This window comes from Oryza sativa, chromosome 9 (assembly GCF_034140825.1).
Source record: "Oryza sativa Japonica Group chromosome 9, ASM3414082v1".
Lineage (NCBI taxonomy): Eukaryota > Viridiplantae > Streptophyta > Magnoliopsida > Poales > Poaceae > Oryza > Oryza sativa.
The window spans coordinates 25455070-25559609 of record NC_089043.1 but is presented as its reverse complement, the minus strand read 5'-3'; the positions used below and the strand labels follow the sequence as shown (position 1 = coordinate 25559609).

Genomic DNA, 104540 nt, shown 5'->3' with positions numbered 1-104540 from the left:
TTTCAGCAGCAGTATTAATAACTTCAGGAATCACATAAGCATGAGAAACTTTTCTCCAAATATCATAATCTTTAGCCATAATGTAAGACTGCATCCTACTACACCAATGAGTAAAATCCGTTCCATCGAAAACATGAGGCTTAGTTGAAAACCTAGCGGGAGTAGCCATGACAAAAACTTTAGATCGATAAAAATCCAAAGAAGAAAACAAGGCTCTGATACCAATTGTAGGATCGTAAAGGGCCTTTCCCACCCCAAAAGCTAGCCATTGAGGTGAGGGGCTCCCCCACTTATATCTTAGGTCCTTTACCCTTCCACAACCAATGTTGGACTATTCAACAATCTCCCCCTTCACACATTGGTGTCCCTCAGCCCTTCACCGCCCCTTCACCGTATCCGGGCCCCACCGGCCCATGGTCCATCAGGTATACGGGCCCCGCAGACACCCACGGTCCATCAAGCCTTCACACGTGTCCATCGGGCCAGAGATGTTAACCTAGCCAGGCTCTGATACCAATTGTAGGATCGAATCACAAGAACTAAGCCAACCAGAGGGGGGGTGAATGGTTGGTATACCCAAAAACCGAAAACTTTTAGCGGAAATAAAAGTTACCCTCGAAATCGATGGATCGCAGTCTGACCGAAGTAGTTGAGCCGGTCTGACTGCCTGATGAACGTCGGTCTGACCGATGTAGATCGATCGGTCGAACCACCGAAAACACCTACCGCCGACTCCTGTCGCCGCCGGTCTGACCGCCGTGTGCCCGCCGGTCGGACCGCCGCGATGCCGCCGGTCTGACCGCCGGTGTGCCGCCGGTTAGACCACCGAAACCCGGTAAACACAAATCGAAGAACTCTTAAAGTGGATGACGACTTTATTGATTCTCTCTGTGTTTACAAAGTGCACCAACAGCACTCCTTACAAAAATTTTGACTAAACTCGAAACCCTAACTCAAAACTCAACTCTATTGCTCTCTAAAGTGATACAGGGAAGCCTCACGCTCCCCCTCTATTTATACATGAGGTAGGCAGCCTAAAGCCACGAACCAAACTCATACTAGGAGTTCTAAACACCTTAGGAAACCCACTAGTACAAGAAAGAAACTTTACATAACCAATCGTACCAAATTTGGACTCCTTCCAAATTAGACTCCGCATCCCATACGCACACAATAACTCCATCGTATGCCATATGGAAACTCCATCAACCACGTGCATCAACTCTAGCCTAAGTATCCCGCATGATCTCTGACCACCACGGACGTCGTCTTATCCCCGAGCCGACTCCCGGTCCATCACCGCAAATACTCTCCCGAGACATCGAGTCACCTACACATGGAACAAACAAAGAAACCATATTCCGAGATCAAGCTATCTCCAACTTGACTCATTAGCAGCAAATAATAGTATTACATACGTATAGTATCCATCTAGAAGTCATAATCATGGAATAAACTCGGATATCCAAATAAACAACCCGAAACCGAAACCAACACAGTGTCGGCCGGTCAGACCGCGGGTCGCGCCGGTCTGACCGCGCGATACACGCCGGTCTGACCGGCTACCAGAGCCCGGTCTGACCGGTCCACATAAAATGATAAATCCTGCAGATTCACCTGTGAAAACCAATTATCTCCAAAACCACTTCGTGATTAATTCCAAATACAAAACCAATAATGTCCAATGCCCAATTGTTCATCACAGAATAATAATCAAAAACACCTTTGATTTTACAGCACGCTTAATTCAACACTTCCCGGCTTCCTGTAATGTTTGTATAGCCACCAAAGCAAGGGCTGTGTTTAGATCCAAACTTTAGTCCTTTTCTATCACATCAACCTGTCATACACACACAATTTTTCAGTCAGATCATTTCCAATTTCAACCAAAATCTAAACTTTGCGCTGAACTAAACACATCCAAGAATTCTCCAACGGGGAAAATTTCTGGGATTAATCAAGTTCAGAAACGGGGCAGCCAGGTATGGAGATTGTCAAGAAACAAGCACGGATGGACGATCGCTGCCTGTTTTTGGTTTCTTTTCACTATTCATGTCCTCAGTCCTCGAGCAGGTGCACCATTGTCCCCAGGGCCATGGCAATGTGCCAAATTGCCAATGCTTGTCATGAATATGACAACGCTAGCTAGCTCAGCGGACCACGGCTAGAAGCACAGTGGCAACATCGCCACCAGTGTCGTGGTCGTTCGCCGCCCACAGTTGGCAATACCACTGCATTTTAGTAGCCTTTCATGCATGTTCTGCCTAATTCGTGATCGAAGAATCATGTACTATATAATAACGTATAGATTATATATTTATATGTAGGGGTAGGGAAAATAAACAGTTTAATCCAAGAAAACTATAATAGCACGTACTAGTAGAAATTATGTTATCTTCCTATTGTTTGACATAAAATGTACTATCTCTGTTTTACAATTACTTCTTGTTCTAATTTTATTCTAAGTCAAATATTTTTATTTTCAATCATCATTTTTTTATATATTATGAAAATATTTCTCATTATACGTTAATAACATAAATCTTACAATATTAAACTATAAATTAATGTTTGACTTAGGATGAAAGACACAGTACTCTAAAATGGACCAGTAGCGTGAATGTCTCGGTCAGAATAAATATGTGAACCCTGTAAAATTTTCACGTAAAAGTAATATACCATGTATGCATATGTAGTAGTAATATATACTGAAATTTTTTTTAACATTTTTGATAGATAAAGTTATGCACCATAATGTCTTTGATTTTTTTTTTCAAATTGTTTGAGTACGATTGAATTATAGAAAAATATAGCAACACCTAAAACACTAAATTAATTTATGAATTTGACATTGGATATATTTTGATAATATATTAGTTTTGTGCTAGAAATGATGCTATATTTTTCTATAAACTTGATGAAACTTAAAATTTCTAACTAGAAAAAATAATCAAAACGATGTATAGTATGAAACGAAGGTAGCAGTATATTTTCATACCCGTACATGAGTACAACAGCTATTTAAATGGGAGAAAATCTTCCCTTTTCAATCAATCATAAAAAAGATCACCAAAATCCCTCCCCCAAAGAAAACACACACAGTACAATCCAAATCACAATCGACGTCCTAATCGCACGCGCTTTTAATCTCGATTAAACTACTGAACGTAAATAGCACAACTATCCATTCCCTCCCCCAGCCAAAGCTATAGCATAGAGCGACCTTTCGATCGTTCCCTATAAATCACCACCCCTCCTCGTCGCCTCCCTTTCGCTGCTTACATGCAAAAAAACTCCCATAAACCCCTCCTCTTCGAGAAAATCCCTTTTTGTTCAACCACGACGCGAATTCCCAAGCAACCCCCCCACACCCAGCTGAGTAGCTGACGCAGCACCAGCAGTCGCGGGGAAAGGGACACGTCTCGCCGCCCCAGCTTCCCGCCTCCCTCCCATCCCGCCGCCGCGGACGCGTCCAAGCCACAGCAACAGCAACCACTCCGACGAACACCTCGCCTGCGCGATGGTGGCGGCGGCGCTGGACGCGATGGCGGGGACGAGGTGGGGGAGGTGGCTGGGGCTCGTGACGGCGGTGTGGGTGCAGTGCATCTCCGGCAACAACTACACCTTCTCCAACTACTCCCACTCCATCAAGACGCTCATGGGCCTCACCCAGCTGCAGCTCAACGGCCTCTCCGTCGCCAAGGACGTCGGCAAGGCGTTCGGCCTCCTCGCCGGCCTCGCCTCCGACCGCGTCCCCACCTGGCTTCTCCTCGCCGTCGGCTCCCTCGAGGGCCTCCTCGGCTACGGCGCGCAGTGGCTCGTCGTGTCCCGGGCCGTCGCGCCGCTGCCCTACTGGCAGATGTGCGTCTTCCTCTGCCTCGGCGGGAACAGCACGACGTGGATGAACACCGCCGTGCTCGTCACCTGCATCCGCAACTTCCGCCGGAGCAGGGGGCCGGTGTCCGGGTTGCTCAAGGGCTATGTGGGGCTCAGCACGGCGATCTTCACCGACGTCTGCTCCGCGCTCTTCGCCGACGACCCGGCCTCGTTCCTCGTCATGCTCGCCGTCGTGCCGGCCGCGGTGTGCGCGGTCGCCATGGTGTTCCTCCGCGAGGGGGAGGTTGGCGGCGGCGGCGCGGACGGGCGGGAGGAGGAGGAGGAGGATGGGTGGTGCTTCGCCGCAATCAACACGCTCGCCGTCGCCATCGCGCTGTACCTCCTCGCCGCCGACCTCACCGGCGTCGGGGGAGGCGGCGGGGTCGTGTCGGCCGTCTTCGTGGCCGTCCTCCTTGTGCTCCTCGCGTCCCCCGCCGCGGTGCCGGCGCACGTGGCGTGGAAGTCCTGGATGAAGACGCGGAAGCTCGCGAACGCCGACGTCGAGGAGGCGGAGGAGTGCGCGTCCGCCCCGCTCCTCGTGGCGAAGGCGACGGCGGCGGCGGCGGCGGAGGCGCGCGGCCCCGGCGAGAAGCCGGTGCTCGGGGAGGAGCACACGATCGCGCAGGCGCTCATGTCGCTGGACTTCTGGCTCATGTTCGCGTCGTTCCTGATGGGCGTCGGCACGGGGCTCGCCGTGATGAACAACCTGGGGCAGATGGGCGTCGCCATGGGCTACTCCGACGTCTCCCTCTTCGTCTCCATGACCAGCATCTGGGGATTCTTCGGCCGCATCGCCTCCGGGACCATCTCCGAGCACTTCATCAAGTTCGTCTCCTTCTCCCATCCCTTTCCCCTTCCATCTCCGTACACAAAATTGAACCGCAAAATCCCCAGCGCTTATTATTCCAAAAAAAAAAATCCCCAGCGCTTACTGTCGCCATAGATCCGTAGCTCCGTAGCACGGATTAGGTGTGGCATTTTCTTTCGCTAGAGTTGGAATCTTGGAGCCCACTAGCCCGCCATTGGTGATGGATGGGTGCTGCAACCATGTCGGCATCCGTAGTGGTGGTGCCCAGGTTGGAGCAAGGCGAGCATTTCCAAGACAGAGTCAAGATGGTCAATAGAATTTCAGATATTGCAACTTGCCCACTTTAATTGTAGTACTATAGTATGATCATTATACTAAGCTGTAGGATTCCCAGATTCCCTCGGATACATCTGCCTAGGAATAGGATGGATCAAGTTGACAGACTGAGAGAACGAGAGAGCTTAGTTGGGATTGGGGAAAATGGAGGTTTTGGTTCTAGTTGGGAATGGGGGAACTGAAGGGTTTGGTTCTTGATTCCTTTGGAAGGATGGCTTACACTAATCTGCAATATAATTAGCAATTGTAGAGACAAATAATCATCTTTAGGTATCTGCACCTGCTGGTTAGAATGGTGATAAGATAGCAGTAGCACAAGTTGTGTTTAAGCTGTACCCCGTAGTACTTATCTGCAGGTACTATCCATGGAGAATTGGTAGTCCTATGCTTTCAGTGGTCACTACCTAAGTACCTAACTGCAGTCCATACTATATGGTTACTCAATTCACATGTATAGAGTACATGTTACCTTTCTGTGTTAGTGGTCATGTGTGCATAGCACATCATGTACAGCTGGTGTTTCCATTAAGAACTGTTATCGGATTATCAACATTGGCTTCCTTTTCTTTTTTGGATCAACCTATTCTGGAAGAGCAATTCGACATATTATTAGTCTGACCAAATTTATGTAAAACTAGGGAGTCAATGTCTACAACTTAATGTGTCCACTTCGTAGTCTTAATCCAATGTTCATTTCATTTCTGTATGCGTTTCCCTTTCCTCAAATATTTTGCTGAGCTTCTGAACGTGACAAAATTTCAGGACAAGAGCAATTCCACGCCCCTTGTGGAATGCAGCTTCGCAAATCCTGATGGCCGTGGGCTATGTTGTGATGGCAGTTGGTATGCCAGGCTCCCTCTTCGTCGGCTCCGTTGTGGTTGGCATCTGCTACGGTGTCCGCCTGGCGGTCACCGTGCCAACAGCATCTGAACTGTTCGGTCTCAAGTACTACGGCCTCATCTACAACATCCTCATTCTCAACTTACCACTCGGCTCCTTCCTCTTCTCTGGCCTTCTTGCTGGCCTCCTCTACGACGCGCAGGCCACCAAGGTACCCGGTGGTGGCAACACCTGTGTTGGTGCGCACTGCTACCGCCTCGTGTTCGTGGTCATGGCGATTGCCTGCGTCGTCGGGTTCGGTTTGGATGTCTTGCTGTGCTTCAGGACCAAGAGGGTGTATGCCAAGATCCATGAGAGCAAGAGGCAGAGCAGGTCGGCAGTTGTGCAGAGGGTAAGCTAGCCAAAACCTACAGCTATGAGAAAAATGGTACAGATTCGCGCAATTGCATCAAGATTCAATGATTCAACGAGTGCAGGTTCTGTAAATTTTGTGCAAATAAGAGGATCCCATGTCTTGATTCTTTGGAATTAGATGGATGGATCCATTCAATCGGTATAGTTTAACTGCCACGGAGGTTTCTAGGGGCTGATTCGAGCAATGTTTGCCCTGTGTGTGTAATTCAGTACTAGTACTGACTACTACTGACTGAGAGGCTGCAGATTGTGGAGTTGTCTGATCCCTCGGTGTAATCAGTTTAGTCAGTGTATCCTTGAGGAAATGTATTCTCGGTTTTAGCCTGTACGATGAATTGTTGTGCAATTAGCCTGTTGGCATATAAATTCAGATCAATTCAAGCCATTCTTTTTGGAACATTGTTAAGTACTCTATTTATTTTGAGCATGAATGGATGTACTCAGTTACTCAGAGTCTGAAACTAGAAACCAATCAACCATCGAGGAATTGGAATATTGGATGAAAGAAAACTAATCTACTGGGTTATATCTCCAAAGTTAGAAATGGCGAACCTGCCGGCCGCCGTCGCCGTCGCCGACTCCACCCAAGCGAGATCGTCGCTGTGCCGCCGCTGGCGAGGAACCAATCGGTGCTGGTGCGGGTGACGGCGACGCACCCAATCTCGGATGCTTGCGCAGAGGAGGATCTGGAGCACTTGGCTGGGGATCGCCGCCAGCAAAGGGAAGGGGAAAAACTGCCTGGAGCCTGCTGGACCGTAGGCTTCAATCTGGGCCGTCCAATGCAGCGGATGTGGGGAGCACGAATCTTGGAATACTTATGGAAAGAGCCCCATGTACTTGGGAACAAAATGTGTTGAAAGTTGAAACTATAATTATCTGTAGTTCGTAAAAGAATCATTCTTTGGTCTATGGATTTGCTTTTTTGTGATTCACTTGAGTTAGGATACACCAAGCTTCAAGAAGATAATTAATTTTATTCTTTTGATTACCACCTTTATGGACTGATCCGTGTTTGCTTGTTTGTTTCGTGTGTTGTTGTTCAGTAACTAAATTCTTGCAGCTCGCGTGCCCATTTCTAAGGAAAGGAAAATCCTTCAACCTGGGCCTAAGAATTGCTAATTCTGCTCCTAGCCAATAATCACCTGGTTATGCAAGAAACAGCTCGATATTGTAGTAATTTATCAGACGGTTCTTAATGAAACCATAGTACTTCAAGCGATTCAGGTGTACTTGATGCTTGAGAACCTGTTCCCCATCTTGATGTTATGAGGCTTTGAGCTGCATTTGCATACAGAAGTAGGAAACAGAAAAGCTCATTTCCAAGTCAGTACCCCATAGTAGCAAAACTCATCTGGTTGTCAGATTACTAAATTCCACCATTTTACTGGATTTATCTAGCCATTGTTCTTCAGTTCAACAAGCAATCAAGCATGTCTGAATTTCATTGCAAAAGCAAAAATATCTTGTTTCTCCATCTGGATATTAACTTGATCGGTCTTTTGTCAACATTTGTGTAGAGCTGATTTTCTAATATGATTAGTACCAGTGGATGCTGACAGATGAAGGGCACAGTTCTGAAGGTAGTCACCATACCTTAATGGCTTAATATCACGTCCCCGTCGAAATCTTTCAGATCTGTTTGGGCCTGTTTGGTTGCTCGCCTCAAATCCTGACAATGTATACACATGTTCTAAATATCTATCCAGCCTCACTTTTTCTTTCCTTCATTCCAAGATTTTACATCTGGCATTTGTGGCCGTAAATGCACATGTTGAAACGGAGCACACCGTTGAAATTTCCTTCCAGATGCTTTCAGCAGATTTATTGACCTGGCGGCAAGGATATGTCAGTTGTTGAACAGTCTATAGAATATTTCAGAGAATCCGATTATTAACAGACGAAGGAAGTATAATTCTGATTATATTCGAACGGCATTTTTGGGGAAAAGAAAAAGAAAAGTAAGATTTGCAGAAAGGGTTTTATTGTCACTGCTAGGGAAGACTTGTTTTCATTTCATCAAAGCAGATATTTTTGTCACATTCTTGACTAATACACGTATAGCTATATTTCAAGCCAAAAGCCATCTACGGTAACACTAGCTTAAACTATCATATTCCTACTGACTTACCTGAATTATTTTGGTAGCATCAGTTTACACAAGAGATCAATAGGTCCACGAAAGCCAGCAGGTGCAGAGGATAAGTAAAATCCTGCTGCCTAAAAAGAAAGAAAAATGCACAGCTTCCACCATTTAGCATATGCAGATTCAGCGAAAGCATTTTGAACCTACAGGTCCTGTAAATTCAGAACTAATGTATGATTCATGTCTTGATTCTCTGAAGAAGATGATGGATTTACTCAAACGGAATAGTTCAGAACGACATCGCGTCAATTCAGTTCATGAAGTAAAGGTGCATAGTTTTCAAGGAGGCCCTCGTACTATTCGTATTATCATTTACATTCACAAGGAGTAGTTCTGGGCTTCTGGGCCGTCGGTCCGTTATGAGCGTCCGAAATTTATCTTACCTGGTGAACGAACAAGTTACGTGTATTTTACAATAGGACCCCTATAGTTCATCCTATTTGTATTTTGAAATAGAGGACTCAAAAGAGAAAGTTTCTTCCAAGTCCCGTGCCGAAATCGCATCGGAAACAATCCACCCCATGCCTACGGGAGGGAGGCAGGCTAGCGTCGCGTGTTTGATTGGTGGGATTGCATAGTCGCGGATTGGGCGGGACCGCGGGAGTTTCCGATCAAGGCTGAGGAGATAGGCGGTAGAAACCTCGAAGGTGAATCTCTCTGTCTATATGTGTTATCCAATCCACATTTGTTTTGATCAGATCTAGATGTTGAGAAACAGTAGCGAGGCTCCTGTTCTTTTTTTGCCGGGTCAGCCAAAGGTTGGCCGACCAATTTCATTAAGAAAGGAGGAAATAAAGTTAAAACAACTTAGTTACAACGACAACAAATTGTCGCGCTAGAACGAGCGAAGCACGCCCAGCAGAAACAGCAAAACAAAGGAAAGGAGCAAACGCTCAAAACTTCCGGCTGATTACTCACTAATGAGGGAAAAGATCCCGGCTGCTTTCCAAACTTCAATTTCCTCCCTGATGTCCTGCACAAGCTGCTGTGCTGTTCTGGACACATTTTGGAAAATCCTTGCGTTCCTCTCCTTCCACACAATCCAACAAATCAGCATGAACAAGCAATCAAAATCGCTCCTGTAGCTCAACCGACAGCGTGATCTGACCGTCAGCCACCAATCTGACAGTGGCGTCGCCATCTCCGCTGGCAGGGGGAAATCCACACCAAGCCACCCCCTGATTCGCCGCCATACCTCCGTCGTGAAAGCACAATCCACCAGTAAATGATGGCCGTCCTCGCTGTTTTGTCGACATAACTGACAAAGATCCTCGTGAGGCCAGTTTCGCTTGGCGAGATTATCCGCTGTCAAGCATTTACCTTTGAGTGCCAACCACATGAAGAAACGGACTCTCGACGGAGTCCTAGATTGCCACAGCAGTTCACCAAAAGGACAGTCCTCCTTGGCTAAAAAGAAAAGATTGTATGCTGAAGAGGCTGAATAAAGACCATCAGCAGCCATCTTCCATCGAATGGAGTCAGCACTGTTGTCCAGAGTTACCTCCCGCATTTCATCCCAAAGCTGAAAGAACTCCCCAAGGGCTTCAGTCGACAAGGAGCCTAGAAGATCCCTCGTCCATCTATGGTCGACCAATGCTTGACATAAGTGAAAAGGGTCGGCCATCTCCAAGCAAAGCAACCTTTCCCAGACCAATCTACAGTCCAAAACCGTGTATCTTGACCATTCCCTGGAATGAAACCTGCCACCGAATTGAAGATAGCATCCACGTCACTCCCCGGAAGGAAACCGGCCGAAGCCCAGGGCCTGTCCTTCTGCTCCAGCTGCCTCGCGCGCCATCTAAGCCGCAAGGCCTGGCCAAAAAGGTCCAAGTCTTTCACCCCCAACCCTCCTTTATTAATTGGCAAGCAAATTTTTCTCCAAGAGACCAGGCAGTGACCTCCACTGACTTCTTCTTGTCCTTTCCATAAGAAACCTCGGCACTTGCGCTCAATGTCTTTTATTGCCCATCGTGGGAGTTGTAGCACAGACAGAAAGTGCACTGGCAGCGCCATAAGTACCGATTTGATCAAGCACAACCTTCCATCAATGGATAACATCTTCGGTTTCCACCCCGCGACCTTTTTGGCAAGCTTGTCGAGGATAGGCTGCAGCTCAGCCTTCGTGGGTTTCCTGGTACCAAGGGGTAGACCGAGATAGGTAATCGGGAAGTTCTCCACTCGACATGAGAGCGTCTCTTCAATCAAGCTCAGCTGATCGGCAGAGCAGTGGATCGGTGTGTTCGCACTCTTGGAGAAATTGGTCTTGAGGCCTGTTGCATCACCGAATAGGCCCAAGATTGCCTTGATCACTAGAGCCTCTCTGGCCGTAGGCCGAAAAAACAACACGGCATCGTCAGCATAGACTGAGATAGAAGGTAAATTCTGTCTTGCTGAGAGGGGGAAAGAAGATGCATGGTTCTTGCTTGATCCACCAAAGCTTGAAGGGAATCCATTACCAGTACAAATAGCAACGGCGATAATGGATCGCCTTGCCTCAGCCCCCGAGCCGGTTTGAAGGGGTTCGATGCTACTCCGTTGATCAGGATGCTCGTCTTCTCTGTAACGAAGATCATAGAAAGCCACCGCCTCCAGCTCGGCCCAAAACCCCGAAATTTCAACATGGACAGTAGGAAGCACCAAGATACCGTGTCGAAGGCCTTGGAAATGTCGAGCTTCAAGAGAATCATCTCCTCCTTCCGTTTGTGAAACTGTTGCACTAAACCCTTGACAAAGACATAATTCTCATGTATACTTCTACCCTTAATGAATGCAGTTTGCGAGAAGGGAACCAATTCATCCAGTCTTGGGGCCAGCCTCCTAGCCATGACTTTTGTTGCTAGCTTGCTGAAGCTGTGCACAAGGCTTATCGGCCGATAGTCCTTTAGGAGAGTTGGGGCTTCTTTCTTTGGCAAAAGAGTAATCACAGCCGAATTGAGCAAATCTAAGTTTTGGCTACTACCTGAGCAGAATTTGTCAAGTGCTTGCATCAGCTCTGGTTTGATCACGTCCCAGCAAGTCTGGTAGAAAAGCCCCGTAAAACCATCCGGCCCAGGAGATTTCTCATTCGGCATACTCCGGATAGCTGCCCAAACCTCATCTTCAGTGAAAGGATTGTCTAGCTCAATCATATCTCCTCTCCTCAACTGAGTATGCTGAAAAAGAATCTCCCTTTTGTCACTCTCCCCTGAGCTCATCACCATCTCGAAGTATTCTCGGGCCAAAGCTTGCATATCTTGTTGAGATGTGGCGCATCTCCCATCGTGTTCCAAGATTGGGATCAACAACTTCCTTCTTCTAGCTTTAATCTTCATGTGGAAGAAGGCAGTGCCTGCATCCCCTTCCCTCAAGTTTCTTACCCGAGCCCTTTGTCTCAGCCGAATTCTTTCCAATGATGCCAACTCCAAACATCTCCCCTTGCAGCCAGCCCCTAAGGCGGCGCTCCAAGTCCGATAGCAAGCGAGATTCCTGCGCCACATCCAGACGCAAAATCACTTCGTTCGCAATTTGGATTTGAAGCCTGAACTTACTGATTCTTCTTTGCCCCCACTTGGTGAGTTTCTTGCACAGCCGCGCCAACTTGACATGCAAAATCGAGTAAGGGTCATCAGACTGAACTTCCTGCTGCCAGCTCTCCATGACCGCTTCTAAGAAACCATCCAACTTCGTCCAGTAGGATTCAAACCTGAATCGTCTGGTTCTTTCCCCTGCAACACCGCAACTAAGTAGCAATGGGCAATGATCTGAGTTGGAGGAACTCAAAGCCTGAAGATGCGCTTCCGGAAAGCACTCTTCCCACTGGGTTAGACGAGCAATCTGTCCAATTTAACCAGCGTCGGCTGCTGCTGCTCATTACTCCATGTGTATCGCCTCCCGAAAAGATACATGTCCCTCAATTCGAGCTCGTTCAGCTTGTTCCTGAAGGCATTCATCAACCTTCTGTTAATTCTGCTATTGCTCTTGTCCATCGCAGCCGCAATGAGGTTAAAATCACCAGTGATCATCCATTCTCCCTGACAACTGTTCCTCACCATCGACAATTCCTCCAGAAACAGCAGCTTGTCTGCATCCCCTTGTGGTCCATAGACTGACGTTAGGAACCAGGAACGCTCGCCCAGGATCCAACGAAGTTGCACCGTGATTGACCACTGTCCTATATGCACTACATTCCCCTGGAAAGCCGCCCCCTTCCATGCTATAATTACCCCCCCGCGAGTCTGCTCCGCCGGCAACGCAGCGAAGCCATCAAAATCTAAGCCACAGGAGTCAAACACCACCGCCGAATCCACCACCTCAAGCTTAGATTCTTGGAAACATACAACCGACACCCCACTCGACATCACAGACTCCCGCACAAGGGCTCTCTTGTCAGCATTATTGAGGCCCCTTACATTCCACCCAAGTAAACTAAAAGAAAGAGAGGAGGTTGACATGGAAACAGATAGAACACCAGCCCACACCGCCTACTTCGACCCCGACGTCAGACGTATTCCCTCAAGCCGGAGACGCCGCCGCCATGAACCAGACGGAGGACAGAACCAGGCTCCTGTTCTGTCCTCCATGCTGGAAAAATTTTGCCTGAATCAGTCGTAAGCATGTGGATTGGTACATGGTTTATGCTTTTGGTTACCATCTTAATTATGCATTGCATTCCTGTATGCAGCATGAATATATACATAAGCCAATCTAATACCTGGTCCAATTTTACCGGTCTAGCTAGGCTGGTGCTGATTTGACAAAATAGTCCTAGATGAAAGTACTTTCTGAAGAGATTCAGGTATATTTGATGCCTCAATTCAACACCTCATCCCCTCATATTCTAATGTGAGTCTTTGAGCTGTTTATATATATAGGCCTTTTAGGATAACAGATCAACAGTGTAACTCACCAAATTCAGTTGTCTTGCCTTTGACCCTCAGTTTAGTTGGTCACTCGGATTTGCAAGAAAAAAAATATCTTGCATCTCTAGCTGGATATTAACATGACCTCTTGATTCTTGTTGGTGCTGTGTAGATCTGATTTTGAGAGACAGTCGGTATAAGTGGATGCTGATATGGTGAAGCTCATACTTTTTAATGTGGCCCATGTTGCTTAATATCATGTCCCTGTCAAAACCTTCCATGATTTTTAACGGCTCACATTTGATAAACCTGTAATTCTAAAATAAAAGTTGGTCTAGTGTTTTTTTGTTGTTTTTCAGTGGCACTTCGCCCCATAAAGCACATGCTGAAACATAGCAAATTGCTGAAGCTGCCTTCCAGGTCATTTCAGCGGATTTAACTTCAAGGTTAAGATAAGCTGATTGTGTTGTAGACAATGACACATTTCGAATATGCTTGACTTCTTCTGAACTTAGTAGTTTTGTTTGATTTCCCCTGAAATGGCTGCAAACTCTTGTCGGCATGAGGATTCTGAAGAATATTTTATACCCAAATACGGGATGAATACTGATTTCAGGATTCTGAAGAATATTTTATACCCAAATACGGGATGAATACTGATTTCCCTCAACCTAATGCATATTTACAGTATATCAGGTTTCGAACCTTTGCACTCTATGCAATGAAGACTAAGCTTCCACTTCATTAATACAAGTACTTTTGTTATATTCCTCATTGATCCATAATTAATTCTTTTTCGGGAATATGCAAATGCAAGGAGCGCATCTTTATATTAAGAGAAATATCAATGATCCATAATTCCTATACAACTATATCTCTTCCAGAAAAGGAAGAAAACCAGATGCCACTACCCCCTCCTATACACCTAACTGGCTTATTCCCACCAACTTTACGTACAATACTCTGGAAAATTTAATTAATTGCTAAATGTAAGGAAGTGAACAGAATCATACAGTTGGGTTTTTGCCTGACTGACAGATCACCTGCAGTTGCTGTTAGGACTGCACAATAGCATACGCACGCAATCATAGCTTTTTATTCCCCAATAGGACAATAGGATGACCCCAGAGCAACTACTACAGTGACATATGACAATGGTTTTTCTACAGTGTATGGTACAGTTTCCACTGTATCTTCCCCTTCCATTTTTCTTTTTTTTTTTTGGAATACGCAAGGAGCGCATCATTGTATTAAGAAGAAATAAAGTTTACGTACTCCATTTTTCTTTTTTGGGAATACCCATAAGGATTGTGTATCTTTGTATTATGCCCTTCCATTTTGAATCCAGCGATGCTACTATTACTGCCTAGTTTTGCAGTCTGGTAGGGGCTGAACGGAATCTACTTCCTTTTGCCTTGAAAAAAACTAGAAAAGCAAGAAAGATAAAAAAGATGCTCCCAAGAACATTGTAGCTGAAGCAGAGATATATTTAAGCAGCAGATCTGATCCAGGCATCAATGTGCCAAGTTGAGCTGAGGTTCCATGAAAAGAATTAGAGAAGTTTTTTTATATACAAAAAAGAGGTAGAAAAGGAAGGCTCAAATTTCTGTAGGGGCCTATAGTGTCCATCTATCAGTGGTTCATTTTTTGCTCAGAGCATTAATATTGCCCCTCTATCAATGGCTTCCAAGGCTTTTTATGGTTGTCAATTCTGAATTTCTGATTAGTCACTTAAAGAAAGGTGCAGGAAACAGCCTGGATTGCTATGTTGTCACATTCTCATTAAAAACAAAAACAACAACTACTCGTTTATCAGGTATCTACTTTTTCTTATTCTAAAAAAAAACTTTTTCATTTCTTACATGTACCAGTTGTCGTGGTGAAAAGTATGAGATAGCATGATTCTAAAGAGGAGATATTTCATAATGCATGTCTTTGATCTTTTCTTTATTGTAGATATGTTGCAATACTAGTTCAACTATGTCAGACTTTGCAAACAAAAAAATTATTCGCCTACCAGTGAATAGGGATCTTACATGTTGGAATTATGTAACTGTTTTTTTCATATTTTTCAGGATTGTTAATTCGAGCATTACTACAAATCTAGAATGAAGTCTGTTAGATGTTGGCTCTAATGCACTACCATCAAATATATCAAAAAGAACTCGTAATAATCTGAGGTTGGTGAAATTCTACTGAAGTCGGCAATGGTTAGTACTTATTTTTTCTTGTAAAAAAAGGTGCTTGGTACCTTTTTCTTTTCCTGAAGACCTCTTTTAAGACTTTGCTACCAATATGAAATTCGTGCATTTCTGAACTATAACTTGGTTTTGTCTTCTCTCCTTGCATTTGTTCTTTTCATGCCATATTCATTCTACATGTGCAGTAATAACTTTCTAATTTACTTGTGAGGTCTGACTGTTTTCACTAAATCTACCGTACTATTCTGTCGGTATTTACTTGGGTGGTGCTTACTTTACTGAGCTATCTGAAAGGTAACTTTATGGTTTATCAATAAGTAATTATTCTCCTTTTTCTTCTGATGAGCATATCTTCGAGGGCCATCCCAAACCTTTTCAAGATCTGTCCCCCGTTTTATTTTGCTCTGAATCACCATATCTTCACTTTTTTTCCCCAGAGAACTTTCCTCTCATCATCAGAAGGAATCTGTGGTTATCACTCAATTAACATCATCAATTACGTCCTAGTCTTTTTCAGAAAGGTGATTTTTCTGTTCATTAACGCGTACAAGTCAAAACCCTTCAGCCTTATTCTGAGTTTCTGATCACAGTAACTGGTTGCAAGTGTCCACGGAGTAATGAGGAAGACAGGACAATTGTGATGACTGGTAGCTTATGTGGGAAAAATGCTTTCTGAGGACAGCATGGGTTAAGAGTGGACTATAGTCACTAAAGTAAAACATGATTCATAGCTTATGTGATCACATGATTTGGCACCACCAGGAGCCTTAAACTAAGCCTTGTTTTACCAGCACTGTCTTTTTGTAATGGTACTATCCATTTTTGTAAGCCTCTCTTTTATCAAAAAAAAGAAAGAAGTAAAACATGATCATGAAAATGCTTAAGGATTGTCAAAACAACAATCATCATCTAACTTTCAGAAAGGTAAAAGAGATTCATTAGACTGATAACAGGTGATGAAATTTTACTATATACTTTCTTTACTTGGAATACAGCGTGTGACATGAATATATGTGGGGGCAAAAAAAATAATAATAAAAAGACAAAAATCTATACACAAGAAGTAACTAAAGTAGCAAGTTTCCTGAAAGGCAGAAAACTATTGCAGTCTTGCAGAGAGTTCTTGTTGACTGACACGGTGACACCTTAACAAGTCATAATACCACTAGAAGTCCACAGAGCTTCAATCCTTCTATCCACAAGCAAAAGGCTAAAGAATATCGCTTCACGTCCTCATCCTACTGCTCCAATCTTGTTTTTTTAAAAAAATCGGAAAGCAACACCGGCCACTTCCTACCGATCAAGAATCTCCATCCTCTTGCCACATCAGGGTCATCTCCTATCCGGCCTTTTTTTTTTGACTGAAATATCCGGCCAATTTAATCTTTAGCTAGCTAGTGTAGCACAAGCAAAGCCATTACTGCCACTGCTAATGTGGCTTGCAGCAACAACGACGTCGACGCCGGCGCCGCGCCGTCGACCTCGCCGGTGGCCAAGCTCGCCAGCCATGAGTCGTCCTCCAGCTGCGGATCCTTCGGCCTCGGCGACGGGTCATTGCTCGATTTCTGACTGCAGAGATAGAATGACACATGATATATATGTTGATGAACAAAAAGATTATTAAAAATGTCATCAATCAGGAATTCAAGATGCAACCTACAGAAGAAGAATCAAGGATGTTTAGTTAATGTATGAGAGATTAGACCGTCATAAGACAAGTTAATTTTACCCTGATAACCGTGTCGCGATAGTATGTGAGAGATTCCAGGCTTGTTTTTTTTTCCCTTGATTTTTTGGTGATTTTTTGTCCAGTTAGGCATGGGAAGCTTTAAGCTGGACAGCCACTAGCAATGGCGGGTGACTGATGACCATACAAGGTGGGGAAGGAACAAAGGCGAAGGCGGCAAAAGAAGAGAGGAGAACAATTTAAAGCTAGCTAGCAGAGCTCTCTCTCTTTTCTCTCTCACAGCTTATCCTTGTCTCTCTCTCAACCCCCTCACTCCTTTCTCCATCTCAGTTTGATGCTCCTTTTGTCGAAAATGCATTTTCTAAGTAATCTGGAAGATGCCCATATTCTCCAGCCATTATGTCCGTCCATGTTTCAGCTCTGGGCCACCGCCACAGCTACCCTCACTTGATAGAGGGAAGAGCCCTAAACTTGACATTTTTTTCTCCATATTATGATGTATCTTGCGACTGTTCAACCACCACAGGACAAATAACCTATGAAAATAAGCCTACTAAAGTGTATGCTAGGCTTAACTTGCCTAATTAAGGAGGTACCAAATTTTTACGCTACAAAAATCTCCTATGTGAGTCCATACCTTTGACCAATTGAGCTTGATAAGCTGCTGAAGCCAAGGCTGCCATCGGTTGGTTTAATGTTGATATAAACCGTACGATTTATGAGTAATATACAAAAGTAAACATTTTATATGTATCCTTAAATAATTTAAAACTTAATATTTAAAAATAAACTCCGATGAAAAAACAACAAAACCAACTCTAAAACTAAATTTTAAAATTTAAATTTTAGCTGTGGTCTATAACAAAACATAGGAGCCCAAAATTCAACAGTGTTAATAGATATTTCTTCCGTCCCAGAAAAACTTAACCTGACACATCCTAATACGATAAATCTAGATATACTCTATGTCCAGATTCATAGAGTATATCGTAGGTTGAGTTTTTTTTTGGGACATAGGCAGAGCACGACAATGCACACGCAAAGTAAAGCGAAGAGGTAAAAATTGTAAAAAAAAAAAAAGAGTTGGCCAACCTGTTGGGATTGCCGGGTCGAGGACAGAAGGTGATGGAGTAGTCGGTGCCGGTGCAGGTGAAGGTCGACGTGGCGTCGTCGTAGGCGTAGCTGTACGACCTAGGGCACGCCCTCTTGAACATCTGCGAGTACACCGACGGGTGACACGTGTCCGGATTGCCGTGGTCGCCGCTGCAGCAGTACTCCGGCGTGCCGAACGCCTCGCACGCGCTCCGGCAAGCCTGGCCATGGCCGGCCTTCAGCTCGGCGGGGCACCGCTGGTTGAGGTCCACGACGCACCCGGTCGCCGGGCACCCCGCCGCCGCCGCCTCCACCACCATGGGCAGGTTGTACCCGTCCACCAGGCTCACGTCGTAGTAGTCCTTCCCGCCGCCGCCGCCGCTGCCCAGCGTGAACTCCACCAGCGTCGCCGGCGGCGTCGCCCCCGCGCCGCGGCACTCCACCTCGCCGGAGCCGCAGTCCCCCGTCGCGCAAGTGCCCTTGCCGTCGTCGTCGAACGTGCACCCCGTCCGCGCCCAGAACCTCCCCGACCACCCCGCCGGCGCCGCCAGCGACCGCGTCTCGCCGGCGCCCAGCGCGAACCCCGTCGTCCCCAGCGCCGAGCTCCCCGAGTTCGACAGCACCCCCGGCCACACCGTGCCGCCGCACCTGTTCGTGAACGTGAACGTCACGCCGCCCACCATTACCAACCCTGCACACACACCAAATCCACCATGATCAACTTACAAACAGAACAAACCCAAGAACCAAGAATTCAATTCACCATTGCCAATCTCAATACCTTGAAAGAATGATAGGATGACGAAGAACACACTCATGATCCAAGTAGATCGAGTGATGATCCAAGAAGCCATTTGAGCAGCAATAAATTGTAAACTGAAACCCAATTCAAATGTGCGTTACTGTTATATGTATATATATGCTGGATATGCAGGAAAGTGATCAGTTATGGCAAGAGTGACCGGTATGTTCTTGAAATTGGCAGTCAGCTAACCCTAAATGGCAAGACGGTGGTTAGAAGCTTGGAGGAAGTTAGATGCAAGTAAACTAGTAATAGTGGCCACTACAGCTTGAGTGTGCAGAGTGGAAGCAAGCCGAGTGTAGGCTTGTTTGCTTACACACCTAGCCTATTTATACAGCTAGCAGTGACGTCAGCAATGATATGCAAAATGATGATACCAAGAATTACTACTTCCCCTCTCGTTTCACTTATTCCATTGCCTTTTGTTTTCTTTGCCTTTTCCCTTTTATTTTTCTCTCTCGAAAGAAAAACAAAAAGGAAGAAACAGAGTACTTGGGATAAAAATGCCCCAAATGCTTTCTTGGAAAGGAATGGAAGAGGCAGCAGAGCATATGGAGGTAGAAGACGACCGCTGCCATTCACGAATGATGTCTTGCTGGTGTGTGTGGGGGGGCCTTCGTTGGTTGGTCCTTGGCCCATCCGATGATCTGATCGATCGATCCTTCGTTTTCTCGGCGCATTAGCCGCTGCGAAAACTTTGGTGATCACTCGCCATCATCGATCGATTCTTTGGCTCGTTGCTGCACAATGCTTCTGCTGCGTTTTGGGCGTGGCGGTCGCTCGCTTTTGTCGTGTTTTTTTTGCCTCTGTTTTGTGCCAGTGTTGGTGTGTGGGATTCGTCGGTTTGCACGCGATGTCGAGGTAGGTCCATGGCGAATGTGGCCAGGCAAGATCGTTGGAGGAACGAGCCGACCGATGTCCAGCTTCCGTTTCTGCTGCTGCTGCTGCTGCTGCTGCTGCTGACGATGATGATGAAGACGAGGGGAAACGACAGTTATTGCATGGTGCTCAGCTGAGAGCAGGGTTCAAGATCACGTTACCGGATCGAAAACCGCTCATGAACGGTATCTCCATTTTTCACGAAAACTGTTGGTAAACCAGCAAAAAAAATCAGACAAATTTGGTTTAAAAAAGTTAAAATTTAGTTTGAATATTTTTAATTTTGAGCCGGCTTGGAAGTCCGGTTTTCACGAAAACTAGAATGTTGAACGTTAAGATTGCTTCTTGCTGCTGTATGCTGGACTTTGTGGATTACCAGAAACACTATGGTGTTTAGAGATAAATTGATCTACTCCCCCCTAATGCTTCCTTTCCAAACTACTTTCTTATTATAGTGGAGGCCTCGATCTGATCCAAGGTGTGGAGATTGGTGAGCTGGAGTTGCTGATAGGAAAGATAATGGAGTTCAGTGCTGGGCTTCGCCAGAGTAGAACAGGTGTAGGGTAGCTCTAGATTGATGTGTAGTTTCTTTTGAGGGACTGTGGAAACGTGAAGAGTTGTGTCTTTCTATGTCTCCAGCCGTGGCTATTTTGATGCTTTCGTTTCTGAATGTCTAGTAGTTGGTTTGCTGATGGTGCTGTGTCATTTTGGTCTGTACTCTGCTGGTAAGCTGGAATCCAAGCATAACTCTGATGATTAGCGTTCAATATAAGCTGGGTCCTTGTGACTTTTTCTCTAAAAAACAAAACTAGACTGTTTTTTGTTCTTTTAGTTTGGATATTTCAGAGTTTTTTTTTAAAAAAAATCTGAGATTACACGTTTCATTTTTAAAAATTAAGGGTGGATTGTTATGGCTGCCAGCTGATCCAATCTAATTCAACTAAATAAATAATAAGCCTAGATCAATCCACACATGTCCCTATCTAAAATCGGTTTATCTTCGTGTCAGCACCGAAGAATCAGTTTATTACCACCAACAAAAAAGAACGCAAAAGAAAAGGAATCATTTTCTGCAGAACTAGCTATTCAGAGATGGGGAAAAAAATTACAGGTGATCATATTACTGTCACAAAGGCCAAGCACAGCGGTACGTATCATTTTCAGGACGAGTCGGCGTTGCACTAATCACATCGATGGTGCAGTGCAGTGCTGGATCAATCGTTAGATTAGATAGATTTGCTGCTTTCTGTTTGTACTGGAGGTAGCAGCAGCTGCTAGATACTTTGAACGCCTCTGCAATTAATCCAGGTTGGCCAGCAGCGTTAACGACGACGCAGCAGAGATTGCTCCAGCGATCGAAAGCTACCTGCAGCTTTCCACCGTGTAATGCTAGCTAAGTAACATTAAAGCTCATGCTAAGATATTCAGCAGTGACACTGCACTTACCTTTCATGTGAAAATGATATGTTCCCAACCTGTAATTAGTCGAGTAGTTACATGAAAGCACCAGTTCGGCTCTGTCGGTTACAACCAGCTTCAGTTAACTGAGATCTAACAGTTACCTTATGCAGGGAGAAAAATCTCTTACATATAGTGATATGGATGATAATGTGGGGATTGTCTGATCCGAAGGTCCTCTGCCGGAGTAGTGGTGTTATCGGCACCGAAGAAGAGAGGAGCTCAGTTAGGGATCTTGGCACGGATCTGACAGTGGAGAAATCTTTCTCAATTTTTCAGTCAAATGCCACTTAGCAAATCTGGATAATGTTTCAGTTTTGAGCTAAAATAAGATGTTCTGTGAAACATTGTTAGATTGATGAAATATTTATTGGTTACAGTGGGATTTTCTTTTCCATTATTTTGACTCCAACATGCAACAAGAATAATGTTTTCAGATAGACATGTGCCAGCTAAATAAGTTTAGTTGAATCATACGTAGGTAGCTGGTAGGATCAGGGCATAACCATAATGCTGGTGACTCTACACACCACTTTGATCAAATCCAGAAGACCAGATTAAACTATATGTGCAATGCTCGATCTTTGCATAACCTACGAATGGACATTTTCTTTTTAACAAAGGTAACAATCAATCTTGCAGAGTTTCAGGTATCCATTCCATCCAACTAACTTGACGCCCATTAGTTCCAGTCGTTTACTTACTTTCTCTGATCAATCACTGCACAGCAAATGGCAAACGGGGAGGAGTGTTCGATCGATCAGAACGATTTGATTTTCTTCAGGCAGAAGCAAAAGGAAGAAACAGAACGACGAAGAACAATCGGCGCACAACCTCGGCAGTACACAATGCTGCTGCTGCTGCTGCTGCTGCCGTGTAAAGCGTACAAGATGATCTACACTTATATCGGATAAGAGATCAGGCTAGTTCTTTCTTCTTCTTCTTTTTTCAAAACCTTTTTCGTCTTCATCATCTTCTCTATCGCAAGAAGGAAAAGCAGAGGACGAGGAGAAGACTAGATAGATAGGCGTCAGTGCGTCACCTTCCACTGTTCTCGTACGACATTGGCATTGCCAAAGCCCAGCCATGGGGGAGTCCACCTGCTAGTAGCTCCCAAATTTGCATTCGTTTCTTTCTTTAATTCTCCTCTCTGTCTGTCTGTCTGTCTGTTGTCTCTGAAGAGATCATATGATCAAATCCTTTGCTTGGCAAGGAGGAGAAATGGGGCATTGGTTGATGGCAGATTTGACGACCTCCAAACAGTCAAACAGTCATCTGCTGTTGCTTTGACGGATGATACGAATCAATCCCTGTGTTCTTGGATGCATATGCATGGCATATGGCACAGGAGAGAAGGGATTAAAGGCTAGCCCTTACACTGTTTCGCTGCTTTTGTGTGCTTGCTTTTTCTGAATGTTTTTTTCTTGCCAGCCTTGCCACTGTTTCGCTTGACCTTGCACAGTTGCACGTAGCTGAAGTCAATGGGCAATGTTGGCCAAGTGCCGTTGAGGTGGAGTCCATGCGGCGCCAAGTCATCTCGACTCCGACGTGACTGCCGTTCATCGGTTCATGTGCAAATTTCTCTCTTTTGTACTCTTTCTTAAAAAAAAAACCAACTCTATAGATTTTTTTTACATAAAGGATTATCAAACCTGGCCTCTACAGCTTCGTGAGGTGTACACAGCCAAATAATCAAATTCAGAGAATGTATGTTCAAATTTATTTTTAGAATTAGATTTTTTTAACAAAAGGAATACTTTAAGAGTCAATTTTTTCTAATAGCCGAATGATTTTATGATAACTGTTAAATGTACAAAAGAATGGATGAACTATGACAATTAAAAAATGGATTTGAAATAGTTGTTTAAGAATCGTATATGAAAGTATTTTTTATATATAAGAATTGTATCGCTTAAGGGCCTGTTCAGATTGCCAAAAATTTGGCAAGATAGCGATATTGTTAAAATTTTGGCAGGATTTCTTATGTATTTACTAAATTTGGTAACAAAGTAAACGTAGATATTTTTTTGGCAACTTTACCAAAAAAGTGATATGATTGAAAATGGTATCAAAGTGAATAAGCCCTAAAAGCTGAGAAAGCTTGCTGCTGAATGGAATTCCATTCCTCAGAAAGAACACGCCCGAGAAGGGCACCAAACGACTCAAATGTTAAGCAACTGAGAAAACGGCGGTATACGTGCCCCCGTACGTACACGTACGTATATACATACAACCCTGTGTCATTGCACTAGGTATATTGATGGTGATCTCATCCGGCGACGGCTGCGTCATGTCAATGCCATGTCAAGCAAAGGGAAACGATGAAATTAAAGAAGTCAAGTTGCAATATTGCTAAAGAAAAGGAAGAGTACACTGTACACAGGTGCATTGCATTGCATGGACCGGCTGCTGGAAAAAGATGGGGAAGATTTGGGGCACTCTTTTCGCCGAGATATAAAGCGACCGATCGATTCACGTCTGCCATGTCGGCATTGCACATTGCCTGCCGCTTTGCACGTACGCATATATAAGCCAATTTCATTTCTAGCTGCTGCTGCCGCCGTCGTGGTGGGGCCTACGGGCTCGTCACCATGTTAATTTTAGTTATCTGCACTATATCTCCTTTTACTATTTCCTGCACTTTGACATGGATTTGTGACGGCCGGAGATAATCTTAGTTATTAGTAGATTCTAGGAGTAATCGGCAAAGGCTACGACTACTCGCCAGCTGAGTGCGTTGCGTTCTCTGCCCCTCTCTCTCTCTCTCTCTCTCTCTCTCTCGCACTATCACTGATTCATATTATAAGTCGTTTTGACTTTTTTCTTAGCTATATTTTTTTAAGTTTAATCATTTTTTTTAAATATAACAATATTTTGAACACAAAACAGATGTATTATCAAAATATATTAAATATTAGTTTTAATAAAAGTACTATTGTGTTCTTTACATTGCTAACTTTTCATAAACTTGATTAAAATTTAAAAAATTGAAAAAAAATAAAAGCAACTTATAATATAAAACGGAGGGAGTGCAACTTACTCTTCCTACCTTTTAATCATCTGTCATCAAGCGGTTTTTCCAGTATTTGGTAAAAGTAGCTTTGGTAGTGATAGAAGTGTTCTGTTATCTCGGCAAGGAGGCGGATCAGGCGAAGGTAGATCCCGTCGGCGGCAGAGGCCTAGAAGTCTAAGAGGCAGAGGAGGATTCCGACGTCGGTGGCGGCCCTATGGGCGACGGAGACCTAGGAATCCGGTGGAGCGGAAGCGGATCCTTTTAACTCGCGTCTGGTCGGTTAGTTTTGATTGGACGATGACGGATGAAGGTGGGCTTACCGGCGGAGCGTGGCATCAACTCACTTGAAGCAAGTGGATGAAGATGACACTAGCGGAGTTTTGTAGCAACAACGCACTAGGGACGGCGTCAGCTAGACGACCTCCACTCGTCGAATATGGCCGTTTCAGTAGAGGATGTTAAGAAGTAAGGATGTATTGAGATAGTAGGTTTTTCTTTTTTTTTTCTTTTTTTTTGTGTGTTCTCCTCTTCAATGTGGTGTGAGCCTAAGTGCTCTTGTATCATTTGGCTGTGTATATCCCTTGTGGATATAGAGACCGGGTTAATAAAAATCCATTATCAGAAAAGAAAAAAAGAAGTTATCTGTTTCCTGTTATACCATGTTCAAAATGGATAGACTTTGAACTGTTTTATTCATTGTAGGTCCATAAAACTGGCTCTAAAACAGTAAGCACATTGGAACCCATTTACACATGGGCCTTTACAGGGACACCAGCTCAAATTGTCATGGAATAAGTCTGTTATTTCTCCCTCATATCTTGCTCCTGATTGAATCGTACCCTCAACCGCAAAACCGGATATAATGTCTCCTCTATCTTAAAAACCGGTGCAAATCGACTCCTTCGATGATTTGGAAAGCGGTTTCTACCGACGTGACAGGTTGACTGTGATTGACTCATTGAGTTAGCAAGTGGAACCCACGTGTCAACGACTTCCACCTCATCTCATCTTCTGCCATGCCGTCGCAGCCGTGGATGGCCACCACGGGATGGGGGAGGCAAAATAGACTTAAGCCTATTGTCATACATTTGAGCCAAGTATCTTGATATCCTGTACTCCTGTTGTACTACCAGACTACTGCACCAGAGGGAAAGGATCAAAGGAATCAGCATCTGCAGTCTGCACTGCAATGAAGTAATGCAGCGATGCATGCTGAAGTTGATCAGTTCATCAGATGGACCATGCCATGCACCAGAGTGGTCCAAACTCTGCCTGCCCAACCTTTTCAGTTTTCACCATGCATTCAGATTATTCAGAGTCAGCCATGCGACTATAGTACTACAGTAGTACGTGCCCACAACTGCTGCCGCTATAAAATCACAACGAGACCGGAAAGACCCTGACGTTGCAACTGTACCAACAACTGGCACTGCTCGAGACAAGCAGTAACCAACAAGATCCATCGTGAAAGGATTCAGAGTTTCAGACATCGAGCCCAGATAATCAGAACAGATGATAGTTTGATTCAGAATTCGTGAAGACCATGGATTTGATTCAGCAGCATTCAGGATTTAGATTTCTGAAGAGTGAAGTGAAGACCATGCCTGACGTGTACGTACAAAATAAGGAAACGCTCATGTGATCGACTCACCGACCCATCTGCATACACTCGTTGTCCCATGCCCTAACCCACCTGCTTCTGTTCTGCAATTCTCTAATCTCAAAAAAAAAAATGTTTGGTTGCCGCCCTGCTTTTTTTAATGAACTTGATAGTGCAGTAATAAGGGGTGTGTGGTTTTAACCCCAAGGTTTCGTATTTAATCCTCAACACCCTCATAATTTCTTTTAAAAAAAATGTTCGCAGGACGTCTCTTCCTTCAAATTTAGGGAAAAAATGTCACAGGTTTGGTTGCTGCAATGTGGATACTACGGGTGTGTTTAGTTCGCGAAAATAAATTTTTTGGGTGTCACATCATATGTTTGACCGGATATTGGAAGGGGTTTTAGACACCAATGAAAAAACTAATTTCATAACTCGCCTGGAAACCGCAAGATGAATTTATTAAAGCCTAATTAATCCGTCATTAGCACATGTGAGTTACTGTAGCACTTTATGGCTAATCATGGACTAATTAAACTTAAAAGATTCGTCTCGCGATTTTCAAACAAATTGTGCAATTAATTTTTTTATCTATATTTAATGCTCCATGCATGTGTCAAATTAAGATTCGATGTGAACTTTTTGGAAAAAAAAAGTTAGGAACTTGACCTAGGCTGTGTTGGAAGTTTGGTTGAAATTGGAACGATGTGACGAAAAAGTTTGAAGTTTGTGTGTGTAGGAAAGTTTTGATGTGATAGAAAAGTTAGAAGTTGAAAAAAAAATTGGAAATTAACTTTTTTTTGTGACAGGAGACCAATTAATTACTTCATCTTCCCAATTAATCAACCAAGTTTTTGTACTAGATGCGGCTGCCATTCACCGATCCATGGTGATTGATAATCTATACAATTCGCGAATCGCAATACGGCCCGAGGTCAAAATGTCGGGCCGGCCGGCACATGGCGCCATGGCGGATCAGCACGGCTGGCCGGCACGAGGTGTGCTCCGGCGGATGACGGCGGCGGCGGCGATCTCTACCACGGCAGCCAGTGGCGGCCGCGGGCGGTGCAGAGCCACGCGAGCACGGCGGCGGCCGCTTGGCCGGCGACGGGGAGGGGACTGGGCGCCGTCAGCGAGGCGCTGCTCGACGCGTCGTAGTAGCCGCCGTTGCCGCCGCCGCCGCGGTTGAGGAAGGAGACCGTGTCGTTGATGAGAGGCAGCCCCGTCCCCGACGCCGACGGATTCGTGGCGCCGCCGCCCACCGACGACTTGAGGCTGGATATCATACCAGAGTTAGCTTTCTAACGCAGGGTTGGTTGATCACTCATTAGGTTTTTATCACGAACACGGAAAAATATTACACACCAATATATTAGAAGAAAGTAATAAACACAAAGTAATCGACAATCGGCCAGAAGACCGTTGCTGAGGGCAAGAACAAAAAGGAGGCTAATTGCACGGCTATGGCTTATACGTGTATGACTTTCTATGGCGAGCATATTCAACGAGGCAAATTATCTACTCTCTCCGTTTTATAATACAAGTCGTTTCATTTATCAAGTTTATAAAATAAATATAGTAACATTTAACGAAACTAATTAGATATTGTAGATTTTACTAGCTTTTTTAAAAATTTTGATCAAACCTAAAGTTTTTTATTATTTTCTAATTAAATCAACTTATTATAATATATAAAAAAGGAGAAAGTAGTTGCTTGTAACTTAATCAGTCGGCACAAGACGTTAATAAAGCCTGCAATTAATCATCTTCAACGTAGTCACGTACATTGGATCATGCATGATCATTGACCAACCATCCAACCCACGTTCTTGTCAAATGATTTGATGGTTGGCAGTGGCACATGATACTGCATTTGATCAGGCTCACTGAAATCTGAATCGACGATTCATCTGTTCGGCTTAATTACCTGGAGATGATAGGGCAGAAGACGACGAGGTAACTGGCGGTGCCGGAGGCGCAGGTGAATGTGGACGTGGCGTCGTCGTAGGCGTAGCTGTAGGCGCGCGGGCACGCGTTCTTGAAGAACTGCGAGTACGCCGACGGCCGGCACGTCGCCGGCGTGCCGAACGCGCCGTTGCAGCAGTACTCCGGCGTGCCGAACGCCTCGCACGCGCTCCTGCAGGCGATGCCGGCGCCGTCGGCGCCGGCGACCTTCAGGTCGGCGGGGCACGGCCCGTTCAGGTCGACGAGGCACCCCGTCGCGCCGCACGCCGCGCCGCCGCCCTGGGGAACCACCACCATCGGCAGGTTGGAGCCGTCCACGAGGCTGACGTCGTAGAAGTCGTTCCCGCCGGCGCCGTCGAGGGTGAACTCCGCCAGCGTCGCGGGCGGCGCCGCGCCGCCGCCGCCGCACTCCACGGCGCCCGACCCGCAGTCGCCCGTGGCGCACGCGAACCTGCCGGACCCGCCCGGGTCGGCGCCGCAGAGCGTCCGCCCCCAGACGCGGCCCGACCACGCCGCCGGCGCGTCCACGGCGAGCGACTCCCCCGGCGCCAGCGCGAACCCCGTCGTGGCCAGCGGCGGCGACCCGGCGCTCGACAGGAGCCCCGGCCACACCGTGTACGCGCACGAGTTTGTCAGCGTGAACGTCGTGCACAATGCCCCTGCAACAACAGCAACAACAGCAGCAGCAACAATCTCATCAGAACACAGCTACTACCACATTGCACAGCTGATCACCAATGCAAGTACGTACTTGAGAGTGAGATGAGTAGGAGAGTGACGGGGAGGAGACGGCGAGCCGTCGCCATTGCCGGTTGCAGCAAGCTAGCAGCAAGATGGATCAAAAAAAGGAAAAAACGAAACGAGTGTATGTTTCTTGATGGATTCTTGTGGAGTTTTCGTGGTAGCGATGCGATTGCGCGTAATCAAGCACCGGGGTTTATAAGTTATAAGAGACTGAGAGCGCTTGCTTGGAGCCTCGTGATGGCCGGTGCTGTGCGCCTGTCCGCAGGTCAACATGTTATGCTGGCTCAACGTTCGAGTTTGCAAAGAGGAGCGGCCAATCAGAGGCTGACACGTGGTGAAACCGCGAGATTTAACCCTGGTATGAAGCGACAGCTGAAAAGACTTTTCGTGTACGAGAATGCTACCTAGCGATCGATCGCTAGGGATCGCTAGGAGCGATCAGATTTCTGATTCCCTCCCTTCACCTGATTTTCTTTTTTGGCACCACATTATTTTTCTATTTTAGTAAATTTATACACCTAAAGTTTGTACACCTCAAGTTTACACATCTCCACAAATTTTTTTTAAAAAAACAAAAAGTTAGAAAAATTTATGTATAGAAATACTATATATAAAAAAATTGAATTCAAATTCAAATTCAAATTTGAATCGGGTATGTAAACTTTTAACTTATAAACTTTGGGTCTTTAGATGTATAGAAATACTATATATAGAAAATATTTGAATTCAAATTCAAATTTGAATCGGATATAATTCAAATTCAAATTTAAAACGGGTCTATAAACTTTAGATGTATAAACTTTAGATGCATAAAAATACTATATATATAAAATATTTGAATTCAAATTCAAATTTGAAACGGGTATGTAAACTTTTGACTTATAAACTTTGGGTCTATAAACAACTTTAGGTGTATAAACTTTAGATGTATAGAAATACTATATATAAAAAATATTTGAATTCAAATTCAAATTTGAATCGGATATATAAACTTTTGACTAATAAACTTTTAGTCTCTAAATTTAATTGTGTAAACATGAGGTGTATAAACTTTAGGTGTATAAATTTACTAAAATAGGAAAGTAATACGGTGCCAAAAAAGGAAACCTGGTGGAGGGAGGGAGGGGGGAGGTGGGGAGCGAATCTGATCGCTACCCCATCCCCACGGCGATCGATCGCCCATTATGGGTCCCCTTTCGTGTAGCAACACTCGGCTAATTACCAATTGGCAGTGGTATTAACATGTTTACTTCACGCTAGAGCATCACTTGATCATCTTTAGTAGTACTAACTAATCTTTACAGTAGCTTGAAGCAAAAATGTTGAGTTGAATCCCAGAAAAATTGCGAATCTAGAGGAGGCGAGGTGAGCGTCTGTTGTGCGGAATGCAGAGACATTCGTCATCCTTCCCGGAACGCCAAACCGGGATTCGCGGTGAAGAATCTTAGTGGAGAGAGTGTGATGAGCTCTCCGAGTTGGCTGCCAACTGCCTGCTCATATGCATGCTCTGCTCAAGTCAAATTTGATCCCATCTCTGACACTTCCATCACTACCTGTTTATTTGCTTATTATATGCTCCTCCATCTTACAACTCGATCTGAGAGATGCAGTTATTAGTTATAAAAATTGTGTATTTTTCAGGGTTTTAAATCTCTCGCTATCTCCCGTTATAACTGTTTGAGAAGGGTTCTAACTATTTGCTCTCATATACAATTTAGCCGCTATAGCTCCATTTAGGTAGCTATAGCTGTTTGAGAAGCTAACCGCTAAATGCCTTAACTCGCTATTTAAAACATTGGTATTTTTTGAACTTTCTTAAGACTTTTTTTCTTTTTGCGAGGAAGAACTTCTTAGATTAGTGCTACTATGATATATACGCTTTTCTGTATCTGTACTTATTGTGAAAGAGAGAGAGAGAGAGAGAGAGTAACATCAGTGTTAACAGTCATTTGGACTGGACAATACAAACTACTACATGATCTTCCTGTTCATCTGCCAAATGTGTTTGCCGAATGCTGTTAAACCCTATTTCAAGTTTGTGATCAGCAGCTCAGGTGCTACATTACCACTAATGACCTCAAGTACTACTCGTACTTGTATAATCAGCCGGATAAATTTGTCTGGTCGCCTCATGTTCAGACTTCAGATGGGCGGCTGACTGCTCACCTATTCAGAGTTCAGACGGCGGGGCTATGAATATGCCTTAGACAAACGAACCGGTCGTACATGTTTAGTGCTAACAAATACTAGTACTCCAGTACCTAACAGGATATTTTGACAATTGTGAGATTCTACTGATGTACCACATTTTTCTGTAGCGGACGGTATGTCCTCATCGATCAAGTTTGATTATTTTATCAGTGGACTCAACTTCTGAATTTGGCCGGGATGAACAACTCCCAATGTTCAGACTTCAGAGGCCCACCTTATCAGCCCCACAAGTAGAGCCCATGCTGCAGTGCCTGTTCTTCTCACTCAGGCCCGATCCATGTCTCAACAAGAAAGGGAAATGGGCCCTGTTGCACCAACTGGCAACTGACTAAATGGAATAAGTTCCTAAACGGTGTGATTCTTTTTTTTAAAAAAATACATATGAATTTTATAAAACATTGTTTTAAATTTATTTTTAACTTTATAGGAGTAAATTTAATTTATTTGTCATTCAGCCAAGAACGACACTCCGTTTTTGCTTTATTTTAGCTACTGTTTCACCTGACGCCCTCTAAAGATTAAAAACAACCGACAAGTGTAAAAGGATCCATTTACAAAGATAATGTCGACACTTGTTACACAGAGTTTTTTTTTAAAAAAAAGAAATAGCATGATGACCAAACATGGAGGCTTATGATGTGCGATTAGTTGCAGGCACGCCCATCTTTTTGCCTGCCTGCTCCACCGATGTTTATTCGACGCGCTGAACAATCGAATGCAGACAAGATAATCTAGCTACCAGCTTAACACACCAAACCAATCAATTCATCAGCATTTAACTAATCCACGACCACAAAGAGGATGGAATCGTGGCGTTTGATTGTTTCCAACCGCTACAGCCATATGCCCATTTTGCATGCGATGAGTGATGACATTTGAAAAGCGCAGAGAAAAATACCTTTCACCGATGCAGGCTTTGGCAGCGGCTGTGCACAAAGGATGAGACTGAAATTAGAGGATCCAGCCATTCCACCGTCTCCAGATGACAGGTATACTGCAGAATCTGTGAACCATCAGGAGACACCTGCACAATCAGTTTCATGGCTGTCGCTATGCTCGTATAGGAAGGGCCCATCTGCTGTTAATACGAGCAACAGACGGAACCTGACACTGCCCGGTATGAGAAAGGAAGAAATGGCTAAATAGTGTTAGAACAAGATCGAGATCCAAACAGTACCCATGCAACCAATTAGTTTCAGTCTTTCAGAACCTCACATACCTGAACATGGGTCATGCACCGATTCTTGATAGGAAAACTACAAAGATCAGCTGGCAATTGCTGCGACAGTTTGGTCAGGTAATAACTGATGACCTCAATCTCAGGCTACATCCTGTTACACCACATGAAACTGAGTATGTGATTTGTTTGAACTGACGAAATGGGTTGTCTGAAAGGTACTCGTAACAGGACTAGATAGGGGCCTAGCCAAGGTTATGTCCACATCAAAATTATGAAGCAAACTGCAGTTGCGGTGATGTATATGGAGAATTTGGAAAGCACAATTTATTGCACTCACAACCACAAAAAAAGAAAGTAGGTACTTGATCGATACGCATTTCCTAAGTAAAAAAGTGTTCCAGCATACTTATCATGTATAGTAATTTCAAAGAATGGCTACAGAATACAGACGTACAAGTCATAGGAATATGGTCCGCCGCCTCATAGTATATTAGTATATACAGAAAACAATGATGTACTGCTACAGATATGCTGCAAACAAGAATGATATTCTGATGGCAAAGACTATAAGATCGAAACAAGTACCTGGAACACCTTTGCCAGTATAAGGTTAACCTCTGGTGAAGTTGACTAATGAAAAGACTGGAACCTGTAATTGCATCTGAAGCATGAACAAAAAATTGGTGAAGTGTACAGTCATCATTGAGCAGTGAAAACAGTCTAACTGTGAGGTTGCACATGTGCGCGCACACACAAGAGCAAGAACCTTGAAGTAAAGAAAATTTCTCTTATAGATGAGCGAAATGTAATATACACGATACATAGGCCAAAGAGAGTACAAGATGCTAATCTCCCAAAACTATACCTCCAACAAGAGCAACTTAAGTTCTGACCATCAAAGCCTACAAACCCCCAGGACACCTGAAGCAAAATTACCTCTCAGCATGAAAAACCCAACAAAAGGTGTAACTTTAACAACTTTTTTCCTATGTCGGGGATAAAAAAAGGTTTTACCAGAGTATAAATAGAAGCCACCCGATGTATGTACAGTACTTGGTCATTGTAAAGAAGAACAGCTTTATATTCTTCTTTCATGCCTTCCAACAACACAAAGTGATTTAATGGTATCCTTTTGCACCTCTGGATTGGTACAGTTCCAATCTGATCTTGGCCTCTGGCAACAAGCTCTCAATTAGCGGATCTTGCATCATGAACGACTGTTTGGAGGCCCATTCAAGAACCGTAAGGATCTCTGCTTGCGCCAACTCCTCGCTATCTGGGACGTTGTGTGCAATGTAACATACAAGGGCGAGTGCTGCAAGCTGAACCACCTGCTCACTAAAATACACGAGCTGAACAAGGTGCTTCGCACCACCCGCACTGATGATCGCTTTCGAGTGATCAACACGCAGGTAGTTCTCTGTGCATGCAAACTTGGTCAGGGAAAGTGCTGCCTCCCGAGAGACATCAGCTTCCCTCTCATCAAGAAGCTTCACCAATGGCCCAATGATCCGAGTCTCAGTTGCACGGAAGGTTCTGGACAGACAGCCTAATGAGATAATGCAGGGAATAAGGAGATCATCATACTCAGCCTTGTCGACAACACGTAAGAGTTGGTCAACAACAGCACGGGCAGCAGGAGAGGTTGGCTTAAATGCTGACCGTCGCAGGTCAGAATTCTGCTCAGCAACACTGCAGATTTCCATGAGAGCCATGGCAGAATTGTATTGCACATCACCTTCGCCTTTCTCAAGTAGCACCGCGAAGCAGAGCAGAGCCCTTGACTCAGTGATGCTCTTGCAGATAGCTGCATTGCCCTTGGCAAGATGCCACAGCGCCTTCGCGGCATTTGCCTTCATAGATGCCTTTGTCTCAGGGTCCTCAAACTCCCTGCCCCTCGTAGTCGCTCCTGACAACGATACGTTGTGCTGCTTCGATGCGACGACACCGCCATTACTGACCTTACCACTGCTCCCATTAGGCTTTGCAGCCATGGTGGAATGCACCAAACTGTACATCTCGTTCTTGCTCTGCGAAACGTGTCCACCTGGGTGCCTCGTACCGCCATGCTCCCCCGCGTCCATCAAGTCCGGGATCAACGCCCCGCGGGTGCTGTTCTTCTTGTCCATCACCACGGAATGTATGGACATCTTGGACGACGTCACGGCGTACTTGGAGTGCTCCTGCACCGTCTCGAACGCGAGGTGGCCGACGAGCAGCCGGATCACGTTGTGCGACGCGAAGGCGTCCTGGCACTTGGGGTGGTTGGCGGCCAGCTCCGAGACAGCCCAGGCCACCGTGGCCTGCACCTTCATGGGTCCCTCCTTGAGCACCTTGGCGAAGGCGGTGCACGCCCCGGCGTGGACCATCTGCTCGACGCACTCCGGGTCGCGGCCGAGGAGGCCGATGGCGAGCGCGGCGTTCTCCTGGCCCTCGAGCTTGCCCTCCTTGACCAGCCTGAGGAGCGGGGGGACGCCATCCTCCTCGATGATGAGCTTGGAGTACCTGTCATTGTCGCGGGCGAGCGAGACGAGGCTGGCGGCGGCGTCGGCGCGGGCGTCGAGGTTGCCGGTGTAGAGCACGGCGATCTGCTCCCAGATTAGGAAGAGGATGGGCTCGTTCTGGGCGATGGGGGGCAGTCCAATGTGCGCGTCGAAGTCGTCGTCGTCGGAGGCGGAGGAGGAGACGCGGAGGAGCCAGGAGAGGTCGCCGATGGAGTTGTCGAGCTGGTTGGCCATCTTCTTGAACGACCCGGCCGGGATAATGGTGAAGACGCGGCGGACGACGCCGTGGGCGCGGCACTTGTCGACGAGCGCCATGGCCTTGTCGAGCGCCTTCTCGGTGTCGTCGAAGATGCGGCGCGCGGGGCGCTCGTACAGGTCGGCGCGCGCCGCCTGGCGGAGCTGCCCGGCGAGCCGCTCCACCTTGGCCTTGAGCTCCATGCACTCCTGCCGGAACGTGTACGCCTCGTCCGACCACTTGATCACCTGCTCCGCGAGCTGGATCGGCCTCGCCAGGATCTGCTTCAGATCGTCCATCTCTCTCCCTCTCTCTCCCCCCACCTCCCCCCTCGCCGCCGCGCCGCCGCCGACGAAGTCAACTCCGAGCAGCAATGGGGTGGGGGCGGTGGTGGAGTATCCCGCCCGCCCGCCGGCTCGCCGGGAATCCTCTCCCTGCCTCCTCCGCGGGAGGGGAAGAATTGGAGAGGGAAGTTGAAGGTGGAGGTGGAGGTGGTGGTGATGGTGGGGAGGAGTAAATTTGGAATAGGTCCCTGCTTTTTTTTGGAGCGGCGGGTACTACTACTACTTGGGGTTGGGGTGCGCGTCGCGTGAGCTGGTGGGGAGAGCCAGCAGAGCCGAGGACGGCAGCAGCAGCAGCAGCAGCAGGCAAGCAAACCGCCCGCCTCGTCTCGGTGCGTGCGGGCGTTTCGGTCGCTTCCGCGCGCGATATCTGCGGTGTTTTTTGGGCTGGGTGCGGGGGGAGTCAATGGACGGGGTGGGGGGTGGTTGGCACGGACGGAGGCTGTGCAGGCTGGATTGGATAGTTGGAGCGGCGACGTGGGGAGGGGAGGGGGGAGCAACTGCTACGCTGGTTAGGTGCGGCACCACGTGGATGAACTCGTTTTGTATGGAGCCGTGATGTGCGGTGCCGGTGATGTGCGGTTGCTGGTACTCTCTCCTGTTTTATGGGGACGTGTAGGGGCCTTTTGGGGGGGGGGGGGGTCCAGGCACGTTCCTAACAACATTTTCGAAATTGGAATGTTTAATTATAGAGAAAAGAAATGATCAAATGAGGTTGAGACTACGGTAGTGTTGAAATGATTCTTATATTGTGTGTGAAATATAGTCGCATCTATTAAAACGGAAGCAAAAGTTAAATATGTTTCCTTAAAACATCACGCATAATATAATGCGACATTTCATATGTAGAGCGACATTTCATATGTAGAGCAATAAAAAAAAATATGACAATAGTATAATCCTAGGAAGCCATAGCCAGGTAGAAAACTATAGCCACACGACACGTCTATCACCAAAAACCGCGCGCTACTAATAAGATATGAACACGACATCATAAAGGAAAAAGAATCTTCTAAACAGCACCTTCTACAATATCAAGAGTGCTGCCGCGCCTATCGTGGTTTTTACCTAGAGCATTCCATCAAATAGTAGGAAAGATCACTCGAATTATCTATCAGAGGGCAATATCTAGAAAATGAGGCTGCAGCCAAGTGGACACAACGAGGAGAGTGCAGTTGTAACGGAGTAACAGACTTGTTGGTCATCCCAGCACTCCAATTGGCTTCTGATACCTCCTTGTTTGCTCCCAAGCACCCATCAAGGAATGGTGACATAGTGGCGTTTGATACTGTTCCTTAATCACACACAAAAAAAGACTCATTTCTTGGACGTATGGTCATGGACACCACCTAAACTGCCACCATCCCGGATAGCAAGGAATACCAACAAGCTGCACAACTTCAGGGGTAGCAGAGCAACATCGTTGTCATCGCGCCCAATTGCAAGCTTTTCTTCACGGCAAAAGAATGCAAGTGTCGCTTTGCCAGTGTCGTCGTCTCGTGCACCAACCGAACAGAACGAACACGATATGGGAAAAAGAAAGGCCTCAACATGGTGGTACAGCTTGTAGAAAATGATTTTTAGGCTATTGTTCTACACCAAAAATGCTCGCAATTTTTCCCTCACGAAACAAAAGTGCTCGCAATTTTCCTAGTGTTAGATCCTACTGGTGTTAGATCATGTGCTCACGCAGCTGTTGGTTTATAACTTTTTTGACTTCTTGAGAAGAAGAAGAAAAAACAGCTGTTTGATTTGTTCGTGTGGTCCACTTTGGTGTTACAAACTTGCAATTAGTGCGAGAATCAGGCGACTTAACAGCAAACGGATTCTGCGTTTCCAACTAAATTAAACTACTGAAGTAACCCGTTATTTGCTGTCTGGAAGCGAGCTTGAAATGGTCTTCATGCCAAGTTGCCAACCTGGTCAATGCAGCTAAAGAAAAATGGTTACTCACATACTAGTACATTGCTCCCGTTCTTTTCTGTAAGAAGATTAAGATTAAGATTTTCGTAATATATTTTTTAAACTGCTAAACGGTGTGTTTCGTGTGAAAACTTTCTATATGAAAGTTGCTCTAACATAGTAACATATCATATTAATCTGTTTTTCAACTTTGTAATAATTAAAACTCAATCAATCATACTTTGATACCATCTCGTTTTACGTAAAAAACTTAACCTCCATCTCTCATTTTCAGGAGAAAAGAACACCACCATTGTTCGACAGGTAGTAGAATCGCAGAATGGACTTGGTCAGTTGAAGATCTCCTCGCTCACATGCCACTCACCGGCTGACCAAGTAGTGGTAGCCTGTCAGCCACGCACGCGCGCAGCTGATCGATTCCTCTTGACACTGAACCGGCGGCGCCGGTGAAGATGATGGCAGCAGTAGCAAATGTAGCAGGGACAGAAATGCTACCAGGGAATCATCCAATGTTCAGGTACTGTGGGTGTTTGATCCCTGTGAACCGAAGAACAGCTGGGAGAAGAAAGTTCAGGAAATGGAGAAGACGACGAGCGATCATATCAATCTGTGGTCTTGCTTGGTTGTTTGCTGCGGCGGTGGAGAAGACGACATTGCCATAGCAGATGACTGAACTGTGTGTCTGCATAGCTGAACTGCTGAAAAAAAATAAAAGAAATTATCGGCTACAGTTTCTAGATGCTCTCCTCATCTTGTTGGTTATCGGTCGCAACCAAAATTTTTACTTAACTTAAGAGTTAATTTTAGTTTTTTTTTAATATCGTAGTATATTTTCACTCTTGAAATTTAAACCATCAAGGAAATGTAAAAGTTTCAGTTTTGCTTATAAATTATTTTTTCTTCCTTCATTTCTCTATGGCTTCTACTACCTTTGTCCCAATTTAAGTGCAATTATAAGTTTTCGTGTTTAACGTTTGGCCGCCTGTTTTATTTGAAAAAATCATGAAAAAAAATAAAAAAAAGCCACACATGAAGTATTATTCATGTTTTATCATCTAATATAAATAAAAATTAACTAATCATGGAAAAAATTTCAAATAAGATGCAATACAAAACTACACACTTTTTGGGATGGAGGTAGTACTACCTAAAAAGGGAAATGTAAATATCATAGTTTAAAGGGTTAATTGGATCCATGCCATTATAATTTTCACGGTTTTGAAATATGCCATTACTATTCACCTATTTGTAACCATACCATTATAATTTCCCAAGTATTGGAGATATGCCTCTACATACCCTTTCAATGCATTTTCTAATTATTTAGGACCAAAATACCCTTGTCTTCTTCCTTCCTCATCCCTCCTCATCTTCTCAACGAGTCTCTCCTTTTTTTTCGCCGGGCTGGCAAAACTTGCCGGCCAAAGTATATTAAGAAAGAAAGCGAGAATGTATATTATTTCCTAACGCCCCAAGAACAGAACTCCGGGAGCAAAAAAGCAGAGAAAAAGCTACTAAAAATCCCTCCTTAAACAGGGCCGCCCCAACTACAGATCACTCTATTGGAATCAACCCCGCAGCTGTCCAGGTCTCCCATTCATCCATGATGGTCACACATAGATTGACAGGGGAGCTTGCTTTCCCTTCAAACACACGCGCATTGCGCTCTTTCCAAATCAACCAAGTCACCAAAATGACACCCGCATCAAATACCTTTCTCTCTTTCTTAGCAACAATCTTACGAGCATCACACCACTAGGAGGAGAGATCAGCAGACGGCGTTGTTTGAAGGAGACCAAGGCGACCTCTGACAAGGCCCCAAACCTCCTGAGTAAAGGAACAGCTACTAAAGATGTGGTGGCATGACTCGCCGCTGATTGAGCAGAGGTGGCAAATTGGGGCAAGATGCCAGCCCCTGCGTTGAAGGTTGTCGGCAGTAAGGCAAGCGCTCTTCATCGCACAAAACATAAAGAATTTGCATCGTTCCGACGCCCGGGATTTCCAGATGATCTTGCCAAGAGCGCAGCGAGACCGTCCCGTGGACAAAAGTGAATAAGCCGATTTGACGGAGAAAGTTCCCTTAGAGTCTGGACACCACCTCAACTCATCGCGCACCCCATGATCCAGCTGCACTAGTGCTAGAAGATCCCAAAGCGCGAAGAACTCCAGGAGGGCCTGGACAGACAGGCCGCCCCGAACGTCTCCTACCCAAGAATTCTCGTGCAGCCCTTCCGCCACCGATTTTGTCTTGTTGCGAACATAGGAGAAGAGCATAAGGGAACGATTTGCGATTGAGCCCCCTCCCGAGAGCCAGCTATCAGTCTAGAAGGATGTTTGTTCACCATTGCCCAGTTGCACCATGCAGCCAGCCGCAAAGCAGTGCGCCACTTTTTTGTCTATTGGCTACACAAAATTAACCCAGGGCCTCTTAGGCTAGACACGGCAGAGCCATGGCCAGCGAGTTCTCAAGGCGACGCCCATGAGACGCAGGTCCTTAATGCCGAGACCCCCGTTCTCGATTGGTAGACAGAGTTTATCCCAGGCCACCAGGCTGCAGCTGCCCGCTGCGTTTTCATCCCCTTTCCATAGGAAGCCGCGACATTTCTTCTCAATTTCCTTGATTGCCCAAACTGGTAGCTCCAGCACAGACATGAAGTATAACGGCAACACCATCAACACATGCTTGATGATTGCGAGCCGAGCGTCTAGAGCGAGGAGCTTCGGCTTCCAACTAGCCAGACTCTTAGCAAGACGATCCATCATTGGCTGCAGGTCCGCTTTTCCCAGCTTGCGCACTGAAAGAGGAAGTCCAAGATAGACGATGGGGAGCAACCGCACCGGGCACCCCAGCACTTCAGTCACAGCCGCAAGTTGTTCGTCCGAGCAATGTATGGGCGTGATGGAACTTTCGCGAAGTTCGAGACCAAACCAGTTGCATCCCTCATAAACCTGAGCAAAGTGAGAATGGTCGAAGCATCCTGAGTCGAAGGATGGAAGAAAACGATGGCATCATCTGCGTATAGCAAAGCACGCAGAGGAAACACGCCACCAGCAAGAGGCGACAGCGCGCCCCTATTGGCAGCGGTAGCACACAAAGCGGCAAAGGTCTCCATGACCAGCACAAAGAGCAGCGGCGATAAAGGGTCGCCCTGCCTTAAACCTCTCGCCAACCTGATCCTTTGTGTGTCACGCCCATTGATACATACAGTAGTCGACGAGGAGACGAGAAGCACGGCAATACAGTCGTGCCATTTAACTCCAAAACCGAGATGGCGAAGGAGCTCAAGCAGGAATTCCCAGGACACCGTGTCGAACGCCTTTGCAATGTCGAGCTTGAGTAGGATAGCAGGGCATTTCGCACGGTGAAGCCTCTGCACTACCCCCTGGACATAAAGGAAATTCTCCTAGATCCTCCTCATCTTGATAAAGGCCGACTGAGCCGGGCCAACGAGATCGCCTATGCGAGCAGCAAGCCTAGTGGCCAAGACTTTAGTGAACAGCTTGATGAAACTGTGGATTAGACTAATTGGCCTATAGTCGGCCAGCTGCATTGGGTCTTCCTTCTTGGGGAGCAAGATAATGGACGCCGTGTTGAGAAGGTGAAGGTGTTGCGAGTTCGCGTTCAACACCAGGTTCAGCGCCGCCACCACATCCTCCTTCACAATTTCCCAACATCTCTTGTAGAAGGCTGCGCCGAACCCATCCGGCCCCGGTGCGCGGTCACTCAGCATTTCTAGCATGACTTTCTTGGCTTCATCCTCCAAAATCTCAATTTCCAGCTCAGAGAGATCAAGGGTAGGGAGACCAAGGCGTCCTAGGTCGAGCGCCACCATTGGTGGCGAGGGCGAGCCCATAATTTCGAGGAAGTAGTCATGAGCCATAGCCAATTTGTCCTCCTCTGTCACCCCCCAAACTCCGCCTTGCTGCAGCACAGGAATTGTCTTCTTTCTTCTTCTCGCGTTGATCTTCAAGTAGAAGAATTGGGAGGCTGTCCCACTGTGCTTGAGATATCGCAGGCGTGCCCGCTGCCGCAGCCGAATGCGCTCCAGCGCCGCGAGCGCCAAACACCGGCCTTTGAGTGCCGCACGCAAAGAACGCTCCTCGTGGGACAGCAGACGCAAGTCCATAGCACCGTCTAGTCTTAGAATTATCTCATGCGCCATCGCAAGTTGCAAACGCAACTCGCTAATACGACGCTCACCCCATGACTTCAGCGCCATCGCCGTCGCTCGTAGCTTGAAGTGGAGGGAACTTAGGGCGTTTGAACCAGCTGGCACCACATCCCACGCCGACCGGACCACCTCCTCGAAGCCTTCCAGATGAAGCCAGAAAGCTTCAAACTTGAAGCGTCGCGATCTGTGCACCATCGCCTCACAAGCCAGCAGAAGGGGGCAATGGTCAGAGGCCGACGAGCTGAGCGCCTGCAGATGTGCGTCACGGAAGAAGTCCTCCCAATCAGCATTCATCAAGACTTTATTGATCTTGGTAATGGTTGGTCGTTCTTGCTCACTACTCCATGTGTAGCGTCGGCCGAACAAGTAGAGCTCACGGAGCTCCAAAGTGTTCAACAGACCCCTGAACCGATTAATCAAGCCTCTATTGACATTGCCATTGTTCTTGTCCGACTCTGCTGCCAGGAGGTTGAAATCACCCACAATGCACCAGGCCCCCTGCACGCACTGTTGCCCCACCCAGGTTAGCTCCTCCAGGAACTGAATTTTCTGCTCGGTCTCCTGGGGTCCATAGACATTTGTCAACGTCCATGACGCACCCCCTTCCAGATTGGTCACACACAGCGAGAGCGACCATACCCCTTTATGAAGACAACTCATATTGAAACGATCACTGCGCCAGGCAGTGAACAACCCCCCTCTAGTTCCCTCAGCAGGGATGAACTCAAAACCATCTAAAAAAGAGCCACAAGATTGAACAACAAGCTGTCGATCAAGCACGGCCAGCTTTGACTCTTGACAACAAAAGATAGAAGCGCGGGAGGATCTAACCATCTCCGCTACAAGAGGCCTTTTACCAGCATTATTCAGGCCTCTGACTTTCCACACCAAAAGAGAACACGACATTGAAACAGGGGCTTCAAAGCGCAAGCGGAGAAACAGGGCTTCAGCAAACCTCGACGCTCTGAGGAGACGACAGCCTGACGTTGCACAGTGCCGCCAAGGCTTGCACATGGGCCGGCACAAGAGGGGACTTGAAGAGCTCCAAGTATTTGAGGATGTCAGTGTCTTCCACCTTGCTCTCGTCTTCAACCACCCTGAGCTTCTTCATGAGCACACGCTGGGCTTTGGACACCGAGTGCTGGTGTCGCCCGCCATTAATGGCGGCCAGCCTTTCGCTGCGTCTTGGAGTGTGGGAGTATGGCTCAATCCGCCGTTTGGATCGAGCTGGTGTCGCCTGCGGACGCGTGCCGATGATCGCCGCTGGCTGGGGTGCCACAAGGTCACCCAGCGATGGAACTGCCTCACCCGGAGAGAGAGACGCGGCGGCCGCTGGGAACGCAGCGCTGGGAAGCGCCAGGGAGCCATCAATGACCTGCGAGGTCCGCTCCGAGTGGGCCAGGGAAAGCGGCACCCCTGGCGAGCCGTCCTGAGTAAGGCCCAAAGCGGCCCGATGGGTAGGCCACTTGCGGCCTGAGGTTGGGAGGAGGTGGCGTTTGCGGTAGACTATTTGTGGGCTGGCGACGTGCACCTCGGGCCACGGCCCAAGAACCATCTCCAGCGCCCCTGTAGAAAGGGGAACCGATTCCCGCTCACCGGGCGGATTGAACGTGAGGTTCGCGCCCTCCACAACTGCCAGCGGCGCCACAGCCGGAAGAGGTGGCGACGATGTAAATGCCACTGAACTCAGCAAATCTCTGGCGGGTTCTTCGAAGGATATTTGCCTGGCAAGCCCCACACCCAGGGACTCCCTTACATGTGGGTCCACCACTAGTTTTGCTGGCGCTGATGCTGGGCGAGTTAATGAGCCCGGCCCCATCACGACCGTCTCGATGGAGATCAGCACCTCGTTTGGTGACGCGTGCTCGACCGGTGCTCCCAAGATGGTGACCGTTTCAGGCCCTTCCGGTGCGAGCATCGGTGACGAGACCACGTCGGAGATGACATCCACCTCCAAACCGCCGAGGGCCGTGCCCGGCGGGGATCCCAGAGATGCCAAGGACGCCATCGCTTCCGGTGTGTGCTCGGGCGGAGAGCCCAAGGCGGAGGCCGGCTCCATCTCGACTGGCGTTGGCTCCGGCGGGGAAAGAACCACCTGAACGGAATCGCAAGGACGATCCAGAACTGCTCCCGAGATATCCGTCGACGGTGCCGACGGTGTGACGGCTAGCAAATGCGGCCCCCTAGACGTGGCTCAAGGGGCCGCTGTCGTTGGAGACCCCCAGCCGTTCCCGACCTCGGCCCCGCGAAACAATGACCACCGCCCAGAGGCTAACCGGGCCGGTGCCATCGATCCTGCCGAGGAAGGTGCCGTAGGCGCACCTGCGCAGAGCCTCGCGATCGTCGTTGTAGGGGTCATCGGGGGGGCTGTCCAGCAGCTGCTGAACTGGGTCAACCACTTCCAGGACATGGATCAGCAGGTCAAACGAGAGGCACCTCTTCTCTATCGGGGGCGCCGGCGGTGTCTGCGAGACTAGCGGCTCGTGTATGTCAGGGTCCTCCATCACCGGCGGCATCCACCATTCTTGCATCGGCTCCGGAATGTCGAGGGTGAATTCCTTGGGAATTTTGGACGGGTCCACCGACCAGGCCAGCACCTCCGTCATGCATGCGTCGACTGGCAAGAACAGTTCGATGAACTGGCAGTCAATCTTGTTGAGGAACTGCTTGATGGCTTCAAACTCCAATGCATGCGCTGGGAGCCCCTCCACGGCCAGCTTGACGACAAACAGGAGCTTGGACCTCCGAGCATGAACTGAGCGGTGCCAATGACGGAAGGAGATCGACGCCCCCTCCACGCTGAACCTGCCGGACCACCCCAGGACGGATGCGCAGTCCTCCTCACGCCGAAAGGAGATGAGGAAGTCCGAGGGCCTGGTGACCTCGATGCGAACATCTTCCGAGGGAACCCTGCAGCGACGCCCCAAAGCTGCGACCACCATCGCCGGCGAGACCTCCCTTCTCCCGGACAGCACCGACGTGACCAGCGCACGCTTCCTCATCTGCTGCTCAATCGCGGCCATCCCAGGGGTCCAGGACAGGACTCCACGGCCCCCCTGCGGCCGCAAGAGGGGGGTCTCCAGCTCCAATGTCTTCCTCCATCGGCTTGGTACTGACGGACTTAACCGGGGCGGGCGGGGGCAACGCAGTAGGGGGTAGCGCCGTCTTGCTATGCACCGGCTGAGGATGCTCCTTGTCACCTGGGACAGAAGCGCTGGTGCTGGCGGCCAAATGCTGGGGACGCTTGGGCGCCGCAGCCGCCGGCACTTTCCGAGGAAGGGTGGCGTCGATGTCGACCTTGCAGTTGCGCTCGATATGACCTGGATACCAGCAACGATAGCAAGTTGGGGGTTGACTGCAGGAAGCCTTAAGGTGCCCCAGACCTAGGCAGCGAAAGCATCTGCCGTGGAGCCAACGCGGAATCGGACGGGGCTCCGGCGGAGTAAATGCGGTGGTTGGCCGACCGGCAGCAGAAGAGCCTTTACTCCTGCGCCTCACCACACGCCACCCCGCGTCGACTTCCTCCTGCGACAGGGACGGACGAGGAGCAGGCGGGGACCAGACGACATCCGCCCAAGATGCAGCAGAAAGCGCAGGGGCCTTATCTGGGCAACGGCCATCGGAGCGAGCGGCCGCCGGACGAGGAGTTGGTAGGTGGTTGGTCGCCGAGGCTCTCGCACTCTCTCTTATCTCTCTGTCACCACCGAGTCTCTCCTTTTCACCGATCTGTACACCGGTGGGCTTTGCCTGCTGGTCTCATCTAGCTCTACCAGCGATGGTGTCATGCAGTGATTCTTTCAGCATGTTCCTGTTCAAGAGGGCCAACAGTGTTGTTGATGAATCTGCAAAGGTGATGCAGAGGACCATTTTTTGTCCTCATGGCGTCTGATCTGGTGGAAATTGGAATGGGGAAGGTGAGGGAGCGATGATGCCAACATGTATGGCCCGGCGAGGTGGCCCAAGCGGCGCGATGCAAGCTTGCTGCAGGTAGCTCGTTGGCTGGAAGATGACAAACGGGGAAAGGAAGAAGAAGGGGGATGAATGAAGAAGACATGGGTATTTTAGTCCTAAAATATTAGAAAATGCATTGAAAGGGTATGTAGTGGCATATTTTTAACACTTGATAAATTACAATGGTATGGTTAAAAATAGGTGAATACTAATGGCATATTTCAAAACCGTAAAAATTATTAGGGTTAATTGGATCCATGCCACTACAGCGTTGCCAAATTGAAAAAATACCACTACTATTCGTCATATCGGCTGGGTGCCACTGTAATTTTGAGAAATTGGATCCATACCACTCAGTTGCGTTTTTCATCCACTCCTGTTGACGCCGTCTCTCCGCGTCCGAGGACCAAGGACACCTGCTGAAAAAAATCAGAGAGGAAAACAAAGGAAAAGGAAAAAAAATGAAATAGCTGCTACGGCCGTGTTTAAGCCCCGTTTAGTTCCCAAAAAGTTTTTCCCAAAAACATCACATCGAATTTTTGGACACATGCATAGAGCATTAAATATAGATTAAAAGAAAAACTAATTGCACAGTTAGGGAGGAAATCGCAAGACGAATCTTTTTAGGCTAATTAGTCCATGATTAGCCACAAGTGCTACAGTAATCCACATTTGCTAATGGCGGAGTAATTAGGCTCAAAAGATTCGTCTCGCGGTTTCCAGGCGAGTTATGAAATTAGTTTTTTCATTTGTGTCTAAAAACCCCTTCCGACATTCGGTTAAACGTCCGATGTGACATTCAAAAATTTTCATTTCGCGAACTAAACATGCCCTGTTTCCCCCCTATTTCCAACTTTCCGTCACATCATATCACATCAAAAACTTTCCTACACATATAGGGTGTGTTTGGTTGGGCTTTTCAACCTGCTTTTGCTTTTGCAAAAGCCAAAAGCCAACCAAAGGGCTCAAAAGCCACAGCTGCTTTTACCCAAAGCCAGCTTTTGGTGTAGTACAAATCAAAAGCAGCCCTCCCCCATGCTTTCAGCTGCTTTTGGGGGAAAAAAATTACCCACCACTGCCATTACACAAAAACAAATTGCGTGTTCCTTTTCTTTTCTCCCATCGGCATCGCTCCTCCTCCTCACTTTGCCGTCGCCGCCGCTCCTCCTCGCCCCACCGCCGCCGCTCCTCCTCGCCGAGACGCTGCCGTCGTCGCTCCTCCTCGCCGAGACGCCGCCACCGCAGCTCCTCCTCGCCGACACGCCGCCGCCGCCGCCACCCCTCTCGTCGCCTCCGCTCCTCCTTGCCCCGTCGCCGCCGCACCTCCTCGCTGAGATGCCACCGCTGCCGCTCCTCCTCAACGAGCCGCCGTCGCCGCCGCCGCCGCTGCCGCCGCCCCTCTCGTCCCGCGCCGGCCCAGATCCGCCGACGAGGAGGTGAGGGAGGAGAAAGAGGAGTACGAAGGGGAGGAGGAGGAGATGGACGGCGAGGTGCCGGTGTCCCCGCCGCCCGCCGTCGAGGCCGACTCCACCGCCGCCCGCGTCTACCTCCCCTCCGGCGCCACCACCGCTGCCACCGAGGCCGATGACGCCGTGCGCACTGCCGCTCCCCGCCGCCGCTCGAGGCCGACGACGCCACCGAGGCCTACTCCGCCGCCCAACCCGACGCCGGCGCCACTCTTGCCCTTCCCCGACCGGCGCCGCCCGACGCCGTCCCCGCCCATCCCTAACCGACGCCGGCCAACCCGACGCCAGCGCCGCTCCCGTCCTTTCCCGACCGGCGCCTCCTCCTCCCGGCGCCGCCGCCCCTTCGTTCGCCGGCCGTGGAGGAGGCGCGTCCTCCTTGCCGAGCCGCCGCCGCCGCCGAGGCCGATGACGCCGCCGCCGCTGCCATCTCCATCTCTCCCCTTATTTTCTTTCGACGAGTGTATGGCATGTGGGGCCCGCTTGTCAGCGGGACTAGTTATTTCAAAAGCCACAGCTGTTGAACCAAACGAGCTTTTTCAAAAGCCACAGTCCATATTTCACAGCTACTTTTCAAAAAGCCACAGCCCACAGCTACTTTTTCAAAAGCCACAGCTCAACCAAACACACCCTCAACTTTTTTTCCAAACTCTCAAATTTCTTTAACCTTCCAACTTTTTTTAGGAACTAAACACACCTACGATGAGCAGCCAGCATGTAGTGGCGTTGCCATCCATGAGCACCGCCCGAGCAGACTACCCATCAACGACTGCTGGCCATCCCATCCGTCCCTGATCGCACAGAGCTCGCTGGTCATCACCATCACGTCTTATAGAACCGCTTCTGCTTCTTGGACGGTGAACGCCGGGTTGGGGAACATCACCATCTTCTTGGCCCATGGCCAGTTCCTGGGGAAAAACCAGATTCGCAGATACCGATGGCCGCTCGAGCGACGAGGAGGGCTTGAACAGGATGCGGGACTGTTGTTGCTTGCTCCGTCGCTTGGGCGTCCACGACGGCATTGCGCGCCGCCGCTACTTGCCATTGCGGACCTCGCGCGCGCGGACGCCTCCGCGCCGGTGACAAGGAGGAGCAGGAGAAGGCGCCGGTGCCGCCCGTCGCCGTCGCCAAGCTATCCAGCCGCGGAAGCGCCCGCCACCTCCAGCCAAGGCGCCGGAAGCCCCACCGGAAACCAAGCCCAAGATTTCTCCGGCGCCGAGCTCCCTCGCCGTCGCCGCCACCAAGCTCCTTCGTCGCCGCCGCCAAGCTCCCGGATGAGGATGAAAATGGAGACGCTGTGAGAGATGAGATGGAAAAAGTGACGGGAGTGCCATGGTTCTGATTTTTGAAATTTTCAAGGGTTAATTAGATCCATGCCATTAAAATTTTGCCTGTTTTGAAATATACCATTAATATTTGCGTATTTGTAATGATGCTATTGCTACTTGTTTCTAATCTTAGTGGTGCCACTGAGATACGTATTTTGCATGTATTGGACAAAAATGCCCTCATCTTCTACCTCTCTCCCTCTTCCCCATCTTCTACCCTCTCTATCTTCTCACTGCGCCGCCATCCCGCCGCCGCGTGCTGCAGCAGCGGGGCGCGCGCTGCAGCTTGCTCCACCGCTGTGTCGCTGCTGCTGCCACCGCAGCTGCTGCGCCGCCGCGCGCCGCCGCTGCAGCTGCTGCCGTCGAGCCACATCGCGCCGCCGCCGCTGCCGCCACCGAGCCGCGTCGCTCCGCCACCGCTGCAACTACTGCCGCCGAGCCACGTCGCGCCGCCGCCGCTGCTGTGCCGCCGCGCCGCCGTCGCCGCGTCGCGTCGCTCCAGCCGCCGCCGTCGAGCCGTGTCGCCCCTGAGAAGGAAGAGAGGAGGGAAGAGAAAGGGGAAGAAGGAAGAAGGGGGAAAGGGGTAGTTTGGTCCAATTTTATCTGAAAATACATCCAAGGGGTAAGTGGTATCTTTTGGATATGTGTGAAATTATAATGACATATTTCCAAATACATGAATACCTTTTAATAACATGTATCTAATTAACCCAATTTCCAACGGCACCCAGCTGATATGACGAATAGTAGTGGTATTTTTTTAATTTGTCGAAGTTGCAGTAGTATGATCCAATTAAACCAAATTATAATGGCATAGATCTGTGCACAAATGAAGGAGTGACAGATCTTAGCCTTGGTTTTTCCATCGGACGGTGGGCGTGAGGCGTGAGTGGTGGTGCGCCTGTCCGCCCCGGGCAGTCGCCTCTCGCCGGCGGCGGGCTTGGACGGCCGGAGATAGGCCGCAAACTCGCGAAGGCGCCTCCGTCGCGGCGGCAGAAGCGGGTGGCGTCCTGTCGGTGGTCGGCGTCCGGGTGGGGGGTTGGGGGAACCCTCGCGGTCGCGGCGGCGGGGATGGTGAAGATAGTGACGTACAACGTGAACGGGCTGCGGCCGCGGGTGGCGCAGCATGGCTCGCTCCGCCGCCTCCTCGACGCCCTCGACGCCGACATCATCTGCTTCCAGGTCCGCTCAATCGCTCACCCCCTGCCTCCCCACCGCACTCCGCAGCACTGGCCGATGCCTCGCAATCTCATCATGTATATAAACCCTAGCTGTTTGATGGGGTACTACTTCAGTGATTCACTCACTGTAGGTCACCACAAATGATGTAATCGATCGCACTGTTATGTTCAGCAATACGCAAATGTGCTAAATTAGCATTGTGTTGCCATAGCCGCTTGATTTCATAGAGATTCAGAACGCGTACCGTTTGTTTATTTATCTCTGAACTGATAAATGAGCATTGTTCTGTGGTGGAAGCTGCACATTTGCTGTTAAATGTTTAGTCACGCCAACACGTGCAGTTTCTGTATGAACTATGAAGTAAGTTAAGCCCGCGATTCAGCAGAGCTGACTAAATTAATGTGATGTATTTCAGGAGACAAAATTGTCGAGGCAGGACTTGTCGGGGGATGTCATCATGGCTGAGGGATACGAGGCTTTTATTTCATGCAATCGTTCATCGAAAGGGCGTGGAGCTTACTCTGGTGAGTTTTTCTGGAGATTAACCAGGAAATACCCATCGACTGATTTGGGGTGGGGGTCTTTTAGCAACGCACTATTAGTTGAAGTTGCTTTTCAATCATTCAATCTATTGGTTAATTTACTTTGAATGTTGTGTCACGAAGTGTAAGTTTCTGTACTTAACTCTATTGTAGGTGTTGCCACGTTTTGCCGGGTAACATCAGCCTTTTCCAGTCAAGAGGTTGCTTTACCAGTAGCAGCTGAGGAAGGCTTTACTGGATTGCAAGAGACTGCAAAGAACAGTGAAACTATTGGGGATTTTGTTCTTGTAACTCCTGTGGAAGAGGAAGGTCTTGGTGAAGTAACAAAAGAAGAGCTGCTCAAGGTGGACAATGAAGGACGTTGTGTAATTACAGATCATGGACATTTTGGTTGGTCTCTTGTTCTGTCCCCTTGAAATATAGACAGCATAAGTAGCATTCAGCATGTTGATGTTTATTCGTTGCACATTTGATTTCTTCTCTTTATTTGATGATATTTACTGCACCATTTCTGCAGTTCTTTTTAATATATATGGCCCAGCTGTTGAAGAAGATGATATAGAACGAGTTCGCTTTAAGCTACTATTTTACAAGATACTACAGGTACTTCATGTGCATCTCAGTCAGTCAGTAAATTTTGGAGGAATAGTTTCACGATTGATTGATTTCTGCCAATGATAATAGCTTGTTTACTTACTCTGATTTTATTTCTTTTTAGTGCAAAATGTGCACCCCTCCTGTGTCTTCCTTAAATAACTGTTAATAGCTTAGTTAAAGGACTGTTATTTATACTGTCTTCATCTCATATCTTCTAGAGAAGATGGGAACATTTGTTGGCTCTTGGGAAAAGAGTTTTCGTTGTTGGTGATTTGAATATTGCACCTTCTTCAATAGATAGGTGTGATGCCCAACCTGGATTCGAGAAGCAAACGTAAGCTCATTTCCTTTTCCTTTTTAGTAAGATTTACTTGGACCGTTTTGGAATCTCAAGTCAAAGTTTTGCTGAACTTGCATGATTTTAAGACATGAAAATAAACTGAATAACCTCAGCACTATTACTAAATATATCAATTCGTTTCATAGGAAAATTCCATTTAACATGATCTGGTGATACTTTTCTCTGTAAGAACAATCTGCTGTTGAGGGCTGTCAAGGTCAGTGAGGCAACATCATATGAGAAGCAAAACTTTAGCATTTCAAGTGAAGTTCCATGCACAGGCCACGTGAACTTAGAGCTGCTTCTGCTTTCACCTATAATGACGTAATGCATCTTGCAGCACTAAGGCTGAAAGTTCAGTAGAAATTGTTGATAAGTGAAGCTTGAAATTTTTTGAACTTGACCTTCCACTTGTGATGAGTTCGCTAGTCTGATGATGTGCTTGATAATACATCAATCATTTATTTTATCCTCTCTTTAGAGTACTCTAACATGAAGCCACTTGGGAATGACAAATTACTTCATTACCCTTTCCCTAATTCAAGGTTTCGGAAATGGTTGAGATCCATGCTGAGAGAACATGGAGGTCCATTTTTTGATGCTTTCCGATCAAAACACCCTGAAAGGTATTGAAAGCTCTCTTTCTTTGTTCCATGCTTGTGTGCTTATCCAACCTATTTTAGTTTTTGTTATAATTCCAGTTACTCCATGCCTACAGGGTAGGTGTGTATTTCCCTGTTAATGTTAATCAATTTTTTCTGAAACTTAAGACCTACTCTGTATGCGGCCCATTATTGAGGCTTAGAAAGCATGCCTTGAATTTGTTAAATGGAACAAATATTTATCTTTTCTCTTTATAAGATTAACAACTATAGCAGACACAGAATTACTTGCTAACCATGTACCTTGATATTCTAACCTTGCTGCTTTTTCTTATGCAGAGTGGGAGCTTATACCTGTTTTAATCAAAAAGTTGGAGCTGAAGTATACAATTATGGTTCTAGAATTGATCACATTCTCATTTCTGGTGCCTGCTTCCATCACTGCGGTTCTGTGGATGACCACAGCATCTTTCCCTGCCATGTGGAAGAATGTGAAATTATGGATCATTTCAGAAGAGGGAATAGCGAAAATATGTCAATGTATAGAATGGTCGAAAGTTTTCTTTGCAGGATTTGCAGTGACACATTAGAATTATTTACTATATTACATTGTCCACAGGTGGAAAGGAGGGAGAAGTAGTAAGCTAGAAGGATCAGATCATATTCCAGTTTATATTGTGCTGAATGAGATACCTGAACTTCCAGTTCATAACACTCCTTCATCAGCTGCTAGATATCTTCCTGAAATCCGTGGACGGCAACAGAGCATAGGTGAGCAACCTTTTGTGTTCCTACTTAAGTAATATAGGCTTTTAATGTTTATTATAGCATTATAGCATATAACTTGTGAAGGCAGCCGCTCCTGGCCTTATTTGATAGTTTAGTTATGAGTACATACTTGCGTGCATATTGAAGTAATACTGTTTGTGTGCGCATTATGCTGACCAATTGTATTTTCCAACATGCAGTATCATTCCTAAGGAAAGGCATGATTTATGAACATAAAGATGCCATGTCCATGGATAGAGCAGATGAAAGCTGCTGTGGTGGTGGCTTGGAAAGGAAAGCTATATATAAGGAAGAACCACCAACTGATATAGCCAAATTTTCCAAAGGTAACGACCTTCATAGTGTCATCAAGCGGAAAATTCGTGATCAATTGTTAAATGAAGGTTCAAGTGGCAACTCCCATAATAGCACTGCAGCATTACTGGCAACACAAAGTAGAAAAGCTTCCTTTTCTTGCAGCAAGGCTGTGTCCAACAAGAAAAACAAACATAACTTGTCTTCCCAACCTACGATCAAGTCATTTTTTCAACAACCAAAGTCAAAGCCAGGAGATAGCAGTACCAATAGCATAGTTACTCCACCAGATACTTTGCATGGTATGGATGAATTACATGATCCAAAGAATGACTGTCTGCCAGAAAGCATCCAGTGTACAACTCCAGCAACCGAAGATCAGGGTAACTCAGATGTACCCTGCTCGCTTTCAACAGATAAATGCAATGAAGCAACACTGGAGTGGCAAAGAATACAGCAGAGAATGAAGATGACCCTACCACTTTGCAAAGGACACCATGAACCTTGCATTCCAAGGTCTGTGAAGAAAGGCTCTAATATTGGTCGCCTATTCTATGTCTGTGCCCGTGCTCAGGTATTTAACTTCAGAATCAACTGCTCAATTCACATCCGAGGAACAATCATAAAGGTAGTTCATATTGACAGAGGATGAAAAGCATTGGCATTGTGCTGTAACCACCATGTATTGTCTATGACAGGGACCTGCATCAAACCAAGAAGCAAATTGTGGTCACTTTCAGTGGGCCACTGTTAAGTCTAAAGAGAAACGCCGGTGACTAATTTCTCTTTTATCGCATAGGTGTAACACTCACTGTAAGTATTTACTTCCATACTGTACGTGGTGGTGCTATTATTGGGCAATTTTATTTGTTTAAGTGCTAACTTCTGTTTTTTTCCCCAAGTAGCCTGGACATGTGTGTGTCACTTGTTTCTATACACATGAAATGCTGATGTTCTTCTCGGGAGCAAGCTGGTATTTGAGTCAGCAACTCGGCATTAATCTCTAGTTATGCATTACGCAGGTACATAATTTAATTTTGTGTTTAATTTAGATGGCTACCATGGCCTCCTTTGTTGTTTACATATGTTATATTGTTTGGTCAAATGCCACCTTGTAGCTTTCTCGTAGTTTTGTTTTCTCGGGTTTGGCTAGCTTATGTTTGCAACTACCCTTGGATGTATTAATTGAAAAACTAGCTGAGAAGCATGAAAAGAAATCAAGTGAAGTAAATTGTGTACTAGCAGTATATTGTTCTGTTCCCACTATGAGAATTAGGCACTTGAATCGTGTTTCTGTTTTCTAAAAAAATGTGGCCTCACTGAGCATAATTTGTGGCATTTTGTTGCTGGTCAATTTTTGCCCTTGCACGTTTGCACCTATGTTGTTCTGAGCTCTTTGGGTAACACGGGTCTATATTTGAGACTTGAGAGGATCTTTGGGCCTCTTGCCGATTTGGCCCTTGAGGATATGGCTCGAAATCGAATATTGTAGGGCATTATGCTAGTCCATGCCCTCATGGAAAGCATGATATACTTGCTCTTACTTGAATAACATAACACCAAGCAACCAACTATCGTTGCATGATTCATAGGGTTTTTTTATTATGTACGCCCAACGAGCATCTCGTTTGGAGCAACTGAAATGGATATTGAATTGCTTCTGAAACGAAGCACCGGCTTTCAGTTGAACTTCTGCAAGCTTCAGTTAACTTGAAATCCAGTTCTGTTCTAGGTTAAAAATAAAACACGCTTAATTGCAGAACATGTTGAAAGGCTTGAAGCTCATGTGGCTCACCGTGCATTGTCCTTCGTTTTCGTCCTTTTAAGAGCAATCGATGGATGGAGAAAACGTACAAATCCACGTGTTACATGGTGAATACCGGATAGGGATCGTTCCTATTCAGCTAGTACTATATTATTGGAGAGTTTACTATAGGCAGCTGACCGAGGGAACCTTGACAGCAAAGCTCCCATTTGTCTGTAGTGTGATTCCCGTGGTAATTTATCTTGCAACCTGAACCTAAAATAGAAAAGTATCATGTGTAAAAGATGCTAATTGAGATGCCCTTGGACTTAGAGACTCATCACATCCTGATTCTATTGTACAGCCTGCCAGTAGACCACAATACCACATGGCTATTGCAAGTTTGTAACACTTTCACCTTTCTCTGCTAGTAGGTGCTTCTGCTGCTGCATCTCTGCAATCAATCAATCTATGGCTTGTAAATCTGAATCAATTAAAAGCTCCAACCTTTTCCCCCGACATGCCATTCCATGAGCGCCTGGAACCTTCATCTTCAATTCACCATGACATGTTGACATTATAATACGGCATCCAACCATACAACGCAACACCATATATGACCCACCTCACTCACCTATCATTGTCCTCGTGGCCCCTTTCCCCTCACTATCCCGCCATAAAAACCATCACTCCCTATGAGTAAAGAACTCCAAAAACGTTCTTGTCCTTAGAAAAAAAAATCTTGTTTGGCCAGCCACACCTAACGCCAGTTCAACCAAGAACTCGGCTTTGCCTCTGTTCCTCCTTCCGAGTCCCAATCGGAATAGATCGATATCATCTCCTCTCATCTCATCTTAATTATCTCTCCCATGTGTCCCTAGACATATAGTCCATGCACTAATCGATCGATATATCTATATAGTTTTCGAGAGATATTTTGCTGGTTGCAATTAGTCTCGAGCTTACAGCGACCTTCCAGGTCAGAGGTAGCCGGATTAAATCCTTGGTTTATTTATAGTGCTTGATCGATCATGTCGTCTTCCTCCAATAGCGACTCCGGCAAGAAGGGCGGCAACCCTCTGGAAGCCATGGGCGCCTTCTTCTCGTCGCAGGTGAACCGCCGGAAGCTGGTCACCAGCGAGAAGCAGGCGCTGGCCACGCGGCTGTCCGCCGGCGGCGAGGCGTTCCCCGGCAGCGAGCACCGGCCGGCCGACCGGAAGACGTGGATGGCGGAGCTCGGGCCGGAGCGGCTGCGCGTGCACCAGCTGGTGTGGCCGGGGACGCACGACTCGGCGACGAACAAGATCGGCATCCCGTTCGTGACGCGCCCCTTCGCGCAGTGCCAGTCGCTGTCGGTGTACGAGCAGCTCGCCGCGGGCGCCCGCGTCATCGACGTGCGCGTCCAGGAGGAGCGGCGCGTCTGCCACGGCGTGCTCGCAACCTACTCCGTCGACGTCGTGCTCGACGACGTGAGGAGGTTCCTCGGCGAGACGGCGTCGGAGGTGGTGATCCTCGAGGTGCGCACCGAGTTCGGCCACGACGACCCGCCGGAGTTCGGCAGGTACCTGGTGGAGCAGCTCGGCGAGCACCTGATCCCGCAGGACGAGGCGGTGTTCCACAAGACCATCGCCGAGCTCCTCCCGCGGCGGCTCATCTGCGTGTGGAAGCCGCGCAAGTCGCCGGCGCCCAAGCCCGGCGAGCCGCTGTGGAGCGCCGGCTACCTCAGGGACAACTGGATCGACACCGACCTGCCGGAGACCAAGTTCGAGAGCAACGTCAAGTTCCTCGGCGAGCAGCCGCCGGTGGCCGACCGGAGGTTCTTCTACCGGGTGGAGAACACGGTGACGCCGCAGGCCGACAACCCGGTGCTCTGCGTCCGGCCGGTCACGCGGCGGATCCACGGCTACGCCCGCCTCTTCATCGCCGAGGTCTTCGCCAAGGGCCTCGGCGACAAGCTGCAGGTGTTCTCCACCGACTTCATCGACGGCGACTTCGTCGACGCCTGCGCCGGCGTCACCAAGGCCCGCGTCGACGGCGCCGCGTGAGATTGCATGGCCGGGCCCTGTAGTAATTAGAGGGGTCGCCGCGTTTAGAGGATTTGCTTCGTTTCGCCGGTGTCGCAGCGTACGTACAGATTAGTTTGTGTTGTTCGTGTTAGACACGTGATTTATGAATGATTTATTATCATGCATGTGTTGGGCGTTCGTGTGTGATTTAATTGTTGAAATGTATATAGTGGTGAAATTGCTCGTGTACAAAGGAATAATCGCAAAGTGCTCGTTTTGTTGTGATCGTTCGTAACGAGGGTAATGGAGAGGATCAAATTGGTATTTGATTGTGTTCCCTCTATTTCTTTTTGTGCGTTAGATGAATGAATTAATTCGTTAATGTTACTTCGAGTTGGAGACGGTTTTGAATTATTTATGTTTACCAGTAACTTATATGAACCTGCGTTATAATAGAGCTTCATGTGAACCATGAAAATGGATAGTTTTCCTTTTTACCGCTAAGATCATGTGACTTAACAGAAAATCTTAATAACTCATTGTACCGCGTTTCGAAAAAAGAATATCAATCAGCAATGAATTGATAAAACGGGAGGGTTTTATCTCGCTTATTGGACTATAAGCCCCAATTGTCCTAATCAACAAATCAATTGAAACTGTTTTTAAAGTAGAAATCAAAGAGTACACATGCTCTCTTTATCCATGGTGACCGCGACATGTCAACTAACACGACTGAATCCAAAATAAAATAAAAAAAATACAGGTCAGCACTATCTGAATTTGCTGGGATTCCAGAAGGTCCAGTTACATAGCCTACAATAGCCCACTTATTTCTGAAGGCTTCAGTTCTGTTTACTTGGGCCGACACTATGTACAGGCCTTGCTTGTGTCTATTCACATGGGCCTCAGACTAACTAATCATGCAATAAGTTCATCTAAGATCCCTTAACTTGTCAACAAATCTGATTTTCGTCCCTCAACCAGAAAACCATACACAACGGGTCCCTCAACTATTAAAACCGGTGCAGATGAGGTCCCTCAGCGGTTTTGGATGACGTGGAGCCTACGTGGTTAATTTAACTCGGTCTTCATCTGACGTGGCGCTGATGTGGCGCTTACGTTGCAATTCAATCCGGAAAAATAATAAAACTCGTGGGACCCACATGTCAGTTTCACACATAAATTAATAAAAATGGTGGGGCCCACGTGGGCCCCACATGTCATTCTCACCCCTCTTCTTCTTCCTCCTCCTATCCCTCCATCTCCCTCTCTTCATCTCTCTCCCCTATCCTCTCTCCAGGTGCGATGGAGAGGCAGTGGTGCACGGCGGCCGGCGGGAGAGGAGGGAGCGGCGCGGCGGCGGAGGCAAGGCTCCGGCAGCTATGGGCGTAAGAGGAAGGGGCGGTGGGAGTTGGCCCTAGCTGCGGCAGACGGCAGGACAGGAGCTGCACAACCGAGGCCCCGCCGGCGCCGACTCCTTCTTGATGTCGCCGGCGCCGCCAAGGCTGAGGAGGTGGACGCGGTGGTGGTGGAGGAGGAGGAGGACCGCGGCGCGGCGCGGTTCCATGAGCGGAGGCTGGTGGTGGTGTTTGTGCTGCCATCCCAGCCGATGTGCGCCACGTGCTGGCGGTGGTGGTCCGCCGCGCCGCCACCCTCGCCGCCGCCGCCTAGACACGCACACAGCATCACTAATACCAAACTCCTAAATCACCCCACAAAAAACAATCGACAAGATCGAGCAGAAGTGAAGAATAAGCATCCAAGACTCCAAACAACGAACCTTGGGGCTTCTTGCCGCTCTTGCCGCCTCCATCGACGACGTCCACGCTGGATCCATTGCGGCAGGTGGAGGAGAAGAGGATCACGATGAACCGGTCCATCCGCCGCTGCTCCTTGCCACTATTGCTCATGGCTAGCTAGCCACTGCTAGCTAAGCTGATACTATCTTGGAATCAAATCGCTTGCCGCTTTGGCTGAACCTGTACTGGTATGGGGGTCTTGACCCTTGCTCAAAAAAAAAATCTTGGAATCAAATCAATGTCTGCTCCTCGCCGGCGTGCGCTGCGATAGCGGCCAGATGCTGAGGGACGGGAGCAGCACCTCCGCGGCCTTGGCGACTGGTGCCGCGGGAGCGGCGGCGGAGCCTCTCTCCGCGGCCGATGCATGCTGGCTCCCCTCGGCAGCGGCGGCGGCTCTGGGGGCGTCCTCCGCCATGGCTGCGGGTAAGTGGGAGAGGGAGGGATCTATGGCGTGGAGAGAGGAGAGACCGAGAGAGAGAAAAGAAGCTCCGCCGCCCCTTCCTCTTCCGCCCACAGCCGCCGGAGCCATGCCTCCGCTGCCGCGCCGCTCCCTCCTCTCCCGCCGGCCGCCATGCCCCACTGCCTCTCCGTTGCGCCTGGAGAGAGGATATGGGAGAGAGATGGAGGGAAATGGGGAGAGAGAGAGGAGGAAGAAGAGGGATGAGAATGACAAGTGGGCCCACTTTTTTTTTATTATTTTGTGTGTGGAATTGACATGTGGGTCCCATGGGTTTTATTATTTTTTCCGGATCAAATTGCTCGACGTAGGTGCCACGTCAGCCAAAACCGCCTCCAAAACCGCCGAGTGACGTTATCTGCACCGGTTTTGATAGCTGAGAGACCCGTTGTGTCTGGTTTTTTGGTTGAGGGACGAAAATCGGATTCGTTGATAAGTTAAGGGACCTCAGATGAACTTATTCCACTAATCATCGACTGCATGGACATGGGCTTGGAAGAAAAGTTGGGCTTACAGAACATAGGCCCGGTTGGTTTCTTCTCACGTGCAGTGCTGAGTGCTCTAGCCAGCTCGGAAGGTTTGGCGTACTGCTGGATTGCATGGTGCGAAACGATATGAATTTTTGTTGGCCTTGGCAACCCAAATTCAGCGGGCGCGTTGCTGTAGAGTGTAGAGTTGTATTGCACGGTTCAAATCCATCGAACGTCTGTATTCCGGAGATAATGCCTATCGACAGCTTTGTGCAGATGGAGACCAGTTGGCAACAGAAAGACAAATTTGCACTGGAGTAGTAACCAGTACACACCGAACTGCATGCACGCCAAATTGTCCAGGCTTCTTCGTTCACACGATTCTTCGTTCACGAACGCAATAATAACCATGGAGTACAAGCTCGGATGTGTTGGTAATGCTACGTGTTTCAAATCAAAGGCCTGCTGTAGTTTTCAATTTTTTTTTTCTAAAAACATCACATCAAATCTTTAAACACATGCATCGAGCATTAAATATAGATAAAAACATAAACTAATTATACAGTTTGCATAAAAATCACGAGATGAATCTTTTAAGCCTAATTAGTTCATGATTAGCCATAAATGCTACAGTAATCCACATTTGCTAATTACGGTTTAATTAGGCTCAAAAGATTCGTCTCGCGGTTTTCAGATGAATTGTAAAATTAAATTTTTTATTCGTATCCGAAAACCCCATCCAAAAATTTTCTTTTCGCGGGTAGTGTTCGATCGCCCCATGCGATTTCCCTGAGATTTCCAGAGTCACCACATTTAGGAACCGAGATACACTGACAGTGATGCGATCGAAAAAAAAAATTCAACGCAGAATTGCAATGCACAGCGCTGGGCTGGCTGCTACCTCTCCCCAACCTACCTAGAGATGCACGCACCGTATTACTCCCCCCAGCCCAGCACGCAGATTGGTTACCTCCTCGACGCCTCGCGTCGGCTGACGCCTGACAGCTAGCCACCATCCAGCCAGCCAACGCGACTTCGCGGGCGATTGCGCATTCGCGGCGCGGCCTCGCGCACGGAAGAAACAGCCCAAACAAACAGCTAGTATCTCGCCCATCTCCCCGCGTCCGCGTGCACGCTGCGGCGTACGTCGCGTGCGCACACGGGAATTTCCCTTCCGCTACACAGGCGCGACGACGAATTGAAGCATCCGCGCGGTCCACTTCCCCGTTTGTTGCTTCCCCCACCTGGCCATGCACGCGTGCCGCGTACGGTGCGCGCGCGCGCTACAGCCTCGTTAAAACCCGCGTCGTTCTCACACACACTTCCACCATCTCCATCAGTGTGCACCACCACGAGAGCGGTGGCTATGCAGCCATGCGGGCGCCGTCTCCTCGGCGCCGGCACCGCCTCGCCGCCGCCGCTGCCGGGCTTGGGTTCGGCTTCGGCCCACTCGATGGACCGCGCGCAGCGGGCGCACATGGTGCGGGCGCTGGGGGTGACCACCACGGTGCTCTTCGTCGCCAGCGTCTCCTACATCGCGCTCACCGCGCTCTACGCCTGCTTCTGCGACGGCGGCGGGCGGCGACGGCGAGAAGACGGCGGGTCGTCGTCGGTGCGCCCCGAGCCGTCCGAGGAGACCAAGCGCGCGCTCGACGGGATCCCGGTGCACGTGGTCCAGATGCCGCCCCGCGACGGCGGCGGCGGCGGCGCCGACGAGGAGGGCGGCAGCGGCGACTGCGCGGTGTGCCTGGCGGAGTACGCCGCCGGGGACGAGGTGCGCGTGCTGCCGGCGTGCGGGCATGGGTTCCACAGGGAGTGCGTCGACCGGTGGCTGCTCACGCGCGCGCCCACCTGCCCCGTCTGCCGCGCACCCGTCGTCGCGCGCGTCGAGGGCCCGGACGACGACGCCAAGGAGGATTACTGCGGCGACGGCGAGAGCGTCGAGAGGCACGGCGGCGGCGGCGGCGACATTGGCTTCCTGTCCGTCGCCGGCGAGTCCCGCGTGCTTCCTGCGATTTGATTTTGCTACGAGTACTCATCAGCTGTAATAGGGTACTTAGTAGGTGTTTAGCTCAATTTTGCTAGCTGTGGACAAACGTAGCTTAGTAGGATGATTCGAGTTTGTTTATTGGCGAGAGCAATAACGATCATACGAGTAGTTTCACTTTCAGGGTTACAAGTTCATGTGCGATCAATCTGGTTATTTAGTTATTATACCTTCTTAAAATTTCTGACCTGAATTTGTAGGAAGTACTGTAGTATGCTTGTTTTGCTTCATACTCCTAGCTAGTAACCACTGATTGTTATGGTTTTCAGCAATCTGCAATCATCGTCAGAGTCTCAGACATTCAGACATCAGTCACCTGCACAAGAAATCTTTCGTACATACACCGTCGTCAGCCTACAACAAAGTAGAAAAATTTGCAGAGAGAAATCAGTGGCAGAGAATGTTAACAATGTTTAGGTCTGTGATTTGCAGACAAACAACGTGCGGTCGAGAACCAAGCGGATGGAGTCCAGCACATCATCGGTCGACATTCCTCACAACTGAATTAGCTTAGCTAGCTACTGTAGGACACCGTTCGTTACTTCAGCATCAAATTCAGCAACAGTGCAACACCTTGTAGAATTCAGAAAATATGACCTGTCTGTTGTTTTTTTTTTTAAAAGGAACATCTGTTGGTTTGATAAAACTTGAGGATTTTCATTTCATTAACAGGGATATACATAGTACATTTGCAAGAACACAAAACATTATTATAATCCCTACTTACACTCTGGCAACAACAACAATGTCACACAAATTGTCTTTCTACGAACATGACATGCTTTCTTGCTACAAATTTGACAAATCACTGACAAGGAAAGAAACACCATAAAAATCTTCAAGAAAGGGGGTAAAATTTAGAAGCCAAATCCAAGTGCAATCAGTAGAGAAACCAAGCCGGAGGTGACGACGACGGCGGCGTGCGCTCCTCTTGGCCGCTCGCCGGAGCTGTCCTCCAATGGCTGCCCCGCGCCGTTCAGCACCTGGTGCTGTCCAAACGCGCCCTGCTGCTGCCCCTGCCCCCCGATCGGGAGCCCCCCCGCCGCCGCGCCATGGCCAGCGCTCGGCGCCAGCGCGTCCGGCACCGCGGCGGCCTCCGGCGGCGGCGACGCTCCCAGTGGCAGGTGGTGCGGCGAACCGTGCTGCTGCGGCATGCCGCCGCCGGCGGGCGCAGCAGGCGGGAGTGCTATGCCACCTGGTGCGCCGGAAGGTGTCTTGCCGTGCGGCAATGGCGGGGAGAGAGCAGGCACGTCGACGGGTGGCAATGGCGTGTGAGGAACAAATGCCGTCGGAGCCGGCGGTGGCGACGAGTACAGCGGCTGGTCAGGAGAGACAGGGTACGTGTCGGCCGGCGGTGGTGGTGGCAGCGGCAAGTCCGGCGTGGCGGGTGTCGCGTCAGCTGGCGGCGGCGGCAGCAATGGCTGGTCAGGCATAGTGTCAACCGGTGGCTGGTCGGGCGAGGCGGGCAGCGACGTGTCAACCGGTGGCGCGAGCTGGTCTCCGAAAGACAGGTCCGAGCTCCCGGCGCCGGCGAGGGTCGACGCCGGCGGCGTCAGAAGCTTCGCTGTGGTTGTGGTCGACGGCGGCGGGAGCACGTCCATCGTCGGCGACGGCGAGACCGGCGCGGCCGCGCCGCACTGCTGCCCCGTCCACGGCTCGCCGCTCGCCTGCCACACCGACACGCCGTCCTTGCTCACGATCCTCATGTCGCCGCCGTCGTCAAGGCTCAGCGTTCCCGGCTCGGCGTCGATCCCGGTGTCCCAGAGAGAGTGCCCGCCGGCGAAGAGCTCGAGCCCCACCGGCGAGAACGCCAGGTCGCACGCGTCGGCGCCGCCGACAAGGGTGCACTCCGACTCCCACACGCTGCCACCACCGCCGGCGCCGCCGCCAGCCTGCTGGATTTGGACGTAGCACGCGTCGGCGCCCGGGCCACCGGCGGAGCTGTCCACGGCGCGGCGGAGGTACGCGGCGTACGACCCAGACGGCGAGGTGAGGAAAGGCTGCGCGCTCTGGCCGACGTCCACGGCGGGCGCGACGGTGGCGATCACCTGCTGCTCGGTGGTTCTTGATATGTAGCTTTTGGGAGAGGCGGCCATGGCGGCGGCGAGCCGCATCACGAGCAGGAGGACAGCAAGTGAAGAAGACATGGTGAAAATGGTGGTGAGGTGTGAGGAGCTTGGCAATGGAGGGGGTAGGGTTTTAATGGAGGCAAGAGGAGGATTTGGTGCAGCTTTTTTGTGGAGCAACTCTCAGGTGTAGTGGTAGTAGGAGAAAGGTGTGCATTGCATGGAGATGGATGGAGTAGAGGGAATCTGAAGTTTTAATCCAAGATTAATTAGCCCAAGTTTCAGTTAGAGATTGTAGTGTAGTTGGGGTCATTTGGTCATGTTCATTTGTTCAACAGATCCAACAGGTTGCATTAGGTGGAATGCAGCCAAACTTTTTCAGTCTGTACTCTGTCTAACACTCTAATTCAGGATAACTTTGTTAATAGGTATTGATACCTTCCCAAAAAATAAATGGAAAACTACTGGTTATATCAGTTCAAAAGGGACGTACTACTACTACTCAAGTTATGTATTGTGATTTTCTTCGCATTTCAGAAGAGTAGAATGTCCATGAACAGTTAAATGAGAAAAAAAAGACAGCGTGCACTAAATCACATATCATCGAAATGTGAATACACTATAACTAAACACATGCGTAAGCTATTTGAAACCATACACATCTCAAGAGAAGATAATCTGAAATGCAATCTCCCATACTCCCACGCAAACGGATATCCAAAACGAGTATGAAAACATTCACAGCTAGTTGATTTGAACATTAGTTCAGTTACATGGAATTGGCGTTCCACAAAATGGTAAAAAGCATACAGTTAGAGTGTGAATTCTTTCCAAACACTAATGATCTTTGGCACAACCGTACAATTACTGTAATAACTGTTGCAGAAATCCAAAGTAGAAACATGCGCAGGTTCAAGGCTCTCAATTTCTGCTGTATATTATTATGATTTTTAATCTCCATGGATCGTGTAACGCTCCCACTTCTTGGTAGGATCATAGATCTGCAAGACAGGCTAGTTGTTACTCCAAAGAATATCTATGCCTTGTACAAGAATGAAAGGATAAAAAGGTGAATGTCCAACCTCCCATCTTGATGCAGGAAATATATGTTTGTTTTTCTCATACCAGTGTCTCTCTACGACTTTTCCCGCATGAGACTACAGTCATAAAGCATGAGGTAGAAACTTAGAATGCAACATTGGGAACTACAAATACAAGATATCGGTAGACATGTTACCTCGTCCTTTTCTTTTGTTGCATCAGCAATGGTCCGCACATCCTCATGAACATCAAAGTGGAAAAGCTGAGAAAGAAAGGACAGAAAAACAAGTGTCAGCAAATGATTAACTCAGGTCATCAATATTCGTCTGGACAAACAGAAAAATATCCTGTCCGCAGAAGAACCGAAGTTCTATGTTGTGACATCCATGTCTTAAAATAAAGTGATTATACATATGAATGAATTATATATAAGCTATCAACATATTTTATCAAAACAAATACCACAGGAGTACTAACAAATCATGCATTACCGGTCCACTCTTGCCCCTTGCTTTGTTGATAATCAACTCATAGAAGCTATGTTGCTGTTACCAAAACAACAAACATGGGATTAAAATAAGAGTAAAAAAATACATAAACAACAATGCAATTGACAAGGTAACAAACATAAGCTTTGCATACATGAGGGATAATAAGATCTTCCTTCACATAAAGAAGATTCTCAACTGATGTTGTCCGCACTTCACGGAACTCAGGGGCAAGCTGCTGCTGAACAGCCCTTAGGAATTCTCCAATGGAGTCACCTTTACGGACCTGCCAGGTATATAGGTGTTGTTTCAATCATATGGTCCACATGTTCAGAACAATCAAAAGAGGAACACCTTTTTCAATGGTTAGAAATTACCTGGATAACTCTCCTATGCCCAGTGCCATCCCAGTAACTGTAAGTAATTGTCAGAGGTTCATCTGACACACGAGGCATTTTGCTAATCAGTTAGGATGCAAAAATTACTCACAAGGGAAAAATAGAGTGAAATGATTAAACACTAATGGTAATTAATGCTATAAGCTTGTGGCAATACTTTTAATCAGTTCCTGCTCACGCGACCATTGTTTCTTCAAACGCTCTCGCTCTGCTTGTTCCTCTGCTTCTCTCTCCCTGATGGATCATTCTTAGCAACCAGCTTGCAGGTTAAACAACACATGGAAACAAATAATCGATCATCACAGAAAGATAATCATAAACTAAAAGAATACCTGTCAGGAAGAAAACTTGTCTCAACAGTAGGGTCCTTCCCAAGTTTGACAGGACCATGTTTCTTTTGAGGTTCTTCTGTAAAACAATTTAAAGCATAATGTCCATACTTGCTTTACAGGTAAGGTAACTTCACAAACTTAAACAAATCAAGATTCAGGACACACACACAAAAAAAGGACAGTACAAACACAAACCCCATGGCACTAAACTGCCAATTCATAACGTAAACAATAGAGAGAGAATGTTCATTCTGAATGAAACCCTGCCCAGGACCCAATCTTTGCTTAGATGCTTTGACTAAATTAGTTTGTCGAGTTGATTCATTTAAGGGACGTCACATGAGATGTTCAAACATTAACAAAAAAGTTAGAACATGGTAATACAAAATAGGATATCACAAGACCCTAGAAAGGTTAAGAGGACCATACGATTCTCAAATTCATCCTCATCACTTCCATTCTCAATCTCATCACAGAAAGATAACCGTGGATCTCCCCTCACTCTCCTCTTTTTCCGCTTTTGCATTTGCAATTCTTCTTCCCTGAAAACAAAAAATAAATAAACTATTTTGATATACACATATAAGGTAATGGCACAAATTATGATAGACTAGGACTCCAATCTCACTCTTGTTGCAACTTTTGAAGCTTCTCCTTCTCTTCTTCCTCAATTTTGGTCCGTATATTAACCCTCTGTTCAGCCACATGGATGAAACATTAGATGGTGAAAATTCACTTTTTGACAGAATGGTAAGAAATATATCTGGATATTACCTTCTCGACATACTGCTCCCTTGTAACTAAACCGACTGTTTCCTTCTTAAACGCAGTCTCAAGAATCTGAAAGTCATAGTCCATACTGTTAGGTGTTAGCTTCTAAAACACAGATAAAAAATATATAAATTTCTGTTGTGCCTTTAGAAAATGAGATAATTCAGAACCATGCCAATTGTGAAGCATATATGGGGGGAAATGTTTTTTCTTTTAAGTTTAAAAGACAAAATATAACAGAAGTGGTTCAATACAAAAGCTATTCTGCAGCAAATCACATAGCTGTAGCAATCCAACATAGAACTACAGAAGTATAGATAACATCCACATCCTAATCAAATTAAACAAGAGAGATAAGACAAGTATCGACCAAGAGTATTACAAATGACAATTTCACATCACACCACCAGAGAACAAGCGCTTAAAAACCTAGGATGACAAGTACAACAAAATATGTGAAGGCATGGTAAGAAAAATGTAAGGACAACCAGTTCTAGTGAGAGACAAACTAGTTTCGCGAGTGCACGCGCACACAAATACGGAGATCAGTAGTAGGTCACTGAGCCTCACGGGCAAGCGAATTTTCCTACCTACGCGTGTGCCCTAGAAGGTAGAAGCCTAGTCCGATTCATATGATGGCGGATGGCCATACCTCGGAGGTGCTGGAGCCGAACTGGAGCAGGCCGGGCTGGCCATCGGAGGACTTGTTCTTGAGCTCCTCGATCTTGCGGCGCTCCGCCTCCCGCTGCTTCTCCAGCCGCCGGATCTTCACGGCGTCCTGAGCCGTGCCGACGTACCCGTCCCCGAACCCCGACATCTCGTCACCCCCGCCGCTCTTCCTCGGTCAGACGAGGGATTCCAGAGATTCCAGAGAAACTCGCAGCCGACGCGCGGCCGCCGCGGAAGGTGGAGACGGCAACCGGCGGTGGGATTGCTCGCCGCCGCCGAGAGCGGAAGGAATAGGGATTTGGGGAGGGGGAAACTGCTCGCTGCCCTCGCGCTTACTTGGGCTGGGCCTTACCGACTTACAATTTGAGGGAGTATTAGCTTAGTTGGGAAGTTGGGCCACGTTTCATAGAGGCCCACTAGACAAGTGCGGCCCGATGGATAGTCTGCCCTCGAGCTGCCGTTTTCCTATTAATTATTTTTTTTTAAAAAAAAGGAAAATGATACATAGAAAGTTCTTACAGACTTTTCATAAACATGATATGTCATTGATGTTGCATGTTACTACATCCGTCCCAAAATATAGTAACTTTTGGTTATAAATCTGGACACACAATTGTCTAGATTCATAGGTAAAAATGCTTACATTTTGGAGTATTTATATCTTGATACTCTATTTTATAACTACTGACTAAATGAAACGAACTTTTTTTTGGCTGAATCAATTCTTAGTAAGATTTTGAGAAAACAAAGTTTTAGTACAACTCAGCAAGTCAGAAACAATGTTACTGAAAGTCTTAGACACTTGAGATTTTTGTTGCAAGAGTTTTGTAAAAAAAAAGAAGAAGAAGAAGGTACAGTACGTAGTAATGCTGGAAGAAAAACACTTTTTTTTATAATGGAAGAAAGACGAAGAAATTAAACAAACAAGGTTTTTATATGACCAAACCAAACAAGTTTTAAATTGCTATAAATTGTTGAAAACCAAACAAATCATGATGTTACACAAGCATGATTCGACCGAGAATAAATGAAACCCAACATAAGTTTGGGACTTTAACACAAACAACTCCAGAAACATAGTTCGACGACCCATGCAAGAATTGCATGCACAACAACATCAATGGAGCAAAGCTCCCTAAGGCTCACAGAGCCACACGCCGAGTCAGGAAACGACATGGCTAAATTATTCGTTGAAACGGAAATGATGCAGACGAAATCTTCGGCACCAAATGGATTGACGACGAACAATCCAGCTTCTTGATGATTAAGCTTGCTTCTTCTTCATCCCACCTCCACGCTTCTTGCTACCGCCACCTGAGCTCCCCGGAGCATCTGCAACACGCACGATCGAGACGGCAAAAACTGCGTTAGGATTGCACATTTGTACACGGTGATCACGAGCAAAACCAAGCACGATCGATTAATTACCTGCCGGCGGCGGTGGCTGCTGGGCGCGAGAGGCGGCGGCGGTCTTACTCTTGTCCATCCTGTTCTTGCGACGCTCCCTGGCCTCCAGCTCCACCCTGTCGCGGCCACCACCTGCCACCGCAAACATGGGTCCACCAGTTCTCCTGCTGCTGCCGATCATCTCCCATGGCATATCGTCGACCGTAGCCTCGATCGCGCGGCGCTGCACGAGGTACTCCTCGAACGCCCCCGCCGGCGCGGCGGGCACCAGTCGCGCCCGCGCTGGCCCAGTCGGTGGACGAACCAGCACCGGCCAGGAAGGCAGCCCGGACGGCAGCGCCGGAGGCGCGGCTGGGGCGGCGGCAGCAGCAGCAGGAGGAGTAGGCGCGCGCGGCGTAGCAGCAGCAGGTGGAGAAGTGGGCGCTCGCCGCGCACGAAGATGAGGAGCAGGCAAGCGCAGTGAAAGAGGAGCGGTGGGCGCGCACGGCATAGCATACGACAAGCTCACGCCACCATAGCTGAAGCTGTAGCGGCCGATGGTCGTTGGCATGGTCCACCCACGAGGTGCAGCAGGAGGAGGAGTAGCCACGGGCGGCGCACGAAGATGAGGAGCAGGTGCGTGGAGTGCAAGAGGAGCAGTGGACGCGCGCGGCGCAGCGGACGACGAGCTCGCGCCGCTGTCGCTGAAGCTGTAGCGGGCGGTGGTCGGTGACACGGTCCACCCGCGCGGTGCAGCAACAGGAGGAGCTGGTGCGGATGACGCACGAGGATGGGGAACAGATACACGCAGTGCACGAAGATGAGGCGCAAGCGCGCGCAGTGCAAGAGGAGCACTGGGCATGCGCGGCACAGTAGATGGCGAGCTTGCGCTGTCGGGCGGCGTAGCAACAGGAGGAGCAATCATGGGCGGCGCAGTAGCAGGAGGAGCAGTCACGGGCGGCGTATGAACTGAAGGGGCAGGCGAGGGCAGCGTAGAAACTGGAGGAGCAGGCGCGGGTGGCGTAGGAACAGGAGGAGCAGGCATGTGCCGCACACGAAGATGAGGTGCTGGTGAGCGCAGTGCAAGAGAAGTAGTGGGCACATGTGGCGTACTAGATGACGAGCTCACTCCATCATAGTCGAAACTGTACCGGGCGGTGGTCAGTGACACAATAAACCCAGGCGGCACATCAGCAGGAGGAGCAGGCGCATGTGGCGTAGGAACAGGAGGGGCGGGCACGAGCGGTGTAGGAACAGTAGGAGCGGACGCGCGTGACACATGAAGATGAGGTGCAAGCGCGCGCAGTGCAAGAGAAGTAGTGTGCATGCGTGGCGTAGCAGACAACAAGCTTGCTCCATCGTAGCCGAAGCTGGGGCGGGTGGTGGTCGGTGAGACAGTAAACCTGGGTGGCACATCAGCAGGAGGACCAGGTGCGGGCGGCGTAGGAACAAGACGGGTAGGCGTGGGCGGCATAGGAACAGGAGTTGCAGGCGCGGGTGGTGTAGGAGCAGGAGGAGCAAGCGTGCGCGGCGCACGAAGATGAGGTGCAGGCGCGCGTAGTGCAAGAGAAATAGTGCGCATGCGTGGCGTAGCAAACGACGAGCTCGCTCCATCATAGCCGAGGCTGTGGCAGGTGGTGGTCGGTGACACAGTAAACCCGGGCGGCACATCAGCAGGAGGAGCAGGAGTGGCAGGCGTGGGCGGCGTAGGAACATGAAAGGTAGGCGCGGGTGGCGTAGGAGCAGGAGGAGCAAGCGTGCACGATGGCGCACGAAGATGAGGTGCAGGCGCGCGTAGTGAAAGAGAAGTAGAGCGCACGCGTGGCATAGTAGACGACGAGCTCGCTCCATCATAGCCGAAGTTGTGGCAGATGGTGGTCGATGACACAGTAAACCTGGGTGGCACATCGGCAGGAGGAGTAGGCGCGGGCGGTGTAGGAACAGGAGGAGCAGGCGCGGGCGGCATAGGAACATGAGTTGCAAGCGCGGGTGGCGTAGGAACAGGGGGAGCAAGCCCGCACGGCGCACGAAGATGAGGTGGCGCGCGCAGTGCAAGAGAAGCAGTGGGCGCACGCGGCATAGCAGACGACGAGCTCGCTCCACCGTAGCTGAAGCTATAGCGGGCAGTGGTCGGTGACACTGTCAACCCGACCAGCGCAACAGTAGAAGGAGTAGGCACGGGCAGTGCAGGAACATAAGGAGTAGTCTCGGGCGGTGCAGAATGAGCAATGGGTGTGAGCGGCGCAGCAGTCGACGAGCTCGCACCACCATCGCCGAAGCGGTCGTTGTCGGTGGTCGGTGATACGGTCCACCCACCGTGTGGCACAACAAGATGAGGAGCAGGCGCGGGCGGTGCAGGAACAAGAGGAGCAGGTACAGACGGCACGACAAGAAGAAGAAGAGGAGTAGGCCCCCGCGTGATAGTAGGAGCAGCGGGCGCAGTAGAGGATGAGCTCGCACCGCCGTAACCATAGCCAAAGCGGTAGCGGCCGGTGGCCGACGACACGGTCCACCTGCACGGGGGCACAGGCCACACGAATGTGGTGGCGATGGGCGTCATCGACGGCGCCGCGGGGCGGCGCGCGGTGGAGACGAGGAGCGGCGGTGGCGGTGCAGGCACTTGTGATTCTTCGGAAGTGAAGCTGGTGTCAATGATGTGGTAGCTCTCGCCGTCAGGGAGGAGTGACGGGACGATGCGGCTCCAGGGATTGCGGCTGGGCAGGCGCCTCTAGGCCGGGATGGCGTGTTGGGTCGGAGGCTGCTGGGCTGCCGCCCCGCCACCACCGCCGAGAAGCCGGTCCTGGCTGGCAAGGCGAATGGGCCGGATCGCCATGGCAGCGGCGATGGCGTAGGGGATGATGAGGTGGCGAGGTGGAAGGCCTTGACGGGCCGGGCTCTCGTTGGCATCTCCTTGCTGGGCCGGGTTCTCGTTGGCGTCTCCCATGGTAGGCAGGTCAGGTCGGCGGATTTCACCACCTTCCTCCGTTCGAATCTTGCAGACAAAACCTGTGTGGGGAAAAAAATTGAAAAAATGGCATTGGCGATGGCACCACACAAAACATACATGAACCTGCAAAAACCTGTAATAAATCGCTAGAATTTCACAGAGATCTGATAATCACAAGCTTACAAGAACGTCTAAACCTCCTGTAAACCACCAAGTCCCATGTAGATCTGATTAGAAAAAGCTTACAACAAAGTCTAGATCTTTAGATGGTGGATTTCAGGATTTCAAAAGCAAGAAACAAGTTTTTTTCTCTCTCTACTCTACGGTATTCAAAGCTATGTACTTCTAAGAACAGAAACTAGATTAGAATTTGTGACAAGCGAGAGGGAACTTACCTCTCTCCAATCTACGGTATTCAAAGCTATGTACTTTTAAGAACAGAAAACATATTAGAATTTGTGACAAGCGAGAAGGAACTTACCTCTCTACAAATCTACGGTATGCAAAGCTATGTACTTCTAAGAACAGAAACCAGATTAGAATTTGTGAGAAAAACAAGAGGGAACTTACCAGGTTGCAGGAAGCTTATTTCTTCATGTATCTGATTTCCTTCAATCTGTGTGTAGTTTTTACAGAATGGGGGCTTAGTTTTATAGTCAAATTTCAGTGCTTCACCCTGTCTTTGTGAACGCGTTCTATACACTGTCTCTTGTTTCTTTCTAAACATAACCAATTCTTTATCTGTGTGAAATATGTTGCACCGGTACAAAAAACTACTCCAAGCAAAAGGAAATGTTTTATAGTATATCACAATTGTATCCTCTAAAATAGGTGAGATATATTGAGATATGAACACAGATGTTTCAACTTTAGCCGAATCTCAGTGGTACTGATATATTGAGACATGAACACAGATGTTTTTTGAAACCCAAAAAAAAAGGTATGAACACGGAAAGTGACTGCCAACCAGTACAGCTGCATCCAACCGCCCACTGCTACTACTGATTTGGCCATAATAACATTACTACCAAATATACAAATCTTCCTGGACTTATTTGGTGGAGCATTTATTTCAGAACATATCTGGCATCAGCAACTAATTCATATCTAAGTATGGAGGTTCTCATTTATTTTTACAGATATATGAGGAGGTATATATCTGTAAAAATATACAAATCATTTAGATATGAATTAGTTGGTGATGCCGGATATATTCTGAAATAAATGCTCCACCAATTAAGTCCAGGAAGATTTGTATATTTCAGAAGTCTAGGAATATATATATATATATATATATATATATATAGTAAATTTGTTTGGTGCTCCATGGTGCCCGGGCACTATTGTTGAAATTGAGTATATACCCAATTCAAATGAGTATGAAACTTTTTCAATTACTTAGGTATTAACATTAACTACTTTACTAACTAGTTTAAAGCAAGTTTGAACTGAATTTGAACTTGTTTTTGTTAGATTTTGATTCTAGGTATATAGCATCCATATATATAATTAGTTAGGTATGTAATCATGGATTGTGAAATAAAGTTAAATTTGAGTTGTTTTGTTGATAAGTATAGGTATGAATCAAATTATTATAACTAGGTATATACTCACAATTTGAAAATTTTGAAAAATTTGAGTAATTTTGTGCATTAGATACCATGGTGCCCGGGCACCATGGTGCCCCATATAAGTGTCCTATATATATATATATATATATATATATATATATATATATATATATATATATATATATATATATATATATATATATATATATATATATACCCTTATATTTCAGAAGTCTTTGATAGAGTAAACTAAATGTGTGAAATTCAGCTATCGACAATGTCAACTCTATCTTAGACTTCTAAAATATAAGGGTATAGATATCTCCTAGTATAAATCAAGAGATATAAACCTACGCCACTCAAAGACTTGAGAAAAACTCAAAAAAATATAAATTAATTTCTAATCATGTACTACCCATGTAGTATTAGTTTTGGCACTTCGAGCTCCCTTCATAGAGGGATCTCTCTCAAGGAATGAGGTGTATATGTCTTTCTAAAAATGGGAGAAAACCTCATAAGTATATCCAAGTATAAGGGTGGCAATTGAGTTTATATGTTTAAATCTCAGCATGAAGATCTACGAGATTCGGCCGAAATGGAAATTTATACAACTAGCTTCCATGCGAGGACATGACCTGACATGTTTGACAGAATAATTATGATTTACTAGAAAGAAATTTCCTTGCTTGGAGTAGTTCTCGCTATCGTTGCAACTTATTTACACGGATAAAATAGTGTTTGTGTTCAAAAAGAAAGAAGAAACAATGCATAGGACTCGTTTACCTAGATACATGGGCTTAGGGTTATCATTGAGAACCGACGGGAGAAGCTTTGCAAAAGCACAGTCCCGGGAGTGGCCTTGGGGCCAAGTATGCCATCCTCTCAATGCGTGGTCATTTCCTTAGTAGCCCAAAGTGCGAGAGTGGATTCTAAGCTCTAGAGGACATCCCCTCATCATTCACATGTCATCTAAATGGTTATATTTTTTTTAAAAAAATAATAAAATAGATTAATATGTGATAGATTAGTTGTAGTTTTTTGCAACTTGTAGAAGTTTAATTTTAACTTGCATGTTTATGAAGTTATCTATCACATATTAATCTATCCAGTTGATTTTTTTTAATTTTTTCATAAACATTTGGATGACATGCAAGCAATGAGAGAATGTCCCCTCGAGAGTTTAGAATAGTTTCTCCCAAAGCGCTCTTTTCACCAAGGTGGCGGCAAAGGTGCAAGAGGGAAAGAATAATGCTAATGTCCACCCTTGACCTCTATGCCTCGATCATTTATTCCTGTGGATACCAAATCACACAAGTAATATAAGAACACATCATGCTGCACATGGTTAAGGATGATACCTTGGCCGCTACCCTAACATCATCGACCTAGATCAAGGATACAAGTGGACAGACCTGAGAACCAACTTATAATATAGATAAGCGGATAACCCAGCGCACTTATAACCTAGATCTAGTGGTCGGTGCGTGCGGAAGACAAGGCCATCATCCATGTACAAGAAGGAAAATACAGCCCCACATAGGATCGTATGGATGTCAAATCAACCATGTAAGAACATATCATGCCACACATGGGGAAGAATGATACCTTGGTTGCCATCCTAACATCATCAACTGAGATCTAGTGGGTGATGCATGGGGAAGACGGGCTCATCATCCATGTGCGAGAAGGAAAAGCTAGCCCCGCCCAAGATCATGTGGATTCCAAATAAGCAAAGTAAGAACACATCATGCCGAGATAAGGAAGAATGATACCTTGGCCGCCAACATAGATCGACTAGCTGATGAGTGGGGAAGATGAGCCGCCATCCTTGCACGGGGAAGGAAAACTGGATCCTGTACGAGGAAGGGGAGCGACATCAGCAACCACCTAAACGTTGTCCGCGCAAAGGCCCCAGTCCCAAATCCTAGATCTAGGCAACCAACAACTAGGGAAGGCACTGTAGAATGTAGCGTTAGGTAGCGACGATGGCAACGATTGGCTTGATGGTGTTGGAAGGACGGCGATTCGCTCTCTTGATGTCATATTGGTGCTAGAAGAACGAATGTGAGCACCAGATCTAGGGGAATGAAAGTTAGGTAGAGTGCGGCGGAGGGGTGGTGGTGGATGGAGGGGAAGAAGTGGCATCTTCTACCCATTTTAGGGTTTAGCAATGGATTTATATAGGCAGGGATGGTACATTAGCTTTGGCCCAATTAGGCCCAATAGACGGGGATGGTAAAATGGTTGGTTGTTGGCTTTCATTTGTTAAACGTCCCCGTCCCCAGTGGCAAATAAAAATTGTCAAACCCAAACCCAATAGTGACATTTGGATGGACAGTGGAAAGAGGAAGGGATATTATGGCATATAAAGTGGTGGTTTAAGATAGGATAGGATATACTTTACCATTCCAATGTTCAAATACATATGGTTTGGTATAGAGATAAAATATTTATTGGACGAAAATACCCTTCCTGACTATCTGGTTGTGGCAATCACACGACATTTTTGTCATCGCCACCCATTCCGACCTAAACTCACCTTCCCCAATATTGGTTGGAAATGAACCGTCCATATCCTGTTCTTATATCCACTTCTTTTCCCAATCACCTAAAAAACATGGAAATGATTTCTTTTCAAGAAACATCAATGTATCAAAATTTTCCTCTGGTTCCAATTATCACCTTTTTTTTTTCATTGATTTCCTTTCTCATCGAGACTCACTTTTCTCAATATACTTTAAGGGTCTTTGAAGCACAATATTCAGGAAATGGATGAATAGAAAACAAATTACAAGAATTGGAGGATGGCATAACATATGAAAAATATAGAAACAACCATTTAAATAGACTATAGGAAAGGAATCGGATAAGAAAGGTAGACTCGGGAAAAAAAATGAAGTTAAAGCTTTTGCTAACTTTTCTTCAAAATCTACATGCATTTACTCGTCATTGCTTAGAAATTTCATTGAATTTGGAAATGCCCAATCCTCTGTTTCAATGAGCCGAATAGGAAAAGTTCCTACATGATTTAAATCTTATATAACTCATGTATAAATTCTTTGTTTCAAAAGGGCCTAACTGTATAGAAAAAGGGCAACAAAGCTATATGAACCAACTTTTTTAAAATTCTTATCCACATACTGGTACTTCTATTTTAAACCAGGAGTAATCTCTTTTATCCGAAGGGGACATGTAATACTCCCTACATCCCAAATGATTTTGAAAGGATATGACATATTTTAGTACAACATACTTTATTACAATCAATCTGAATAGGCTCTATGTCCGGATTCATCGTATTAGAATATATCACATCCCTCTAAAGTCCATTATATTATAGGACGGAGGAAGTAACTTTTTAAATGATTGAGAGGCCATTTGATCAAAAACTTTTTAAGTACGTGACTAGGTAAAGAGAGGAAAAAAACGTCATTCAAAAAGCAAGATTACAACGATAGTGCTATATGAGGTAGTAAAAGAATGGCTAGCAATATATAATATAATAATATAACCATTGTACATTTATGGATCATACAACAGCCATGAGGCCCCCACAGGGAATGCAGAGCATAGCGGCACGGGCAAACAGAGTACAGTGGAGCTAAGCCAGGAGAGGACTGAAGAACGCAAAAGATCATAGTGCTGGTCCCTCGCATGTGTCCGAAAGTTTTATCTGCCTTCTCCCCAACATTACAAGATGCGACCATATGATGCCCGCTATTTGCTCCCATCAAGCCCCATAATGGCAGCAAAGATTGGTCATGCCTGGTTGCTGTCCGATGTGGAAACTTCCGCGCTGCACATCGGGCAAACCTGCACATCAAGGATATTTCGTCACCAACTGATAACTACACACCGGTATCGTGTTTATAAAATTTAAACGTTCAATACTAATGTTAAACATTGTAAACAACTCGAAACTAGAGAAAGCTACATGTGAATAATCCATATACTGTACTTCGTAAGACAATAACTAACATGATGCACCTGGGTAGTGGGTAGAGAAATATGAATGAAATCACAGTATATACAGCTATACCTAGCTAATCAATGTGCGCAGGCAGTAAAGCAACCAAAAACGAGAGGCAAGTTCACATGATCAAATCGTTGGCTTAAACTTATCAGAATTTAAATTGCATAACACAAATGACCAAAATATCCGCAGTGCTATTAGTGTTACCCAAACATCTTTTAGCCAAAACTAATAAAAGGGCGTGAATGCTTTGGCAGATTGGATTTATTTTGTAAGACTGCATTATCACCCAAGAGGAATGAACTTTCAAATGCAACAAAACTATTTCCCTAGTTATGCACTGATGCACGTGAGTTTTCCATGTTTGGTGATTTGCTAAACCTTTCAAATATAATGGCCTAATTTTTGTACCAAAAATGAATGTCACTAGTACTTAGTAGGTCTACCAAAGTGATCCTTTATTCTTCCTGAAGGTGAAACAAAGGTACAAGGCAACAACTATACCTATACAGCAAGAATAACAAAAATTCTATCCAGACATAAACCATGAACCTAACATATGGCCTGCTAGTAAATTTAGGGCCCACTATAAAAATAACTAATATCACATTTTCTTAGCCCTTAAACCCACATGACAGACTCATTTCCTATAAAAAAGACTTCCCACTAATGTGGCGAATAAATTTGGAGACAATCTTGGGTTGCCACACTTTGACACAAAACTTAGCAACATATGCAGCCTGGCAGTCAAATAAAGCCCTCTGTCCAAGCACAAGTATGCGCAACAAGATAGCTTCATAGACATTAATCACAGCATGAAAAGAAAGCGGCCTACATGGATGGAGGATGGCAGTAGTTTGTATAGATCTGGAAATGATATTTACCTTATTTATTTGAAGCCATTGGTTTATGCACTCAGGATGGTATGAATGCTTGCAGGGGAGTGCAATCAAAGATTCACCATCCTCAAATTCCACACGACAAATAACACATCTAACAACAATAGATACATTAGGACTTAATATGTGATTAATGTAAGATAGTAAGGTTATGACTTATGAGACAAATTATTCACACATACTGCTCTGTGTTGCCATCTTGGACACCTTCTGCCTTGTAAGTTACTGAAGGTAGAGAAGCAAGTGTAGCAGCAGAGAGGCCTCTGTGTCCTGTACCAACCGCTTCTCCCAATGCAACTAATTCCTGAAGTCATATAGAGAGAACCATTAATATTGCATCTTAAAGCTTCTGATGCAGTGCCAGGTGCCAGAAGGCTAACATATAACAATGAAACTTGCCTCATAAGAATACTCATCTGGGTCAACCTCTTGCCACGCATCCTGGGTTTTGGTAAAAATATATCAACGTGTTAAATGACGTTTTTCCAGTTCATAAAAGCTGATTATCAATGAGTAATGGAGTAAGGAAAAAATGAAAAGACATTTTCCCAAGTTCAAGTATGCAGCTTCCATTGGAGATAATATAGCATGCCAAAATCCATGGAGTAAACAGGACAGCATGCAAATTTGACAAGCCACAGCATGAACCACATACCACCTCTGGTCTTACTATTGCTCAACTAATGGACAGTACAAGCTCTACTAAAGTATAAACGATTAAAAATCCACCTGATGTAAACAACCAACACTTCTTATAGAAGTCATGATCTGTAAATGTGATAAAAAGTACATAAAAACCTTGGATGCTCATGAGTTTATCACTCAAATATGAAACTGAAGGTGAGCAAGAAAAAGAATTCCAGGTTCAACTGAAAATAAGATGGATTTTGGATGCTGGAAGGTACCCAAAAAATGAATTTGGGGGCAGTCTTATCGTTTATCAACAGTGCGTGGAAACAAGGAAAGTTGCAAGGCACATTCATCACTTCAAGTGTAAATTCCATATGATTTCGGTTGTCATACATAATGTAGGTGTAAATTTTATTGCAACAACAACGAATTAAGGAGACTATATCATCATTTATGTTATTACTCCAAGATCATTTCATCCAACTCTAGGATTCCCACATATCAGAACAAACACAATTTGTCCAACTAACAAGAAAAATAGACCATTACCTGTGGATCATTCGCATGCTCCTCTACAGGCTCCACAGGTCTCCCTACAAAGCAATATCAAATTGAAATTATCGACAGCAATAACTGAAACATGTGAAATGAACTGAAGAAACAGCACTCCTTTTCTACTCACAATCGCTGATCCCCGCGAGAGCCATAAGTCGCGCGGCTACTTCGCGCTCCTCGGCATCCTGCAGAGCTCGTGCATAAGCCTCATCGTCCTCGTACTCCGCGGGGTCTAGCTCTGGCTCGACTTCCTCCTCATCATACTCCTCGTCGAACCCCTCCTCCTCGAACTCGCTTCCCTCAGCCCCCTCCCCATCTCGCTCTCCCTCGCCACGACCCTCCCCAACGGCGTGCTCGTGGTGGTGGACGCGGAGGTGGTGCTCCAGCTCCTCCTCGTAGTCCTCCTCGGCCTCGTCGTCGTACTCGTAGCTCCCGGCATCCGAGCTCCCGTAATCGCTGCCCTCGCCGACGCCTCCGCCCATGCGAAGCATCATGTACGCCCGCTCCTGCAGCCGATCCAAACAACAACCATGTCAAATTGTCAATCGAGAGGTCCCGGAACCCTAGCAACAACACCCGACCGCGAGATCTCCCCCACATATACCTGCTCCTGGAGCACGCGGGCCAGGGCGAGGTCGGCGTCGACCTGGCTGAGCGCCGTGAACGGCCGCCGCGCCTCCGCGGCCGCGGCCACGTCGTCGTCCCCTCCGGCGTCCGCGGCCGCAGCGGCGACGGCCACGGCGGCAGCTGGCGGGGCCGGATTCGTGGCGGGGCTCGCGTCGGCGCCGGGCTTGTCGCCGGCGGCGCCGCCGCTCCCCTTCGAATCCGCCATCGCCTTGGCGGAGATTAGAGAGAAAGAGGGGGCGAGGATTAACGAACAAAAAAACAACTCGAGTTTAAACCCACTCGCGTTTATGAGGACGGAAGGCGGTGCGGGGGGCGTGTTGGGTTGGAGAATAGTAATTGCTGTGTGTGTGTTTTTCTTTTGTCTGCATAAATCTCTGATTTAACTGCGGGATTTCGATTTAAAAAGCGGTCGGGTTAAGCTAGCGATGCAACTCCTCCGACTCGACCTCGTTCAGACAGACTAGTCTGAAGTCGAGACCGAGTCTGAGAAGCCGATGAAAATAAAGGCTGAATTTGTTTTTCTTTTTTTTTTAGAACACTGTATTTTTTTTCTAGCTTCTCAATAATACCCCCTCCGTTCTGAAGTAGTTTTGACCTTATTAAAGCTATTTTTTAAAATATTAACTAAATTTATAGAAAATTATTGTAATATTTATAGTATCAATTTATTTTATTAAATTGGATATTAATATTTTTATATTTTTTGTAAAAATATTACTTTTTTATAAATTTGATTAGAACTAAAAAGATTAAAACGACTGAAGTGGAGATAGTGATATTAATTTGCTTTTTGGATTTTATAACTACGGATTTTTTATAAACGGGATGAAAGGTATTTTTGGCTGACACGTCGGGGTAAGTACTCTCTCCATATTTTAATATATAACATTATTGATTTTTCAACCAACGTTTAACCATTCGTTTTATTTAAATTTTTTTGTAAATATGAAAATATTTATATCATATTTTAAAAATATTTAATGACGAATCAAGTCACAATAAAATAAATGATAATTACATAAATATTTTATATAAGACGAATGGTCAAACGTTGGATAAAATATCAACAGCGTCATATATTAAAATATAGAGGAAGTATTACACTAGACTCCACTTGTCAGTGTCATGTGATACGCGCATTTTCTCCTCTACCCGTACGTGTGCAACTCTGCGAGGGCCTCGCTGGTCCCCACGGAGAGTGAGTGGTCACGTTACGTCACGTCACGAAGTGTGGGCCCCAGTTACATGGGCCTACAGTCAGTGGAGCGGAGGAGGGAAGCTAAGCCCGTGTTTAGATTCATTTTTTTAAAAAACCTTCCAATTTACAGTCAGTGGAGCGGAGGAGGGAAGCTAAGGCCGCGTTTAGATTCATTTTTTTAAAAAACTTTTAATTTTTTCGTCGTATCAAATATTTAGACACATACATAAGCATTAAATGTGATCGGAAAAAAACCAATTATACAGTTTACATGTAAATCACGAGAAGAATCTTTTGAGCCTAATTACATCATGATTTGACAATGTGGTGCTACAGTAAATATTTGCTAATAATGAATTAATTAGATTTAATAAATTTGTTTTGCAGTTTACAGACAAAATCTATAATTTATTTTATTATTAATCTACGTTCGATTTAATATGTGTCCGTATACTTTAAAAAATATTTTGGACCAGGAACTAAACAAAGCATAAGAGAGATTCTGGAACATTCCTTGTGGAGTGTTGCTTGGGCTGTCGCGGTCGGGCCGGCCCAGGAAATACCAGGCGACGTGGCGGAGGCCACGGCCCTGGGCGCCCTATCCGTGGGCCGATAAGGCGCGCGTGGGCGCGCGGCCATACAAAGCCGCGTGGCCCTCCACCTCCGCACGGGTCGCTCTCCCCTCTCTTCCCCCTTCCTCCGCGGTTGGTGGTGGCTGCGCCGCTGCCCGCATCATCACCACCTCACCTCACCTCAGCTCGCGAGCTCCGCTCTCACCAACCGCAGCGCGCGACGAAGGGGATTGGATTGGGTTGGGTTGGATTGGAGAGAGAGAATGGCGGCGCCGTCGTCCCTCGCGTCCTCCCACCTCTCCCGCCTCGCCGACCTCCGCCGCGCAGGCGTCGCCGCCGCCGCCCCGGCGCATCCGCAGCAGCTCCGCCTCGGGTGCTCCCGCCGCCGCGCCCAGCGCGTCGTCGCCATGGCCGGATCCGGCAAGGTTGCCATCCATCCTCCTTCCTGCTATCGTTTAATTACACTTCCCTTCGTTGCCCTTTTGTGCTCGTGGCTGACGACTTGCTGCTTCTTTCTTTCTGCTGCTGCTGCTGTCCTTGCAGTTCTTCGTTGGAGGCAACTGGAAGTGCGTAAGTATCCGCTCCTCCTCATCAATCAACTTTTGCAGACGCACGGGGTACCTATGAGCAGAGCGATGATGGATGGAGATTCTGCTGCTGCTGCACCTTCGTGATCTTGAGTCGTTGGCGCCTTGTGGTTGCCGCCTAGGACATTCCAAAGATGAGCGGAATGAATGGGATTTTTTGTCGTCATCAATACATCGTGATCTACACCACACCTGGTCGTGTTTGCTAGATATGGAGTCGCTTTTGGTGCCACAAGATGTAGTCGTTTTTGGCTTAAGCAGTTCTCTTGGGGAATATGCATCTTATATGCAAAAATGTATAATTTTTTTCAGACTTCATCTTCTCAGTCCCTGGCTTTCTCATTTGCCCAAATTTCATGGAGTCGAGCAACTACTGTTACGTAGACAGGGATTGGTTCTAGTGCTCCAAGGATAAGAAAGTGTGTGCATCAGTATCTTGTCCAAAATAAATTAGTTCTAGTGGTCCGAGGGTAAGAAAGTGTGCATCAGTATCTTGTCCAAAAATAAAGATAGTAGCATCTTCTTTAGGCCATCCTTAGGACGAGCTGATTCAGTTGCTCATTTTTCCTTTTGGAGAATCATCTCGGTATTATATGTTGCTTCACTTTTTATCGAGAGCTTATGCTAACTATATCAAGACATGTTTCCCGACTTTTTGGTCAGATATGTTACTATCAGTATGATTGGTTCTGATGATATAATTTCTTGTCCCTCAATTTAGAATGGAACGAAGGACTCTGTCAGCAAGCTTGTGACTGAATTGAATGCTGCTACACTTGAACCTGATGTTGGTAAGCACGTTTTATTCATCTATGCATGATTCTCTTCCTCTCTATACACACTGTGTTAGATGTGTGTATTTGATTGGTTCTTTCATGCCTTCTTTTTCATCCAAATCCATCCTCCGGAATTCTTTTTAGCTTCCACTGTCTATCTTTTTCTACCTTCAATTAACTTGCTGTGGCAATACTGCAGATGTTGTGGTTGCACCACCATTCATTTATATTGATCAGGTTAAGAACTCACTAACTGATCGTATTGAGGTATCTGCTCAGAATGTTTGGATTGGAAAAGGAGGAGCATACACTGGAGAGATCAGGTAAAGCTAAAAACATGTTGCAATTTTCTTTTCTTTAGTATAATGCATTACATGGCGTCAGAACCATGTGTAAATTGATGATAAATGGTGGCGGTCTGTTCGATGTTTTTTACGGGATTATGGTAGCTTTGAATTTTAAGCAAGCGCAAAAAGATAATTTTTTGTTTCTTGTTTTCACACTGGAGTTTTTATATGTTTCACCTAAAATGTCTATAGTGCGGAGCAATTGGTGGACATTGGCTGCCAATGGGTTATTCTTGGGCATTCAGAGCGTAGACATGTCATTGGTGAAGATGATCAGGTAAGCGCTATATACACAGATGCTACTGGATTGGTAGTTCTCTCACTTGTCCACTTGTCCATGCTGTTAGCCTGTAACATTCTGAAGGCACCTTTGAGATGCATGATTGCTGTTGACATGCAGTAGTTCTGATTGGGATTGTGACATACCATGTTTATAAATGCAGTTTATTGGGAAGAAGGCTGCATATGCCTTGAGTCAAAATGTAAAGGTTATTGCCTGCATAGGGGAGCTGTTGGAAGAGAGAGAAGCAGGGAAAACTTTTGACGTCTGTTTTAAGCAGATGAAGGCTTTTGCAGGTGACAATTCTTCATCTTGAGTTAAATTAATAATGGTTGATGAGCCTACATCATCTGAAGACAAGATTCATGTATCAACATGTTGCTTTCAGACAGTATTACAAACTGGGCGGATGTAGTAATTGCATATGAGCCTGTTTGGGCTATTGGAACCGGGAAAGTTGCTACTCCTGAGCAAGCTCAGGAAGTTCATGCTGCTGTTCGTGATTGGTTGAAAACCAACGTGTCACCTGAGGTTGCTTCCGGCATTCGAATTATATATGGAGGTCGGTTTCTTATCACTTGGATGAGTTTCACTGTGTTTCTCCTCTCTTCACCCCATGAAATTGATTATTGGAAGGCAGAATTTAGGAACATTGATATATTATGAAACACTCTGTTATGAATGTCCTTAACAACAGCATCTAACAAAATGGATTTTTCTATTTTTCTCTTATATAAGCAATTGAAAGCCTGGTTATTCCTTGAAATATGTTGTTTGTGGTAAATATCTAGAAGCCCGATCTAGTGGTATCAGTACCTGCTAAGGCTTGTGACTTCAGAGAATATTTGCACCATTATTAATTTGATGCCAGCTAGGATGTGGCAATATGCCTCACTGATTTTATGATTCGTTCTGGTACAGGTTCTGTAAATGCAGCCAATTGTGCCGAGCTAGCAAAGAAAGAAGATATTGACGGCTTCCTTGTTGGTGGTGCCTCTTTGAAGGTATGATAAATTAACATCATATCCTGAAATACAGCCTGTTGATTGCCGTGTTCTTAAACCAATGAACCCGCTATTGTGTAATTGTGTATTGTATTTCATTACGCAACATTCCGTTTTGCAGGGTCCGGATTTTGCCACTATTATCAACTCGGTGACTTCCAAGAAAGTTGCAGCCTGATGTAACCCTTCTGTAGAAATAAATGACCCAGAGGCAGCGAGACGGCTACCACACCATATTGCTTGATAGAGATACTTCGTGTTCAATCACCGTGCTTGTTTTGGCACACGAGGGAATAATGCAAGATGCCACTGTGTTGTTTTTTCTCATAGACCTGGCTGGCGTTACGAGAGCCTATTATTTGTTAGTGAGTGAGTGACCAATAACACGTGAAAAATTGCTGCTATATGTGGTGTTACCCGACATCTGTGGAAGGCAAGGAATGTTGTGGTGTTGAGCATAATAATCGATGTTGCCGTAGGATCGTTGATCCTCCACACCTTACTGGCCCTGCAAGAAAGCCTGAACAGTGTTCACACAACAAAATACCAGTTTTCAATATTTACACAATAAAAACAACCCAGTAACTAAACTACTTATGGTGGAAAAACCAGATCCAGTCAGCTAAGTTTTAGATGATTGATTTCTAAGCGTAGGCACAAGACACCCGTTTGAATTGGGGGCAATTGCGTGTTTGGTGTGTATCAACTGTTTTTTTAGAGGTGTTAACTGTTGACCGCTCTTAGGGCCCTTCTTTTTCTACAGATTATATATATTATCACGGTAAAAAAATTATCGGTATTTCTTAGAAAGCTTTTTTTATCTAAAAAGAACTTATCAACCATTCAATATTTTATTCATTCATTTGAGTCTCGAATGATATTTTCAAACGAACCATCACTGTACATCAACATTTGTCAATACTCCACCCTCTCCGGTCGACAACTCGACACCATGTATCAAAATCTAAACAAGGTGCAAGTCAGCAAGTTGGGAGGGAAGGAAAGATACGGCGACCGCGTCGGCGTCAAACGGGTGGACGCCCGCGCCATGGGCGGCATTGCCAAATCCCACCGCCCGCGCTCGACGGCGGCCGTGGTGCGCCACTGCACTCTGTGCGTCGCAGCTGGTCGATCGCCGCGCGCGCGCGCCGCTGGGCGGCTGGCACAACGAGCGCGTCCTCCGCACCTCGCAGCATTTCTGCATTTGGAGAATTGGTGGCTGACAAGACAAGAAAAAGGCTCCGCTGCTTCAGCACAGGAGCTACCAAGTGCCAACGCAGAGGGAAGGGATCTCCTTTTTTCCCTTGTATGCATCGATCATGCGGCACGATCCTCGGCAGTATGCAACGAGCCTTGGCAGTATGGCATGAACTGCAAAGCTCTTTCAAGATTCACTTCCCTTTTGTTTTTCCCTACAAGATCTGCAGTTCCGATAAAAAAATATATACGAATACACCACTACCTGGCAATTCATGAACATGATACCACTTGCAAAATTTTATATATGTGGCGTGCAGATCATTTTAGTTTGTGAAACTTATCGCTCCTCCGTAGGTTTTGGTCGTTATCAATCAACAATTTAAAAAGTTGCTCACAAGGTAATGCATGAAATTTTGCCATTCCTAAATAAGCTTTGCATATAACTTAGCTTCGATTCGAGATAACTTTGTTCTAACAGGTCCATGCACATAAAATTAGGTGCAGTGATACATGGGCCAGTAAAACTCACATCCAAGGACAACATTACTCCTCTCTGGCAAATCTAATTTCCATGTTATGTGACAAAAAAGAAAAGAAAAAAATTTCCTATGGTGTGCACAGATTCTTCAGGTCTTCCTCCTTGGCATAGGTGTTTGGGATGAGCCTTGAAGCATAGGGATACAGATCCTTGTATGAATTTCTGATGGTACCTTCTGCCACACCAGTAGCCAAGGATATGTCTGCAACATTTTCACGGTGTTATTAACGAGTTAAACAGTTGCAAGTTAAACATAGAACGGGTCTGTGTTCCAAACCTTTCAGAGGCTTCTTATCATCTGAGAGTTGGGTTATCATGTAAATGACAGCAGCCGCAATGGAAATAGGACTCCTCCTGCACAGCATAGGTTTGCACGGAGGTGTGAATATAATAAGTCATGATGCACACTTGGAATTTGACTAATAAGGAAAGTTTGTGTCTAATAGTCAAAAACTAGCTCTCCTGCAGCCCTGCCCCTTCCCAATACATAAATGGGGATAATGAGGTTGTATGTATGGACTGTACAGGATATGTATGCTACTTGCTTTAAGAATATAGATTTGCTGATAGCTGTATTTGCAACTCGTTTATCTGATTAGTTCCTCTAGTCAATGCATTGATCTAAGCATCAGTGATTTAGAGGTGATAAACACTGAAGCTAAAACGGATAAAATAACTTCCATGACAAAGGATCTATTGATCATCAGAATGGTTCATAATGAATCCAAAATGTCAAACCTTATATCAAGTTCCTCTGAACGCTGAACTGCTTCCTGGGCTGCTTTAACAGCTTGATTGTTCATCCCAAGAGTTGAACAGAAACGCCTCTGCAGGTTTTATCAGTTTATTCAAGAGTTCACTCAATCAATTCAGACAAGGACTCATTAGAATACATGGCAAACTACAGACCAGGAAATCTCCAGCATGGATGGTTCCCATCTCCATAGATTGACCCATTTCAACTTCCAGTTGCTTCACGATAAATTCCTTTGCTCGGCCTATCTCTTTCTTTGTTGCTCCATTAGCGACCGAACATATTTCTGCAATAAGCCATCACATCAAACAAGAACGCATCAGATAAATGCATTCAGAACGCATTCAGATAAATGCATTCAGCAAAGAACAAACTGTACCTTTTACAGTTCTAGGCCGATCCTCTTGTCTACAAGCAATATACAAACAGGCAGCTAATATGGCATCTTGATTTCTTCCCCTGATAGACTTGAGATCTTCCACCTTCTTATATATTTCATTGGCTCGGTCCTTCAGAAAGAAAAGACAACACAGTCATTATACAGCTACAAGCAACCAGCATCGTGTTACTGTTCGTAGCAAATGAAATATGTCCAAAGAAGCAGCGGTTAATATTTCCAAAAGCTGACTATAGAGTAAACAAGTCATGCCACATAACATGGAATCGTGCAGCATGGAAGCAGCCTGATGAATTTTATATAAACTTTCAAGTCTGTTGTGTGCATGCAGGCATTATACTATCAAGTATGTACACTGCCAAGCAAGCGCAACTTTGAAAAAATAGGGGTAGTTCACCCAATATATCATGGAAAGTAACAGTCAGAATGTTTACCTTGATTGTAGCCACAAGACCTAACCTGGAGATGAGATTAGAGATATCATGTCAGAGTATTGCAGAAATCCTGTGATAAGAAAAATATCTAAACTGCCATAGCAGTAAATCATCGTGTTTCTGCATCTCCTTCAATCAAACCAAATAAACCTAACATCGTTTTTCTTCATCGAAGTTTCCCTTCCTATAGATCCACTAGTAGAAGAGGCTATTGCAATTGCACATGCCTCATGCCAAAAAGTAACATTTCACTAGTTCTAGCTTGCTAGGAAGCTAAATGGCTACCTCACATGCCTCAAGCAACTGGTGCTACACACCTTTTGTAGTAGATTTATCATTGCTCCCAAGGTACATAATACTAATACAACTACATGAGATGAGCATTTGGTGGTGCACAAAGTTAATTATACGCCCCGAAATTCCTTTTACACTTTTTACAATCTGATGATATTTATCGCATTATCCCAAATTCAGAAATCTATCAACGAAGAGTCCTTCCCCACACATAGATCCCAAGCGTAACCAGAGATGCATCAGTAAATCTACTGGATATATGAACCGCTCTAGAACTTCACACGAGAATCACACGTTCCAAACCTACAAACATGGCAGGCATAGCTGCAAAAGAAAGATCCCCATTACTCCAAAAGCCCCATCACACTCCTCAACTCCTAAATCCGCTCCCCCGCAAACCCAAATCAGGGCAGGGGCTCCGCACGATCAAGTGATTCATTTCAACATACGAGATAAATCAAGGGCAAGCCGCAGGCACATCCTCATGTCTCGATCGAATCGAGCCCGTAAAAAACTAAGCCGTGATGGTGGCGGAAGGGGAGAAGATTGGAGAAAGAGGAGGGACCTGTCGGCCATGTTGGCGATGGTGCGGAAGGCGAGGATGAGGGAGCGGTCGGGGTTGGAGCCGCGGTTCTGCCACCTGCCGAGGGAGGAGGAGAGGAACTCCCCCTGGGCGCCGTTGGGCTTGGCGATGACGGTGGAGAGGCCGCCGTCGGTGAGGAGCGGGTTGGTCGGGCCGCCGACACGGACGGGGTCGTTGTCGCTGGACTCGTTGGCGAACGTCCGCCACTCGGAGGTCTCGTCGACGGAGTGCGCCTCCAGGACGAGGCCGCACTCCGTGCACACTGTGTCCCCCGCCGAGTGGTCGAACGCCACCTCCGTGTGCTTCTTGCAGTCCGGGCAGAACGAGTCGCTCATCTCGCCCCCGCCGCCGCCGCCGCCGCCGCCTCTCTCCTGCCCTCGCCGCCGCGCCGCTCGTCGAGGCGATTTGGGGGTGGAGGAGGAGGAGGAAGAGAAGGAAGGAAGGGGAATGCGAGAGGTGGAGGTGGGCGATTTTATGTTGGGTTGGGTTTGCCCTTTTTTTTTTTCGGTTTCGGTTCGGGTCGGCTCGGTCGCGTCGCGGCAAGGCGAGAGGGGGTCCGTCCGACTGGGCTGACTGGTCCGGGTCGCCTACCGCGTCTGGTTTTTTCAGCTACGGTTTGGATGGCTGAAGAAACGTGCGGGTAGGCTCTCCCTGTCGCGTCTCGCTTCGTTGTCGTAGGTGATCTCGATACGGTGTTTGCAGTGGTGATATGGTCGACGTATTCATGTTGTTCTGCAGGAGATGGACGTGTCGAGTTAAACGATTAGTATTACCGAAATACCCCTATTTCATAAATCTTAATGTAATTGTTTTTCACTTTATCAATTCTCAATGTAATTATTTTATACTAGTACTTTTATAAATTTTGATATAATGATTACTTAAAAATGGATTTATTTTAGGACAAATAGAAGAAGCTAAAAATGAACTTACTGTGAGATGAGATGAAGAAGGTTGTGATTTCTGCTTTAGCAAGAGATTCTAAGAAACCGCTATTTATTCTCATAAATTAGATGAGAATTTAGATTATTTGGGGATCAGATATTATAAAAGTTGTTTATAACAGTAGTGTAACTCCACAAGCTTCTAAAATAGATCCTCGTTACCTCAACAGAGCATTCTTGCTGCAGCAAAGAAGGCAAAGTTTAACAATGGGGACCAAACCTGTTCAAGTAAGAGGGTGGCCGTTCGAAAAAACAATGGGGACCAAACAATGCAAGCGTGTTTGATGAATTTTAATCTCAGTCAGCTTTTCCAAACCAACTGACAACGCAAGCAGGGAGTCATCGTCAACTTTTCCTTTCGCTAGTTCCCTGGGCCGGGCTTTATTCTGGTTGGTCAACAAACCCAAACATTTGCACACGAGACTGATGTGAGATGCAAGCTACATGGCATGAGACAACCGCTAACCTCCCTACAATTCAACCAGATAATGTAGATTATGCGCATAACCAGTCAGTAAACCAGCGCGAACAGTATGTTAAATGGACTAGCACCTGGCATTTGACGACCCCCAAATGCCCAATGTTACGAGAACACGACTAGCCGATCTTCATGACACTTCCCTGCAACAAAAATAAATAATGTAATTCCTGCAAAATTGTTGTACTCACTTCTTCCCTAAATGTTTGACACCGTAGATTTTTTTAAACATATTTGACCATTCGTTTTATTCAAAAACTTTTGTGAAATATGTAAAACTATATATATATATATACACATAAAAGTATATTTAGGAATGGAGGGAGTATTTCATAATGAGGCCTGAAGATATAGGCACATTTTATCATGACTGGAATATCACATCGCAACCGCAAACATAATCAAAAGACAGCATCATCAGTTCACCGCCAACTTTCCATTGTAAAATCACGACCACCATATACTCAGAAACTAAATTGAAACAAAGTATCAGCACATTCGCAACTATAAACAGTCACATCAACGACCTGGTCTATGTTTAAGAAGACTCTAGTGCATTTTTGTCATTAATAGTTATACCTCAAAATATCAAGTAAAAAGAGCTCCGTCGAGACGCCGAAAGGAATTCTTATTCAGAGTATATAAAAATGGTGAAGCTGATAAAGTTCACTATCAAATTACATATCTACACTAGTGACCCTAAATGTAATAGCAGAAATCAGCAAGGATGAATGTATGAACGATTTCGTAATGTGCAGTGTGCTCCCAGTAAATTAAAGTGTAAACAAAGAGAACTAAAAAGAATAGTCACTCCAAAGGACATAGATGATTCTACGTCAGTGGGACGTCGTTCAACTCACGATCTCCGTCGACCGTCGCTTGCACATCGGACGGACTTTGTCGATCTTGCCATGGCCGGAGGCCGATAGTCCCAGTGAGCTCAGTAAGGCTCCTGCTTGCTTACTCTCACCCAACACCTCCTGATTCCAGTGAATCCACAGCATATGCAGTTGACGGCGGCTACGTACTTCTTTGAATGAAAGATTGTCTCCAGTGGGTGGTACTCTCCGACGAAATGCATCCATGTCAGTCAAACGACCGACGACGAACCGTCAAGAGAGAGATGGACTCGGATTCAAGGTACGTAGAACTGTACTTCGTTTCTTTTTAGTTGTAACTATTCCGAATTGGATATGGCAGCACTTAGTTTTTAATTTGCCTGGAAGGGAAGGAAAGAAGACAACTGATCGATACAAGCAGTCACCAGATATCATCATCCATTCATCATCTCTGCAATTCAGTTCAGCGGCATCGATCACCATGAGCAGCAGCATCAAGGATGAGATCGACGCTGCGTTCGCGGCGGGAGCAATGCCGCCGGAGTGGCGGCCGAGGCTGCTGGCGTCGCCGCGGCTGGGCGAGCGCGACGTCGACAGGATCGCGGCGTCCATCGCCGAGATCCATTGGAACCTGCAGCTCGACGGGTCGACCCAGCTGTCCGTCGCTTGTGTGGCGTTCTGGTTCGTCGTCGGCGTGCTGGTCTTATGCGTGGCTGGCCTTTTCTTCCTCGAAAACGACTACATGAGTGGACCGTTCGCCGTGGTTGGGGCCGTGCCCTGCGTAGTGATCACTCCTATAGTAACCGTGGCTTATGAGCGCCGTCGACGGAGGGCCAAGATGCTCATGGTGCGAACGCGAACTGTCCTCGAGCACTTTCTGCTTCCACCTATTTAATCTGTACTGGTCTAGCTTACTATTGTATTGATGATGATGTCTTTTCATGTAAAAGAAAAAAGAAACTATATACGAGCTTGTTTGGATTGAAGCTAATTTTTATATCAATAAATGTTTAGTATGCTACTAGTTTTTGCCTATAATAATTAAAACTAGTCACATAGTCACACTTTGCTCGACTTTTGATCCCACGAAAAAACTTCTATATATAATTTATTAGTTTAGTTAGCTTTTAAGAAGGTTTTGACGTAAGTTCATTTATCTAGTAAGTATAAATTGTCTAACCAATTATAGATTTAGCTAAATTATACTAGAGTACACTCCCTCCGTAAAGAAAAACAACATAGTATGTGAGAATTTGATACCACTTAGGAAAATGAATCTAGGCATGATGAATCACTAGAAGGCTCCTGTTTTTTCATCGTAATTGCCCCTCTCTTTCTTTGTTCATGAGTTTAAGAGGTGGCACTATAAACCTCCAGAAATTTTCATATATTTAGCTCATTTGTGTTTTTCTTTAAATGCATATACTTTTTTATCTAATGGCCATTGTTTATTCAAACTTTTTATCCGACGGTCAATACGTTTTTGATGATGTGCCGTATTCTTGTGTAGGAAAACTTGTTGCTTTTACTTGGTAGCGCCAACAATTGCAAGGTTTTAGTACTACCAAAATTTTGTTAGGCCAAAATTTAGCTTTGAACCTAACAAACCCTTACCTCTTTTTTACCTCTCTTACGTATCGCCATTAGACTTCCTCCATGATTGCTCGTCTTGAGTCCAACATGCATTCGAGGATGCACTGGTCTTGGCCTGTTTGACCCAATAATATTTAGCCATGGAAGCCTCGTTAATTAGTACGAAAATGCAAGAGGTAAAACACCGATTGGCATCACTAGATGTCTAGATGTAAGGGGAAGGGGACGTATGGTGGATTGGTGGTACGCATGGATGTAGGACTGTGGATAAACCAAAGTAGTGCGGCGGCCTCGACATTCAGAATCTGGAATTATAGAACAAGGAGAAAACGGTTATTTAGGTTATGTAAATAGAGTAGTATGGCAAGATTTTCTTATGAAAAAGTACTCACACTTCTGATAAGGGTTGATGGGTGTTAAGGCTGATATCTTAAAGTTTGGGACTTTTGATATATAGAACAACACTCAGCTGAGATTTTGATAACAACACTCAGTTGAGAGGATCGTAGGATAGATAACTCCTCTTTTGTTAAGTTGTCTGTAGAATACCGCTACAGAGCGTTCCTGCTGATGGGGACCAAATCATGCAAGCGTGTTTGATGAACCTTAATCCCAGTCAGCTTTTCAAAATGAAATGGCAACAAACAAAAGGATTTGCACACCAAACTGATGCGAGATGCAAGCTACTAGGCATGAGGCAACTGATAACCTCCCTAAATTCAACCAGATAATGTAGAGTATGCACATAACCAGTCAGTAAACCAGTGCGTACAATATGTTGAGTGGACTAGCACGGGGCGGCTTTGACGATTCAATGTAACACGACTAGGCGATCTTTATGACACTTCTCTGCAAACAGAAATTCGTACCACAAGAATCTCTCCGTAGCTTTGCCCGGTAAACAATATAACTAGCCGTGCCCCCCGCGCGATGCGCCGACATCATCCAAGATAATCTTAATCATAAAAAAAAATCATAATAGTAAAAAATAAGCATGATTGAAAACAACATAGCACATAACAGAGCTACACAACAATAATAATAATAATAACTCGATCAGAAAGAGAATATCACGATGTTCTCAATTTTGAGTGATTTAATTGGACCATAATATTTTTTATATAATCAATGTTACACGAACAACGGGTATCTCGGTGCATAATACAATTACATCAACAAAAGTAAAATAAACAACATTAGTATTTCAATACCTAGCAGAGTAGCAGTTCCCAGGAAGACCAATCAGTGGGCGATGATTAATTTGGAAGGATAGTCAAACAAAACTATGTCCACAGCACATCACAGTTGTGTCCCCTGCGCATTGCGCGGGCATATGAGGCAACCTATAATAACTCAAGATCAGAATTGGGCATATCACAAGATAACATGCAACACTGTTCCACAGTAATAGCGCAATATCAAAAAGGGCATATAATCTAACAATGTTCTCAGTTTTGAAGTGATGTAATCAAACCAAAAGTTTTTTTAAGAGCAATCTTACACTAACAAACATGGATCTCGGTACATAGTAGACAACATTCTTAATTCGATACCAGCAGATCCTAGGAAAAACGAATCCTTGGGCGATGATTAATTTGGAAGGACAACGGACATCACATCATATATATGGCAGTGGCAACTCATATTGTATATGTTTTACAATCTATACAAATTGGCCATTAGCAATAACAAATAGAAATTAAGGTTTACTGCTCCATGACCCAGAACCAGTGATTTTATAGCCAATTCTGGAGATATGAGAGTTCAGTATTCTCGCCAGCTTGTCATTAATTAGCATCGATCTATTTTAGCCACCAATAAGAAAAGGAAAATACATCCACATTTTAACCTTGATGAAGAGCATGCATATCCCACACTGTACAAACAACAAAGCATAATTTCAACAGAATAAAACAGTTTCTAATTTCCTAAATGTCACGCCCAGAAATTCCCGAATAGAATTCCAAGCAGAATGTGTATTAAAATCCCCGTCCAGGACCAGCCGGGGTACACAAACGACAATGTTGACATTCAGATCCACGTCTTACAAACATCATAAAAGTCTTACATAAATGCAGCGGAAAAACGAAAGATAACAGGAGCTAAGCCTTGACTTGATCTGCAGCGGGAACACCACTCCACAGGCATCCTCGACGGCACGGACGAAGCCTACTCCTCGGAGAAACCACCATCTGACACATACTCGTACTCTGGGGTTGGGGAAAATGGAGCAAGACTGAGTACTACCCACTGTACTCAGCAAGTCATACCGGAATAGGGGTATGATGCAGGGAATTATCATAGGAGAGCTAGAGTGGTTCATTTGCATAAAGCGAGCATTTATAAACAGAAGTTTAAAGAAAAAAACAGTCGCAATAATTAATCAATATTAATCATCTGCTGTCCAACGCTATCCCACGTTGCAACAAGCCCAACCATCCACCTAAACTATCCAATTTCATTAGACTAAACTAGGGTGAGACTAATCACGGTGAATCTGGTTGACCGCCCATAACCGCGGGCACGGCTATTCGAATAGTTTTACTCTGATCAGAGGTGTACAACTGTACCCACAAGACACAGCCCCACGACACGTTTCCGTGCGCCGACATGCCACCACGACATACCGGAAAGAGGCCGTGACAGGACCCTTCGCATAACCCCCTCTAACCAAGCACACCACACCTCAGGTTTCACCCCCACTCCTCGCAAGGCAGCGGGCAGTCCCCTCTCGTGCCTAGGTGAATCCGGAAGCCGCATAGGCCGTCGCAGGGCCCATCCAAACTCCATCACGCCCACCCTTGCCTGGATGCGTCGGCTAGAGAAAAGCTACACTACAAGCCCAGCCGTTGCCCACGCTGGCTTGTGGTAAGTACGATAAGTTCTTCCAGGGCATCCCGCGAACCGGTCCTTAACTGCCATGGGTGCGACCAACAAAACCATGCACCCACAGCCCACCATGTGATTTATTTTAATTAACCAACACCGAAGCGGTGTCACTACTCCAACATTACCATTAGAACCTACAGTCTAAACATTAATAGGATTTTCCCCATTGTGTATTAGTTGAACTAAGCATGGCTAAGCAATTCCTAGTCCAAAGTCTATTCATGTTATAACCCAAGCTAACAAAGGAGCATGGTATCAAAATAGCATGGCTGTAACAATAGGTAAACATCCCATACTAACATTATAAAACAATGCAGTATTTGAAGAAAAACAATAGAGCATTTGCAATATAGGATCAACATGTTCAAGTAACAGGCATGACTTGCCTTGCTCTGCTGCTGAAGGAACCTCGGCGACTATTTCGAAGTACACCGGAGCGTCGGAAGAACCGGAATCTAAGCGACATACAAAGCAAACAATGCAAACAGGCTATAAGACTACTGAAACAGAGAACAAAACCATTTTTAATGGATTCTACACATTTTCCTTGATTTACTGAGACTTGAATGGGCTTAAACGGAGCACGGATGAATTAGTTATGAATTTTAGAAGATTCACTGTGTTTATTACTATAACAAAAAGTCCTTAAATAATTTATTGCGCAGTTAATTCCCAGGGCTGACGTCATCAAGGGGGCGGCGGGGCCCGCATGTCAGCGGCTCAAGGGAAGAGAGGGGCGCCGGCAAGTGGGGTCCCCGGGTCAGCGGCCCAAGGCTGCCGGTCCACCGTGGACCGAGACCACGAGGGTGGTCCACGCCCGGGGCCGATCGGACGGGCGGCGGCGACCCGGCTCAGTTCGGCTCAAGGCCGGCCAACCGGCCACGGCGATGGCGACGGCCCGCGCGCGCGCACGCGTTGCTGGCGACGGCAACCGGCGGCGGAGGCGGCGGCGCAAAGGCGACGCGAAGGCGGCGGCGCTAAGCGGCGGCTAGGAAGGAGAGGGAGGGGAATAGAGGGGAGAGGACGCCTCACCAAGGGTGGCCGGCGCGGAGGAAGACGACGGCGAACGGCGACGGCGAACGGCGACGGCGACCACGGGCAAACGGCGACGACGGGCGGACGAGGTCCGGAATGCCCTAAGGGAGGAAAAGAGAGGTTAGAGGGAGGGAGACGAACCACGGCGACCGGCATCCATGGCCGAAGGGGATGAGCTCACCGGAGCGCGAGGGGATGCGGGTTCCGGCGACGAATCTCGACGGAGGAAGGGCGGACGGGGTGGATCTCGGCCACGCGAACCCGACGGCGGCGACGGCGCGGCGCGGCGGCGAGTCTAGCGGCGGCTAGAGGCGGCCGGAGTGGCGGGAAAGGCGGCGGCAGGCGGGTGCACGGCGCGGGAGCGATGGAGAGCTCGGGAGAGTTCGGCGAAAAGGGGAAAAAGAGAGAGGGGGTGGCGGCGGAGCTTAAATAGGGAGAGAAGGGGCCGGACGTGGCCGGGAGAGGCGGGAATCGCCGGCCGACGTGGGGGAGTGGGAGAGGAGAGAGAGGCGGGATTCGAAAATTGAATCCCGGTCATCTCAGACGCGGGCGCGAGCGGGAGAGAGGGGGAAGCGGGTGCGGGAGACGCGGCGCACGACCGGGGCGGCCAACGTGGCCCGGAGGGGGCGGGACGTGGGCGCGGCGGCGGTTTCGGCGGTGGTGGCGACGTGGGGTCAGGCGGCCGGAGAAAGGGGACGACCCCGACAGGTGGGGCCCACCTGTCGGCGTCCCGGGGAGAGAGGGAGGCGGGCGGCCGGCCCGCGCGGCTTAGCTGGGCCTCAGCCTTCGGCCGGCCCAGCGGGAGGAGGGGGAGAAAAAGGAGGAATGGGCCGACGGCCCATTCAAAGGAAAGAGAGAAAAGAAAAGAAAGAAAAAGGAAAAAGAAGGAAAAAGGATTTTTCCTGGGATTAAAATTGCATGTGCTCAATTTTAATTGGTTAAAATTATTTCGAGAGCTCTGAAAATTCCACTAAAAATCTTGTTAGCGTATTTCGGCATGTAAAACTCAAGAAAAATTCCACATGCCAATTCCGATTATTATTTGCATTAATTTATTAAGGTTTACTCTTGCTTGACACAGGTATTTTCTTGAGACCATTTATAACTTCAATTTAGGCTTGGGAAAGAACTTCGGGGTGTGACACTAAAGCATGCTAAGTAATATAGCATCAGTATATAATAGCATGAGAAAGTTGAAATTACCCGGACTGGCGGTCACAAAAGCATCAGTGAAAGCCTGTAGGAAGCCATAAACCCATGAGCTATATAAAATACGCAACAAACCACTAAAATGCCATCACAATATTCAGTTATCGTGTTAGCTAAGGTCCAATGTTTGCCTCATATTGTGGTCTCTGCCATGCGCCCATGCCTGAAAACGAAAATGGATGAAAGTGGTCAGTGAGATGCTGCCAAATATAAATATTGACCCATGCAAAAATATATGCTACAGTTTAGCCGAATACTGGTTTATATGATAAAAAATAGAGTAGGGAAGGTCGTTTATCAAAACAACTAATTAAATAATGATCATGCATAGGGATATAACAATTGGACAACAAATAAGACTTCCCAAGGAACTACCCAAAAAACTGAAATAATACCAGGCAATAACAGGTAGAGAAACCCTAAAGAGCAATTGCCAAGTAGCTGGAAGCCTTGAACCTGAAATATGAAAAACATAGGAATTAGCAAACGAAGCCACTCAAAGAAGCAAGTACACTATTAGAAAATAAAAAAAGATAAATGAAACGAAATATGCCCATGTGTTGTTGTGGATGATTGAAAAATCGTATAGATATATTTGAGATAGGATGATGGCACATAAATATGTAGCTAGGTATTTAAACAAAAGGAGAGGGAAACTGTGTTGCATATATCTGTTTTAGTAGTAACTGAGCTACTCATCATATAGTATTGGGATCACATGTACCAAAACAAAATAAAGTTAAATACCTGAGGCAAGGAAAATAGAATATGCATTTAAGTGTATGGCAGGATGATATGAAAAATAGCTTTTAAGCAATACTACACTACAACAGGAAGCAAGTGGATTTGACAAACTTTGGTAGAGATAGGACAGTACTCTTCATCAACTTTACATTGAAATCATCCATGCATTTCTTGGGCATAGAACAATGGCCATGTAAATTATCAATTGTAGAGTAAAGGATGGTGAAATAAATTAATTGGACAACATAATGATAAAAGGGGATCAGGGAGCTGACGAACCACTGTCCTGGATTAAAATGAAGATATGCAAGGAAAATAAATAAAATATTCATTAGATATTGATGCCAGACATTAATATTGTTTTGGCAGTGAGAAGTGGCCAAACGGCAACAATCGGAGGACTTCTTTTTATTGAAAAATCGTATGACTTCTGGCTGGATGGGCCTAGCCCAAACCTGAATCAAGATTAGGGCCTAATCCAGATAGAAAATAATGGGGAGATCATACCTCACTATCCCAAGGAAGGTGACGGCAGCACAATGGCTAGAAGAACACTTGCTCCACTCCATAGCTTGTACCCAAACCCTAACTGACTCACAAGATAGGTCATCCAAATTGACGCTGCAAAGGATAGAAGCAAGGATGCTGAAGATGGAGAAGCAGATTGAGTTAGGGCTTGGCTTGCTCTGCTCTACTCCATACCCATACCCTAACTACAGATAGATTCATCACAAAATAAGTCATCCAAATTGATCGCTGCAAAGGATAAAAGCAAGGTTGCTGAAGATAAGAAGCAGATCAGGCTAGGGCTTGGCTTACCAGACTGCACATGTTGTCAACACCGTGCGAAGAGGTGGACGAAGGCAACTATGGCAGCGGGCGTGCACCCTTCGTCCACCTTGAGAAATTGGCCGGTCGAGCAAGCGAATCAGGCGGAACGGTGGCGGCGCTTGCAGGTGGCTCGCAAGAAGGCGACGACCCCGGCCGCTAGCTCCGCAAGAAGGTGGCGGCGGCGGGCTTCGCGACTCGCAAGGGGAAGATGAAGATTTGAGTATTTTGGGAAGGGAGGCGCAGAGGATGTCGAGGATCGAGGGGATTGGGGAAGCTATGCCGGGCGCAGCGATGTGCATGTGAGGCGTGGACGGTTGGATCAAATCAACGCGTGGACATCGGACGGTGCATGCTGGGTGATGACTGTAGTACTGTAGCATCTTTTCCTGGGCTGAGGTTGATCAAATCACTGCTAGTAGTGGGTTGTAAAAACTAAGGATTTAATATGATATGATATGATATGATATGATATGATTCCTACTACAAAATTGTTGTATTTCAAAATGGGGCCTGAAGACCAAGGCTCATTTTACCAGGACTGGAATATCACATTGCAAACACGAACATAATCAAAAGACACCATCATCAGTTCACGCGCCAACTTCCCATTGTAAAATCACGACCACCATGTACCCAGAAGCTAAATTGAACCAAAGTATCAGCACATTCGCAACTATAAACAGTAATTCAAGGACCTATGTTTAAGAAGACTCTAGTGCACTTCTGTCATTAATAGTTATACCTCAAAATATCAAGTAAAAAAAAGGCTCCGGTCTCGGTCTTGGTAAGAGATACAGAAGGTCGAACACTAGAACATAACTGAATGAGTACATAAAAAATGGGTGAAGCTGGAAGTTTTGTATCCTTCTACAACTCTTACACCACCCCAGATGGAAGTCGTAGAACCAGCTGCCCACCAACCAAACTCAGCACAACCGGCGGCTCAGGTGGGTAGGCCGGCGGCCGGCAAAGAGGTGAGCTCTCTCCACAGCCTTGTCCAGAGACGGTGTCGACTTGTGTCCACCAGGCACTAGCCGACTCACGCGGCAGAGAAGTTTTGCAGGGTAAGCAACCTGAAGCTGCTTTCATGCAGCCTTGCAGATGTAATGACAGAAACATACATAATACATGCAAAATCATGATATGTAATGCTACAGGAGAATCGAATAAGGTTGGCGCTTGGAAAGAACAACATTTTTAATTGTTGGTAAACTCCGGTTACATTTTTACAGCAAGTGTATTTGGGGAAGAAAAAAAAAAGGGGGAACAAATGTCTGTCCTGCAGTCCTGGACTACCGCAAACTCAGAACATCATAATGTCCATTACCATCAAAAAGAACCTGTATTGCATTCCGTCCATACTCCTTTCCGTATTTGGTGAATACCCTCAAACCTCCAGTTTTTTCCACCACGAACACGGTGATGGGCATCCTAGCATAGTAAAAGTGAATCCATCAAGCCCAATGTACATGCATAAGCATTCCAATAGGATAGGATACTGAACTAATATGTACTGCATCTGAAATATGGATAATTTAAAAAGTATCAAAAATCATGGCTAGTACTCACTTTAAAACATGTGACGCCATAGAGATTTCTATCTCACCTCCCCACACATGAGGTTTCCTCATCTCTTTGATATAGGAATGGCAGTCACCTCAACAAGCCTGCAAATTGATGTCTCATAAAGAAGCATAAGAATGCATAACTCAACAATATTTCAATATTTAGAAGCAGAGAAACCAAGGACAGGTAGAACTAACCAGGGTTTGTCAGCACATTCCTTCTCCAACGCATCACAAACCTAACAATGGCACCATTTAAACAGATCTTTTAAATGATAAATTGACAGAGAAATGGCTGTGTTGCTTCCAGTATTTAAGAAACAGTATAGATTCACATTGCAAGTAAATCTGAACATTACAAGCATACCTTTTTTCTTAAGTCATCAGCCATATCTTTCTCAAGATTATCATCAGGTGGAATCATCATTAGTTTAATATAAGCACCATGTACTATAGATCGGAATAGGCATCTTCCATCTCCACAGATTCCTGTAGGTTATTATGTCAGCAAAACACGAATGATCAGACGATGCATGCTTCATATTGTAATTTTTTTATTAAAAAAAATCCTCTCACCGGTAACAGAAAATTTAGTATTAACTTCTCTCTCTTCACTGCTTTGGAGCCTGATAGCATTCTCCTTCACAGGAAGGATATCAACCTTTTGCTTTGGGGCACATTTGTTCACTTGGGATTTGTTAGGTAGCTCGTCCATGATGGCATTCTCCTTCATGATCCTCTCCATGTTAGCAACCCAGCTGTACTCGCCAGTGACTGGACAGCAGGAAGAGTCCACCACACGGTCAGAAAAAACATCCCTCTCCACTGTGTCAACGAGCACCTCCTTCATCACTATGCTCAAATTGTCAAACTTCTCATCAAGCTTCAGTCCTTTGGTGGCAGAGATGAGCTTCTTGCCCTCAAACTCCATGAACTGACCGACAGCGTACTCATCAATGGCATCAACCATGTACAGGACCTCATAGTCCTTCAGCTTCTCAAGGAAGGGGGAGTTCTCAACAGCCTTCTTGCTCTCACCAGTGATTTAATAGATATCACGCTGGCCCTCTTTCATCCGGGCTACATAGTCCTTGAGGCTGGTCAACTCATCACCACTCTTGGTGGAGTGGTACCTCAGGAGCTCAGCAATCTTCGTCCTGTTGGTAGAGTCCTCATGGATGCCAAGCTTGAGATTTTTGGAGAAGGCCTTGTAGAATTTGTTGTAGTCTTCCTTGTTCTCAGCAATCTCAAAGAACAGCTCGACGCATTTCTTCACAAGGTTCTTGCGGATCACCTTCAGGATCTTGTTCTGCTGCAGCAGCTCAAATGAGATATTTAGGGGAAGGTCTTCATAATCAACAACGCCCTCGACAAAGCTGAGCCACTCAGGGATCAACTCCTCACAGTTGTCCATGATAAACACCCGGCGTACGTACAGCTTGATGTTGTTAAGCTTCTTTCTGGTGTCAAAGATGTCAAATGGTGCTCCCTTGGGTACAAACAGGATGGCCTTGAACTCAAGCTGACCCTCCACAGAGAAGTGCTTGACAGCCAGATGTTCCTCCCAGTCGTTTGTCAAGCTCTTTTAGAAGGCTGCTTCCTTGGTGATCACCTCTGATTTCCTCATCCAGATGGCTTCCTGCTTGTTGATCAAGTTGCACTCATGACAGACTTCCTTGATCTTCTTCCCTTGTTTTTTCTTCTCTTCCTTCTCCTCATCAACATCCTCAACCTTTCCCTCTTTAGCTTCCTCGTTCTCACTAGTAATCTCCTTTGAATCTGAGAGAGGTTTCTGCTTGTTCGAGGAATGCCACTCATGAGAGACTTCATTGATCTTCTCCCCTTTCTTTTCCTTCTCCTCATCAACATCCTCAACCTTTCCCTCTTCAGCATCGACTTCCTCATCATCACAGATTTCCTTCTCAATCTTTTTCTCATTCAGGGAGATAGGGTAGCTGATGAACTCAGAGTTCTTCACCAGATCCTTGAGGCGATGCTCCTCAACATATTCAGGCTGTAAGTAAATAGCAGTTGTGAACAAACAGCATAGGGTGCAAATACCAACAACATACATCGCAGCAAATAAAATCATATAATACATCACTAATAGCTGGAACATGGTTCACACAAGTAAAAGTAAAAACGTGTTGTTTCATTTCAGTGTTGACGGAAATCACAATATATTTACACAACAACAACACAACATTAATAATTGGAACAAGACCTTAAGCAAATAATTTCACTTATATATGCACATTGAATAATACTTTAATCCTAATTGCAGAAAACCACAAATAAAGAAAACTATATGCTCACTCATATAGATAAATCGAATGGTGTTCAAAGGAAAAACTAGTGAACCAAGGTTTTACCTCATAACTGTCTTCAGATAGTGAATCCATTTGGAGTTGCAAGGTCCTAGTGGGGGGAGATCCTCTTTTGATAGATCTTGAATAAATATGACTTCTCATCCTCTTTGAAAAATGAATTTCCTTGTCCTAGAGAAAAGTGGAGTAAGGTCAGAAAGCAGGAAGAACAATATTGTAAAACAAAATAGAATGGGAAATACCCTCAGCTCTATCCATCGTCGCTTTCTTTGTAAGATTGTTATTCTTCTTCTTTTGGTTGAAGCAGTATCCTACGGAAAAGTGCACAGTGAGCAAGAAAATACAAACAAAACATGTAAAACAGAATGCAGGTGAACTATACGTTGTCGCTGTGTTTTCTTTTTCCTTGGCCAAAGAGCCCAGGCGGCGCAGGAAGCAAATAAACTTCCGTGAAGGTCGTTTTCTTCTCTGCCCTGTCCTCTTGACGCTCATTGTGATGTTTCTTTTGCCCATCAATCTTTACAATTGCTTGATTCTCGATATCGATTGCTTCATTGTCAGAATCTGGATTATCTGCAAATTATTGTGTTCAATAAGTGCAAACCACAAGGAGAAAAAACAAGTGAAGAGTTTTAATAGAGCCCTGTATACTTGAGATTGAGAGTTACTTGTAATCATTGCGCGAATCATGACAGGGAGCTCAATCACATAGAAGATTGTGTTCAAAATGTATGAGAGCTAAAAGGAGAAAAAAAAACAAATTAACAACATGACTGGTATCACAGACTGTTAAAGATGATGGTTATCCTGTCATGGCCTCAGGTCGTGACACTTACCTGGACATAAATTTTCATGCTGTACTGCTTGTAGACAATCAAAACCAATTCACTGGCAGCAAATAGTATATTTGGTACATAGAACAGTATGAAAACGTGAATTTCTAGTGACAGAGTTGAGTACCACTGCAAATTCAAATGAGACAATAATTAGGAAACTAGTATACTCTTTGATTGAAAGAATTCAATAAGTCACTTACCAAGTTATTGATCTGAACTAGATGGCACAAAACAATCATAACATTTCCCAGTGATCCAAATAAATGCTCCAGCAGTCTCAATATGTCGTCTCCCACATTTGTTTCCAGCAAAACCAGGATTACCAGAAAACTGATGCATATAAAACTTACAAGACAAATTGTCTTGTAGAACAAAATAGGTTAGAACGTGAATGCTCTAATAACAAAGGGAAAAAATATTTGAAAAGATACTTACTTTTTTCCTTTCCTTGTTGTGTCTATAAATAGACAGCAAGTGGTAGATGTTCAGTCCACAAGCGACTGAATTAGTCATTAACATTGACAGCTCAACTCCCTTATTGACGGCAGAATAGATCATCCACGTCGTGTTTCCCACCAAGTTAATGATCGTAATGCTAGCATTCCAAAGCTCTAGTGTCAGCAAGTATCTACCCTTCAAGGCACCGTAAATTATTGGGATTGCTGCCTGAAATATTGATATGGTTCCTCCAAAGATTGAACCATATTGTTGGATAAAAGTGGCCGTGGCCTTAAACAACAAAATAGAGACAAATTAACTTTCATATGTTATATTGTCATCATAACTAGTAATATGGAGCATTTGATAATACAAATCAAACAAATAATTTACAATTTCTTTTACCAAATTTTACAATTTGTCCTGTGACAATAATTTAACAAATAAAAGTTGTGGTGACGTTTTACAACTCAAACTACTTATCTGTAATAAATGTTGAAATATGAGTGAATTGTGCGGTAGGACGACAAAGGGCATGTTCAGTGTGCTAGCATTTTCTTTTTCCAGAGAAAAGTTTGGTACCATTCAAGTTCAACCATACCAGGAACAAAAGTAATCCTAA

The 104540-nt window shown here is 46.4% G+C and overlaps 15 protein-coding genes, 1 long non-coding RNA gene and 1 pseudogene across 21 annotated transcripts; 6 read left to right on the top strand and 11 right to left on the bottom strand.

Moving 5' to 3' along the window:
* Positions 1–1601: 1601 nt before the first annotated feature.
* On the bottom strand, positions 1602–7064 carry LOC107278950 (uncharacterized). Its single transcript, XR_001540035.3, has 2 exons — positions 6827–7064; positions 1602–1840 (listed from the first exon to the last, which is right to left on the bottom strand). It is a non-coding gene; the product is annotated as an uncharacterized lncRNA (long non-coding RNA).
* On the top strand, positions 3274–6659 carry LOC4347702 (protein NUCLEAR FUSION DEFECTIVE 4). Its single transcript, XM_015756552.2, has 2 exons — positions 3274–4701; positions 5783–6659. The coding sequence occupies exons 1-2, from the start codon at positions 3521–3523 to the stop codon at positions 6258–6260; spliced, it is 1659 nt and encodes a 552-aa protein (XP_015612038.1). The 5' UTR covers positions 3274–3520; the 3' UTR covers positions 6261–6659.
* A 9330-nt stretch (positions 7065–16394) lies between the features above and the next one.
* Positions 16395–19617, bottom strand: LOC4347700 (thaumatin-like protein 1). The gene is made up of 3 exons (XM_015756575.3): positions 19017–19617; positions 18236–18926; positions 16395–17025 (listed from the first exon to the last, which is right to left on the bottom strand). Exons 1-3 carry the CDS (start codon positions 19087–19089, stop codon positions 16851–16853), a joined length of 939 nt encoding a protein of 312 aa, XP_015612061.1. The 5' UTR covers positions 19090–19617; the 3' UTR covers positions 16395–16850.
* A 7187-nt stretch (positions 19618–26804) lies between these two features.
* On the bottom strand, positions 26805–28927 carry LOC4347699 (thaumatin-like protein 1b). Its single transcript, XM_026020232.2, has 3 exons — positions 28704–28927; positions 27915–28611; positions 26805–27262 (listed from the first exon to the last, which is right to left on the bottom strand). Exons 1-3 carry the CDS (start codon positions 28756–28758, stop codon positions 27022–27024), a joined length of 993 nt encoding a protein of 330 aa, XP_025876017.1. The 5' UTR covers positions 28759–28927; the 3' UTR covers positions 26805–27021.
* A 2506-nt stretch (positions 28928–31433) lies between these two features.
* LOC4347698 (uncharacterized) lies at positions 31434–35360 on the bottom strand. Of its 3 annotated transcripts, none has more exons than XM_066304118.1 (5): positions 33102–35360; positions 32953–33008; positions 32673–32748; positions 32127–32238; positions 31434–32017 (listed from the first exon to the last, which is right to left on the bottom strand). In XM_066304118.1, exon 1 carries the CDS (start codon positions 35123–35125, stop codon positions 33206–33208), a length of 1920 nt encoding a protein of 639 aa, XP_066160215.1. In that variant the 5' UTR covers positions 35126–35360; the 3' UTR covers positions 31434–32017; positions 32127–32238; positions 32673–32748; positions 32953–33008; positions 33102–33205. The 3 variants fall into 3 exon arrangements, with proteins under 3 accessions (XP_066160215.1, XP_066160216.1, XP_025876215.1); XM_066304119.1 differs by having other exon boundaries at positions 31434–31931; XM_026020430.2 differs by lacking the exons at positions 31434–32017; positions 32127–32238; positions 32673–32748 and having other exon boundaries at positions 32855–33008.
* An 11331-nt stretch (positions 35361–46691) lies between these two features.
* LOC136351725 (uncharacterized) lies at positions 46692–48591 on the top strand. Its single transcript, XM_066303993.1, has 3 exons — positions 46692–46977; positions 47361–47973; positions 48138–48591. Exons 1-3 carry the CDS (start codon positions 46692–46694, stop codon positions 48589–48591), a joined length of 1353 nt encoding a protein of 450 aa, XP_066160090.1.
* A 252-nt stretch (positions 48592–48843) lies between these two features.
* Positions 48844–53591, top strand: LOC4347697 (DNA-(apurinic or apyrimidinic site) endonuclease 2). Of its 2 annotated transcripts, none has more exons than XM_015756538.3 (11): positions 48844–49186; positions 49602–49710; positions 49882–50118; positions 50246–50331; positions 50544–50659; positions 51211–51291; positions 51607–51807; positions 51887–52038; positions 52236–52924; positions 53049–53163; positions 53256–53591. In XM_015756538.3, exons 1-10 carry the CDS (start codon positions 49076–49078, stop codon positions 53124–53126), a joined length of 1860 nt encoding a protein of 619 aa, XP_015612024.1. In that variant the 5' UTR covers positions 48844–49075; the 3' UTR covers positions 53127–53163; positions 53256–53591. The 2 variants fall into 2 exon arrangements, with proteins under 2 accessions (XP_015612024.1, XP_015612025.1); XM_015756539.3 differs by having other exon boundaries at positions 53253–53591.
* A 977-nt stretch (positions 53592–54568) lies between these two features.
* Positions 54569–56424, top strand: LOC4347696 (uncharacterized). The gene has a single exon (XM_015756540.3). It carries the CDS (start codon positions 55126–55128, stop codon positions 56137–56139), a length of 1014 nt encoding a protein of 337 aa, XP_015612026.1. The 5' UTR covers positions 54569–55125; the 3' UTR covers positions 56140–56424.
* Positions 56425–56871: 447 nt separating this feature from the next.
* Positions 56872–58543, bottom strand: LOC107278482 (uncharacterized). The gene is made up of 2 exons (XM_015756542.3): positions 57881–58543; positions 56872–57767 (listed from the first exon to the last, which is right to left on the bottom strand). Exons 1-2 carry the CDS (start codon positions 58008–58010, stop codon positions 57481–57483), a joined length of 417 nt encoding a protein of 138 aa, XP_015612028.1. The 5' UTR covers positions 58011–58543; the 3' UTR covers positions 56872–57480.
* A 1609-nt stretch (positions 58544–60152) lies between these two features.
* Positions 60153–61053, top strand: LOC4347695 (probable E3 ubiquitin-protein ligase ATL44). The gene has a single exon (XM_015755486.3). The coding sequence runs from the start codon at positions 60193–60195 to the stop codon at positions 60844–60846; it is 654 nt and encodes a 217-aa protein (XP_015610972.1). The 5' UTR covers positions 60153–60192; the 3' UTR covers positions 60847–61053.
* Positions 61054–61509: 456 nt separating this feature from the next.
* On the bottom strand, positions 61510–63042 carry LOC9267513 (proline-rich receptor-like protein kinase PERK2). Its single transcript, XM_015755485.3, has one exon. It carries the CDS (start codon positions 63018–63020, stop codon positions 61731–61733), a length of 1290 nt encoding a protein of 429 aa, XP_015610971.1. The 5' UTR covers positions 63021–63042; the 3' UTR covers positions 61510–61730.
* Positions 63043–63583: 541 nt separating this feature from the next.
* On the bottom strand, positions 63584–66926 carry LOC4347694 (protein XAP5 CIRCADIAN TIMEKEEPER-like). Its single transcript, NM_001422928.1, has 12 exons — positions 66622–66926; positions 65973–66038; positions 65827–65891; positions 65628–65740; positions 65199–65274; positions 65024–65100; positions 64846–64907; positions 64623–64754; positions 64472–64525; positions 64177–64242; positions 64022–64096; positions 63584–63940 (listed from the first exon to the last, which is right to left on the bottom strand). Exons 1-12 carry the CDS (start codon positions 66784–66786, stop codon positions 63890–63892), a joined length of 1002 nt encoding a protein of 333 aa, NP_001409857.1. The 5' UTR covers positions 66787–66926; the 3' UTR covers positions 63584–63889.
* Positions 66927–67574: 648 nt separating this feature from the next.
* LOC4347693 (uncharacterized) lies at positions 67575–72659 on the bottom strand. 3 transcript variants are annotated; one of them, XM_066304116.1, is made up of 3 exons: positions 71155–72659; positions 68067–71030; positions 67575–67970 (listed from the first exon to the last, which is right to left on the bottom strand). In XM_066304116.1, exons 2-3 carry the CDS (start codon positions 70582–70584, stop codon positions 67903–67905), a joined length of 2586 nt encoding a protein of 861 aa, XP_066160213.1. In that variant the 5' UTR covers positions 70585–71030; positions 71155–72659; the 3' UTR covers positions 67575–67902. The 3 variants fall into 3 exon arrangements, with proteins under 3 accessions (XP_066160213.1, XP_015611028.1, XP_015611026.1); XM_015755542.3 differs by having other exon boundaries at positions 71542–72659; XM_015755540.3 differs by having other exon boundaries at positions 68067–72659.
* A 3353-nt stretch (positions 72660–76012) lies between these two features.
* On the bottom strand, positions 76013–79486 carry LOC4347692 (E3 ubiquitin ligase BIG BROTHER-related). Its single transcript, XM_015795814.3, has 7 exons — positions 79204–79486; positions 78727–79105; positions 78594–78637; positions 77814–77855; positions 77597–77718; positions 77400–77508; positions 76013–76355 (listed from the first exon to the last, which is right to left on the bottom strand). Exons 1-7 carry the CDS (start codon positions 79429–79431, stop codon positions 76302–76304), a joined length of 978 nt encoding a protein of 325 aa, XP_015651300.1. The 5' UTR covers positions 79432–79486; the 3' UTR covers positions 76013–76301.
* A 1608-nt stretch (positions 79487–81094) lies between these two features.
* Positions 81095–84499, top strand: LOC4347691 (triosephosphate isomerase, chloroplastic). Its single transcript, NM_001403934.1, has 9 exons — positions 81095–81421; positions 81540–81566; positions 82305–82374; positions 82559–82682; positions 82899–82983; positions 83150–83282; positions 83375–83548; positions 83908–83990; positions 84112–84499. Exons 1-9 carry the CDS (start codon positions 81260–81262, stop codon positions 84166–84168), a joined length of 915 nt encoding a protein of 304 aa, NP_001390863.1. The 5' UTR covers positions 81095–81259; the 3' UTR covers positions 84169–84499.
* A 1080-nt stretch (positions 84500–85579) lies between these two features.
* LOC4347689 (transcription initiation factor IIB-like) lies at positions 85580–88633 on the bottom strand. The gene is made up of 7 exons (NM_001403933.1): positions 88173–88633; positions 87314–87338; positions 86862–86991; positions 86638–86768; positions 86467–86555; positions 86006–86082; positions 85580–85930 (listed from the first exon to the last, which is right to left on the bottom strand). The coding sequence occupies exons 1-7, from the start codon at positions 88523–88525 to the stop codon at positions 85797–85799; spliced, it is 939 nt and encodes a 312-aa protein (NP_001390862.1). The 5' UTR covers positions 88526–88633; the 3' UTR covers positions 85580–85796.
* An 11291-nt stretch (positions 88634–99924) lies between these two features.
* Positions 99925–104171, bottom strand: LOC4347688 (heat shock protein 81-1-like; annotated as a pseudogene).
* Positions 104172–104540: the final 369 nt, after the last annotated feature.

Bases quoted from the DNA above. Each gene is read 5' to 3' on its own strand.
- LOC4347702 (XM_015756552.2), top strand. From the start codon at position 3,521: ATGGTGGCGGCGGCGCTGGACGCGATGGCGGGGACGAGGTGGGGGAGG. The intron at 4,702-5,782 runs GTTCGTCTCCTT...ACAAAATTTCAG, and splicing joins ATCTCCGAGCACTTCATCAA to GACAAGAGCAATTCCACGCC.
- LOC4347700 (XM_015756575.3), bottom strand. From the start codon at position 19,089: ATGGCTTCTTGGATCATCACTCGATCTACTTGGATCATGAGTGTGTTC. The intron at 18,927-19,016 runs GTATTGAGATTG...GTGTGTGTGCAG, and splicing joins CATCCTATCATTCTTTCAAG to GGTTGGTAATGGTGGGCGGC. The intron at 17,026-18,235 runs GTTGGCCAACTC...CTATCTCTGCAG, and splicing joins CGACCCGGCAATCCCAACAG to TCAGAAATCGAGCAATGACC.
- LOC4347699 (XM_026020232.2), bottom strand. From the start codon at position 28,758: ATGGCGACGGCTCGCCGTCTCCTCCCCGTCACTCTCCTACTCATCTCA. The intron at 28,612-28,703 runs GTACGTACTTGC...CTGTTGTTGCAG, and splicing joins CCTACTCATCTCACTCTCAA to GGGCATTGTGCACGACGTTC. The intron at 27,263-27,914 runs GTAATTAAGCCG...TATGATATCCAG, and splicing joins TTCTGCCCTATCATCTCCAG to CCTCAAGTCGTCGGTGGGCG.
- LOC4347698 (XM_066304118.1), bottom strand. From the start codon at position 35,125: ATGGACGATCTGAAGCAGATCCTGGCGAGGCCGATCCAGCTCGCGGAG.
- LOC136351725 (XM_066303993.1), top strand. From the start codon at position 46,692: ATGGACGGCGAGGTGCCGGTGTCCCCGCCGCCCGCCGTCGAGGCCGAC. The intron at 46,978-47,360 runs GTCCTTTCCCGA...AACTTTTTTTAG, and splicing joins CCGACGCCAGCGCCGCTCCC to GAACTAAACACACCTACGAT. The intron at 47,974-48,137 runs GTGAGAGATGAG...TTCTAATCTTAG, and splicing joins AGGATGAAAATGGAGACGCT to TGGTGCCACTGAGATACGTA.
- LOC4347697 (XM_015756538.3), top strand. From the start codon at position 49,076: ATGGTGAAGATAGTGACGTACAACGTGAACGGGCTGCGGCCGCGGGTG. The intron at 49,711-49,881 runs GTGAGTTTTTCT...ACTCTATTGTAG, and splicing joins AGGGCGTGGAGCTTACTCTG to GTGTTGCCACGTTTTGCCGG. The intron at 50,332-50,543 runs GTACTTCATGTG...CATATCTTCTAG, and splicing joins TATTTTACAAGATACTACAG to AGAAGATGGGAACATTTGTT.
- LOC4347696 (XM_015756540.3), top strand. From the start codon at position 55,126: ATGTCGTCTTCCTCCAATAGCGACTCCGGCAAGAAGGGCGGCAACCCT.
- LOC107278482 (XM_015756542.3), bottom strand. From the start codon at position 58,010: ATGAGCAATAGTGGCAAGGAGCAGCGGCGGATGGACCGGTTCATCGTG. The intron at 57,768-57,880 runs GTTCGTTGTTTG...GTGCGTGTCTAG, and splicing joins GAGCGGCAAGAAGCCCCAAG to GCGGCGGCGGCGAGGGTGGC.
- LOC4347695 (XM_015755486.3), top strand. From the start codon at position 60,193: ATGCAGCCATGCGGGCGCCGTCTCCTCGGCGCCGGCACCGCCTCGCCG.
- LOC9267513 (XM_015755485.3), bottom strand. From the start codon at position 63,020: ATGTCTTCTTCACTTGCTGTCCTCCTGCTCGTGATGCGGCTCGCCGCC.
- LOC4347694 (NM_001422928.1), bottom strand. From the start codon at position 66,786: ATGTCGGGGTTCGGGGACGGGTACGTCGGCACGGCTCAGGACGCCGTG. The intron at 65,275-65,627 runs GTATGGTCCTCT...ATTGTTTTACAG, and splicing joins TGAGGATGAATTTGAGAATC to AAGAACCTCAAAAGAAACAT. The intron at 64,908-65,023 runs GTATTGCCACAA...CTCGTGTGTCAG, and splicing joins TGAGCAGGAACTGATTAAAA to ATGAACCTCTGACAATTACT.
- LOC4347693 (XM_015755540.3), bottom strand. From the start codon at position 70,584: ATGACGCCCATCGCCACCACATTCGTGTGGCCTGTGCCCCCGTGCAGG. The intron at 67,971-68,066 runs GTAATTAATCGA...TGCGTGTTGCAG, and splicing joins GCAGCCACCGCCGCCGGCAG to ATGCTCCGGGGAGCTCAGGT.
- LOC4347692 (XM_015795814.3), bottom strand. From the start codon at position 79,431: ATGGCGGATTCGAAGGGGAGCGGCGGCGCCGCCGGCGACAAGCCCGGC. The intron at 77,509-77,596 runs GTATGTGTGAAT...TATTGTTGTTAG, and splicing joins CAAGATGGCAACACAGAGCA to ATGTGTTATTTGTCGTGTGG. The intron at 76,356-77,399 runs GTAAATATCATT...CTTGATGTGCAG, and splicing joins AATGGCTTCAAATAAATAAG to GTTTGCCCGATGTGCAGCGC.
- LOC4347691 (NM_001403934.1), top strand. From the start codon at position 81,260: ATGGCGGCGCCGTCGTCCCTCGCGTCCTCCCACCTCTCCCGCCTCGCC. The intron at 82,984-83,149 runs GTAAGCGCTATA...TTATAAATGCAG, and splicing joins TCATTGGTGAAGATGATCAG to TTTATTGGGAAGAAGGCTGC. The intron at 83,991-84,111 runs GTATGATAAATT...TCCGTTTTGCAG, and splicing joins TTGGTGGTGCCTCTTTGAAG to GGTCCGGATTTTGCCACTAT.
- LOC4347689 (NM_001403933.1), bottom strand. From the start codon at position 88,525: ATGAGCGACTCGTTCTGCCCGGACTGCAAGAAGCACACGGAGGTGGCG. The intron at 86,992-87,313 runs GTAAACATTCTG...TTCTTTCTGAAG, and splicing joins GTCTTGTGGCTACAATCAAG to GACCGAGCCAATGAAATATA. The intron at 85,931-86,005 runs GTTTGGAACACA...AAAATGTTGCAG, and splicing joins TGATAAGAAGCCTCTGAAAG to ACATATCCTTGGCTACTGGT.